This window comes from Oncorhynchus clarkii, chromosome 16 (genome assembly GCF_045791955.1).
Source record: "Oncorhynchus clarkii lewisi isolate Uvic-CL-2024 chromosome 16, UVic_Ocla_1.0, whole genome shotgun sequence".
Classification (NCBI taxonomy): domain Eukaryota; kingdom Metazoa; phylum Chordata; class Actinopteri; order Salmoniformes; family Salmonidae; genus Oncorhynchus; species Oncorhynchus clarkii.
The window spans coordinates 51447694-51591872 of record NC_092162.1 but is presented as its reverse complement, the minus strand read 5'-3'; the positions used below and the strand labels follow the sequence as shown (position 1 = coordinate 51591872).

The 144179-nt window shown below is 41.2% G+C and overlaps 4 protein-coding genes across 9 annotated transcripts in view; 3 read left to right on the top strand and 1 right to left on the bottom strand.

The window, feature by feature from the left end:
• Positions 1–15606: 15606 nt before the first annotated feature.
• Positions 15607–21478, top strand: LOC139367689 (forkhead box protein P3-like). Of its 2 annotated transcripts, none has more exons than XM_071105978.1 (12): positions 15607–15772; positions 16048–16125; positions 16311–16431; positions 18621–18789; positions 19034–19138; positions 19229–19316; positions 19476–19550; positions 19706–19871; positions 20097–20173; positions 20490–20591; positions 20706–20827; positions 20979–21478. In XM_071105978.1, exons 1-12 carry the CDS (start codon positions 15608–15610, stop codon positions 21034–21036), a joined length of 1326 nt encoding a protein of 441 aa, XP_070962079.1. In that variant the 5' UTR covers position 15607; the 3' UTR covers positions 21037–21478. The 2 variants fall into 2 exon arrangements, with proteins under 2 accessions (XP_070962079.1, XP_070962078.1); XM_071105977.1 differs by having other exon boundaries at positions 15608–15772; positions 19703–19871; positions 20979–21140.
• Positions 21479–46126: 24648 nt separating this feature from the next.
• On the top strand, positions 46127–90434 carry LOC139368685 (semaphorin-3F-like). Of its 3 annotated transcripts, XM_071107877.1 has the most exons (18): positions 46127–46559; positions 61886–62019; positions 82526–82686; positions 83463–83525; positions 83656–83775; positions 83848–83941; positions 84052–84171; positions 84359–84504; positions 85256–85370; positions 85771–85840; positions 86023–86167; positions 86644–86866; positions 87322–87410; positions 87550–87591; positions 87702–87859; positions 88027–88094; positions 88330–88460; positions 88582–90434. In XM_071107877.1, the coding sequence occupies exons 2-18, from the start codon at positions 61917–61919 to the stop codon at positions 89002–89004; spliced, it is 2271 nt and encodes a 756-aa protein (XP_070963978.1). In that variant the 5' UTR covers positions 46127–46559; positions 61886–61916; the 3' UTR covers positions 89005–90434. The 3 variants fall into 3 exon arrangements, with proteins under 3 accessions (XP_070963978.1, XP_070963977.1, XP_070963979.1); XM_071107876.1 differs by having other exon boundaries at positions 46328–46559; positions 83656–83941; positions 88582–89142; XM_071107878.1 differs by lacking the exons at positions 46127–46559; positions 61886–62019 and adding an exon at positions 63430–63501 and having other exon boundaries at positions 83656–83941; positions 88582–89142.
• Positions 90435–112049: 21615 nt separating this feature from the next.
• Positions 112050–135415, bottom strand: LOC139368683 (sodium-coupled neutral amino acid transporter 3-like). The gene is made up of 16 exons (XM_071107875.1): positions 135037–135415; positions 127528–127676; positions 126590–126665; positions 126359–126474; positions 125516–125589; positions 125027–125119; positions 124191–124272; positions 123279–123361; positions 122978–123036; positions 121905–122033; positions 121526–121605; positions 119483–119583; positions 119225–119349; positions 117674–117818; positions 117354–117457; positions 112050–117135 (listed from the first exon to the last, which is right to left on the bottom strand). Exons 2-16 carry the CDS (start codon positions 127584–127586, stop codon positions 117031–117033), a joined length of 1431 nt encoding a protein of 476 aa, XP_070963976.1. The 5' UTR covers positions 127587–127676; positions 135037–135415; the 3' UTR covers positions 112050–117030.
• A 7771-nt stretch (positions 135416–143186) lies between these two features.
• LOC139368682 (coiled-coil domain-containing protein 22-like) overlaps positions 143187–144179 on the top strand; it is an 8253-nt gene continuing 7260 nt past the window's right edge. For 2 of the 3 annotated variants that reach the window (XR_011627009.1, XM_071107874.1), the window contains exons 1-2: positions 143228–143617; positions 144113–144179. The exon at positions 144113–144179 is cut by the window's right edge and continues 111 nt beyond it. Coding sequence is in view for 2 of the 3 variants with exons in the window: in XM_071107874.1 (XP_070963975.1) it covers positions 143568–143617; positions 144113–144179 (117 nt within the window). In the remaining variant the exon portion in view is untranslated. Of the gene's footprint in view, positions 143618–144112 lie in introns of all 3 variants that reach the window. The other variant, XM_071107873.1, reaches the window with a different exon arrangement.

Below are 144179 nucleotides of genomic sequence, written 5' to 3'. Positions count from 1 at the left end.
TGTCATGTCTTCGGGTTTTCCATAAAGCTCTCCCAATGTTCAGCAATAAATTCCCATCACACTGACAGAATAGAACAAATGGGTCAATTCCAATTCTGACAATCTTTTCTGTTTTCAAATACTTATTTCTCGGTGTCATCAACTGGATCCTATCACTGGTAAACGCATCTCAATTTTGAAAATAACGGTGTTCATATTAAGGAACATCACGCTTTTATTGTGGGTCTTGCTCTGCTTGTTGGATTCTCCATCAAAAAAAGAGACGCCTTTTTTCGACCATTCTAGTCTCCTGTGATTTTATACTTTCAGTGATAACCCATCCGCTTCCATATTCAACTGTAGGCCAATATGCGGACTCCGTTCAGAGTGCAGTCATCCTTTTTGAAAATATGTACACTGAGTCTGTAGGCGCCCTATATATTTAAAAATGCACCCGTCAGGTTTGGTCTTTGATGGGATTTAAAAAACGATTCATTGTTTGCGGTGATAAATCCCAAATCCCAGGTCTTTCACGGACATGTCAAGTCGTTCGGAATCCATCCTCAGTCATTGTATAAATAATGGAAACTAGAAATGACCTAAATGAAATGGCTGTTAGCAATGGTGAATTGGAAACAGCGTCTCTCGTCTATGCGCGGAGCCTCGGGTTTCCCTCGGCTCCCTTCGGAATTAGCGAGGTAAGATTCGGGATCTTCCGGAATAGGACAGGCGCGTAGTACCGTGTTCGAGAGAAAAAAAGAATCCGTGTGATACACAATCTGTCACATAACTTCACTACATGGAAAGGATATTGGAAATATTATCTCCCCTCTTCATGATATGACAGTTTGAAGTTACTGTGCCCCTTTTTTTTAACAAAGCATATATTTCAATTGCTGTAGGCTAATGTTTTTAATGTTGTTGCATTCCCATCATGGTGGTTGGCCCTATAATAAAGTATTACTTGACCTGATCATGTGATAGCAAAGTATATTTATATGTAAATATAGATTGTTTATACAGTGAGCTCCAAAAGTATTGGGACAGTGACAATTGGATTTGAAATGATATATGCTACCAGGATTACGGATAGTCCTGAATGAATCGTGAATAATGATGAGTGAGAAAGTAACAGAAGCCCAAATATCATACCGCCAAGACATGCTAACCTCTCACCATTACAATAACAGGGGGGATTAGCATTTTTTGGTGGGTATGATATTTGTGCGTCTGTTACTTTCTCACTCATCATTATTCACGATTCATTCAGGACTATCCGTAATCCTGGTAGCATCCACATTAATGTAGAAGTGTTTAGAAACATATTATATTCTTATTTACATTAAAAGTGTCTCGAAAATAACACAATACATTATTTACCATAGCCATTGTATCATTTCAAATCCAAAGTATTGGCGTACAGAGCCAAACCAACAAAAAATGTGTCACTGTCACAATACTTTTGGAGCTCACTATATATCAAGGGTCAGACTGAAGCAACAGCTGCCACTCTAGAGAGCTAAAGAAAAAGTCAGGTGCACTGCTATTTCTCATCTGGCTTTAGTTTAGATGACTATCTGTTTAGATTTTTTTTTTTTACTTGAATCATCCTCATCCTCATCAACATAATAATCATCATAGTAATTATAATCACAATCATCATCATCATCCTCAACCCCATCTTCATCCTTATCTTCGTTATTATCACCATCATCACTATTATCATCTCTACAAATACTTCCATAGTATTAGTGAAGGTCAGACTGCATTGTGGATGCATCAGACCACATGGCTTCACCAGGTGATGTTGATATTGACATAAAAAGCGGTGCTGTAAGTCACTTCCCTTGTAAGGCTCTTGGTGCCCAATCATTTAATCCTGCTCTAAATCCCTGGTAAAAAGGTGTTTTGTCTCGGCATGACACAACACTGTGCCGAGTGCCGTCATGCCTGCCTCGACAGCTGTCTAAACCGCTGGAAGCTAGGGGACCAGATGGCATCGCCTGACAAAGGGAAATATTTAGGAAAGAGAACCGGACATGTTTTTTGGGAGTAATTCTCCCAAAAATCATAGCAACAATCCATTGGAGGTTTTTCTTCATTCTGTGGGGCCAGGGAAGAATGTAAAACAGTATTTTTTAAATTCAATTTGTGTCCTAGTATAAGCTTGTTCAGCCAAGGTCAATGTCAAAGTAAATGGTGAATATGACATAATAATGGACTTCTAGGAACTTCTTGCCATTGTGTGTATGGCAAACAAGGCATATAGTGTGCATCCACCAACCGGGAAGCCTGGTCCCAAGTAAGATCTTGGCTGGGAGGCAAAGTGAACTGTAGCCTGTCCCTACTGGTCATGATTCCTGGACAACTGTTCCTATCTTTGTTGACAGGCCATAAAAAATAGCTGCATATCATATGGAGTAGTCTAGGAACCTGCAGTCTTTGATGTGTAGGCCAAGTATCTGGGGAGTCTATGACCCAATGCTATCTGGAAGAGCTGGGCTTATTAACCCCCATTGTTTATATTGTATGGTACTAATATTAAGATGAGAATATAGTATTAAGCTTAGCAAAACTATGGATTGCAGATTCTGTATGTCTTTAGAATACTTTATTAATACAATTACTTAAAGCTGTAATTTGGGTGAACTTTCCCTTTAAAAGATATAGTTCATCTCTCTCAATAACTCACATGTTTAGGGTTCATCTGTTGGTATGACAACAGTGTTATCTGAATGGTCTGTTAAACTGATGGGTATTTCCCTAGAAAGGGGGCCAGACTTAAGTTTATATTGAATGAGAATATAAAATACTGTTGTGTAATGTTTACCATTGGGTAGTTAGAATTAAATCAAATGACCTCAAGGTTGTTATACTGTATACGGTGGTACTGGAACTAAGACATCTCAATTCCATCTGCATTAATCAACGTCAATGTTAGCTCTATACAGGATGAACCACATATGAGTATTAGCAAGTAAAGTCATTATCTAACTCTATATAATAACCCTGTACTAAATTACTAATACTGTATGTTGGCCATTGTCATAAAATAGTAATAGAAAAAGGCCACCTTGAAATTTGATTAGACTATTTTCAATGACAAGGTATTAATACAGCAAGGCTAATGAGTTCTGAAATATGTTTTAGGACAAAACATTTGGTCAATCTGTATTCAGTCAAAGTCATGTGATATCAATGGATATATTTCTGTAATTTTCAGTGTATTTTGTTGCTTCAGTTAGCAGATTAAACTATTGGTTTTGAACAAATAGATTTGTGATGATGAATGAAAATAGGCCTACTATCATACAGTAGCTGTTACAGAATTTCCAAATTATATCCTAAAAATTTGAAAAACACACCATGGCATTAATAAAAAAACAGTTATGAAAAACAAACCCCACAAAGGTTTTTGTCAAGGCCTGTATTCAGTTGTTATCTAATAAGGGTAACGTTTGATAAGAATGTATTGAAAATGAAATTGAGATGCTCAAGTCGACAGCTTCCTTGCAACTTCCTGTGGTGTATTTTAGATAGATGACCTTTGAAAACCTGAAAAAGAACTTTTCAGAACAAAGTGTTTACACCTGCTTAGAATGCCGTACTTTACCTCGCGTGGACTTCCCCGTTGCGTAATGGACTATTTTTCGTTGGTTATGCTAATGTTTCCTCTGTAAAATGCCTTGCTAACAATTTTCGGTGGTGATGGTGGTATTAATGATAATGATGATCATCATCTTTATTACAGCTTTAAAGATGAAGTAAAGTAGACACAACAACAGCAAGAAATTACATTTCTCATGAGAAATACACATTTTGATGTCATTAGTTGTAACATTGATATTTTCATAAAGTGTTTAATTCTAAAATGATACTGATGGTAAACATTGCACAACTTCTTGCAGTAGCTTATATTCTCATTCAATATAAACCTACGTCTGGCCTTCATTCTAGGGAACTTTTCATGCTATTACTGTTTTGAGCATATACTACTGTTTGTCACAATGAAAATGTAACCTTCAGCAAGTCACGATTATGACACACTTGAGGTCAACAACTGCCTACTTTCACCACCACTCCTCTCACGCGAGGAAAGAGGAAAAGTTGAATCAGAGACATATTCATTTCATTATGAATCACTTTCAAATCAATATGTAGGAGGTAAGGATGCAAATTCACTAAAAAGTACTTTTCGAATGTCTTGTCAGCAAGTATCAATACACTATGTGTGGTCAGGAATGTCAGAATGTGTGGTAAAAGACAGAACAATCTGTGTCCTTTCTCTGTTCCACCGCAGAATGAGGTTAATTTCATTGTTTTCCCTCAGCTGTGTTTTACATTCACACGAGAATACAAGTTTCAGGCGAATGTGTCTTGGTACACATGATAAATCCTACACCTCATAGCCAGTCCAAGAGTTAAATGGGTGAAAGCAGTTAGGAGAGTACTCTGGAAAGTTATTTAGGGATCTGGTTTGGAGACAGTGCTGGGTAATTGTAGGCTAGATGCAGGGTTTAGAGCCTGCAGATAGCACTGCAGAGAGTGTAGGCCCCTCAGGGTCATTGTGTCCTGTAACGTGGTCTGATAGACTAGACATAACATAGTAAATGTAAATCCGGGACACTCAAATTAGTAAAATATTTACATTTGGTATGGTTACATAAGACAGATGGTTACTTAAGACAAAAATGAAAGTGGTTGGTCAGCGTGGATGGGTGGGTGTATAACCTGAATGTCTAGCAAACCAAAGGTTGCAAGTTCTCATCACGAGTAACTTTAGCATTTAAGCTAATTAGCACATTTTCAACTGCTAATTACCTTTTAGCTACTTTGCAACTTAGCATGTTAAGTAACACAAATGTCTAGCAATCCAAAGGTTGTGAGTTCGATTCTCATCACAGACAACTTTAGAATTTTAGCTAACAAGCAACTTTTCAACTACTTACTACTTTTTAGCTACTTTGCAACTACTTAGCATTTTAGCTAACCCTTCCCCTAACCCAAACCTTAACCCTTTTAGTTAACCCTTCCCCTAACCCTAACCCTTTAACCTAACTCCTAAACTAAACCCTAACCTTAACCCTAACCCCTAGCCTAGCTAACGTTAACCAGCTAGATAACATTAGCCACCTAGCTAGAATTTGTAACATATCATAAGTTTTGCAAAATTTGTAACATAGTGTACATTTAGCAAATTCGTAACATACACTGAGTATACCAAACATTAGGAACACCTTCCATGTCGCATGCAGACAACCCAGGTTCATTTAACTTACTTATGCTAATTCAGTGCAATACGGTGGATTACCCAGTTAATCAACAGTATCACAACACAAACTCTTTCTGTACACTGCCATTGTCACGCCCTGGTCTTTTTCACCTGTCCTTGTGATTGTCTCCACCCCCTCCAGGTGTTGCTTATTTTCCCCAGTGTATTTATCCCTGTGTTTCCGGTCTCTCTGTGCCAGTTCGTCTTGTCTGTTTCATGTCAACCAGCGTGTTTTTCCCGTGCTCCTGCTATTCTTTCTTTTACTAGTCCTCCCGGTTTTGACCCTTGCCTGTTTTCTGGACTCCGTACCCGCCTGCCCTGACCTCGAGCCTGCCTGCCACTCTGTACCTCCTGGACACTGAACTGGTTTTGACCTTTTGCCTGTCCACGACATTTCTCTTGCCTACTCCTTTTGGAACTAATAAATATCAAACGCTCAAACCATCTGCCTCCTGTGTCTGCATCTGGGTCTGGCCCTGAGCCCTTATAGCCATTGTGGCTTGAAGGATTTGTTTGGAATGAAATAAGTTGTGTTTCAGACTATTGAGGGTAGGGTAAGTCACTTAAATCATGCAAGCCCTATTTGTGTCAAACCTGTCCCAGTTACAGTTACAGTCACCTCCCAAATGATTGGAACGCTTGATAAAGATGAGCATAAAAGACAGTATAAAATAGAAATTCCAAATACTGAGCTATATTGTATGATATATATATTTTTTATTATATTATTTTAAACGAATACAATTGATCAGAGAACTTGTCAAATGTATTCCCTCCTCAAAAAGATAGGGGTCGAAATGATTGGCACCCCTGTTTTCAGTACCTTTCTATACCTCACCTTGCAAGGATAACGGCACCAAGCATTTTTCTAAAATGTTTTATGAGATTGGAGAACACATTGGGAGGGATTGTAGATCATTCCACCTAAAAAATGTTGATATCAAAATATTGTGACCTTCCGTAGCTTCCTGTTTCACTGGGGTATAGTTCTTTGGCCACGCAGTGTTTGGCCTCAAATGAAGGATGCATATGCTGAAAAGAACCTCATACCTATTGTAAAATATGGTGGTAGATCTTTGATGTTATGGGGCCGTTTTGCTTCCACTGGTCTTGGGGCCCTTGTTACGGTTAATGGCATCATGAACTCTACCTAGTACCAGGATATTTTAGCCAACAACCAGGTTGCCTCTGCCAGGAGGCTGAAACTTGGCCGCACGTGAATCTTCCAACAAGACAATAACCCCAAGCACACATAAAAATCCACAAAGAAATGCTTAATTGACCCACAAAATGAAAATGTTATTTTATTATATTGTTAAACAAAATATTATTTTCTGAGCATTGTACTAGTATGAAATAATATAATTTTAAAATGTTTTTGAGGATTCAATATAGCAAAGTATTTGTATTATTTATTTTATACAGTCTTCTTTGCTCATCTTTATCAAGGGTGCCAATAATGTTGGATGTGAATGTATGTAGTACATTTTTGTTCTGTTGGCAGGCTCAAACTTTTTTGAGAAAGCTTTTCTTACCTTCAGTAACTTCCAGGTATAAATACAGACTGGATTCTGCAAACACACATTTCACACATCTGTTCCCTCTCACACATTGCGTGAGGCATCTTTAGGTGAGTGTTGAATGAAGGGGATCATGATTTTGCATTGTTCACGGTCTCTGTAATCTTAATTTGAGCATGTTATTGCTTTTATCCAACTTTATTTCAAGAATGCAACTCCTCATGGCTACCCACTGTGTTAACACACACTGAATTATACAAGGCCACATGATTATGTTTAGTCTGTATCAATAACTTTCAAATATAGCTATTGTAAAAGTTACCTGAATGTGATGTATTGGAAATGTAACAATAAGATACTTTTGAAAGAGATTAGCATCAATGTTCAAATATATTTAAACAAAAGACAAAACATGCATAGAGGTTTTTGTTTACTTGCCTAAAATAGTAATAATTAATGATGAATTAAAATATGAAGTAATTGTAATATCATCTCATCACAGAAATATACTATTGTAATATCATCTCATCACAGAAATATACTACTGATAAACCTTACATTGTGTATATTTATAAACCTGTTTTAATAAACATTTCAATTTCAAAATGCCTTTGCTCTTACCATAACCTACTTCACCATTACTGTATATATTGCTGGTAGTATAAGTGTTATTTTACGCATAATAGACGTCAAACATCATTAGTGGAATAGTACCCCCCCCCCCCCCCCCTCCTCTGACATATTTGTTACCTTTTTTCATTTTCTAGCATCTCTTCCTCCTGAGAACAGGAAGACAGAAAGTGAGCAGGAGATACAGAGTAAGGTGAGAAAACTGTCTGTTTTAGTCTGTGGCCTTTGCATTTTAGGAATGTACTTCTTTGCTTTCAGCTAGAGTATTTGTTGGCAAACCATTCTGAGCATCAGAAGGGAGATAATTCAATAGGCAAGTGTCTATCAAATTGGGTTGCGTGTTCACCAGAGGTATGCTAGGTACGCAAAACTCCAGACCATGGTGTAATCTGTAATGGTGGATTGTATGTAGCTGTGGTGTATGAGCTATTTTATAGTGTAGTCTAATGATCATGGACCTTACTCCTTTAAAAATGTAAAAAGTATCAATATTGTATACCAGTTGGGTAACATAGATGAGAGATTGTAGGCATATAGCAAAAGAGTGAAAAATGCATGTTTTGTGAAAAGTGGCTGATAGATTTTATTAAGTACACACGATTAAGAAAAGTTTGCAATGGCTGATGTAGTGATGAACCTGTTAAAAGGTGTTAACAGGTGTAAAAGTAGGCATATAAAGCATCACTAATCATTTAGGCTAAAACAATCCAATCATTCCTCTACACATTGAAACATTATGTTCAATATCTTTTTTTAACTTCTCAGTGAATGGATTATTCAATGACACCCCAGTCGACACAGCACACAAATTTGAAATGACTCTGGAATGATATCTATTACATTTTGGGTATATTATTTGAATTCAGTATGTCCAAGAGAAGAATAAATAGAAAATGATTGACAATCTCATCTTCAATAGAATTTTTAAATTGATTTGGGTTAAGACCCAAGACCTGATATTCATAACACAATGAACTGTTGATGGATTGAACTCTTCACTTGCATGGTAGTCATGATGCGAAAAGTCCTTTGTGACTAACATGGGGTCTTGTCCTGGATGTGTCTTTAATTATTAACCCATTAATGTCCATAACGGACATTTCTAATTGAATTTGGTTAACTTGTTCTCTGAGCTTACTGATGGACAAATCTGAAGATTTTTTTAAATCGAACAAAGCGTTTGTCTACTATGTACTTTTTTGATATTGTACAATATTTAGTCCTTGGACACATGTGGTTACAGTTTTTACACATTTCATGAATCAAGTTATGTACATGTTCAAATCATCAGAGCTTAAACATGTTTGGTATATATATTGCCTGGACCAATATACAGTGCCTTCTCTAAGTATTCATAACCCTTGACTTATTCCACTTTTTGTTGTGTTACAGCTTGAATTCAAAATGGATAAAAATATATATTTTTTCTCTCATCCATCTACACACAATACTCCATAATGACAAAGTGAAAACAGGTTTTTAGAAATCATTTATATAAGTATTCACAACCCTACACCCCTACTTTGTAGAAGCACCTTTGGGAGTGATTACAGCTGTAAGTCTTTCTGGGTAAGTCTCTAAGAGCTTTCCACACCTGAATTCTGCAACATTTGGCCATTATTATGAAAAAAATAGTTTGTTTATCATTGCTAGACAACCATTTTCCCAGCCCTTAACAATTACAAGCATACCCTTAACATGATGCAGCCACCACTATGCTTGAAAATATGGAGAGTGGTACTCAGTAATGTGTTGTATTGGATTTGCCCCGAACATAACACTTTCTATTAAGGACAAAAGTGAATTGCTTTGCCACATTTTTTGCAGTATTACTTTAGTGCCTTGTTGCAAACAGGATGCATGTTTTGGAATATATTTATTCTGTACAAGCTTCCTTCTTTTCACTGTGTCATTAGGTTAGTATTGTGGAGTAACTACAAATGCTGTTGATCCATCCTCAGTTTTCTCCTACCACAGCCATTAAACTCTGTAACTGTTTTAAGGTCACTTTTGGCCTCATGGTGAAATCCTTGATCGGTTTCCTTCCTCTCCGGCAACTGAGTTAGCAACGACACCTGTATATTGTAGTGACGTATTGATACACCATCCAAAGTGTAATTACTATCTTCACCCTGCTCAAAGGGATATTCAATGTTTACCAATAGGTGCCCTTGTTTGCGAGGCATTGGAAAACCTTCCTGGTCTTTGTGGTTGAATCTGTGTTTCAAATTCACTGCTCGACTGAGATAATATATAGATCATTGCATGTTTGGGGTACAGAGATGATAATAAAATAATGAAACAAAAACTATTATTTCACACAGAGTGATACCATTCAACTCACCATGTCCCTTGTTAAGCACATTTTTACTCCTGAAGTTATTTAGGCTTTCCATAACAAAGGGGTTGAATACTTATTGACTCAAGACATTTACGCTTTTCATTTCTCATTAATTTGTAAAAATATTTGATTATTCCACTGATATTATAGGGTATCTTGTATACCCCATGCCCCAAAATAATTGATATTTAATCAATTCTAAGTTCAGGCTGTAACACAACAACCTGTGGAAAAAGTCAAGGGGTGTGAATACTTTCTGGAGGCACTGTAAACATATCTAAAGAAATCCACAAACACTCTTTCTCTCTCTCACACACACACACGCACACACACAAACACACACACACACACACACACACACACACACACACACACACACACACACACACACACACACACACACACACACACACACACACACACACACACACACACACACACACACACACACACACACACACACACACACACACACACACCCCTGTAGCGTATATGTTCAGATCTTAATACATTTTGGTGTATATATTGCCTGAACCAATATATATATAAAAACAATATCCAAAGAAATACACACACACTCACACTAACACACACTCCTAGAGTATATTGTACAGTAGAAGAAAATCCAAGGCACATCTATAGAGAATGAGGCATGCTAAATAATTCTCCCTATTTATCTCCCTCTCTCACAAGCACGTGTACACACACATACCACAGACTTGATCCATGAAATGTGTAAAAAAAACAGTAACCATATGCCCATAGACTAAATATAGTATGATACAGAAACGGCTGTATTTCACAATCGACAATAAATTGAATCCTTTATTGAGTGTACACAACATTAGGAACACCTTCCTAAAATTGAGTTGCACCCCTTTTTCCTTCAGAATAGCCTCAATTCACCCGCCAGTGTTGACTCCAAGACTTCCCACAGTTGCGTCAAGTTGGCTGGATGTCCTTTGGGTTGTAAACCATTCTTGATACACACAGGAAACTGTTGAGCGTAAAAAATAACAGCAGTTGCAGTTCTTGACACCCTTAAACCGATGCGCCTGGCACCTACTACCATACCTTGTTCAAAGGCACTTCAATCTTTTGTCTTGCCCATTCACCCTCTGAATGGCACATTTATACAATCCTTTAAAAAAAACTTTATTTAACTCGACAAGTCAGTTAAGAACAAATTCTTCTTTTCAGTGACAGGTTAACTACCTTGTTCAAGTGTAGAACAGCATATTTTTACCTTGTCAGCGCAGGAATTTGATCTCACAACCTTCTGGTTATTGGTCCAACACTCTAACCACTAAGCTACCTGCCGCCCCAATAAGCAATCCATGTTTCAATTGCCCCAAGGCTTAAAAATACTTATTTAATTAACCTGCCTTCCCCTTTATCTACACTGATTGAAGTGGATTTAACAAGTCAGGGATCATAGCTTTCACCTGGATTCACCTGGTCAGTCTGTCATGGAAAGAGCAGTTGTTCCTAATGTTTTGTACACTCAGTTTATATTTGGCATATTTGGGCTTAGAACAGGTCAAATAACAATAGTATTTGTTTCTTTTGTATTTAAAAAAATATATGCTTTAGTATTTTAGATTTTTTCATATTTTCTCTAAATCCCAACTTTGATTGACACTGGAAGTGTGATCGATAATGATCATCTTAAAATCCAATGTGGCCTGTCTAGACACTTTTACTGTTGATGCCAAATTTCATGTATTCACACCAAACAGAATTTGTTCTGTGGCACATTTGGATATTATACCTAATTATAAACTGGGTGGTTCGAGCCCTGAATGCTGATTGGTTGACAGCCGTGGTATATTAGACCGTATAGGTATGACAAAACATGTATTTTACTGCTGTAATTACATTGGTAACCTGTTTATAATAGCAATAAAGCACTACTAGGGTTTGTGATATATGGCCTATATACCACGGCTAATGGCTATATCCAGGCACTCCGTTTTGCGTCGTGCGTAAGAATAGCCCTTAGCCGTGGTATATTGACCACTCCTCATGCATTATTGCTTAAATATAGTACAAGAATGTCATTTTTTCAAGAATGTGTACCGTTATCATCACATGTTGCGGTGTAATCAAAATTACCCTACATTCTGGTTTATCTGACTCTGTCAATAACTGTACTTTTTTTTACCACAAAAAAGCAAATGATGGAATATGATAATGTTTTCGGTACATCAATGTCAAAAGCTATGAATCACCTTGCAGAATTTGTACTGTTATACTTTGGTCTTCAATTGCATTACTTTTGATCTGTGAGATATACATTTTTAGGTTAGAAACCAAGAAAGCATTTAGTCTCTATGATTTATTTGCAGTGAGTCTAAAAAATAAAGTATTGAGGCTTCACAACATGCATTTAATCAGAAACTCATCAAAACATTTCAGGACGATTAGGTTGTGTTTCTAATGGACATATTGATGCTTAACCTAATTTAAAGATCAGATTAGGGTGAACAGATTAATACATGAGGGAATGAGCACAATTCTTTGTATTGTAGTTTATAGAATAATAAATGTAGGTTAAATTCTGGTGAAAGCCAATAACGATGTACTAGCCATAGTTATAAATGGAAGCTCTGAGTCAGTGTGACATGATTGTAGAGTGTGGGTTCGTAGAATGTGAGAACTGCTCATTCCAGCATTTACACCCCTCACTTGTTGTGGCTGGATTTATGCTGCATGCTAATGCCACATGAGTAATCGTGAGTAGTCGTTCATGTTCTATCTCAATTGCTTTTTAAACGTTCCTTTACAGCCCAACATCTGGAAATATAGAAGCTGGACATAAATGTTCAAGAAATATCCTGACTTTGTAATTTAATCTGCAAAAATGTTAGCAAATTGCTAATTTGCTCAGTATGATAAAAAAAAAAGCTGTAGAACTGGTATTACATGAAGATCAAATTCATAGTTTGGTTTCATACTGATTTTGCTATTTAGATTCATTCAGTAAATTTTGGACATGAAAGTGTCATCACTCCAGTATACTCAAATCTATTTTTATATATGTTTTGTTCTCATTCAAATTGAACATTTTAATTAGAAGAAAACATATTATGAGTTAAACGTAATAGAATTTAGAAAAATATACATTTCAATAATGTCTTTGTGGATCGAAGATTAACAATAACATTTCCTCTGCTTATAATTTCTCCCTCCCCTAGTGTAGTGTTATAGGCCAAAAAAAAGCTCCTCTTCAAATCAATGTCACCCACAGGTTCATACCAAAGCGCCAACACCAGACAGATATCCTAGATATGGGAGCATAGTGAGTAGTAAGAAAACTCAAAGAGAAATACTTTAGATATGACACGATGAATAGCTGTACATACAGTACGTAATTGATTGCAAATATGGTATTTTGATCATCAAACCCACTCCTAGACTATAGTAAAAGCTGAATGTCATTGCCCTCAGTTGAGAGAAGTGTTGAAAGAAATGTTAATGTCTTCTACTTGTAATGATATTGTAGCACATCCATTCATCAAATCACACTCTACGAATCTGTGTGATATCAACATGTAGCTCTCAATTCCAAATAAAAAAGATTTGCTTATTCATTTAATGCCTGTTATGTGACTTGTTGATTCAGTCTTCTCTTTACTTTGATCTGAGCTCTCTCTACAGGAGATATGTTTGGTTTTGCTCGTGAAGTGGAGATAAAAGCGAGAAACCACAAAGAGCTTCAGTACTTTCTATTTCTACTGAATTCCTGTTTCCTCTTCCTGGGTTGCTGGGTGAGAGCGTGCATTTGCAATTGTATACGGTGGTCTGGTCTTTTTCCACATCTTGTTATGTTACAGGCTTATTCTAAAATTGCCTAAATCGTTTATTTTCCTCGTCAATCTACACACAATACGCATAATGACAAAACAAAAACAGCCTTTAGAATTTTTGCAAATGTATTAAAAAAAAACTGAAATATCACATTTACATAATTTTCAGACCCTTTACTCAGTACTTTGTTGAAAAACCTTTGGCAGTGATTACAGCCTTGAGTCAAATCAAATCAAATCAAACTTTATTTGCCACATGCGCCGAATACAACAAGTGTAGACCTTACCGTGAAATGCTTTCTTACAAGCCCTTAACCAACAGTGCAGTTCAAGAAGAGTTAAGAAAAATACTATGCACAGATAATGAACAGCGAGTAGCAGCAGGGTACAAAACAAATGGAGGGGGGGGGGGGGGTCAATGTAATAGTCTGGTGGTCATTTGATTAATTGTTCAACAGTCTTATGGCTTGGGGTTAGAAGCTGTTAAGGAGCCTTTTGGTCCTAGACTTGGCACTCCGGTACCGCTTGCCGTGCAGTAGCAGAGAAAACAATCTTTGACTTGGGTGACTGGAGTCTCTGAGTATTTTATGTGCTTTCCTCTAACACCACCTATTATATAGGTTGTGGATTTCAGGAAGCTTGGTGCCAGTGATGTACTGGGCCATACGCACTACCCTCTGTAGCGCCTTACGGTCAGATGCCGAGCAGTTGCCATACCAGGCGGTGACGCAACCGGTCAGGATGCTCTCGATGGTGCAGCTGTATAACTTTTTGAGGATCTGAGGACCCATGCCAATTTTTTTCAGTCTCCTGAGCGGAAAAGATTTTTGTCGTGCCCTCTTAACGACTGTCTTGGTGTGTTTGGACAATGATAGAGCGTTGGTGATTGTGGTCAGCAAGGTACTTGAAACTCTCGACCCGCTCCACTACAGTCTTGTTGCTTTTAATGGGGGCCTGTTCGGCCCGCCTTTTCCTGTAGTCAACGATCAGCTCCTTTGTCTTGCTCACATTGAGGGAGAGGTTGTTATCCTGGCATCACACTGCCAGGTCTCTGACCTCCTCCCTATAGGCTGTCTCATCTTTGTCGGTGATCAGGCACACCACTGTTGCGTCATCAGCAAACGTAATGATGGTGTTGGAGTCGTCATTGGCCACGCAGGCGTGGGTGAACAGGGAGTACAGGAGGGGTCTAAATACACACCCCTGAGGGGCCCCAGTGTTGAGGATCAGCGTGACAGACGTGTTGTTGTCCACCCTTCCCACCTGGGGGCAGCCCATCAGGCAGCCCAACTATGTACAAAAAGGGATGTAATTTCTAAACGGTTCACCCGATATGGATGAAAATACCCTCAAAATAAAACTGACAGTCTGCACTTTAACCGCAAAGTCATTGTATCATTTCAAATCCAAAGTGCTGGAGTACAGAGCCAAAACAACAACTAATTATGTCACTGTTCGAATCACTGTATGTTTTTGAGATACCTGCTGCTATCAGTTCCGTCTCTGTACGCTTCAATGTCTGTGTAGTTGCACCTGTGCACAACCACAACATCTCTCAGCCCAGACTGTGTTTGAACTCCTTTACCTTTCATTATGTCTGATAAGGGAACAAAAGACACCATGCCTCCAAACCTGTTGCTGTCTAACATTTATCAAAGAGCACATTTGTATTCCCCACCCCCCCTTTCTCTCTCTCTCTATTTCTCGCTCGCTTTCTCTCTCTTTCTCTCTCTCTCTTTCTCTCTCTCTCTCTCTCTCTCTCTCTCTCTCTCTCTCTCTCTCTCTCTCTCTCTCTCTCTTATTGTAGCTATGTGTTGTTTAATGTCATATGTTGAAATATATGCAAGACCGAATACAACATATCCTTACAAATATGAACACCTCTATTTAATTGGTGCCCTGTGTGGGGACGATCTACTGTGACTTGTGATTATTTGCAATTGTTTATGTTGTCTACACATTCACAACTTTTATCCACCACCAACCATGCATTCCTGGCGGTAGCATGCACTTAGCACTAACCATCCATTTCCTCTCTTCTGCACCAAGCCCAGGGATGCCACAGACTGAGAGTGAGAGGTTGAAGAGTGGGCGGCTGAACAGTGGTAGACAGCAGCAGCAGCGAGATCGGAGGGGTGAACACGGAGAAGAGCCAGGCACACGTACCAAGCCAAATGATTCTGTCTCACCTCGGCTCTATGCTCGTACCTCTGTTACTCAGGTATTGGTTGAACTGCTGCTGTGGTTTCAATCAACATGTAACACATAATTGGAAGAAGACTAAAATAAATATCAATGGAAAGTATAGAGCTAAAGTGTAAATCAAGTCAGTTCCATACAGTTGGCTTTTTCATGTTTTTTTTGTCTCTTATATTTTGTATAATAATGCTAATTTAAAGACAAGTTCCCAGGAGGCAATATCTATATTTTCATTACATGAGTTTTTCCTAATAGTGAGATAGATGAATGATGTAAATAAATGTCCATTATTTATAGATGGGTTTCCCATTGATGATTGGACCTGGAGGTCCACTTACGGCCTCATCTCAGCTCCAGAACATACTGTTACAGCAGGTAGGATATTATCCTATTCTTATACCTCCTATTATAACATGTTTCAAGGCCCTATTCTGACCAGAGATTCATGTAATGCATACACTGATATTAGCAAAAAAGCTGCTTGTGTTTGCTCAGAGCACTCCCTGCTGGTAAAAGGGGGGTACTGTAAGTGTGATCATGTTGTTATGCGTCTTTCCTAGTGTTCCAGTGAGGAGGAGGGGAGACCTTTCCTGCAGCGGGTGTCTCGGTGCCCCCAGTTGAGCCAGCACAGACCCTCTGTCCTACGCCAGGCTGTCCTGGCTGCCCACGTACGACCACAGGGTAAGCTCTGCTCTGACTGACCCTCTGCAGCAGCACCCTTACAGTACACATACAACTGAACTATCATGTCATATGAGATGATAGAATAAAACAGCTCTTTATGGAGAAACAATGTCCTTGACACTGCTGTGTAATAATGTAGAATGGATGTAGAATGGATGTATAGAATCCAAAACCAACTCCATAGTTCACTTCTCTCCGCTCTTCTCTCCTACTGCAGCATCCTTACAACCAAACCATTATAGCTTTTCATTGTCAAAACATTTTTTTTAATTCCCCCTTCCCAAAATAGGTCATTTTTATTTAACTAGGCAAGTCAGGTAAGAACAAATTCTTATTTACAATGAGGGCCTAGGAACAGTGGGTTAACTGCCTTGTTCAGGGGAAGAACGACAGATTTGTACCTTTTCAGCTCAGTGATTTATTCTAGCAACCTTGCAGTTACTAGCCCAACACTCTAACCACTAGGCTACCTGCTGCTCCAGGTAATGTGGGTGTAGGGTCGCACTTTTGAATGGAAACACTGGTGGCTTAAAAAATTGTGTCATTACATATGTTGTACACAATTCTATACAGTCATTATGCATAATTCATATAGGAGGTTCATGGAAAGTGTTTCTACAGTGGCAAGAAAAAGTAGGGGAACCCTTTGGAATTACATGGTTTTCTGCATAAATTTGACATACATTTGATCTGATTTGATCTGATCTTCATCATCATCACAACAATAGACATACACAGTGTGCTTAAACACACATGATTGTATTTTTCTTGCCTATATTGAATACATAATTGAAACATTCACAGTGTAGGATGAGAAAAGTATGTGAACCCCGAGGCTAATGACTGCTCCAAAAGCTAAAAGCTATTGGTTAGAGCTGCCCTGCTCTATAAAAAACCCTCACAAAATTTGAGTTTGCTATTCACATGAAGCATTGCCTGATGTGAACCATGCCTCGAACAAAATAGATCTCAGAAGACCTAAGATTAAGAATTGTTGCCTTGCATAAAGCTGGAAATGGTTACAAAAGTACATTCAAAAGTCAGTAAGTCAACACAGTCAGTAAGACAATTTCTCTATAAATGGAGAAATTTCAGCACTGTTGCTACTCTCCCTAGGAGTGGCCGTCCTGCAAAGATGAATGCAAGAGCACAGCGCAGAATGCTCAATGAGGTTAAGAAGAATCCTAGAGGGTCAGCTAAAGACTTACAGAAATCTCTGTAAGATGCTAACATCTCTGTTGACGAGTCTACGATACCTAAAACACTAAACAAGGATGGTGTTCATGGGAGGACATCACGGAAGAAGCCGCTTCTGTCCCGAAAAAACATTGCTGCACATCTGAAGATTGCAAAAGAGCACCTGGATGTTCCACAGCGATACTGGCATAATATTCTGTGGACAGATGAAACTAAAGTTGTGTTGTTTGGAAAGAACACACAACACTATGTATGGAGAAAAAAAGGTACAGCACACCAGCATCATGGTTTGGGGCTGTTTTGCTACCTCAGGGCCTGGACAGCTTGCTATCATCAACGGAAAAATTAATTCCCAAGTTTATCAAGACATTTTACAGGAGAATGTAAGGCTGTCTGTCAGCCAATTGAAGCTCAACAGAAGTCAGGACAACATCCCAAAAGACAGAAGTAAATCAACAACATAATGGTTTGAACAGAAGAAAATATACCTTCTGGAGTGGCCCAGTCAGTCCTGACCTCAATCTGATTGAGATGCTGTGGAATGACCTCAAGAGAGTGCTTCACACCAGACATCCCAAGAATATTGTGAAACTGAAAACATTTGGAAAGAGGAATGGTCCAAAATTCTGTTGTGAAGGTCTGATCCGCAACTACAGAAAATGTTTGGTTGAGGTTATTGCTGCCAAAGGAGGGTCAACCTGTTATTAAATCCAAGGGTTCACATACTTTTCCCACCCTGCACTGGGAATGTTTACCCGGTGTGTTCAATAAAGACATGAACAATTATTTGTTTGTGTTATTAGTTTAAGCTGTGGTTTGTCTATTGTTGTGATTTAGATGAAGATCATATACAATTTTATGACCAATTTATGTAGAAACATTCCAGGTCATTCTAAATGGCTCACATACTTTTTCTTCCCACTGTAGGTCTTTTTCAATAATATAAATATTTCTCTACCTTTCTTTTCCAACACTGTGCACTATAACAGCGGCCGGTTCAGCTCAACCCATATCACCGTGCAAGGTGGAGGTGGACACAGGGAGCCGTGGACAGTCCTCACCCCCACACTCTGAGCACTCTCCTGGGCCCACTCGTCACCCCTCTCCCCTGAGGAGAGCCAATCCTAAGCAGAGCTCCATCATCATCAGGCATAATGAGTGAGTTATGTGTTTGTGTCACAGGAGGTTGGTGGCACCATAATTGGGGAGGATGGGCTTGTGGTAATGGCTGCAGAGGAATGAGTGGATCGCATAAACTGCATCAAACACATGGGTTCCAGAAGTAAAGAGAGCCATCGTCTGTGTGTGTGTGCGTGTGTGAACAGACACGGCATAAACAATGCAAGGCTGGTTTGATTGCGTTCAGTCCTGAGTTGATAATATTCCTCCCTTCCTTCTGCAGGCCAGGTCACCCAACCCTACGGAGCTCCAGTGCTCTGTTTCTCAACGGACTCTGCTGCTGGCCAGGCTGCGATGCGGTATTTGAAGAATTTCCACGTTTTTTTAAGTGAGTCATGAGCACCAGTACATTTCATTGGCCATTGTTATGCAGTTGGGGTGCTGTTCTTTATAGTCATGACTTTGATTACATCTCCAGACACCTCCACTCTGACCATGGCCATGGAGACAGAAGCATTGCACAGTGGAGGGTACAACAAGACATGGTGCAATACATGGAGACCCAGGTTTGTTCCTGTAGTTCTACATACAGTATAATAGACAGTTTTACAGAAAAGTTCCAAATAGTGAACACTGACAACAGAGAAAGGTTGTAAAGCTCCAAGTCCAACTAAGTGGAAATGTGGCCCCTAATGAACCTTGATTCATCTTCTCTCTTTCTTTAGCTGACTGTGGAAAAACAGAAACTCTTTGCAATGCAACTCCATCTGCACCTGTCTGAACACAAATCAACTGACATGGTAACTCCTCAAGGCTTCCCTATTTTGGCTAATGCCTTCAAATGCCTATAGTAACCTCCCATGCCATTGCCCATTATCCTTCCCTTTTTAAGAAATGTACCCCAACCTAACCATATTGAATGTCTGTATTGTTGGTTGTCTCTCCCTGTCAGAAGGCAGGTTCAGATTGGCCCTACAGTCACAGCCTGGCACTAGTCCTGCCCCAGAACTCATCCCTGGCCTTGGCAGCAGATGGAGTGCCACGCTGCTCCACTAAAGAGCCAGAGGAGCTGGCACAGCATGAGCAATGGCCCGCTGCCGCTCCCCACCATCTACTCCCAGGTAACACCATTTCACGCTCATCTTCAACACGGAGTAACATTCACATAACATTCACATAGCATGACTGCTGATCCACTTTTCTTAAGCTAGAGAAAGTTCCCACTCCATTTTGCATTCCTCCAAGTGTTTTGCTTGTTTGTTTTGGTGATGATGCCTTTCGCGTTGCCACGAAATCTGATCCAAACTCAAGACCCAGCATGTTTGCTTTCGTTGGGCACCCCACAGATCTTGTCCCGAGTGTTGAGTGTTACAAATACAACAACATCCGGCCTCCGTACACCTACGCCTGCCTGATAAGATGGGTGAGTTGTCTGAATCAGACAGTAGAGTCCCTCTGAACACTCAGGTAAAGGCACACTTGAGTAAAGGAAAAGGTAGACTGTCGAGAGTCGGGCTGAGCGGCTGAGCAACTAATACAGTTTGATCTGTAGTTCATGCATCTTTGTTGAACTGAAAGACAGCAACATTATACCTTTTCGTCTACACAAGTGGGACATTAATATCGAGTCCATTGTATTGGACTACATGAGTAGCAATACTTCTATTTATGTCTAGACTTCATGTGAGCTGTTTCAATTGCACAAGTCTACTGTGAATGTCCACCATGTCTGTCTGCAGTCTATCCTGGAGTCTCCAGACAAGCAGCGCTCTCTGAATGACATCTACAACTGGTTCACCACAATGTTCTTCTACTTCCGACACAACACGGCCACATGGAAGGTTTGGCTTCTCCTTGGATCATTATGTTAACTTACATTTGAGTCTCCAATTTGAGTTCTGAGGAATATTGACTCCCGAGATCCTAACACAAGCTGTATTCCTTTGCCACCACAGAACGCTGTCCGTCATAATCTTAGCTTGCACAAGTGTTTTGTGCGAGTGGAGGGAGGCAAGGGGGCTGTCTGGACAGTGGATGAACTGGAATATCAAAGGAGAAAGGGACAAAAATATCACAGGTAGGCCTCTGCTCTGGATATGCTTTCTTGATTCATTCTTAGTGTTGCAACTTCATTCCAACTCAACAAGGGAGTGTGCTATTGTTAACCCCACCCATTAACAAAGGCATGTTTTTTTATTATATTGTCATAATATGGAAAACTATTTCAGGGATCATCATGTGAAATGGTTGGCACCCTTCTCCTTATTCCGTCCAGAAGAACCTTGAACAGAGCCATCCCTTCAGTGAATGAAAAACTACAGGAAAAGGAAGTCACCAGGACCTATAACTGAATCAGGTATATTATAACAGGGCTGGACCAAAAGCCTCCATATTAGTTCTCCAGGCGGAGGGTTGACCAGTCCTGGTCTACAATATCTACAGCACCCAGCACCACCTTCTTTGTTCAGCAGCAGATGGTGCTATAATACATAGCATAGCTCCGGACTCTTTTGCCTCTCTAGACTGATTATGAAGAAGTGTGCATTGCTGGAATGGCAATATACTCTGCAGCCTTTGAAATAAAAATATACACTTACTAATTATTTGTCAATAAAACCACAGTGAAAAGGTGAACAATCATTTTGTTTTGTAGTGTTGGCTACATATGTGTTACAGCAAGCAAGTACAAATTGGACATTCTGTCAAAAATAAAATTAATATTTGAATGTATCTCTGATTTTGGATCACCTGTTGCAGTCATTACTTTATTATTTTTGTGAGAAAACAAAATCAGTTTACCCACAAACCTTTAAATAACAGCTACCCTCCACAATCCCTTTTACATCATTCTCCATAAATCCAGATTAACTATGTGAAAGACAAAGGGAGAATGTATCTTCCTGCAATGTGAAAGCCCTGTTTAATAATGTTTTCACCTGTGAGTAGCAGCCTGCTGCAGTTCTCTCAGCTCCCTGGTGAGTCTCAGTCAGAAGGTGAAGTATAAATAAAACCCATTCTCCTCGCTCCCACATGCATGATTCCTACAGGACATGTACTCCTCAATGCTCTCACAACCTTTGAGAGCCTCCGCCTTGCTTCAGTGCCTTCAGCCTCTTTTGTTGCTCCTGACACTCCTTCATTGCCATTGAACTTTAGCCACTTAATCTTTACCACAAACTGAATAATATCTCATGTACACAATGGGTTTAACATTCCACAGTGTCACTGACATCAAGCAAAAATATTGCCTATACATTAGCCCTACGGTTTCGAAACGTCTCCATTGTGTTTTTCATATTTCACAGCTATTAGTCAGTTTTTCCACTGACCCAGCAGTTGTCCCTCTGTATGAATCAGTCTTTCCACTAGAAAGGGATATCCAGTTATTTATATCCAGAGCTTTTTTTCTAAAGGACAAAAGTTATTTATTTGGTGTGCATGGGTAAACATGAGACTGTGCGATATGAGGCTAAAACATAACTCCTTACTCTAGGCACACCTCAGGCTGGACCAGATCCATTTCCCAGGCCTGTCATTTAAAGCATTTCCTTTAGGAGAATCCTGTACAGTGTTACATCCTCTAAAACCTCTACTCTTATGGTTCATGCTGGCAGGTGCTTATTATTACCCATTCAACTTCCTCTGTAAACGCTAGCCATCAAAACCCTTGGCAGCATTTACAATGACACAAACAGACTGCCAATACAAGATACAATCGAAAGCTATTTCCTTTTGGGGAAAACACACCATCTCAAAGTATAAGGTGTAGTCTTGAAAGTGAGGACAGTTTGAGCTAATCACAGTGTTTTCCTCATCTGCTTAAATAAGCACTTGGACCAGTGTTTTGTTTCTGTGGAGATGTGAAGTATGGAAAGTCCAATATATCCAGATGTTCAGTATGAAGTCCAATATATCCAGATGTGCAGTATGCTCATTCACGAGTAGACCTATAGTAGTTGTCACATTGACCTGATCGAATAAGATCACCTTGGAAGTGTTTTCATGTGAGATTACTTTCATAGGAGATTACATTGCACATCTTGTCGATGTCTGTTTTATGTGCAATCCCAAAATGTAATTAAATTAAATTCAAGACTACAGTATCAAGTGTTTTTACAATGTACTTCTTAATATAAACATGCATGACAAAAAATATGCTCAATCATTGGGTAATGCAAATAATTATATTTGGTGTAGATCTCTTTTCCTTTTGACTTGGATAATGCATGCTAATAATGCTTTCTAAACGCAAAAGTATACTACAATGTAAAAACCATTTCTGTGTAATTCCATATGAGGTGGGTCATTTTGCACATTCCTTTTCGCTCTCTCTTTCCAGAGATATATGCATATTTCCCCCCATATTTTGTTTCAAGTCTAAAGTGTCTGCCTCTTATCTCTCACTGACAATCTCACATCCACAAACCTGCTAGCTCTCAGAAAAGTGCCTCAGGCAAGGTATTTTTGACAGGACAAGACAGATATGGAGTTCTGTGGAGATGACACTTTTCCACTTTTCAGACCTCGAGTCGTAAATATAAAAGTGTTCACCTGTAAAATAACCATCCAAAATATGGAAAATTGTTAACTAGCAGATACCTGTTCAAGGCAACTGCTAAATTATAAAAGTGTTCACCTGTAAATCAATAACAAACTGATCTCATATCATGATTTACATTTTTACTCCTAACTCAGATACATATACTTCAGATTGTTTGAGGGGGTATGGAAACACAATAAACAAACAAAATAAAAACACAAAATAAAACTAGAAAAGTACATGTAGAAAAATAAAGGAGTTACTTTTGGTGAGTTATATTATGCAAATGTATGCACATTTATATATTTAAAGTTGATAAACATTTCTTAAGAATTTGAAGTTAGGATAGCCTGAACATGTGAAAGTTGGTTTGGTGTCTCTTGAAAGATTCAAGAGTTACTGTACTTTTGGTGTATTATTTCATGCATATGTATGCAACTGTATATAGTTATAATTGATCAAAGTAAAAACTAATATTGAAGTTAGGATAGCCTGAACATGTGAAAGTTAGTTTGGTGTTATCACGCCCTGGTCTTAGTATTTTGTGTTTTCTTTATTATTTTGGTTAGGCCAGGGTGTGACATGGGTTAATTATGTGGTGTGTTTTGTCTTGGGGTTTTTGTAGGTATTGGGATTGTGGTATAGTGGGGTTGTCTAGAATAGTCTATGGCTGCCTGGAGTGGTTCTCAATCAGAGGCAGGTGTTTATCGTTGTCTCTGATTGGGAACCATATTTAGGCAGCCATATTCTTTGAGTGTTTTGTGGGTGATTGTTCCTGTCTCTGTGTTTGTTGTCACAAGATAGGCTCAGTCACTTTGGTTTTTTCTTTTTTCCTTGTTTTGGAAGAGAAGAGAACGAGCATCTCCTTGCGGAGATGGTGCAAAATACATCAACACGGTCGGTCCCTGGGATTGGGCTGGCCAACACGATTCGGTTTGCTTGGAAGGAAAAGGAGTTGGAGCCTTTAGGACGGGAAACTTTTGGAAGGATAATATTGATGGGGATTCTAAAGCTGACGGTGAAGGACGTGTTTTGTTTCCAAGGCAACTCGTTGGAGGGAGCATACGACGTGGCACTACATACAGAGGAGAAACACAATGATATCCTGAGAAGGGCAAGAGCAGTGGGAGGTGAGAGGCCGATGAGCCACTATGAAATAACAAGCCTGGCGAGGAACAACTTTAGGGTTGTAACTGTCAACATATACAACCCATACGTTAAGGACAAAGAGGTGAGGGCCTTTCTGGGGAGATACATGGATAACGTCTCCTCAGCAAGGCACCTCAAAGACTCCCTTGGGTTTTGGAATGGGAGGAGAGGCTTCCAGGCCCTCCTCAGGGTTGACCCAAAGGGACATGGTGGCTACCTCCATCCTCCTGCTATGTTCTCCCTGGGGGCTGACAGGGGGACGTTGTTTTATGCACGTCAGCCTCCATTTTGCAGGCGCTGTATGGCCTATGGCCACATCTTCGCCTCGTGCAGCGCAAGAAAATGCAGATTTTGTGGATCTGGGGAGCACGAGGTGAAGGATTGTGACGAGCCTAAGGCGTGCCACGGGTGTGGCTCGTTAGCACACCTGTGGCGGGGGTGTCCGGCTCGTCAGAGGTCATACGCGTCTGTGGCTGGGGGGGGAGCAGGAGCGGGGGATGGGGGAAGAAGAGGAGGGGAAGGAAGAATGCCTCATGACCAGAGTACAGGTCCAGAGGGGAGGGTCGCAAGGAAGGAGGAGGAGCAAGAAGTGGCGGATGGAAGAGAGAAGGAAACGGAAGGCACGGGAGTAGGAGAACCAGGAAAAGTGGCGGAAGAAGGCAAGCGAGTGGAGGAGCATGAGAGAGAAGAAAGCGAGGGAGGAGTGGTGGAGAAGGAGACGGTGGAAGAGCAAGTGGAGTGGGGGGAAAGTGCCCTGGTGGAAGAGATGATGGTATGGTGGAGGAGCTGGCGGGGGGGAGGGTGGTATCTCTCCACTGCCGCCATCACCAAAGAAGAGAATGAAGAGGAGGGTGCGATTGGCCGACAGTGAGAGGGAGGGGATGGCCAAGAGAGTGATGGGGGTGGGAGAAACACCTGGGTTGCTGCTGGTTTCCCCAGGCCCTCAACTTATGTTGGGTGGGGACACACCTAACAAGACTCAGGACTGGGTGCAGGAGGAGGTGGGGAGTTTTTTGTTTGGGGACTCAGCCTCCCCTATTTTTTTCCAAAACAGCTGCAGCGCTGGGGAGGGGGAGGAGTGTGGGGGTAGACCCAGGGTGCAGGGCACCCCGGAGCCAAACACTATTCCTGCATCCTGGGTTGGTGAGATGGAGGAAGAGGGGGGGACGTCGGGAGTACAGATGGTGTTATCACCGGTAGATATGGAGCAGGGGAGCATCGGGTGAGTCTCCTGTTTTTTTTTTTTCTGTCTGGGTTTAGTATTTGAGTGTATTACATGTTTTTATTTTATTCTTTCATGGGGTCTAATTTTACTTTTGTTAGTTTAAATGTAAGGGGTTTAAGGGATTTTGTTAAGAGGAGGGCGGTTTTTAGTTATTTGGAGGGTGTGGGGTTTGATTTTTGTTTTTTACAGGAGGTTCACCTGAGGGATGGAGAGGATGTTAGTAGGTTTAAGAAGGAGTGGGACAAAGGGGAGTCGGTTTGGGGTATTGGGGGGGTACACTCATCGGGGGTAGGGATTTTGTGTGGGCACAGAGACGTAAAAGTGGAGGGTTCTTTTGTGGTGATGCAGGGGAGGGTTATAGGGGTGGATGTCACGATAAGGGATTGTAAATTTAGATTAGTGGTGGTGTATGGGCCACAGGTGGTGGCAGACAGGAGGGAGATGGTGGACTGTCTGGCGCCCCTGTGTGTCACAAATAGGAAATTAGTGATAGGGGGGGATTTTAATACAGATTTAGGAATAGGGGGGGGATAGCAGTGCAGGCGCCATCACCGGGCTAATGGCTTGCCATGGTCTGGTTGATGGTGGCCTGCACACTACTCCGAAAATGGCCGGTCCTACATGGCGCAACTCCAGGTGGGTTGCGCGGAGGCTCGACTATATTTTTGTACCCAGGTCTTTGGGTAAGTTGTCTGGGCGGCTGTTGCCTGTTTTCTTTTCGGATCACGACGGGGTGCTCCTGCAGGTGGGGTCGCCAGTCTGCCTCTTTGGTAGGGGGTACTGGAAGTTAGATCGGGATGTGCTGGAGGAGCAGGCTTTTGTTGACAGGTTTTTTGTTTTCTTTTGGAGGCTTGAAGGCCTCCGGTCCATGTGCGAGGGGGTGTTAGAATTAATTAAGGTGAGGATTAGGGCTTTTATAATAGGGTATTGCAAGAGGAAAAAAAGGGAGGAGAGGAGGGAGGTGGATCGTATCCAAAGGTTAATTGAACTCGAGTACGAGGCAGGCAACCTCGGCGGGTCGTTTGACTGGGAGAGATCCGCAACCCTAAAGGCGCAGCTCAGGGAGTTGCAGGAGCGGAAGGCTCGAGCTTTCCTGAAGCGTGCGCATAGTGGCTTTCTAGAACACAATGAGACTTGTTCTGCTATGTTCTTTAAGTCGGTTAGGGCCAGACAGAGTAGGAAGGTAATGCATGGCGTTAGGGAAGAAAATGGTAGTATAGTTAGAGAACCAGAGGATATGGTCAGGGTGACAACTGATCATTTCCAAGGTTTATTTAAGGAAAGGGAAATAGATGTAGAGCAGGGAAATGTGTTTTTAGAACACTTGTCCAGGCGGTTGCCGGAGGACATTAGAGAAGTGATGGAGGCCCAGATCTCACTAGAAGAGGTTGAGAGCGCTCTTAGGAGGATGGGAAAAGGGAAGGTGCCTGGGATGGATGGGCTGCCGGCTGAGTTTTATCTCAAGTTTTGGGGTATACTTGAACCAGTGGTCCTCGAAGTCTTGAAGGCCATCCTTGAGACGGGGGTCCCGGGGGGATCAATGGCTGTTGGTGTGCTGTCACTTTTATATAAGAAGGGGGAAGTAACAGACCTTGGCAACTGGCGGCCGTTGACCATGCTGTGTGTAGATTACAAGCTACTTGCAAAGGTTTTAGCAGACCGGTTGCGCACAGCCCTTCCCTACGTCGTCCATGAGGATCAGACGTGCGGGGTAGAGGGCCGCTCTATTAGATGGAACCTACAGTTAATCAGGGACTCCATCGCTTGGGTTGAAGATAGAGGACTGCCTTTAATGGTAGCAGCGCTAGATCAGGCGAAAGCCTTTGATCGCGTGAATAGATCATTTTTATTCAGAGTGTTAGGTCGATTAGGATTTGGGGAGAAGTTCATAGGATGGATTCGTACATTATATGTCGGAGCGGGGTGCCGAGTTAGTGTAAATAGTCACTTGGGTGACGTTTTTGACTTCTCGTCTGGGGTCAGGCAGGGGTGCCCACTCTCGGCTCTCCTCTTCGTTCTGTACATGGAGCCTCTGGGGGCTGCCATTAGGGCAGACACAGGGGTGGAAGGCTTGTTGATCCCTGGAAGTGGTGGGCTGCGTGTTAAGATGACGCAGTACGCCGACGACACTTCCTTGCTGCTGTGCAAGGACTCGTGCCTGACAAGGTCCCTTGCCATCTTTGGGGATTTCACCCGAGCGTCGGGAGCAGTTCTGAACCATGCAAAGTCTTCCGTCAAGTTTTTCGGAAGATGGCGCGGTAGAACGGATGTGCCCGGGGGGGTTATCTCTCTGTGAGGGGGCCCTGAGGATTCTCGGGGTCCATTTTGAGACCTCCGGCTCAGCGATGCTAAACTGGCACATGCGTATTGCAGTGGTACAGAGGAAGCTAGCAATGTGGAAGGCTAGGTATTTGTCTTTTATAGGCAAAGTCCTGGTCCTAAAGGTGGATGTGTTGCCGTCTCTTTTGTATTTGGCGTACATCTACCCATTGCCGGCTAGTCTGAGGAGGCCTCTAGTGAGGCTTGTGTTTCAGTTAATGTGGAGTGGCAGGTGTGAGTGGGTCGCCAGGGCACGCATGCTCTGTCCCATCTGGGAGGGAGGTAGGGGGGTACCACATTTCCCCCTCAAGCTGGACGCAATTTTTGTTTCTTTCTTGTTAACGGAGCTTGCTCAGTCCGGTTACCTCCTGCGGGTGTTCTTCTCGTATCAGGCGAGAAGTGTAATGGTGTGGTCTAACACGGGTCCTCGGGCGGAACAGCTGCCGTGGCACTTTGGTCATGCGGCCAAGTGGCTGCGTACGCACCCTGAGGTTGAAGTTGCCCGAGTAGGTTTAGATCACAGGCACCTGTACGAGGAGGTCAAAAAGGCAGGGAGTCCAGCGCCTGTAGTGGGCATCTCGGAAGTGGTCTGGGAGGGAGTGCAGGCGCGGGGTCTGGACAACAGGCTCAAGGACCTGAATTGGTTGAGCCTCCATAAGTGCTTGCCGGTACGTTCCATCATGTACCGGTATAGTTTGGTGCAATCCCCCACCTGTCCAAGATCCTCTTGTGGCAGGGAGGAGACTGTGCGCCATGTCTTTTGGGACTGTGCCTTTGCCGGAGTAGTATGGGATAGGGCACGGGTGTTGTTAGGTTTGGTAAGGGGGGATTTTGTATTGACGTGGGCCAGGTTAGAGAGAGGTGTAGGGAGAGCGAGAGGGACGGATAGGGACAGGTTTCTGCTCTGGCTTCTCATGAGTCTCTTTAAACGGGGGCTGTGGGAAGCCAGGCAGAACATGGTGAAGACAGGGACAGATTGGGGGGTGGAAGGGACAGTGAGGAGGGTGGAAGGAGATTTGAAGGGGAGGATGAAGAGGGAGGAGAGGAAGTGGGGGCAGCATGCTGCCCGGGAGAGGTGGAAGGGGGGTTTAGGGCTGGGCGTCATTTAGATTTGTAAGGGGATAGATTAGGGACGGGGAGATAGGGAAAGGTAGTTTGTAGGATGACGGGGAGGGAAGATGCTCCCCTCCCCGTGGGGTTTCTTGTTTAGTTAAATTAAAATACCATTATTGAAGTATGAATGAAAATTATGAGTTTCTTGTTTTGTATTGTTCGTGTTTATCTTTTATTAAACATGTATCAAAATAACCACGCTGCATTTTGGTCCGCCTCTTCTTCATCGGAAGAAAACCGTAACAGGTGTCTCTTGCTTGAACGGTTCAAGTGTTACTATAGGTGAGTTATGTTATGGTAATTTTGCTAATACTTAAAAAAATAGTTTATAAAGAGAATTTGAAGTTAGAATGTTTTAAAGTTGGTCTTGTAGCTTCATTAACCAAGGAGCAGGATAATTCTGAATAGCTACCACTTTATTCCTATGGTTCTCATTCAAACCCATATTCATTATTACAATTTAAAATGGTTATAGTTCCAAAAGTATACATAGTATCAAATATTCTTTGGCAAGCAATCTAAGTTTGGGCAGTCTGAACATCTCAATGTTGGTTTGGTATTAATAGTTTAAACAGTGTAGAAGGAGAGAGTTCTAGAATGTTTATTTTTTACATTTAAGTCTATGGGACATTTTTTGTGCATTGGGAGCTCATTTAAATATTGTTATAGTTCAAAAAGTATAAATGCTATGATTTTTTTCTCAAGCAATCACAGTTGGGGCAGTCTGGGCATTTGGAATTGGTTTTGTATTAATTACTTAAATAATTTAAGCTCTAGATCGAACTAAAGAAATCAAATAATAATATGAGTATGTAATAAATCTAGAGTTGTGTTTTGCCTTGCAAGCACACCTAACATTTTATTAAATAAAAACAATAAAATGGCCCAGAAATGCCTTCAGAGAGTATTTACAACCTTCAACTTTTCCACATTTTGTTGTGTTAAAGCCTGAGTTTAAAATTGATTACATGTAGATGTTGTCACTGGCCTACACACAATACCCCATAACATCAAAGTGGAATAATGTTTTTAGAAAGTTTTACAAATGAATTAAAACATTTAAGCTGAAATTTCTTGAGTCAATATTTCTTGAAACCATTTGCTATGGCAAGCTTAAATAAGTTCAGGAGTAAATCTGAAATAAAAGGTCACATAATAAGTTGCATGGACTCACTCTGGGTGCAATAATAATGTTTAAAATGATTTTTGAACGACTGCTTCATCTTTGTACCCAACACAGAGTACATTCGGAAAGTATTCAGACCCCTGTACCTTTTCCATATTTCGTTACATTAGAGCCTTATTCTAAAATTAATTAAATAGTTTTTCCCTCACTCATCAACCTACACACAATACACCATAATGACAAGGCACACAAAAAAACCCAGAAATACCACATTTACATAAGTATTCAGACCCTTTACTCAGTACTTTGTTGAAGCACCTTTAGCAGCAATTACAGCCTCAAGTCTTTTTTGGGTATGACGCTACAAGCGTTGCACACCTGTATTTGGGGAGTTTCTCCAATTATTTTCTGCAGATCCTCTCAAGCTCTGTCAGGTTGGATCGGGAGTGTCTCTGGCTATTTTCAGGTCTCTCCAGAGATGTTCGATTGGGTTCAAGTCCGGGCTCTGGCTGGGCCACTCAAGGACATTCAGAGATTTGTCCCCAAGCCACTCCTGCGTTGTATTTGCTGTGTGCTAAGGGTCTTTGTCCTGTTGGAAGGTGAACCTTTGCCTCAGTCTGATTGGTGGAGTGCTGCAGAGACTGTTGTCCATCGGAAAGGTTCTCCCATCTCCACAGAGGAACTCTGAAGCTCTGTCAGAGTGACCATCGGGTTCTTGGTCACCTCCCTGACCAAGGCACTTCTCTTCCGATTGCTGACTTTGGCCAGGCGGCCAGCTCTAGGAAGAGTCTTGGTGGTTCCAAACTTCTTCCATTTAAGAATGATGGAGGCCACTGTGTTCTTGGGGACCTTCAATGCTGCAGACATTTTTTTGGTACCCTTCCCCTGATCTGTGTCTTGACACAATCCTGTCTCGGCGCTCTACGGACAATTCCTTCAACCTCATGACTTGTTTTTTTTCTCTGACATGCACTGTCAACCGTGGAAACTTATATAGACAGGTGTGTTCCTTTCCAAATCATGTCCAGTCAATTGAATTTACCACAGGTGGACTCCAATCAAGTTGTAGACACATCTCAAGGATGATCAATGGAAACAGGGTGCACCTGAGCTCAATTTTGAGTCTCATAGCAAAGGGTCTGAATACTTAAGTAAATTAGGTATTTCTGTTTTTTTAAATTTTATACATTTGCAAACATTTCTGAAAACCTGTTTTCACTTTGAATTATGTGGTATTGTGTGTAGATTAAGGAGGATACAATTAATTTAATCAATTTTAGAATAATGCTGTAACGTAACACAATTGGGAAAGAGTCAAGGGGTCTGAATATTTTTTGAATGCACTATGCAATTATCAACTGCACAGTAAATTTACAAATACAGATTCAACCACAAAGACCAGGGAGGTTTCCCCAATGCCTCGCAAAGAAGGGTGCCTATTGGTAGATGGGTAAAACTAAACAAAGCAGACATTGGAGTTGCTTACCAAGACAAAATTGAATGTTCCCATGTGGCCTAGTTATAGTTTTTTTTCTTCTTTATTTCACCTGTATTTAACCAGGTAGGCTAGTTGAGAACAAGTTCTCATCTACAACTGTGACCTGGCCAAGATAAAGAAAAGCAGTGCGACACAAACAACAGCACAGAGTTACACATGGAATAAACCAACATACAGTCAATAATACAATAGAGAAAGTCTATATACAGTGTGTGCACATGAGGTAAGATAAGGGGGATGAGGCAATAAATAGGCCATAGTGGCGAAATAATTACAGTATAGCAAATTAAACACTGGGTAGATAGATGTGCAGAAGATGAGTGTGCAAGTAGTGGTACTGGGGTGCAAAGGAGCAAAATAAATAAATAACAGTATGGGGATGAGGTAGTTCGATGGGCTATTTACAGATGGGCTATGTATAGGTGCCGTGATCTGTGAGCTGCTCTGACAGCTGGTGCTTAAAGTTAGTGAGGGAGATATGAGTCTCCAGCTTCAGTGATTTTTGCAGTTCGTTCCAGTCATTGGCAGCAGAGAACTGGAAGGAGAGGCGGCCAAAGAAAGAATTGGCTTTGGGGGTGACTAGAGAGATATACCTGCTGGAGCGTGTGCTACAGGTGGGAGATGCTATGGTGACCAGCGAGCTGAGATAAGGGGGGACTTTACCTAGCAGGGTCTTGTAGATGACATGGAGCCAGTGGGTTTGGCGAAGAGTATGAAGCAAGGGCCAGCCAACGAGAGCGTACAGGTCGCAATGGTGGGTAGTATATGGGGCTTTGGTGACAAAACGGATTGCACTGTGATAGACTGCATCCAATTTGTTGAGTAGGGTATTGGAGGCTATTTTGTAAATGACATCGCTGAAGTCGAGGATTGGTAGGATGGTCAGTTTTACAAGGGTATGTTTGGCAGCATGAGTGAAGGATGCTTTGTTGCGAAATAGGAAGCCAAATCTAGATTTAACTTTGGATTGGAGATGTTTGATATGGGTCTGGAAGGAGAGTTTACAGTCTAACCAGACACCTAAGTATTTGTAGTTGTCCACGTATTCTAAGTCAGAGCAGTCCAGAGTAGTGATGTTGGACAGGCGGGCAGGTGCAGGTAGTGATCGGTTGAAGAGCATACATTTAGTTTTACTTGTATTTAAGAGCAATTGGAGGCCATGAATAGAGAGTTGAATGGCATTGAAGCTTGCCTGCAGGGTTGTTAACAGTGTCCAAAGAAGGGCCAGAAGTATACAGAATGGTGTCATATATCCTTTTCAATAAATTAGCAAACATATCTAAATCCATGTTTTTGCTTTGTCATTATGGGGTATCTAGATGGGTGAGAAAAAACATCTATTTAATCCATTTTGAATTCAGACTGTACATATCCTTTAAACTTTTAGCACTGTTTTTAGTAAATGTTTTCATGGCTATTTCCAATAGTTTACATGTAAATACTCTAAAGTTATGCAGGTGTTCCCTGAAGTCTACTGATTGCAATGCTATATAATATGATATTGTGTTTTGTTTAAATTTGAAGTAAAATTACAGGAAAACTGCTCTAGCTGTACCTGTCACTTTAGGTAAAATCTCATAGGAATGTATTATGTCCAGCAGAGAGACAGGTAACCCATTTTAACTAAATACTTTTATGATGAGACCTTTCAGCCTTTACACAAAGTAAGTAAAAGTCTAACAAAGATGTCTAGCTATATTGCCATTGCAGATTGAACCTTATTCTCAGTAGTGTAGTACTATGCGCCTTAACCTGTTGAATAATATAATTTTATATGCATAAAACGCATCATCCAAATGCAGTATCTGCCATTGGCTACACACACTGACTTGAATAAATGTTTGGACATTTAATACCCCCAAACGCAAAATAAGGCAAACCTAATTTCAAAATAGGCCATCATCACTGCTAATCGTGAATGATAGGCCTAATTCTTCTCATTTTACAGGTGAAACATCCAAGCTGCCAACTATGCCAACCATAACCATTTGATCTCACACAGTTTCATGACAATATGCATTTAGATCTTCTTGAGTGATATGAGTAAATACTCTTTGATCGGATTTCAGAGCAGGTGACATTAACAAGCTATAGCTTAGCCAACCTGTATTGCTTTCATCAAAGCACATTTATCCTATGTCGCGTGCTGTTTAGTTTTGGCCACACTATGAGAAAAAACGTGAACATTCAGCACAATCATCCTTAAGTCTAATAACAAATTATGTGGTGTTTTTGTTCTTACCAAATAATATGTGTTCTTGGTCTCAGAATAATAACCCGAACGTTATGGTATGTTACGCTATACAGTGCATTCGGAAAGTATTCAGACCCCTTCCCTTTTTCCACATTTTGTTACGTTACAGTCTTATTCTAAAATGGATATAAAAAAATCCTCATCAATACCTCATAATGAAAAAGTTAAAACAGGTTTTTGGAATTCTTTGCAAATGCATTCAAAATTACAAACAGAAATACCTTATTTAGATAAGTACTCAGACCCTTTACTATGAGACTCGAAAATGAGCTCAGGTGCATTCCGACAGAAGCCACTCCTCCTGTAAAAGGCATATGACAGCCCTCTTGGAGTTTGCCAAAAGGCACCTAATGGACTCAGACCATGAGAAACAAGATTCTCTGGTCTGATGAAACCAAGATTGAATTCTTTGGCCTGAATGCCAACCATCACGTCTGGAGGAAACCTGGCAAACCCGAAGCATGGTGGTGGCAACATCATGCTCTGGGGATGTTTTTCAGCGGCAGAGACTGGGAGACTAGTTAGGATCGAGGGAAAGTACAGAGAGATCCTTGATGAAAACCTGCTCCAGAGTGCTCAGCACCTTTAGACTGGGGTGAAGGTTCACCTTCCAATAGAATAATAACCCTAAGCACACAGCCAAGACAACGAATGAGTGGCTTGTGGACAAGTCTCTGAATGTCCTTGAGTGGCCCAGCCAGAGCCCGGACATGAACACAATCGAACATGTCTGGAGAGACCTGAAAATAGCTGTGTTGCGACGCTGCCAATCCAACCTGACAGAGCTTGAGAGGATCTGCAGAGAAGAATGGGAGAAACTCCCCAAATACAGGTGTGCCAAGCTTATAGCCTCCTACCCAAGGAGACTTGAGGCTTTAATCGCTACCAAAGTTGCTTCAACAAAGTACTGAGTAAAGGGTCTGAATACTTATGTAAATGTGGTATTTTGTTTTTTTAATTTGTAATACATTTACAACATTTTCTAAAAATCTGTTTTTTCATTGTCATTGTGGCATATTGTGTGTAGATTGATAAGGGGGAAAAACGGTTGAACCAATTTTAGAATAAGGCTGTAACATAACAAAATGTGGAAAAAGTAAAGGGGTCTGAATACTTTCCAAATGCACTGTATATACAAAAGTAAGTGGACAGCTCTTTAAATTAGTGGATTCGGCTAGTTCAGCAACAGTGGTTGCTGACAGGTGCATAAAATCGAGCACACAGCATGCAAACGCCATAGAAAAACATTGGCAGTAGAATGACCTTACTAAAGAGCTCAGTGACTTTCAATGTGGCACCGTCATAGGATGCCTCCTTTCCAACAAGTCAGTTTGTCAAATTTCTGCCCTGCTAGAGCTCTCCTGGTCAACTGTAAGTGCTGTTACTGTGAAGTGGAGACTTCTAGGATTAACAAAGGCTCAGCCTGCGAAGTGATAGGCCTAACAAGCTCACAGAACGGGTCCGCCGAGTGCTGAAGCGTGTAGCGCGTAAAATCGTCTGACCTCAGTTGTAACACTCACTCCCGAGTTCAAAACTGCCCCCAGAATCAACTTCAGCACAATAACTATTCGTTGGGAGCTTCATGAAACGGGTTTCCATGGCCGAACAGCAGCACACAAGCCTAAGATCACCAAAGCTCGCCGCCATTGGGCTCTGGAGCAGTGGAAATGCATTCTCTGGAGTGATGAATCACGCATCACCATCAGGCAGTCCGACGGACGAATCTGGATTTGGCAGATGCCATGAGAACGCTACCTACCCAAATGCATAGTGCCAACTGTAAAGTTTGGTGGAGGAAGAATAATGGTCTGGGGCTGTTTTTCATGGTTCGGGCTAGGCCCCTTAGTTCCAGTGAAGGGAAATCTTAACGCTACAGCATAAAATTACATTCTAGACAATTCTTTGCTTCCAACTTTGTGGCAACAGTTTGGGGAAGGCCCCCCCCTTCAGAACAGCCTCAATTTGTTGGGTCATGGACTCTACAAGGTTTCGAAAGCGTTCCACAGGGTTGCTGGCCCACGTTGACTCCAATGCTTCCCACAGTTGTGTCAAGTTGGCTAGATGTCCTTTGGGTGGTGGACCATTCTTGACACTTGGGAAACTGTTGAGTGGGAAAAACCTAGCAGCGTTGCAGTTGTTGACACAAACCTGTATGCCTGGCACCTACTTCCTTTTAAATATTTTATAGAAAAGTGGTTAAAAAGTGTTCAAAAATCTAACAAAATCACTGATTCTTGAACATTTTTTTCCACACTTTCAGGATTTTACATTTAAACACTTAAAACGGTCAAATTGGTGTTCCCTAAAGTCCACTAACTACAATGGTATAAAATATAATATTCTGTATTTTGTCAATTTCAAGAAATGTTATTTGTACAGCATTTTGGGCCATATTTTCATTATTATTTTTCAAAATATACATGATCCAATTGATAGCATTTCCACATTACCTTGTCATTTTTAAGTCCTCATTAGGCTTAATATGCCACTTACTAATAAAGTTATGGCCAAATTCAAATTACTGAACAGTAATTTAGGAGACATTTCCACCACATTTCTGCATAAAGTTTAAAGGACACAAACATAAGCCATACATGGGTCCATTTGTGTTCTCCACACCACCGTAAGCATGTTAAGCCACCATTTGCCTAATATACCAATTATTTATGGAGATATAGCCATGTGAATCTTGTCGAATTAGAACCAATGTAGCTGGTTGGCGGTAATTTTGGAAAACTTAATGTAATGCCACGTTTACATGGTACAAGGTAGACGGCAAACCGGATGTCATTGTTTTCAATGAGAGCACAATGTTAAATGCCCTTGAGGCTGGCGGTGAATGCCGTCAGTTACCGCGGGTCTTTCCACCAAAGTACAAATATTTAAACTTTTGACGTCTGCCATAGCATTGTTTTCAACCGGATGTTAATTTGCACTATTTGTTTACTGAAATCACCATAACAACGTTTACTGTGGTCACAGACAGAACATTGAGATTTAGTTATGAAAATATTTGCTTTAGTGTTGGCTTGCTTTTGCAGTTACCATCTGTCTTGCTTTCTTGTCCCGTTATGCCGACTGTTATGACAGTTTTTGCGTCCTTCGTTTAAACGCAGCATAAGGGATAAATAATGGGAGTTTCTTTTTCCAAAGTAATGTCCAGAACAGATGTGGTTATCCTGCTTATAGGACAGTTGCCAAGTAAAACCATATGAAAACCCACATTTACCAGTATAAATATTTTTTTTTCATTGATATTATAATTTTTATAAGCAAATTCATACTTTCTCATGTTTTGGTTGAGACGCGACCCAGACGTTCGTTCTATATGTTGCGTTGCTATGCTCGCTGGCAATGGTCTTATCCCTTGCTTGCTGTTATCTCGCCAGCTAGCCAAGGCTAACAGTCTCTACCTCTGCAGACAGAATAACAGCAAAGTAGCTGTTTTCTATTGACATTTATTTGGATACATCCATAACAAGAAGCTGATCATAATGCTGGGATCGGTAGAAAAATTAGCCTTCTCGTCAGGACACTCGTCAAAACTGACTGTTAATTATGCAGAGATGGCAATGCATATCAAACACTAGGCTAGAAGCTAGCTAAATAGCTTGTTGCTAGCAAACCTCCCAATATGACAACCGAATTCAAAAATAGCAGTTGCTGAAAACAGCTGGTCAAACTAGAAACATGTGGGAGGATTTGACAGCTTTTGCAGTGGAGGGGACCAGAGAAATTCATGTTCATCACTTGACACATTAGGTCATCAGATAATCCAAAGAAATATGTGGGTAAATAAATCAACGCTAGCTAGTTTGCTAGCTACGTTTTTTCCTCTTTGGACCAATTTAAATTTGTGTAGTTGCTGGTTTAGCTTTCTGTAACTTTGTAGCAATTACGGAATGCATGTGTAGGTTCGTATTGAGTCATGATTGCATGGAGTCCCAATATATTTTCCAACTGTCCCGTAATCTGTTTTTACAGTTTTTTTTACAATCGCTAGGACCCATTTCTCAATACTTAGGTCACTTTTTCAAAACTCTTCACACAGTGAGCATAACAGCAGTCTATGTGGGCTAAACTATGGATCATTTTTCATTGCTTTGGCACAAAATGCATTCAATGACTACATCTTTCAATTTTCATGAACTCTTTTCTCACTCAGACAACCACCACCAACTCTATGTACCTACAGTTTACACATGTTTACATACTCTTTTCAAAACTGTTAAACTTAAATTCAAAATCCAAAATAACCCAAAATTGAATAAGACATACATTTGCTACATTTCTACAGTAATACTGTATTGAAATATATTCTAAATCTAAAAAATGAAATACTATCAAAACAATTAGACCAACCACAGCTGATTCCCATTGTAGCTGAACACCTACACAGGTCACTCAATTACATTACCGTCTATACAAAAGGGGACATTTTAGGAATAATGATGTAATGTAAACATGGACCCAGCCAGAGATAGAGAAGTGGCTGACAGAGGAGGAAGAGTGGCAGACAGAGGAGGAAGAGTGGCTGACAGACGAGTACGTATGCATGGTGGAAGAAGACTGAGAGGAAGATCAAGAGCTGTAGTCTCAAATGAGATTAGGGCTACTATAATTTATCATGTACTAAATCATGATCTATCAATGGGAGAGGCTGGTCTGAGAGTGCAGCCAAATCTGCAACGCTCAACAGTGGCATCTATTCTGAGAAATTTCCGGCAAAACAACAGGTAAGATGTGCATTCTGCAAGGGCATCTGACTGAACTACGGATTACATGAGTAAATTGAGCAAAGCCTCCTAACCTACTTGTGTGTAATTGTTTTTGTATTTCTGCTTAGTACCCAACCTCCTACAGGCGGGAGAGGTAGGATTTTCACTGCTGGGCAGGAAACTGCAATCGTTGATATGGTCATCAGAAACAATTGAATAAAACTCACAGAGATTCGGGACAAGTGTTGGCAGACAATGTAAGCATATCAAATATTTCTAGAGTCCTGAAACAACATCAAGTCAGGATGAAGCAGTTGTACACTGTCCCCTTTGAGAGGAGCTCTGAACGAGTCAAGCAACTCAGAAACCAATAAGTCCAGGTAAGATGACTATAAATTACAGAACTGGTGTTGAACAAAACCAAACAGGGCAGAGGCACACAATGGCATGTTTTAAGGTATAATGTAAACTACTGTAATAGCCTAACTTTTATGTTGGCGTTGTGGATTTATTTTAGAGAGTCATGGAGATTGAAGCCAGGCAAACACCCCACATATTCATCTTTGTTGATGAGGCTGGTTTCAACTTGGCCAAAACACGGCGGTGAGGAAGGAATGTGATTGGAAAAAGAGCCACAGTGGATATCCCGGGCCAGAGGGGTGCCAACATCACAATGTGTGCAGCAATATCCTCTGATGGATTGTTGTTACACAAACCGCTAATTGGGCCATACAACACCAATAATCTCATTTCATTCCTGGGTGACCTCTATGGAAGGGTTGTGCCAGGTGAGGAAAGGGTTGCAGTGAGGCGAAATCGGCCGACGTTTGTAATTATATGGGACAATGTGGCATTTCACCACTCCCGTGCAGTCACAGAGTGGTTTGCAGCCCATCCCAGGATGATGTCACGTTTCCTCCTTCCTTCCTCTCTATTTCTGTACAGCACTTTGAGATATCAGCTGATGTACGAAGGGCTATATAAATACATTTGATTTGATATTCCTCAACCCCATAGAGGAATTATTTTCCTCATGGAGGTGGAAGGTTTATGACCACCATCCACATGATCAAATGTCCCTCCTGGATGCAATGAATGCTGGATGCCTGGACATATCTGCAGAAGATTGCCAGGGATGGACCAGGCATTCCAAATGATTCTTTCCTAGGTGTATTGCCCAAGATGACATAAGCTGTGACGTGGATGAGAACCTGTGGCCAAATGGATAAGACAGGGTTGACTAGTATTGCTACTGTATCTGTATTGGTAGATGGTGTATATACAAATTATTGTATTTTGGAATCACTCAATGCCATTCAATGACATAAAACATATTGAAGCATATTGCATAATGTAGAAAGGTATCATTCTTGATTTGTAAAGAAAACATTGTGTAATGCTACCTGTTGTTAGTGTTGTTTAGGTCATTGTTTTATGAGTGACAACGTATGCTTGTTGGGTGACAACCTTTGCTAGTGTTATGGAAAAACGAGTTGATTTAAGACATGTATGAAGTGTTTTGGTAGTTTTAGGGCATTTTGAATGTGAAATTAACTGCTGTCCTAAGCTGAAAGTTAGTTAGGAGAACTGTGTGAAGAGTTTTGAAAAAGTGACCTAAGTATTGAGAAATGGGTCCTAGCGACTGTAAAAAAAAAAACGAATGTCCATTCTAGAATGCCGTTCTAGCCAATCAGAAACAAGTCTTCAACAACGCTGTGGTATATTAGGTTATTACATCTGCAATGGCACTATAGCTAGACATGTTTATATACTATTTTATTCACTTTGTGTAAAGACTGAAAGCTCTCATTATAATGGGTCACGTGTCTCTGCTGGACATATGGGATTTTAACTAAACATAATATAGTATTGCAATCAGTAGACTTCAGGGAACACCCATATATATTTTTTGAGCATTTACAAGTAAACTATTGGAACTAGCCATGAAAACATGTACATAAATTAAGTTGGCACATGTTTTTGCCACTTTTCTACTCATATTTTTAAATAAGGATATGTACATTATCATTCAAAGTTTTGGGGTCACTTAGAAATGTCCTTGTTTTTTAAAGAAAAGCACATTTTTTGTCCATTTAAATAAAATCAAACTGATCAGAAATGCAGTGAAGACATTGTTAATGTTGTAAATTACTGTTGTAGCTGGAAACGGCTGATTTTTAATGCAATATCTACATAGGCGTACAGAGTCCCATTATCAGCAACCATCACTCCTGTGTTCCAATGGCACATTGTGTTAGCTAATCCAAGTTTATCATTTTAAAAGGCTAATTTATCATTAGGAAACCCTTTTGCAATTATGTCAGCACAGCTGAAAACTGTTGTTCTGATTAAAGAAGGAATAAAACTGGCCTTCTTTAGACCAGTTTAGTATCTGGAGCATCAGCATTTGTGGGTTCAGTTACAGGCTCAAAAAGGCCAGAAACAAATAACTTTCTTCTGAAACTCGTCAGTCTATTGTTGTTCTGAGAAATGAAGGTTATTCCATGCGTTAAATTGCCAAGAAACTGCAGATCTCGTACAACGCTGTGTACTACTCCCTTCACAGAACAGCGCAAACTGGCTCTAACCAGAATAGAAAGAGGAGTGGGAGGCCCCGGTGCACAACTGAGCAAGAGGACAAGTACAAGTACAAACTAGAGTGTCTAGTTTGAGAAACAGACGCCTCACAAGTCCTCAACTGGCAGCTTCATTAAATAGTACCTGCAAAACACCAGTCTCAACGTCGACAGTGAAGAGGTAACTCCGGGCTGCTGGCTTTCTAGGCAGCAATGGATTCAGATTCAGAGTGTTTAATAGTCACCAGAACAATTATTTCACCCATCTGCTGGACTACCCCAAAAAGATAATGTTCAAATAATTTGATTTTGCAAGATAACATTTAATTGGTGGGTATGTTTGTGTATACACTCCTAAGTGTACCCTTTAGATAAGTTTACTGTTTGGATAATGTGGTTCTGTTATACTTCTGTCACAGCTCAGAAGCATACTGCATGACCTGGTGGCTGCAGTTTTGACAGTTGTAGTCCTTTCCCAACTCTGTGTTTTGCTGTTGGGGATTATGGGTTCAAAGATCATGCTTAATCCCCAACGAGTTAGTCTGAATATCAAAGCCCTCCAAGCCAAGCCCATCCTATGGGGGACACATTGAAACCCAATCTTCAAACTAAATGCTTCAAGATGGTTCTCAGTTTTTTCCTGTTTTTCCAGGAAACTACAAACTATAAAGGGATTCATGTGTGATATGAATTCCTATAATGATTGCAAAATACATATTCAGGATTTAGTTCAGAGGATTGACATTGTCTGTGTTTTCCTCTGTTATGGTGCAGCTCCCACTGTCTTTGAGAGAGAAGATGCTGTATCTGAACAGAGAAAATGAACAGAGAGATGGTTTCCATTTCACTGGATGGGGTTATCCCACCGGAGGGCCTGACAAGCTCCTGATGCTGTCTGACAGCCCAGGACTTTCCACCACTTTGATGCCATGACATTTGAATGGAGCAGCCTGGGGGGAGACGGATGATAACTTGCATGAGTTCACCCATTTCTCTGTCTCCTGCTGGCGGGCTGTATAAAATATAATTGCTCAGAGCATGATTAAAGTCCCACAGCAAAGTGTGAACACATTAAACACACCCGTTGAACACACTTAGCAGTCAAAAGAGAGGTGCAACACTCTTGTGACTTTGAAACATATCTCATAGAAAATAAAAAATAACTGTGCTGTGCTTGACAACAGTGAACAAAGAGGGACAGTTTGTCCTACATTGAAGATTTATCCCTTGGGTGGATTTACATGTCCACCGTTGGTTCTGAGCTAGCACTGGAATTGTCCCATTTTGGCACTAAACATGCTTTTGTAAACAGCAATACTACTGCCTGTGATTTCACACAGCAGAACTACACATAGTCACACATCCACAGTCATTGACTCACAAATACATATGCACACAAATACAGAAAGACAGACAACCCTCTCCCCCACAAACGCATATTCTAGTAGAGAGCAGAATGGTGCGTAGTTGGGTAATTAGCCCCATCTCCTTTGATATGACAGAGTTATGTACACCAGAAGAATGGCTTGATCTAACCTTCCTACCCCCCCCCCCCCCACACACACACACACACACACCACCACCATTCCGCTAGGGTGATAGGTTGTTTACGTTCAAAGAAACCACAGTGGCGTCTTTTGAGTTGGCTAGATGAAGTCCATTGTGGTAAGATGAACAGCTACAGATTACCTTCATCCATGTCTAAATGTAATTGACGTTTTCTCCCAAAAAGGAACTTTGAATTATATCCATGCACAACAAGATTTTCCCAAGACGTTTTTTAAAGCCTATTGAATTGTTGTAGCTGCTTTGAAAAATGTCCCATCCCTGATAGCCTACTGAGATGTCAGTGAACATGAAATAGACCATTACAGTAATCCAGATGAATTTGGGCTTCTCTGTCTCATTACTTTTCAAGAGCTATCTTGGAGAATGATCTGTGCCAAATGAAAAGAGCATACATCATTAATGAGTTAAAGCATTTCCAGAATCTTCTTTTTTCTGCAGTTTCCTGCACTAATGTACTGTAAGGAGTGAAAGATTTATCGTTTCATTGGACAGATATCCCAGACTCTCCATTCCATCTCTGCAGCCAGAGTACTATCATGAGTATGCTTTAGAGCAGCTGCGAACAGTAGGACTCTGTTATGGCGATTCTACTGAAGAAAAATGTATTGTGTAGTATTTTGTTCTCAACAATTAAAGGGATCCTGTTGGGAGCACATTTCTGAAAACAGCTTGGAGTCCCAGCCCAGTGGGGGCATGGCTAATTTATGCAGAACATTATAGTTAGAGCCAATTAGGATTTGTGTCACGTAAAACACAGCTTGTCTCTGTTGTTTTATTTCATAAAATGTTTTTACATAATTAATGCTTCCATGTAGGACACCTGTTTGTCACAAAATACTGTTTTTCTGGCCACATTGGAATATTAGCTAACAGCTATGGATATACATGTAGCTTTTCCTTGAGGTAGTGTTTACACCATATCCTGGGATTAAATGTGAATTTAGAATGCATGTTGGCATACTGAACATGAATCTCCTTTCACAACACTGGTTATTCAAACTCAGAGAATTTAAGGTCTGTGGAGGACAACAACAACAGTGTATGTCATGTCCACAATACATAGAACAGGAGATACTTGAGTGTTTTGTCCAAAGCACATAGAGGTTTGGTTCAAAAACAGATGGGGATAATTTCAGTATGGAGTCAGCAAGTTATGATGGGGATGAGTTTGTGAGAGAACACCCACACACACAGAAGTGGGATGTCAACTCTGTGTTTCCTGTTCTACATCTCGTAAGGGATATTGTTCATTTCCAGCTCAGGAAACTCTGTCACACACACCCTGAATGTCAGTTACACTAGAGTCAACCAACCCAAGGTACTAGATTCACTCTAGCCAATGAATCACTTATATGATGACTTTAGGAATTCATTAATTTGATCAATTAACGATATTTTACAAATCATTTGCATTTGTTTATTTCTATTATCTACAGTATGAGTTCTTTTTAGATTATAATATTTCCAGGAACATCAGGTCTGCTAGTTTTATGCGTAATTATTCATTACGGGATTTTTCTGCAGCTTCTGTTTTTCACCCAAAGGACAACCAGGGCTAAACTGGTTTATAATTCATGATAATATATCATCTTAAAACACTAAATCTTAACATCTTAACAAAACACAATAACGTGATATATCAGCAGCGTGTAGATTACTAAAGGGGGAGAGTATAGCTGTCATTACATTCAATTAAAGTAAAATTCTCCATCGTTCTCTGTCATCCCAAAATGAATAAAAGCAGGTGGTAGCCACAAATAATACATTTCCCTTTGGGCTAGTTGACATAAGGATCACACAAGGTCACAGCCCCATCATCAGTCACTGTAGCTTTTGTTCTATGAAACGTCAGGATGATCTCCCCTAAGATGTGGCTATACTTATGTTCCTACACTTTCAGGGGTACACTGACTCAGAACAAAATGCATTAAGATTTTGTTAGATTACTGTTTGCTGGAAAACTTTAAAACAAGTGTAAATAGTTAAGCCAGTACTAGTACATAGTAAGTGGTGTTCACTACCGATTCGGAACTGTATCCTGTAATGGACAAGTCACTTCCTCAAAAAGGAAAGCTTAGTTCCCAGTGCATAATACTTCCCAGAACTGTAGTGTGTGGAGCGGATATGTAAGGCTGTGGAGTAGTCCCTCAGTGCCTAGGTGGACCAAGAAATGACACCCTTGGTCACAATGATGATGAATCCTCAATCCCTTTTGGAAAACTTTTTTTTTAAAGGGTTCCAAAAGGGTTCCTCAACTGTGGAAAGGGTTCTACAAGGAACCCAAAAGGGTTCTACCTAGTACCAAGAAGGGTTCTACAAAGGGTTCACTTATGGGGACAGCCAAAGAAACCTTTTAAGTTCTAGATAGCACCTTTTTTAAAATCTAAGTGTAGTAGATAAACACAGATGACATCAAGGCACCCCCCATTTGTCATTGCCTTTCAGTTATTCACTAAGGAAGATGTTTCACAAAGATCTTGCTTCGTAGTGTTTAAGGTTAGCTATTTTGTACAATGAGCAATGGAGACAAATGGCTTTGCAGTGTGTGAATGCCCGTCTTATCCCCCCCCTCATGGTTGCTCATATCCCCCACCTCTCCCGTTTTATGGAGACTCCAGCGGAGCAAAGTGTTTCTGGTTGCATGCCACCAAGCTGGACCGCCATGCAGGAATCTCTGGAATTCCCAGACACTGGCTTTTTCCCAGTGCCCTAAAGTGCCAAATGAACAATGACAGCAGCAACATCTTTCTTGAATTGCACAGCATGAACTCAGGGGCCTCTCTCATTCCTCCCTTTCTCCCTCATTGTCAAATCCATCTAAACTCCTTAAGAAGGGACAACAGACTCCATGTTGATGAGAGGCCCTGTGAATTACTTAGGAGTGTTTGCTAAACATACATGCTTTAAAAAAATAGGTAACTGGTAGGCTACCTATTTCAATTGTTTGTTAGGCCTATTAACATTACAATTATCATGTACATCATGTGGTCAATTAAAAAGTCTGCTTATTACTTACTATAAGGCAGTAATTCACATTTAGATTTATCTGGATTAAGTTGTCTTTTCTGATTACCCATCTTGTACAGATTTGATAAAACATTTTTTCAATATAGTTTAGTTTTGAAATGCAAATAAAAACAGGACAGAAAGAGCGTCTCACGTTGGTCTTGCTAGAGGGGAAAAAATGGCCAGTTCTACAGTTTCACTCTGACTGGCACTGAGGTAGTTAATTAACTGTGACACGGTTGGCTTGAGAGGTAGCAAGAATGGAACAAGCGGCTTGAACACTAGAGCCCAGTGAGCGGTGGAGGAAGAACAAACGCATAGAGCCTAACACCTGCCAGACTATTTTACTATTTTAAGTGTTAATATTTCCTGGATTTGTCTATGCCTGGATTTGTCATTCCGGAGTTTTCAGGGGACGATGACTTAAATGAAAAAGTGAGAGATTTCTAAAGCATCACGTAATTTCCATGCATGTAATTTGAGGAAAAGTGCTCTCTGCATGAAGCAAACTTTTTGACAACTTGCGAAACCTTACCAAGCAGTGGGTCTACGTGAATCAGTATTACACGTTTACATTGCCTACGGTGATACACATTTTCTACTATTAGTTTGGAGGCAGATTTCAAACGTTATCATTTTCGGTAGGCTAAACAACGCCACAGAATGTGACATCTACTGTCTCGCGACGACGCCGACTGAGCATACCTGCATTGCAAGTGAGTTTGTTATTCATTTCTGTTTAGAGCACCTTTTGTCACGGGTAAAGTCCCATTCTTGTCTGCAAAACTAGGCTAGTTACTTTTCTTTCAACCCCATTGTAGTCCATATTGGCCTTTGACATCTTCAGTCGCAGTTAGAGCATAAGCTACGCTATACTTATAAAGCTTATGTATAACTCATCAAATATTCATACATCAGAAATAATTTGTAAGTCATACAATAGAAATGTTGTTATAAAGAAGGTGTAAACCTACGTGTACCGCTTTGACAAATGTCGCAAAACCCTTACCATCCTTATAGCATGTATATGCCGCTTATGAATGACATGAAGCATCTATAAAACCAATATAGAAAGGTTATAAAGGCTTTCAAAGATGGGGTTCAACCTTAGGTTTTGCCCCATCAGCCTCCCTCAACATGATCAAATTATGGCAAATGATACCACATGCTCTGACATTTCCTCAGCCCCCACATTTTCAAATATGCCAACTTTCCTGATGATGGGGCATTTATTATGTTCTCTATCATCTCATTTTAGCTTCACTGATCTGACTGATAATTCTGGTAGTAAACTAGGCTATGAATTCACTCCCCACATGGCAGGCATACATCCACCTGAGTGATGTTATTTTCATTTAACAAACTCATGAGCAAACTTTTTGAGGACCAGAGATGAGGTTTCAAAATGCACATTATATGTTCCCCTCTTAGTGGGCCTATGTATAATTCATACTCTGCCTCCCTGGCAGAAGTGCTTATGAATAATGCATTTTAAGTTAAAAGCACAACACTTTTTTGTGACATAGGCTATCTGCCCATACTCAAATAATGTCAGAACATATTATTATCCTCTTAGCTAGACTATTATTAGTATAGGGCCCCGTCTGATAGTGTTGTTTATGTTGTGTTTAATCTAAGAGATAAATAGGGGCTTTGTTCAGTGTTGGCCTACTAGTTCTTCACAAGTTGTGTGGTCCTGTGACCTGTGGTCATGCTGCAAATTGTTCCCTACCTACACACTATCCCCTATGACACTGGTAAGTCTACACCAGTACCTATAGGAACAAATGACAAAAAGCTGAAAAAACACCAGCAGGGACACTGTAATTTCTGACAAGGAAATAAAGAAATACAAACATCTATATGAATTTACAGCAATAACAAAAAATCTGCTACATTTTCTAAACTGCTCCTTCTATTTTAGTGTGTCAAACAGTGTTCTAGCTTTGTGCTAGGTGTGAGGGCCTCGTCAAATACACGAGGAAAAACATGAAAAAGCTCTCAGTGGTTTTCGCCCTCTACAGCCACGGTTGGACATCTGTCATTTTAGTGAAATCATGGAATGGTTTTGCATTTTAAATGTGTAGCGGAAAAGGGGAGTAAATAAAGTAATGATAGCTTTAATGGCTCACCCGTGCAATCCATGGAATATGTATCTGAATGGTTACATTTCAGATTATGGCCCTTAAATATTTACGTTGTAGCTACCGCTACAAACATACCATTAATGACACGGTAACCATATTAACACTGTGCACTTTCATATTGCCATGGTTGTTTCACAAATACATTTTCCTCTCATATTCGACATCTGACAATGCAGCAAATGTTAATGTCTCGTTTTAGTAGTATTAGTCAGACATTAGCTTCAAATGCAGCGATAGACCGCTCCTATCAATTCTGAATGTCTATGAGACCTCATTATGTTGTCTTGACAGGTGCTTTAACACTGCACATGTCATAATGCTGGCAGTTGTTAGTTTTTGCCCCTATTTGTGGAATTAACTTGACATTTTTATCACATTGTCGCTTCAAAATTGAATCATTGTGTAAATGAATCAGTGTGAATATTCCATTCTATTTCTCAACATCCCGTGTACCAGTTGGATTCTGCGTTATTCGTGCATTTTCTTTGCCCCCAGAAAGTTGTAAATATGCTAAGGTTAGGTAACTGCTTGAAAGTCAGGTTTGAAAGTTTGAAAACATGAAAGAAATCATATGTTAGGTGTATTGGAATATAGAATGAATTATGGAATTGAGTTTGAAGTGAAAAGATTATCGGAGTGCAAAGGGGTATTAAATAAATTGAGTGTAGGATTACGAAATGTCTCTCTGCAGCTTTTAAAATACATTATTTTCAGAACCAGAATTGAAAATAATCCATCTCTGTATGGTCATTAATGTCTCTTTTTGTCTCTATCTGAACAGCAAACTTTTACTTTTGTTTAGCATGTCTCTCTGTATAGTATACTCCAATCTCTCATGTTGAGCCTTGCTTGACTCAAAGCCATTCTGTTTCCTAAAACTTTATCTCCTCTTCTGTTTGAAATAGAAACAGGCTATGTGTAGGTTCTCATACTCCAGTGTAGGTTCATTTTATTTAGCAAAACCTCCTATCCAACTTTGACTTATCGTTGAGTCCTGGCACAGTCGCCTGGCAATGGTTGGTTGAGACATTGTGAGCGACAATTTTCATTGCTACTATGTTTATGGCCAGCTCCTAAGTCATGTTTGTCCAACTGCAAAATATCTCTATTTTTATTTGACAGTTTGACCTTTTACCTTTAACTTTTATCTTAGTGTTTAACTTAGCTCTTCAAAAGAGATTGCCATAACATCTCCAAGAATCCCCGAGGATGAGAGTGTAAGGAGAAAGAAAAAGAAAAGCAATCTGTCTGACATTTTGCAATAAATAGTAGAAATATATTTTGACGTGTAATTTACTGTCACACTTGATGTATATTTGTGGCATTATGCTTTTAATTATGCTAGGCTACCTGACATCCTGTCAGGTTAGAATGTTGGGCCAGTAACCGACAGGTTTCTAGATCAAATCCCTGAGCTGACAATGTAAAAATCTGTCGTTCTTCCCCTGAACAAGGCAGTTAACCCACTGTTCCTAGGCTGTCATCGTAAATAAGAATGTGTTCTTAACTGACTTGCCTAGTTAAAGAAAGGTAAAATATATATTTTTTTTTAACATTTCAGGTTAGGGGGAATCTCAGCATTTACAAATTTTATTGCAGGGATAAACAATTGGTAGGTTTACTGGAACATATTTATCCTTACTTTGCAAACCTTGGCAAAATGATTTTTTCAATTTTTGTACTGTATGTAAATAATTTTGTGTTGCGTGTATGAAGGTGCTATACTAAGGAAGTTGTTATTATAGTTAGTAACACTTTACATAAAGTAGAGAGGTATAATGCTGTATTACTTGTTATAACCATGTTTAAGCCTTTATAATGTCTTATTATAAGAAGAACGCGGATGGAATCACCGAATCCATACATTAAAACAGAATTCAACACTAATCAAACATGTATTGAACTTAGTAGGAACAAACTAAATGTATTGAAAATGTGTTAATTTGGCCAAGTTTATCATAAAGCATGAAGCGAATGCATCAGTGATTCGTATTTCCTGCAACTTTCTGTAAGAGGCAACGATAATTCCCTCTCTATGTGCATGTGCGGTGGGTGAGAGTCTACCCCTTTGTGCAGCTGTTAGCGATGATGCTAATGAAAGTCTTCTGGTAGATGGAAAGGCTTTCTCAAAAACCTTCTAAATTAAATGTTAACTACAAAGTAGCCTATGCTTACATGGCAGAATGATATCATGATTATCCAGTGGATATTTGTTTTGAAAACTCTACCTTCACATGTGTGCTACAAAAACACAGCTAAACAACAGCCTCTTGCTAGGTGCACACTGGAATTAAAGGGTAACTACACCCAAAAATCAACATTTAAATGTTTTTCTCCCAGACCTCAAAAGTGGTCTCCTGGTGTAGTTTAAGCATTGTTGTCGACTTAGAAGGTGTAATTTTGAGAGCGAAAACCTGAAGGAAAAAAGGGGAAAACGGGAACCTGGAAAAACTAAACGGTGAAACTGGAACACAGAGAAAACAAAACGGAATCAAACAAAAAATAAAACTGATTTTACAAGGCCCTATACATATATAAGGCTTATAATATGCCTCTCTATGTAGCAGATTTGCAACTAAGTACATTAATGGAAGGTAGACTCAATGATATGACATAGATGCAGAAAGTAAACAGCATAGGCTCAACTTCTCAGCTGTTTTGGTACCCTGGCTACCACACTGTGAACAGCGTGAAGTGAACCCGTGCACATGCACAGATACTGTGCGTGACTGTGAGAGAGAAGTCTTGCATCTCACTCATCTCAATATCTGTGGTGCTGCTCGTGGCAAAGTCACTTCACTGAGTCTACCTTTAAATGTTCCATCTTGACGTTTGATGTAGGGTAACAACTGGAGGTGATCCACAGTGCATCAGAAGCCAACCACAAAGCTGGTGTCATGTAGATAGATATATGTTCAGATAGGGAACTGGCTATGGTTCGTCATCACTTTCCCTGACACTCTCCTTGTCATCAAGGATTTGGGGCGTTCAAGCAGTTGCCAGGCTCCAACTCACCACAAATACAACCGGTCTCTTGAGACGGTTGTCATGACAGCCTCAGTGAGTTTTGCTGGGGTCAAATGAGGGCCAGCCTGGGCCCTAGAGGTTAAGAGGAGGGGGAAGGGGGGAAGAGAGTGATTGTTAGGTATACCAGTGTGTGTGGCAGACTTAAAATATATAGGTCCGCTACTGTTGGTGCCGTATTTTAATTTTATGAGCAGGTTAAATCATTTCTCAAATGTTTTTGTTGTTTTTGTCCTGGGGTTTCTTTTCCCCCCCAATTATTTTGTGACTAAAGACAATACCCTAGATGTACTAGGCTGTATGATACAGGAAGAGAATTGCAGAACCTGGCATGTTCTTTGCCTTACTCCGACATCAAAGACAATGTGGCACTTAATGAAAAAGACAAGTAGCTCTCAGGTGAGTAAGGGGCAGAGTTCTCTTTTATTATCAGTCAGCCCAGTGACAGTCAGAGATAGTATCAGACTGATTATATACTATTTATACCATATAAATATTGTATACCGCTAGCCACACAGCACTTGTGCCTGTCACCAGGACTTCAAAAGCAGAAGCACCTGACTTGACTTTAGAATGTTATCCCCCTCCCTCCCCCCTCCCTACCATCCTTCCTAAATCTGGTGCCACTTTTACAGGGAAAGGCACAATACAGGGGGCGTCAATGACAGCAGGCAAGGGGAGCTAATCCATGCAGCTGTCAGCCCGCGGGGTATTAAGCCTCCATTCTGAAGATTCTTGGCGACCTGCCAGAGGTAGAGACAGTCTTTTTCAGACAGGCATGGAGTATAGGCATGGAGGGCCTGGTACTAGGCCTCTGTATCCACTGTACTCGAACTGAAGTAAATTCTTGGAACCCAATGGACCATTCTTCAAGCCTTTTACCGAGTGAAGATGTAGCCAGCGACTGTGTAAATCTAGAGAGCCATTCATCATGTCTGGTGTCGCTGGGCCTCACTTTGATTGTTCACTGGTCTCAAGCTCTAGACTCAAGCTCTTGTGGACTTGGATACTATGTACTGTTGTTTTAGAGTTCAGTGTTACATTTTCTATGTTCTGATTTTAGTAAAGAATGTTCTATTAAACATAGAATTCTGGATGCGCAGTGCAGCCTTGACTGTAATGTGTGTGAAATCTATATCTAAACACGGCAACCTTTCTGAAGGTCTGTTAAGCCAGGATTTGGGTCTGGCAAAAACAAACATGCATGTAAAAAATAAAACAAATAAAATGATGTTCTGTCATAAGCCAATCCAATGCTGGAAAACAGCTGTAGGGTATAAATAGTAGGGCAAGAAGTTTTAGTAATTGCAAAGGAATCCAGTGTTTATTGTGTAAATCAAAAGAGTAAGCCCATTTGAAACAGGTGTTGGAATGTGACAGGAGGGTGTCCATAGATCGCCCTCTGTTTTTTTGCAAAATAGCTCTCTAATGCTCCCTCGCTCATTTTGTACCATTACAGCACACGACCTCCACTTTGAGGGAATGAGTTCTGGGGGGCTGGATTACCAACAGAGACAGGAAAGGGAGGAACGATGGACTGCATAAATGTGGGGTGACGCAAATGCTCCCCTTTTGTGCTATCACATAAGGGGGAGGGCAGGGGGCATCCATGTGTTGTCCCCTTGCCCTCACTTTCCTTCTAGATTCAGGGAAACAGCAATGTTTGCCAACATTGTTTGAGACTATCTTTGGAGCTCTTTCGATTTTTAGTTGACGCAAACAAAAGCAAATGCAAATGTATCTTCTAAATGTATTTTTTGTTGTTGCTGCCAGTAGTCTTGTAGCCAGACACGGTAATCTTGTGGATATCATTTTGTCGAAGAGTGGGCTTAGGCACAGTGGAACAAGTATATGCTAGCTAACACATATAGCTCTGGTTCCACCTGAATGACAGGTAACATTTCAAGGACTATGACTTAGCTAGCTAGCTAGTATGTTCAGTCATCGTTTTTCTAATGTAGCATTTCTGAAACACTTCAATTGTGTTGGCGCCAGCAGCTACCAAGCTTTTTGTTGTAGTTGAAAATATAGGCAACTCATTCCTTAAATTCACTGAGTTTGCCAAGTGTGACACTTTCCTTGTGAAATAGCCTAGAAATTAAGGCTGTGCTGCCAGTCACACTTTGAAGGAAACTGGATCCTTTCAAATGTTTGTAGTTATTTCTTCTCGAAAAGTAACACATTAGTTTCAAATTGAAGTTCAGTCAGTTCGTCTCTCACCCACTACTTGTCCTGAGTCTTGTGCTTGCTGACAGGCCTATTGTGGAGCTACAGGAGACATGGTCATGGAAGTGCAGTACTTCAAAGAGGAGCAGATAAGACAGCGGGAGCTTAACAGCCTTTGAAGGGAGGTGCTGAATCCAGTATTTAGGCGCGCAGGAGCTTAACGGTCAACTCCAAAGTTCACCACTTGGCCTGGATTACACATTGGACCCTGGACCTGTGTGGAGGGAGACTGGTTACAGCTGCTACTGGAGAGGAGCCACAACACACCCACTGTAGGACCCTCCGGACAGACCATAGGATAGCAGCACTTTCCTCTCCTCAAACACACTATTGGGTTCTAGAACACTGGGCTCTTGATTTAGGCAATGAAGTCATAACACATGGAGCCAAAAGTGACAAAAGAGACATCAGATTAACAGGAGACACTCCCTACAAACATGTATGGGAGTGTCTCCTGTATGCTTTGGATGCATGGTGTCATGGTTCACCAAACAGACTGTTCTTGTGACGCGTCAGAAATAGGAATCATGATTGATTAAAAGTCTCAGGACTACGGCATCCGCAAGTGGAGTGGAGGCATTGACAGTCTGTGAATGAAATATTTCTGCTGTGAGATGGAGGCCCTCAGACTGGCCAAGCATTTGTCCCCTGAGCGAGGATGAAACATGCTGTACCCTCCACAGAATTAAATAGGTGTTGACACGTGCTGATACTGAAACAGACCAAGAGAGAACAGGCAGGGAGGCACAGGTCAGTCACTCCACACAGTAATGTTGTACGGTTCCTGACAGGTGATACAGCATTGTATTAGAAAAAGTTTCACAGGGGTATTTGTTTGACTTTCATTATCGTATGATCTATATGGCATGTGCTGGTGCCATTCCAGAGATAGATAGAGAACGAGACAGACAGAAAGACAGAGAGAGAAACCCACCTGGTGTTGGGGAGATGGCGCTAACAGCAAGGGTTGGGCCTAAGTAAATAATGATTAGGTTTTCGGCAGACGATGTGGAAACATGACCCCCATTGACCCATGCTGGCGGTCTCCGTCCCTCCTGGGGCCGCCCTCCAAGCCTGTCGCAGCTTTCTTTCCAAGAGGCCGTGCTAATGAGCTCTCACGTTGACAGCCCTGTCCCCGATCGGCGCGTGTGGAGAGGTGCTGCATGGGGACGACCACTCGGACCAACATCAGGGACTAATTGTTGGCCAAGCTAGCAGGCCCAGTCATAGAGATAAAACACTCGTTTTGTATGGCTAGTTTTATCTCTATGGTCCCTGTACTGTTGGAGATGCAGTATGCATGGTGATATACACAAGCCTCTCGTGGGCACCTCTTTCCTTTTCCCCTGTGACCATGTGCCCTAGAAAACCATATGCAATCTGTCACTTCAACCAGCTCCTAATCTGCACTTCAAATCTGCAGGAAGGATTCAAACAGCCTTATGACCCACACATTTTATGCCTTTATATTTTTCCGTCCATATCCACAGCTTTCCAGACAGGAAAGTGCCTTTAGGAAAAAATAACCTCCATAAACCTGTCGGTTATACAAAACAAATAAAACCAAGATCAGGAGGATTACTATGAATGTTGGCTCTTGGAAATGTATCACCACCCTTTATGGACACTAAATCCTCAAAGTCCTGGGTAAACTTCTGCCCTCTTTAGTCTTCGTTTGTATACTAGTGCATTCTGCGTCAAATTATAGTTTGTATACTTAGTGCATTCTGGGTAAAATTACAGTTTGTATACTTAGTGGATTCTGGGTCAAATTACAGTTGCCCAGATGTAGAATGATGAGAGTATGCACAATCAGGGAGCAGGCTGCAAATTATAAACTCAAGTACAGTACTCTATTATCTCTGGTTATACCAAAGTGAAGGCCATTGATTAAAAAGCAAATGCTTGAGACAAATAGAAATCATTTTGATATGACTTATTCAATACATTCATGCCTCAAGGAAAGCCATGTATGTTGGCGAATTCCTGTGCTGTTGCAACATCCATTTACTGTGTAACTGTTAGTGATTAATGTTATCATTATACAGTATGCTAAGATCGAGGATTAGCCCTCAAGTATAGCCTGTCTCTGTTTTTTTATGGGACAATAATGGTGTGAAAAGTTGTATCAGCTGTCGCAGGTTTTCAGGCCCCAACATGTTTTCTCTAGGGTGCAGCACACAGCTCTTTCTGCACTACTTTAATGACTCTGATTGCATCGTGAGATGTGGACAGACAGTAGTGTGTGAGATAGATGTTGACATGTTTTCAAGAGCCATGGCCACCCTTCTGTCGGCTTAAACCTATGACAGGTTGGATTACGGGATCCAGGATTTTGTTGCAACGCCAACGGTTCACTCAATCAACTAACGTTGAAGAAACATATTTTATTTTTTACTTTTATGAGACAAATATTTTTGGGACTGAAATGGAGTCTCAGACAAAATAAACATGTACAACGTTGCTTGAAAAGTCTGTACTAGCTTGTTTAATTTCATTCCTCTTTCATTGAGTTCCATATGAGGGATCCTTTGATGCATTCCTTTGTTTGTCTCATTCTGTGGATCTGTGCATTCCTTATCGCAATTGTGGTTTGCATTGATAGGACCACCCCTATCTAGACTTCTAATGTGAACTGTTTGTCATTTGGAACTAACTCCAGAATACGGCTGTGAACCCCACATTATTTCCATGGAATTTTCACCACTAGTCATTGCATTGCCAATGAAGCAACCACATCTGACAACACAGGAGCATCTATGACATCATAAGCAGAGCTAGTGCTCAATTGTCCATTATGATGTTCCCTGTGTCTAGAAATGACTGTTCTTTTGAAAATGTTTCACCCATCTTTGCTCCATGACATACTCCTTCTGCTATCCAGTCACTTGAAAGACTGAATGCCCTTTGCAAGCCACTGCAGGCAATTTTGCTGGTTTCACAGAAACTACATTTATATTGAGGAGAATTTCACTACGCTACAACCCAAAACCGAGGTTTAGCTAGCTTCTCATTGTTTGTCTTCAAGCTTACACTTGGCAGAGGAATTGAGGCAGTGGAAAGGAACTTGATGGCTTTTTGTTGTTTATCTACTGTGGACACAGGTCCAAAATCATGACTCAAACGTGAAAATCCTACCTTTTTCGTGTAATTTGTTTTGCTCTCCCAACATGTTTTGTGTCCATTCCCTCTCTCACCCCACTCTCTTGCTTTCTCTCTCTCTGTCTCTTTTTTTAATTTCCTCCTCCCATCCCCCCTGTTATGTGGCATGGATACGCTTGTCCAGTCTGGCACATCTCATTAGATCTATGCACTAGTCCTCAGGTCGAATAGATCAGTTGTAAATCATGCAGAACCAGAAATAGCTAATTGCAAATTGTACAGTAAGAACCAATGTTTCATGAATATGCTTGAATCAGGTTGGACTTTAGAGAGAGTAAACACACTCAAGTACTTAGTACCCTGCTCTTCTTTTCCTCTGAGGATCTAGTAGCAACCATATTTGTTGTGCATTCTTTATAAAGAGTTGTTTTTTTCCTACCCTGCGACCATGTATCTGACCATCCAGATCTACTCTCATCTTCAGCAGTTCAACCTATTTGAGAGTATGGTCTGTTTGCATTGGCGAGCCCCATTCTTCTGTCTCCACTCTCCAATATGCAGGTGGAACTTCCTCTTAGACCAAGGCTCTCTCTGGGATGATAATAACATGCTCTCAGTCACCTGTGGCTTGTGATTAGAGGCCAACATGCTATATGCAGACTCAGACTCCTCCACAACACCCTGTCATGCGAGCTCATAGGGATGATTTATGTAATGCTTTGATGACATTTCAAAAAGGCCACAATTCTTAGGATATATACTGTATACACTATCGTTCAAAAGTTTGGGGTCACTTAGAAATGCAAATGTTTTTGAAAGAAAAGCAAATGTTTTGTCCATTAAAATAACATCAAATTGATCAGAAATATAGTGTAGACATGGTTAATGTTGTAAATGACTACTGTAGCTGGAAACGGCAGATTTTTAAAGGAATATCTACATAGGCGTACAGAGGCCAACAGTGAAGAGGTGACTCCAAGATGCTGGCCTTCTAGGCAGAGTTGCAAAGAAAAAGCCATATCTCAGACTGGCCAATATAAATAAAATATTAAGATGGGCAAAAGAACACAGACCCTGGACAGAGGAACTCTGCCTAGAAGACCAGCATCCTGGAGTCACCTCTTCACTGTTGATGTTGAGACTGGTGTTTTGCGGGTACTATTTAATGAAGCTGCCAGTTGAGGACTTGTGAGGCGTCTGTTTCTCAAACTAGACACTCTAATGTACCTGCCCTCTTTCTCAGTCGTGCACCGTGGCCTCCCACTCCTCTTTCTATTCTGTTTAGAGACAGATTGTGCTGTTCTGTGAAGGGAGTAGTACACTGCGTTGTACAAGATATTTAGTTTCTTGGCAATTTATTGCATGGAATAGCCTTCATTTCTCAGAACAAGAATTGACTGACAAGTTTCAGAAGAAAGTTCTTTGTTTCTGGACATTTTGAGCCTGTAATTTAACCCACAAATCCTGATGCTCCAGATCCTCAACTGGTCTAAAGAAGGCCTGTTTTATTGCTTCTTTAATCAGAACAACATTTTTCAGCAGTGCTGACATAATTGCAAAAGGGTTTTCTAATGATCAATTAGCCTTTTAAAATGATAAACTTGGATTAGCTAACACAACGTGCCATTGGAACGCAGGGGTGATGGTTGCTGATAATGAGCCTCTACGTCTATGTAGATATTCCTTTAAAAATCTGCCGTTTCCAGCTACAATAGTCAACACTGTATTACACTGTATTTCTGATCAATTTGATGTTATTTTAATGGACAAAAAAATGTGCTTTTCTTTAAAAAACAAGGACATTTCTAAGTGACTCCAAACTTTTGAACGGTAATGTATATTAATTGATTTTTTTTACTTGGGAGCCAGATTGACTACACATTGATGTTATTTGTAGGAATAATAAATATATAAGAAAAATAAAAGGTAGTAAGTAAGTAAATTTGAGTAAAATTAAGACGGTTTTCCATGTTGTGTGTTACTGTAAGACCCAGTTTGTGGATCCAGTTGGATAACATTTTTGCTGCAGTGATAGTCTTGATGTCAATGACAAGTCAGTGACAATGGGTGTTTCTCAATATGCATACAACCATGCAAATTGGAGCACGGAACAGTCGGAGTATGAGTCCAAAATAAAGTATGCGAAACACAGGGCAGTTCTCAGACATGTACTTCATTTGTACACATTTTGAAGCATCGATGCAAGCTTCAACTGAAATATTCCCAGGATTGTTGACATAAAAAATTATTCAACGTTTTTTTTTAAAACAATGGTGGCTGGTTTTGATCTGACGCGAGAGAAAGTGAACTCTGAATGAAAAGTTGCCTGACATATGTAGCCCGACTACAATATTTTAGCTTGATACTTAAATAAATGCTGCAGTCATTTTGACATGTTTATCTGTTCTAGAATACCCAGTGTAGCGTGCCAAGACTGCTGCTAACTGACAAAGAATTGGTAGCTAGCTAATTACCCACAAAGAATTTGTGGCTATCGTTGGCCTACCACCTTTCATATCAACAATAGTTTTAGGTCGTTTTTTACATGTAAAACTATCTGGCTAGCTACACTGAACAACAAATATAGACACAAGAAGTGTTGGTCCCATGTTTCATGAGCTGAAATAAAACATCCCAGAAATGTTCAATACTCACAAAATGCGAATTCTCTCAAATTTTATGAACAAATGTATTTACATCCCTGTTAGTGAGGATTTTCTCCTTTGAGAAAATAACCCATCCACCTGACAGGTGTGGCATAGAAGCTGATAGAAGCTGATTAAATAGCATGATCATTACACAGGTGCACCTTGTGCTGGGGACAATAAAAGGTTACTCTAAAATGTGCAGTTTTGTCACACAACACAATGCCACAGATGTCTCAAGTTATGAGGGCACGTGCAATTAGCATGCCGACTGCAGGAATGTCTACCAGAGCTTTGCCATAGATTTTAATGTTAATTTCTCCACCATAAGTTGCCTCCAACGTCACTTTAGAGAATTTGGCAGTACGTCCAACCGGTCTCACAACCGCAGACCACGTGTAACCATGCCAGCCCAGGACTTCCCCATCCGGCTTCTTCACCTGTGGGCTGAGGAGTATTTCTGTCTGTAATAAAGCTATTTTGTGGGGGAAACTAATTCTGAATGGCTGCACCCCTGCCCAGTCATGTGAAATCCATAGATTAGGGCTTAATGTATTTATTTCAATTGACTGATTTTCTTGCGTTAACTGTAACTCAGTTAAATCTTTGAAATTGTTGAATGTTGCTTTTATATTTTTGTTCAGTATAGATTAATACGATTCACATATAGCTGATAATTATTAAGTTACAAGCTTGCTTTTTTATGTAGATATCTTGTTTTGTCCTTATTGGTCAAAGGTAATGCAGTAGCATGGGAGTGGGCAGTGCTTCTCAAATATACATTTTTATGTGTTCTCCACAATCTCGTCCTCACAAGAGCGTACTCAAGAAAACGTCCTCGGAGAATGAACTTGGAGCATGAGAGTGTGGAGCACAGTAGTATGCAGATTGAGAAACATCCAATGTGTCATGTTCAAAGGCAGCCTAATGTCCTGATACCCTCCGGGGCCATACAGAAGCAACAGACTGTGGAGAATGTTGCTGAGCAAGTCAAGCAGAGGCCCCACTGCTCTCATATTCACCATAACAGCAAGCATATAATGGAGCATATTATTATGACTTAATTAAACAGTATTATGATAATGTAAGACTTGGGGCTCAACTCAGTCAAACTAGAAGTGAGGTGATTACGCACTAGCTCTTTAAAATTATGGTTTTGGTACTGTAAAAAAATACTACTGTACTACTACTGCATTACAACCACTACTACTACTACTACTACTACTACTACTACTACTACTGTGGTAATTGTGTTGGATAAGTATGGATGTAAGCATGTTGACAGAGAAAAGCAATATTATCATTTAGGGCTGTGATGATACCAGTATTGCAATATTTTTTCCATGGCAAAAATGAAAACACGAAGCAGACGAAACTCTTTGGTCCTTTAAAAACCTGCTGTATGTAAAATATTGTGTGCTATAATGTGACTCTGGATGACAACATAATGATGTTGGTTTCCAACGAAGTGTTAAAAGCAGCAAGTAGCCGTGTTTTATAATTGATCGCCCTACTGGGTGACTACGAACGGTGGCTGTTTGCGTAAATTCAACATGTAGAATCGTCGTGACATGTTGTCTGATATTCTGGTCAGAGGCGATAGGACGGCCACACGCTCCTTTTAATCCTTCTTCTTTGTGGTGTGTCTGAGCTTAGGCAAAGGTGTTTATGTTCCAGTTATGATAACCCGTCATTAACCTTGGGTATATGTGTGAAAAATACAGCACAGCACCCACACCCTAACTTAAACAGACCTGATTTACATTAGATTCCGAAGCCTAGTGAGTGAGTGTGATCCTTATTGGGGGTTCTCTTGCTTTTAGACAGTCTCTTACTAAAGGAGTTTAAGATTTAAAGCAAGACATTGTGACTGGGATTTGTATTAGCTGCCAGGATTTGGCTGCAGCGTTTAAGAACTCTCAGTCTCGGGGTGCATACTTTCCTAATCTCCTTTGGAGTGTGTCACTCCCGGGAAGTCCTTGTTGCCCCACTCTCACACAGTCTTTTTTACTCCACCACTGTCCCAGTGACTGGGGAAGGGCACACAGGTCAAAAAGAGATGGTCACTTTGTGCTGCTCCCTGGCTATCTGAGACCCAAGCTATTTTACAATAACCCAGTCATAGGAACGGGAACAAGACATTGCCCCAAACTGAATCATGTGAACTAGGTTGTGTTCTCTGTCTATGGCTTCTCTGTCTTGTTGTCATTGATTGATATCTGATTTATCTGGGTGTCCCTGTTATGAAGAAGCCTCTGAATGTGGATGACTTGATGAGGCTTCCTACAAAGTCATACAATTCAATGATTCTTTAATTGACAATTTCTCAGTATGTTAAATAGGATTGTTTTCTTAGTGTCCGCTTCCGTGACACAGTATTAGGCCTTGTCCTAACTAAAAAAAAACATATCTATTGAAAGTGCTTCTCTATTGAAACATCTCTATTGAAAGACTAGGTTTAATCTGTGTCAGGCAAACTGGCACCTAATATTTACTAGTACCCAAAGTTTCTGCATCCATTTGTAGTTGATTGTGTGCACTCTTTTGTTGTCCTGTTATTGATAGTGTTCTTGAAATGGGAATGTCTAGCGATTGACATGCTAATGATATCTCTCAGTAATGAGGTATTTTTATTCTTAACTCTGGTTCTGACAAAGAAAGCGTCGATGCTCACTGACCTGCAAACAGATTATTACAAGGGTCAGGGTGATTTCAGTGTCAGAAGACTGGAAGCTAATTCAAAACGTATCATCTGCTTTTTAACTTCTCAAATCTACACTTTTCTGTGCAAGGGATGTTGCATTGGATGTGGAACTCTCTCTAAATGGCTGCAAATTATATGATGGTTTTAAGTGACATTCAGTTCATCTGTAATGCTTTTTCCTTTCCCCTTTGTAGGACTCCAAAGGTTAACTCTGCCTTCATTGCTATGGAGACCACCCAAGCCCTCCTCTTCTTTCTCCTGAGTTTATGTGTCTACAGTTGCCATGCCGACGCTCGGACTGCTCCCAGAGTGCATTTGTCTTACAAAGGTGAGCCTTACTTATTTTCAGTGAGTGATCAGTTGACAGATATCGTTTGGGATATTCTTAGTGGGAAGATTAACCGTTGCTTTAGTGAAATTCAGTGTAATTGAAATAGATAGCTCTTTAAACTTCAAAACAACCACATCTTTTCTTTCAAAGTAAAACCGATCTGGAGCTTAGCTTAATAACTTTTTGTGGACTGCCTAAAGTTAATGCTAGTTGATGTATACACATTGGCGCTTTAAGGCTGATATTATAATAATTATCCAACAGCAACATTCCCCATCGCTTAAGATAATTTGTGTCAGTGCATTTAACTATGACATTTTAGTTTAATGTGAAAGACATCAAAGTTGGGGTCTTGAGAGCGACTTTTTCAATAAAATACGTATTTCACTTTATACACCAAAAAACAATTATAAAACGAAAGCAGGCACCCTTTGAACACAATAGTAATTTAGAAACCCAAAAGCTGACTGGCATTTTGACCCAAGAGCAAAAGGACACTTTCCCTCGATACTGACAATAAGACTCTTTCTCATCAAAAAAATGCATTTGGTGTTTTCTTTATCTGAAAATACCTGGCTGTGTCTCTGTGGAGCTCTGTGTCTGAATGTGCTATATGTAACTCAAACGGGCACAGCTTGCCACCCTCTGTACAGGGGAGGGGGTACAGGATCTGTTGGCCCTCTGTGCAGGGGAGGGGGTACAGGATCTGTTGGCCCTCTGTGCAGGGGAGGGGGTGCAGGATCTGTTGGCCCTCTGTGCAGGGGAGGGGGTACAGGATCTGTTGACCCTCTGTGCAGGGGAGGGTGTACAGGATCTGTTGACCCTCTGTGGAGGGGAGGGGGTACAGGATCTGTTGGCCCTCTGCCAGGGCCCAGGGGACACTGGTGGCGCCCATGTCTCAGGAGGTATGAGCTCGCCATGTAACACTAGAGCCACACGGAATGAAGGGGTGGATGGGTGATGAAGGGAGGAAGGAAGAAGATAAATCTGGTGAAGTAGATGGAGAAGAGAAGGAAAGCAAGTTTAAGATGAGAGGGAGTGAAAATAAAGGCATTGGAGAGAGTAATGGATAGAAAGAGTGGTGAGAATGAGAAATGGAGACAGACATGGGTGTGGGTATTAAGGGAGGAAAGGGGAGGGGTGTCACTGTGAGGGAGAGAGCGGTGACAGGGGGTGGTGGTCTATCCTGGGTTATTGTGTGCGTAGGTGACAGTGAAACGGATTTCTCTTCTGAGAAGCAGGATAGGGCACTGGTGTTACCGGGGTATAAATAGCCTGCCATGGTTGCTGTGTTTACCTCAGCAAACGCACAGGGAAGCCCCCTGAAGAACGCAAGGGCCCAGATCCAACAACCTGCTCCAATATGCGAGACAGACATGCCTGTTATGCAGAGCGGGGCCTGTCATCTTGTTCCAGACGGACTCTCTCAAGGCAGAGTGCAGAAGCTACTGCCACCTCAGTTGAGTTATCCTGCAATGAGTACGTTTACATGCACACTAATAATTCAATATTAAACTGATTATGGCGCTAGGCCAAGTATGTAAACACCTTGCTCTGCTTACAGTAATCTTAATCGGCGTAAGGTCCAAATCAAACTATTAGGACATGTAAATAGCTTAATGGACGTTGCAGCTGTGTATGTGATCTACGCATGTGCCAGCACCAGTAGCGCAAGCCTCCCTCTTATGCTCGAGTGAAGTGAGTTTAAAAAAACTGAAAAAATGTATCTTAGAAATAGTTTTCGCATACAAACTTTAAATGTCTGATTCAAAAAAGTTTCGCAAAATGAACATGGTCACTGTGGTAGAACGTTTATTTTGATTGCCGATATTCTGCATTTATCAAGTCCCATAGGTAGCCTGGTTTCAGATGTGTCCATGTAACCAGGATTATTAGGGAAATCGTTCTTCTTGCAAAGCATGTAAAAAAAAAAAAAAAACTTGATTATCCACAATATTCGTATTATTGTGTGCATGTAACTTTGCTCACTGTGTCTGAAATCAGTTTAATAACCTTTTACTCCAGTGGGCTAAATCAGGGTCACACAGTGTTTATTGGTAGTCTTAAACAAATCTACTTTGAAACAAAAGTATATACACCACACATACATTTTGGGCTTAAAAAAAAGACACCTGTACCATGTTAGATATGAGTTGAAAATGTATTTCATCCCAATATTACACTTTATATACATCACAGAAAACTGAAATATAACAAAACAGTTTGAAATAGAAACACCATATTTTTAGCGTTAAAAAAAAAAAAAAGGTTATTAATTCTGAAAAATATGAATAACATTCCACCCATGAGGCCAATAGAGGGCGATTTGGTCATTTCACTGCAGGAAAATATTCTGAAACCCAGTATTACAGGCAGGGGAGAAAAAACACACACTGAAAACAATAGAATAATGGGATGGATGCATCATACGGTATGTCCCATCCAAATGTTAACGTGCAAATATCCATTTGGAAAACTACCTTTTGTCTCGCAATATTGTCCCCTATCTCCTTAAACCTTCACGGCGTTCTTCTTCTACACAACTCGTCTGGTCTACTCTTTGTCCCCCCATTCTGCCTCTGTTGAAACAGCAGCCGTAGAGCATACTTACTGTCTCTTCATCCTAGGGTGGTTGATGATTTTTCCATCAATCTCTGTCACAGACTAGGCTATTTGCACTACCAGGAACTGAAGAACTTCCCAGAGTAGTCAACTACCCCTGGAATGACTATGAAGCTTCTTGTGGGAAATACTTTCATTGGGAAAGAATAACAGTCACTGTGTCAATTAGGGTGAAACACACCGAGATCGGGGAAGAGGATTTAAATAACTTGGTGGGAAGTGAATGTCCAGTGCTTGGTGTCAAAGTTTAAGCTTGACATAACCCTGGACCCAAACATTGAATAAGAGGAATATTTATTTAAATAATTAATATATTTTGTGTAATGATACATTGATCAGCCATTCCAGGTGTAGAAATGCTGATGCTATCCATTTTCACTTCAATGCACTTGTGCTCAACTCAACATTGCATCTTAATATCCAATGATAGAATTTCAGAAAGAATATCTGCAAATTATTTCACATTAGAAAGAGTAACATCCATCATATGATATCACTTCAGAAAGAGCAACATCCATACTTTCCGCTTCCCTTTGTATGAGTTAATGCAGTCACCATTCCTAGATTAAAAAGCCTGCAAAGGGGCCAAATCGTCATATTAGGTAATGCTCTATTTGGAAATAGAATTTTCATTGGAACATTGATGGATAGAATGTCAGCAGATAATCAAGGTCCAGCGGCTGAGAACCAAGCATTGCCTGATTACATTTCTTTCCCTTGAGAACTTTTGTGGAATTCAGCCCAAAAGAGATACTTGACCGGCCCAGCCTTGTAAAAAGTCAGCCCCTTAAAGGACCCTTGTGTCAATAGCAGTCTCTGTCCCAACGAGCTGGCCACCTGCCAGGACTTGGCTTCCAGACACTAATTCAGTCCAAAGCTCTTCTAATGATTGAAAACTAAGGGACCGCTGTCAGGGGGGCCAGTGGTACGCTGTTGAGTCTTGCTCATTTAGTTGAGCCTGTCATTAGCTATAGGGCACACACCAGAAATCAGATAAAGAAAGTTAACATTTCCTCAAGGAACCCCCATATGACTGGAAAGCTGATACTTGTTGGAAGTACAGTGAGGGAAGAAAGTATTTGATCCCCTGCTGATTTTGTATGTTTGCCCACTGACAAAGAAATGATCCGTCTATAATTTTAATGGTAGGTTTATTTGAACAGTGAGAGACAGAATAACAACAAAAAAATCGAGAAAAAAACGCATGTCAAAAAATGTTATAAATTGATTTGCATTTTAATGAGAGAAATAAGTATTTGACCCCCTCTGCAAAACATGACTTAGTACTTGGTGGCAAAACCCTTGTTTGCAATCACAGAGGTCAGATTTTTCTTGTAGTTGGCCACCAGGTTTGCACACATCTCAGGAGGGATTTTGTCCCACTCCTCTTTGCAGATCTTCTCCAAGTCATTAAGGTTTCGAGGCTGACATTTGGCAACTCGAACCTTCAGCTCCCTCCACAGATTTTCTATGGGATTAAGGTCTGGAGACTGGCTAGGCCACTCCAGGACCTTAATGTGCTTCTTCTTGAGCCACTCCTTAGTTGCCTTGGCCGTGTGTTTTGGGTCATTGTCATGCTGGAATACCCATCCACGACCCATTTTCAATGCCCTGGCTGAGGGAAGGAGGTTCTCACCCAAGATTTGACGGTACATGGCCCCGTCCATCATCCCTTTGATGCGGTGAAGTTGTCCTGTCCCCTTAGCAGAAAAACACCCCCAAGCATAATGTTTCCACTTCCATGTTTGACGGTGGGGATGGTGTTCTTGGGGCCACAGGCATCATTCTGACTCCTCCAAACACGGCGAGTTGAGTTGATGCCAAAGAGCTCCATTTTGGTCTCATCTGACCACAACACTTTCACCCAGTTGTCCTCTGAATCATTCAGATGTTCATTGGCAAATTTCAGATGGGAATGTATATGTGTTTCTTGAGCAGGGGGACCTTGCGGGGGCTGCAGGATTTCAGTCCTTCACGGCATAGTGTGTTAACAATTGTTTTCTTGGTGACTATGGTCCCAGCTGCCTTGGGATCATTGACAAGATCCTCCCGTGTAGTTCTGGGCTGATTCCTCACCGTTCTCATGATCATTGCAACTCCATGAGGTGATATCTTGCATGGAGCCCCAGGCCGAGGGAGATTGACAGTTCTTTTGTGTTTCTTCCATTTGCGAATAATCTCACCAACTGTTGTCACCTTCTCACCAAACTGCTTGGCGATGGTCTTGTAGCCCATTTCAGCCTTGTGTAGGTCTACAATCTTGTCTCTGACATCCTTGGAGAGCTCTTTGGTCTTGGTCATGTTGGAGAGTTTGGAATCTGATTCATTGTGGACAGGTGTATTTTATACAGGTAACAAACTGAGATTAGGAGTACTCCCTTTAAGAGTGTGCTCCTAATCTCAGCTCGTTACCTGTATAAAAGACACCTGGGAGCCAGAAATCTTTCTGATTGAGAGGGGGTACTTATTTCCCTCATTAAAATGCTAATTAATTGATAACATTTTTGACATGCATTTTTTTGTATTTTTTTGTTGTTATTCTGTCTCTCACTGTTCAAATAAATCTAACATTAAAATTATAGACGGATCATTTCTTTGTCAGTGGGCAAACGTACAAAATCAGCAGGGGATCAAATACTTTTTTCCCTCACTGTAGTGTGGAAATAGCACTTGTGGGGGTATTGCCTAGTACACAGACTATTGCCTAGTACACAGACTAATACCAGGTTTAGCATGAGACCCCTATGGATGGTCCAAAACCGTTATCTGGGATGTCCAAAACATTATCTGTGAGACCTCTTGTCACTCACTCACTCACTCACTCACTCACTCACTCACTCACTCACTGTTTCACTCACTGGCTCACTCACTCACTGGTTCTTCTTAGCTAGTTTCTAGGAGCATAGTGCCTGGACATTTGTATCTCCACACCGTTGTATTCTGGGCCAGGTCCCAGCCTGATGTAGTGTTGAGTCCCAGGTTGTGTAGGTCGTACTCCAACTGGTCGGACCACCTGGCTCTCTGTCTTCCTCTTGGGCGTGGCCAGTTGGGAGATGGGTCCTTGAGGATGAGGGCAGGCTCCAGAGGCGGGTTTGATCTGGCCAGGTGGCCAAACAGTTGGGAGTCAGGAGGCTCTGATGTCTTTTGCCGTATTGTGTTTGGGCTGTGATAGCGCCATGTAATTCCCAGTATTCTGCGTAGGCACTTGCCGTCAAAGGCATCCCGGCGAATTGAGTTATCTGGGAGGTCAGAAAAAGTGATCTTGATTTAAATTCTACAGTAAGAAGTCAGACCAATCTGCTAATTAGAGATACTATTACTACACTTGGCAAAGTCCACATACTCTTTAAATTGTTTCCATAGAAATGAGAACACAGACAATCTTCTATCACACTTTATTCTAAACAAGAAATTTAACAATAGCACTAGCAATTGAGGCATTCATTGGATACAGAGCCTACCAAACTACTGCAAAGTTTGATTTTTAGATTTATTTATACAAAATTGTCTGTCAATCGACCTAGATTCAGATAATAGGGGACATAATGTGGTTGGGTTACCTAATGGCTGTAAAATAAAAACAATTGTCATTATTTCTGTAAGTACAAATAGATGACTATGATTGGCACCAGAGGCATGGTTTTATTAACTTTTTTTGTGAGCAGTCCTGATTCCTATAGCACCCGTTAGTCAGTGTTTGCGAGTGGAAAATGTGACCACCAGCTTTTCTGGCCCTGGCACATTGGCACACATACAGACAGACAGACACACACGCACGAGCACACACACACACACACACACACACACACACACACACACACACACACACACACACACGGGCAACTGGCAAACAAAACTTGATTCCACTGTGGTAAAGAAGGAACTCCTCCCAAACCTTGCTCTGTCTCCATCCAGTGCTGCTCTAACATACTGTGGATTGGGGCTAAGGCAGGATTGTTATTGTCAGGATGAGCCCAGAGGTGATATGAAGTATTATCGTTTTTTTTGTGCTTTGGATGCCATTTTCACAAGTACAGTGGGGCAAAAAAGTATTTAGTCAGCCACCAATTGTGCAAGTTCTCCCACTTAAAAAGATGAGAGAGGCCTGTAATTTTCATCATAGGTACACTTCAACTATGACAGTCAAAATGAGAAAAAAGAAATCCAGAAAATCACATTGTAGGATTTTTTATGAATTTATTTGTAAATTATGGTGGAAAATAAGTATTTGGTCAATAACAAAAGTTTATCTCAGTACTTTGTTATATACCCTTTGTTGGCAATGACAGAGGTCAAACGTTTTCTGTAAGTCTTCACAAGGTTTTCACACACTGTTGCTGGTATTTTGGCCCATTCCTCCATGCAGATCTCCTCTAGAGCAGTGATGTTTTGGGGCTGTTGCTGGGCAACACGGACTTTCAACTCCCTCCAAAGATTTTCTATGGGGTTGAGATCTGGAGACTGGCTAGGCCACTCCAGGACCTTGAAATGCTTCTTATGAAGCCACTCCTTCGTTGCCCGGGCAGTGTGTTTGGGATCATTGTCATGCTGAAATACCCAGCCACATTTCATCTCAATGCCCTTGCTGATGGAAGGAGGTTTTCAATCAAAATCTCACGATACATGGACCCATTCATTCTTTCCTTTACACGGATCAGTCGTCCTGGTCCCTTTGCAGAAAAACAGCCCCAAAGCATGATGTTTCCACCCCCATGCTTCACAATAGGTATGGTGTTCTTTGGATTCAACTCAGCATTCTTTGTCCTCCAAACACAATGAGTTGAGTTTTTACCAAAAAGTTATATTTTGGTTTCATCTGACCATATGACATTCTCCCAATCTTCTTCTGGATCATCCAAATGCTCTCTAGCAAACTTCAGAAGGGCCTGGACATGTACTGGCTTAAGCAGGGGGACACGTCTGGCACTGCAGGGTTTGAGTCCCTGGCGGCGTAGTGTGTTACTGATTTCTTCAAACCAAGCTGCTTACCTATTGCAGATTCAGTCTTCCCAGCCTGCTGCAGGTCTACAATTTTGTTTCTGGTGTCCTTTGACAGCTCTTTGGTCTTGGCCATAGTAGAGTTTGGAGTGTGACTGTTTGAGGTTGTGGACAGGTGTCTTTTATACTGATAACAAGTTCAAACAGGTGCCATTAATACAGGTAACGAGTGGAGGACAGAGCAGCCTCTTAAAGAAGAAGTTACAGGTATGTGAGAGCCAGAAATCTTGCTTGTTTGTAGGTGACCAAATACTTATTTTCCACCATAATTTGCAAATAAATAAATTAAAAATCTTACAATGTGATTTTCTGGATTTTTTTCCCCTAATTTTGTCTGTCATAGTTGAAGTGTACCTATGACGAAAATTACAGGCCTCTCTCATCTTTTTAAGTGGGAGAACTTGCACAATTGGTGGCTGACTAAATACTTTTTTGCCCCACTGTATGTGGTGAATTTTCAAAACTCTTAGTACAAAACTCTTGTAGACTTGTAATACAGCAAGTCTCATATTCAGAACTTTTTCTTGTGCATTAATTTTGCTTGAAGACATCTTTCACAGCACAACCATTGATCCAAAATATAAGTAAACTTTGAAATACCATGACAACATTGATTTTAATCACCAAAACACATAATGATATCTTCTCAATTTAGTTATTGTAATAACCAGTTAATCCAATGGCTAAAAATGCAAGATACATGTTCCAAAATTGCCCTTTGAATGTAATATGCTACAGTACAGTAAATGTACACAGTTTTTCATTAGGCAATACACTTGCACTATCCATTAATATGGACTGAACATCAAATTTCTATCCCATGTGTGATCAAAGGTGTGATCATTGATGCAATAAATAAATGTATTGTTCAGACATAATTACAACATACAGTAATTATGTCTGACTGTGATCTAATGAAACAAATGAAAGAAACAATGTTAAGCAGGCACTAGTTTGCATCAATCCTGTCTTGAGCATTTGGCCGTAGGTTCTCATTGACATCAAGGAACATGTCCTCATTCTTCATGCACCTGGGGGAAAAGTTTTTGGCATGGGGAATCCAAGCCTGACAAACAGTACCAGTCACAATTTTGGACACACCTACTCATTCAAGGGTTTTTCTTTGTAATTACTATTTTCTACATTGTAGAATAATAGTTAAGACATCAAAACTATGAAATAGCACATATGGAATCATGTAGTAACCAAAAAAGTGTTAAACAAGTCAAAATATATTTTAGATTTTAGATTGTTCAAAGTAGCCATACTTTTCCTTTATGACAGCTTTGCACACTCTTGGCATTCTCTCAAACAGCTTCATGAGGAATTATTTTCCTACAGTCTTGAAGAAGTTCCCACATATGCTGAGCACTTGTTGGCTGCTTTTCCTTCACTCTGTGGTCCAACTCATCCCAAACCATCTCCATTGGTTTGAGGTTGAGTGATTGTGGAGGCCAGGTCATCTGATGCAGCACCATCACTCTCCTTCTTGGTCAAATAGCCCTTACACAGCCTGAAGGTGTGTTTTGCGTCATTGTCCTGTTGAAAAATAAATGATAGTCCCACTAAGCGCAAACCAGATGGGATGGCATATTGCTGCAGAATGCTGTGATGCTGGTTAAGTGTACCTTGAAATGTAAATAAATCGCAGCCCACCCCCACACCATCACACCTCCTCCTCATGCTTTACGGTGGGAACCACACAAGTGCAGATCATCCGTTCGCCTACTCTGTGTCTCACAAAGACACGGTGGTTTGAACCAAATATCTCAAATTTGGACTCATCAGACCAAAAGACAGATTTCCACCGGTCTAATGTCCATTGCTCATGTTTCTTGGCTCAAGCAAGTCTATTTTTCTTATTGGTGTCCCTTAGTAGTGGTTTCTTTTAGAGGTCGACCGATTAATCGGAATGGCCGATTAATTAGGGCCGATTTCAAGTTGTCATAACAATCGGTAATCTGCATTTTTGGACACCGGTCATGGCCGATTACATTGCACTCCACGAGGGGATTGTGTGGCAGGCTGACTACCTGTTATGCGAGTGCAGCAAGGAGCCAAGGTAAGGTGCTGCTAGCATTAAACGTATCTTATAAAAAACAATAAATCTTAACATAATCACTAGTTAACTACACATGGTTGAGGATATTACTAGTTTATCTAGCTTGTCCTGCGTTGCATATAATCGATGCGGTGCCTGTTAATTTATTATTGAATCATAGCCTACTTCGCCAAACGGGTGATTTAATAAGCTCATTCGCGAAAAAAGAGAACTGTCGTTGCACCAATGTGTACCTAACCATAAACATCAACGCCTTTCTTAAAATCAATACACAAATATAGATTTTTAAACCTGCATATTAATTTAATATTGCCTGCTAACATGAATTTCTTTTGACTAGGGAAATTGTGTCACTTCTCTTGCGTTCTGTGCAACAGAGTCAGGGTATATGCAGCTGTTTGGTCCACCTGGCTTGTTGCAAACTGTGTGAAGACTATTTATTCCTAACAAAAACAGCCAACTTCTCCAAACGGGGGATGATTTAACTAAAACGCATTTGCAAAAAAAATCACAATCATTGCACGAATGTACCTAACCATAAACATCCATGCCTTTATTAAAATCAATACACAGAAGTATATTTTATTAAACCTGCATATTTAGTTAAAAGAAATCCAGGCAATATTAAACTGGGGAAATTGTGTCACTTTTCTTGCGTTCATTGCACGCAGAGTCAGGATATATGCAACAGTTTGGGCCGCCTGGCTCGTTGCGAACTAATTTGCCAGAATTTTACGTAATTATGACATAACATTGAAGGTTGTGCAATGTAACAGGAATATTTACACACAGGGATTCCACCCGTTAGATAAAATACAGAACGATTCCGTATTTCACTGAAAGAATAAACGTTTTGTTTTCGAAATGATCGTTTCTGGATTTAACCATATTAATGACCTAAGGCTCGTATTTCTGTGTGTTATTATATTATAATTAAGTATATGATTTGATATTTGATAGAGCAGTCTGACTGAGTGGTGGTAGGCAGCAGCAGGCTCGTAAGCATTCATTCAAACAGCACTTTTGTGCGTTTACCAGCAGCTCTTCGCTGTGCTTCAAGCATTGAGCTGTTTATGACTTCAAGCCTATCAACTCCCGAGCAGGTTAGCGGGGTGCGCTCTAATAGCGTTTCAATCGGTGATGTCACTCGCTCTGAGACCTTTAAGTAGTTGTTCCCCTTGCTCTGCAAGGGCCGCGGCTTTTGTGGAGCGATGGGTAACGATGCTTCGAGGGTGGCTGTTGTCAATGTGTTCCTGGTTCGAGCCCAGGTAGGGGCGAGGAGAGGGACGGAAGCTATACTGTTACACTGGCATTACTAAAGTGCCTATAAGAACATCCAATAGTCAAAGGTACATGAAATACAGATGGTATAGAGAGAAATAGTCCTATAATTCCTATAATAACTACAACCTAAAACTTCTTACCTGGGAATATTGAAGACTCGTGTTAAAAGGAACCACCAGCTTTCATATGTTCTCATGTTCTGAGCAAAAAACTTAAACATGAGCTTTTTTACATGGCACATATTGCATTTTTACTTTATTCTCCAACACTTTGTTTTTGCATTATTTAAACCAAATTGAACATGTTTGATTATTTATTTGAGGCTAAATTGATTTTATTGATGTATTATATTAAGTAACTAAAAGTGTTCATTCAGTATTGTTGTAATTGTCATCATTACAAATAAATAAATACATTTTAATACATGATTAATCGGTATCGGCTTTTTTTGGTCCTCCAATAATCGGTATCGGTGTTGAAAAATCATAATCGGTCGACCTCTAGATTCTTTGCAGCAATTCGACCATGAAAGCCTGATTCATGCAGTCTCCTCTGAACAGTGGATGTTGAGATGTGTCTGTTACTTGAACTCTGTGAATAATTTATTTGGGCTTATTTATTTGGGCTGCAATCTGAGGTGCAGTTAACTCTAATGAACTTATCCTCTGCAGTTGAGGTAACTCTGAGTTTTCCTTTCCTATGCCAGTCCTCAAGAGAGCCAGTTTCATTGTAGCGCTTGATGGTTTTTGCGACTGCACTTGAAGAAACTTGAAATTTGACCCTCTGACCCTCATGTCTTAAAGTAATGATGGACTGTCATTTCTCTGTACTTATTTGAGCTGTTCTTGCCATAATATGGACTGAGTCTTTTACCAAATAGGGCTATCTTTTGTATTCCACCCCTACCTTGTCACAACACAACTGATTGGCTCAAATACATTAAGAAGGAAATAAATTCCACAAATTAACTTTTAACAAGGCACACCTGTTAATCCAGGTGACAACCTCATGAAGCTGGTTGAGAGAATGCCAATAGTGTGTAAAGCTGTCGTCAAGGCAAAGGGTGGCTACTTTGAAGAATCTAAAATATTTTTATTTGTTGAACACTTTTTTGTTTACTACATGTGTTATTTCAGAGTTTTAATGTCTTCACTATTATTCTACAGTGTAGAAAATAGTTGAAATAAAGAAAAACCCTTGAATGAATAGTTGTGTCCAAACTTTTCATTGGTACTGTAGGTCCTGACTGATGTCATTGCATGCCTCATCCACGGCCAGAAGGACAGTGGTACAGATGATGGATCTTAATTTGAGCCAGGTTCACATATCAGGAAAATAATCCTGCAGTTGTGTTGTGCAGGAAAATTCCTGGAAAATTCCTGCAACAACAGGAGGATCAAGTTAAGATACGGTATATGTACACTCATGGGGAAGGCAATCATATATCTTCCACCTGTATTGTAATCATGTATTGTATTGTACTTATGTATTGTAGTGGTCCTGTCCGTGGTTCAGTTCGTAAGAGCATGGCACTACCAACACAAGTTGTGGGTTTGATTCCCACTGGGATCACATCCGAAAGTATGCAGACTCACTGTTGTCACTTTGGATAAAAGCGTCTGCTACAGAAATTGCCCGGCCAATACAGGACTGTATTAATACATTATTGTAATATCATATTTTTATTTATTTAACTAGGCAAGTCAGTTAAGAACAAATTCTTATTTTCAATGACAGCCTAGTGGGTTAACTGCCTTGTTCAGGGGCAGAACGACAGATTTGTACCTTGTCAGCTCGGGGGTTTGAACTTGCAACCTTCCGGTTACTAGTCCAACGCTCTAACCACTAGGCTACCCTGCCGCCCCATGTTTCCACTTTACGGACCTACATTTTCGTTATGTAGTTCTCTAAATCTGTAGTAGACAAACGTGTTTTTAAAATCCCTACTGTAGGTTTACCAAACTGTAAAGTGATTATCAATCAAGAGCAGTTGCATTAAGTAATAGTCAAATGTATTTTAACAAGTGAGAAGAGAATCATATAAAAAGTAATGAGAGCATTGTATTGTTAAAGACAATTACTTTATATGAACATGTACTGCAATGTGAAACATGTATTTCTAGACACTGATTAAGTTTGGTGAGAAAGTGAAAATTGTGTGTTCATCAATTAACAATTTACTTTGAGTTTTGAAACAACTGCCTTTTTGATTATATTTAAAAAAAAACTTTGCACGAAGAGTTGTAAAAAGGTACCACATACTTGTGAAAATTGAAAACAAATATGGTATTAACTGAATGATAATTATATAGGACTGATAACTGACTCACCCAGAACTGTTAACCGTACTGTTTGATGAGTGACTTGCCCACACGACCTCTAACATAATTACCACACTGATACACTGTATACATACGTCTTGTACTGTGATATAAAATAGATCCATTACAACATTGGGAAGTAGGAAGACTGGGGACACATACATTCTGTGGTGTTCATTCAGTGCAAGGCCTGAAATACGACTACTATACCCCAAACACCTAGTGATTCTAATCAAATCTACAGTACACTCTCTTCACCATTCTGATGATGTCATCTGCTATGTTTTACTTCAGTAACACTCCTGGTTTGACTGGGTTTTACACACATTGTTTTGGCAGTGCTTGTTTTCATATGTGTGCGAATAAGAGAGAGAGGAAAAGACTCAGTCGGGCCCCAAAATCGGATGCAGCAGTAGGTTGAGCAACTCGTCATGGTTAACCTCAGATTTATCATATTTGTTACATCCTACAGTAGGCCTACAGATGCAGGATCTTAATTTGATCACCCCCAGGATAACTTTCATGCATGCAGGACATTTCATACTTGTTGTGTATTTGAGGTTTAAAAAGGGATATGAAGTTTGTAATTTCCACTTTGAAATTACAGACTTGACTTTCCCTTATGAAAAACGTATCAACCCCTTGAAAAATGTCCATTAATTATAATCCACATACTGTAACAATTCACATTTCCTGTTGCTGCAGGATTATTTTCCTGCTGTAGCAAACTGGCTCAAATTAAGTCCCTAAAGCACGGCGTGTTTCTGTTTTGAAGTCACAACAACTACTGATATTTTGCTAGTTACAGTACTAGGTAGCTCGCTCACGGGGGATGGCATTCACTCCATTTTTATTTAAATGTATTTATTCTTTATTTTTTTCAGTGTAATCTATTGAGGCCAGGGTCTCATTCTCAAGGGCACCCTGATCACAGTAATACAATGTGAAACAAAACAGCAATCAATACAACAACAAAAATACAGCACAAAATGTAAGGAAAACTGTTACATTCCACAGTTAATGGGTCTTCAATCAACACTTTAAATTACCCAAGTGGCACCAGAACATAGAAAATGTAATGACTTTTGTAAATTTTTCCAACAGTGAGGTACATTAAAACTAAAAGAGGATGTACCTCATTCGGTGGAGACCTGAGGTACCTCAAGAGTTAACCAACCCTTTAAACGGGTTATCGTGGTTTTATACTTCAACAACGAAGTTAGTTAAGTCGGAAGCTTGTGTAGTAGAGTTTTGTAAACAAAAAGGGAGCAGTGAAGTGGTCTACGGGACTTTAATGAGGACCAGCCAACCTTTTGATACAGGATGCAGTGATGAGTATTACAACTCTGTGCTAGTATAAGCGTCAGTGTGGTTGCTCCGCCAGAGAGGACCGGCAGGCTTCAGCACCACTCAACACAATGGCCTCTGCCTGTGAAGCTGCCCACGATACATACTTCACACCTTATTGTTGGTTTGCCATGGGAAGAAGATCATTTGACCGCTAACAGATGGAGGTCGGGATGTGGAAAGGTTAAAGGTCACTACAAGAAGTGTGATCCAGAATGATCCAGTTTGGAAAGATGTGCTACTGTAGTTCATACGGCATCAATGTGGCTGAAACAGATGTTATTGCGGGTGTAGCCAAATGCTTGTGTTCCCATCTCCAACAGTGCAGTAATATCTAACAATAGACAACAATGCACACAAATGCCCTTAGGACCCTGAAACAAAGTGGCCATCAGTGCTATCTTCCAAGAGAGAGACAACGTTGGATTCTCATTTTAATGATGGAGACGAATGATTAGATTGTGAGATTGTCGCTGCTTTACAAATGGAACATTGCTATGGGAAGTGAAATCATTTATAAGTGACTGTTCCCCGCTATCCTATTACCACAAACCAGCGGAAACTATGTCTCAGACTATATAGCACTCAGTGAATTTCATTTAAGTCGTCAACTCTGCATAACCTTTGCATGATTCTACTCTTAGGTGATGCAGTTGTATAGTAGTGTAGGCATACCCAGCATATTGTAAGTAAGTACATCTCAACATGCCTGTTTTAAGACTAGCCTTCCCTTCCCCACAGTGTAGAAACAGCCTCAGAGGGTCCATTAGTCCTGACCTTGATGGCCAGCAGGTGTGTCCTTTTTCAAACAGTCAGCCCTCGGTCCCACCCTTGCCCAAAGATATTGGATTTTCGGGATAAACCCACTTGGAATGGGATGAGAGGAGCCCTGAGAATAGAAGCCCGCTGCCCTCCCTGTCCTCCCTACGCACACCGAGCGGCCGGAATCCCAGGCTCTCCACGGAGCGGTGACGGACGGAATTCTACGGATTGTTTACAGATCAGTCACACAGCTGCGAGAGAGACAGACAGACGGCCACACTTCACCACCTAGTTAGAGGGCCAGATAACGGCACCAAACACATTCACATACCCCTCTCTGCTGCCCTCTCTCTTCTCTGATGTGCACACTCACATTGTGTAACGGTTTTCCTCCTCTTCTTACGAGGAGTATGAAGAATCGGACCAAAGCGCAGACAACGACAGACAGCTGTCCCTGATTGAGAACCATACCCGGCCAAAAACAAAGAAATACAAAAACATAGAAAAAAGAACATAGAACGCCCACCCTCATCATACCCTGGCCTAACCAAAATAGGGAATAAAAAGCCTCTCTATGGCCAGAGTGTGACAGTACCCCCCCCCCCCCCCCCCCCTTTCTTACGGCGGCGGCTCGGGTGCGGGACGTGGACCCTGCTCCACCTCAGTCTTGGCCCACTTAGGTAGCAGCGGGCCCCGGACTGAAGACCCTCGTAGAGGGCGCCACTGGACTGAGGGGCACCTCTGGACTGAGGGGCTGCAATTCTGGCCGCTCCGGTGTGAAGGGCGGCTCCGGAGTGAAGGGCGGCTCTGGCGGCTCCGGAGTGAAGAGCGACTCTGGCGGCTCCGGAGGGAAGGGCGGCTCCGGAGTGAAGGGCGACTCTGGCGGCTCCGGAGTGAAGGGTGGTTCTCGTGGCTCCTGACTGACGGGCAGATCTGGCGGCTCCTGACTGACGGGCGGCTCTGTCGGCTCCTGACTGACGGGCGGCTCTGGCGGCTCCTGACTGACGGGCGGCTCTGACGGCTCCTGACTGACGGGCGGCTCTGGCGGCGCCGGACTGGCGGGAGACTCTGGCGGCGCCGGACAGGCGGGAGAACCTGGAGGGAGGAGACGGAGAGACAGCCTGGTGCGTGGGGCTGCCACAGGACCCACCAGGCTGGGAAGACCTACAGGAGGCCTGGTGCGTGGAGGAGGCACCGGATGGACCAGGCTGTGGGGGAGCACTGGAGCTCTGGTGCGCAGCCTTGGCACCACTCCTCCAGGCTGGATGACCACTTTAGCCTGGACCCTCCAGAGTGCAGGCACAGGTTGAACCGGGCTGTGGGTGAGCACGAGATCTGGTGCATACCACTCGCATCTTCCCCTTAGGCTCAATGCCCACATTCGCCCGGCACGGGCGGAACGCAGGCATAGGGCGCACTGCACTCTCCCAGCACCCCGGAGACACAGCACGCAGAGCCGGCGCAGGATACCCTGGGCCGAAACGGCGTACCGGAGACCAAACACGCTGAGCTGGCACAACACGCCCTGGCTGGATGCCCACTCTCGCATGGCACTTGTGGGGGGCTGGCCTATAGCGCTCCGGGCTATGAGCGCCAACTGGCGACACTGTGCGCTCGGCCGCATAACACGGTACCTGACCAGTACTGCGCTTCTTCCGGTAAGCACGGGGAGTTGCGCTGCCTTACCTCATATCGCCGCCGTTAAGCTCTCGCTGCCTCCAGATCTTCCTTGGGGCGGCGATATTCTCCAGCCTGTGCCCAGGGTCCCTTGCCTTCCAGTATCTCCTCCCATGTCTATTTCTCCAGATATCGCTGCCTCTCATTACCACGCTGCTTGGTCCTTTCTTGGTGGGTAGTTCTGTAAAGGTTTTCCTCCTCTTCTGACGAGGAGTATGAAGGATCGGACCAAGCGCAGCTTGGTAAGTGTTCATGTTATTTTTATTTAAACTGAACACAAAACAAAATAACAAGAGAATGAACGAAAACGAAACAGTCCTGTCAGGTGCAGAAACACAAAACAGAAAACAACTACCCTCAACCCATAGTGGGAAAACAGGCTGCCTAAGTATGGTTCTCAATCAGAGACAACAGCAGACCGCTGTCCCTGATTGGGAATCATACCCAGCCAAAAACAAAGAAATACAAAAACATAGAAAAAAGAACATAGAACGCCCACCCTAGTCACACCCAGGCCTAACCAAAATAGAGAAGAAAAAGCATCTCTATGGCCAGGGTGTGACACACACACACACACACACACACACACACACACACACACACACACACACACACTAAGGGTATGCATATACAGTGGGGCAAAAAAGTATTTAGTCAGCCACCAATTGTGCAAGTTCTCCCACTTAAAAAGATGAGAGAGGCCTGTAATTTTCATCATAGGTACACTTCAACTATGACAGACAAAATTAGAAAAAAAATCCAGATCCAAATTGTGGTGGAAAATAAGTATTTGGTCACCTACAAACAAGCAAGATTTCTGTCTCTCACAGACCTGCAACAACTTCTTTAAGAGGCTCCTCTGTCCTCCACTCGTTACCTGTATTAATGGCACCTGTTTAAACTTGTTATCAGTATAAAAGACACCTGTCCAAAACCTCAAACAGTCACACTCCAAACTCCACTATGGCCAAGACCAAAGAGCTGTCAAAGGACACCAGAAACAAAATTGTAGACCTGCACCAGGCTGGGAAGACTGAATCTGCAATAGGTAAGCAGCTTGGTTTGAAGAAATCAACTGTGGGAGCAATTATTAGGAAATGGAAGACATACAAGACCACTGATAATCTCCCTCGATCTGGGGCTCCACGCAAGATCTCACCCCGTGGGGTCAAAATGATCACAAGAACGGTTAGAAAAAATCCCAGAACCACACGGGGGGACGTAGTGAATGACCTGCAGAGAGCTGGGACCAAAGTAACAAAGCCTACCATCAGTAACACACTACACCGCCAGGGACTCAAATCCTGCAGTGCCAGACTGGTCCCCCTGCTTAAGCCAGTACATGTCCAGACCCGTCTGAAATTTGCTAGAGAGCATTTGGATAATCTAGAAGAAGATTGGGAGAATGTCATATGGTCAGATGAAACCAAAATATAACTTTTTGGTAAAAACTCAACTCGTCGTGTTTGGAGGACAAAGAATGCTGAGTTGCATCCAAAGAACACCATACCTACTGTGAAGCATGGGGGTGGAAACATCATGCTATGGGGCTGTTTTTCTGCAAAGGGACCAGGACGACTGATCCGTGTAAAGGAAAGAATGAATGGGGCCATGAATCGTGAGATTTTGAGTGAAAACCTCCTTCCATCAGCAAGGGCATTGAAGATGAAATGTGGCTGGGTCTTTCAGCATGACAATGATCCCAAACACACCACCCGGGCAACGAAGGAGTGTATTCGTAAGAAGCATTTCAAGGTCCTGGAGTGGCCTAGCCAGTCTCCAGATCTCAACCCCATAGAAAATCTTTGGAGGGAGTTGAAAGTCCGTGTTGGGCCAAAATACCAGCAACAGTGTGTGAAAACCTTGTGAAGACTTACAGAAAACGTTTGACCTCTGTCATTGCCAACAAAGGGTATATAACAAAGTATTGAGATAAACTTTTGTAGGTGACTAAATACTTATTTTCCACCATAATTTGCAAATAAATTCATTAAAAATCCTACAATGTGACTTTCTGGATTTTTTTTCTAATTTTGTCTGTCATAGTTGAAGTGTACCTATGATGAAAATGACATACCTCTCATCTTTTTAGGTGGGAGAACTTGCACAGTTGGTGGCTGACTAAATACTTTTTTGCCCCACTGTATTCTCGCAAGTGTATGGTCATTCATGAAGATATATCTGACATATATGCATCTCTACTACAAAAGATGCATTGTCATATACCTACGTAAATGTAGACCTAACAGGTTTGTGGTTAACTAATATCCATGTCTTTTGAAAGGGTTACGTTATATTTAAATGTGTTTTAGTACAACTAGGATGTATCTTTCTTAACTCGAAGTAAACATTTTTGTTTTCCAAGCACAAATGAATCCTCTTTTTGTGGAACTTAGTGTGAGCTAAATGAAGGTTCTGCTTCCATGTAGGTTTACAGTGAATACCTTTCGGATAAAAAGGTCAAAAAAGATTCTCTCCATTGAGCATCGTCCAAAGCCTGTTCCCAGAACCTTGGCCGGCGTACGACCGTGACCTTACATCACTATGGCTCAAGCTATTTTCATGTATTTAAAGTTTCGGACGGAGCCCAGACAGGTTAGCAGATGGAAGGGCAGTAATACCTGGTGAGATCAAAGTGTGTCTGGTATGAGGCTAACGTGAGTCATTTATAGATACTCCCCCTAAGCCTCCATCGCCAAACTAACACCCACTCTCGTATAGTTGGAGGGTGGCATTGTCTTCACGCCCTCATAACCAGAATTTATGTCTAAAGTCAACGAGCTGCTCTCCCTGCACCCCCCTCCTGCAGGTCACATGAATATGAGGATTGAAATTGTCCGTCCAATAGAGAAGTGCCATTATCCTGTGTTGTGTTAGACGGTTGACCATTACTTTGGATTGTGGCGTGGTATCTATCCCCATTGTGGCGGGCCAGTAAATCTGAGCTAGAACCCAAACTAATAGAGACAATAAGAGACTTGATAGACACACACACACACACACACACACACACACACACACACACACACACACACACACACACACACACACACACACACACACACACACACACACACACACACACAGACAGAGACAGCTGAACCCATCTTTAATTTCCCCACCTGCTTCAGTGCCTTGGCTCACCTCACACTTATAAAGAGGGAGGTGTTTGGCTCCCTCTACAGTTTAATGTGTCATGGTACATTAACATTGTCTGTCCTTGATGCTTCTCAAGCCAAGTCCAAGGTATTTCCTGTCCCCAAATGTATTCAGATCAAAATTAATTATGTCTGTCTGTCCGCCCATCTGTCTGTCTGTCTCTGTCTATCTGTCTGTCTGCATGTCTGTCGGTCTGTCTCTCTGTATCTCTCTCTCTCTCTGTCTGTCTATGTGTCTGTCTGTTTGCCTCTCTGTGTGTGTGCTGGTCCAGAGCTGTTGGAGACGCGGACGGCACGGCCCTTCTCCTTCTCCTTCAACACCAGTGACTACCGCATCCTGCACATGGACCAGGACCAGGGCCGTCTCTACCTGGGCAGCCGGGAGTACCTGGTGGCCCTGGACATGCACAACATCAACAAGGAGCCCCTCATAGTAAGAGCAAACACTATAATGACTCCTATGATAAATATTCCATAGAGATACATATTATACCTGATTAGATTTTCCTGACCAAGATGGCCGTCCTGTATTCCTGTTTCCAGGATCCATTCTAGTGTTTTATTTACACGTATGTGGTAAATTTTCAAAACTCTTAGTACAAAACTCTTGTAGACTTGTAATGCAGCAAGTCTCATATTCAGAACTTTTTATTGTGCATTAATTTTGCTTGAAGACATCTTTCACAGCACAACCATTGATCCAAAATATAAGTAAACTTTGAAATACCATGACAACATTGATTTTAATCACCAAAACACATAATGATATCTTCTCAATGTAGTTATTGTAATAACCAGTTAATCCAATGGCTAAAAATGCAAGATACATGTTCCAAAATTGCCCTTTGAATGTAATATGCTACAGTACAGTAAATGTACACAGTTTTTCATTAGGCAATACACTTGCACTATCCATTAATATGGACTGAACATCAAATTTCTATCCCATGTGTGATCAAAAAAAATGACAGGCCTCTCTCATCTTTTTAAGTGGGAGAATTTGCACAATTGGTGGCTGACTAAATACTTTTTTGCCCCACTATAATTCTGTTGCCATTTGTAGGCCTATGAGTGCAAATAATAGTAATAATTTATGTCTACAGGTATTTATGCCTTTGTGATATCGTATTATAAGGCTTAGAATATGCTATGTCTCCATGTAGAGGCACCAGATCTGAAATGTTGCATTTTGTACTCTTCTTCCTTCAGATTCACTGGCCGGCCACTACCCAGAGGAAAGGAGAGTGTAGAATGACTGGAAAGGGTGGGCAGGTGAGTGCCCTTTACCTCTTGACTTTTAGCTTTGATGTATGAAAAGTGCTAAACAAATTCTGCTGTTGTTGTTGTATTTATGTAAAGTATGTACAGTGTATTGTAACTCTGTTCCCTCTGTACTAATCAGGGGGAGTGTGCAAACTTTGTGCGTCTGATTGAACCCTGGAATCGCACACACCTATACACCTGTGGCACAGGGGCCTATAAGCCTATCTGCACCTTCATCAACAGAGGATGGAGAGCAGAGGTACGGACACACACATGCACACAGACACACACACAAACATTCCTACCTCCATATATTGTCCTCTCTGTGCAGGAGTACCTGTTTAGGCTGGTCCCTGGCTATGGGGACTCAGGGAAAGGGAAATGCTCATATGACCCTCGACAGGAGAACGCTGCGGCCCTTATCAGTGAGACCTCTTCTTATCTGTTCATCATTACAGTTCCCACCACAGTCCTCCCTTATGGTACCTATAGCCATTATCATAATCCATTGTGCTGTTTCCTTCCCTGTATACAGATGGGAATCTGTATGCAGGGGTCCACGTTGACTTCATGGGCACGGATCCGGCCATCTTTAGAACCCTGGGGGACAGACCTGCTGTCAGGACGGAGCAATATGACTCCCGCTGGCTGAATGGTGAGTTGGCCCCTCTGACTCACAGGTGACACACTGAGCAACCCATGACTGCTTTTCCCTGAGAAAAAGTCAGCCACACCAGCTGTCTGTGCCTAGGTACATCGCTTATATTTCTCTCGCTCTCTCTCTCACTCTCTTGCTTACCCTCCTTTATCAAATGGACTAATCTCCCTCACTTCGTCTCCAGAGCCAGTGTTTGTTAAGATCCAGCAGATTCCTGACAGCTCCGAGAGGAATGATGATAAACTCTACTTCTTCTTCCGGGAGAAGAGTCTGGATGGTGCCGGGGGGGCCAGCCCCAGTGTCCTGGCCAGGGTGGGCCGAGTATGCCTGGTGAGAGACCCCCGTATATCCCCCCTGACCGCACAAAGACACACACACGCACACAAACACACATTTTGAAAAAACGTTATGAAACAGAAAATACACTGAGTATACCAAACATTAGGAACACCTTCCTAATATTGAGTTGAGTTGCCCTCAGAACAGCCTCAATTTGTCAGGGCATGGACTCTACAAGGTGTGGAAAGTGTTCCACAGGGATGCTGGCCCATGGTGACTCTAATGCTTCCCACAGTTGTGTCAAGTCGGCTGGATGACCTTTGGGTGGTGGACTCATTCTTGAAACACACGTGAAAAGCATGAAAAACCCAGCAGTGTTACAATTCTTGACACAAACTGGTGCGCCTGGCACCAACTACCGTACCCCGTTATTTTGTCTTGCCCATTCACCCTCTGAATGGCACACATACACAATCCATGTCTCAATTTTCAAGGCTTAAACATCCTTTATCCATTCTCCTCCCCTTCGTCTACACTGTAAGGGATCAATAAGGGATCATACATTTCACCTGGACAGTCTGTCATGGAAAGAGCAGGTGTTCTTAATGTTTTGTACACTCAGTGTAAGTCTTCATATTGAAGTTATGGTAATACCTTCGTTTCAAAGGATCTTCTCCCATTTTGTGCCCACTGAACACACAACCATTGGACCCTAGAATGCCAAATGGTGGTGGTGATGATATTGAGTGATCTTGCAAATGTAAATGTGTAAATGATTCCAAACTTTGTTTCACCTCCCCAGAATGATGATGGGGGTCAGAGGTCACTGGTCAACAAGTGGACGACCTTCCTGAAAGCTCGGCTGGTGTGCTCAGTGATAGGGAGCGATGGTGTGGAGACCTATTTCGACGAGCTGAGTGAGACTGCTTTTCATTGCTACTGTAATGACAGCAGGCTGCAATTCAATCAATTGCAGATAAAGGAAAACCACAATGCTGCTTTACTCTGAATGTTTACAGCCTTTCACCTTGTTTTGACACTTGTTTATAGAAAAGGCACTCTTACACCTACAATAATAGTGAAGACATTCAAACTATGAAATAACACATATGGAATCATGTATTAACCAAAATATATTTTATATTTGAAATATTTGTATTTGTTTAACACTTTTTTTCTTACTACATGATTCCATGTGTGTTTTTTTCATAGTTTTGATGTCTTCACTATTATTCTACAATGTAGAAAACAGTTTAAAAAATGATGTGTGTGTCCAATCGTTTGACTGGTACTGTATGTCAACATGCTTCCTTTCAGAGGATGTCTTCATTCAGCCAACACAAGACCTTCGCAATCCTGTCGTGTACGCCGTCTTTTCCACTGCGGGGTAATATATCACTTGAATCATTCCAAAATGTTGCCCACGACCATACATTCTATGTCCTTTGTTAGTGCTGAACTGAAACCATAGCCTGCCCACCCAGTAGTTCTCCGCGACTTTAAGTTTCAGAACCTTGGGTAGTTTATTTTGACGACTCTCTTCCACCACCTTTCCACATCTTTCCTTAGTTCTGTGTTTAAGGGCTCAGCCGTGTGTGTCTACTCTATGTCCGACATCCGCAATGTCTTCAATGGCCCTTTCTCACACAAGCACGGACACAACTACCAGTGGACCCCCTACACTGGAAAGATCCCCTACCCTCGCCCTGGAACAGTACGTACACTCAGTCCCAAATACTTCCAGGAAATACTGTATATCTTTCCATTGGAATGTAGCAACATGATAATGAGATAACAGATTAATGAATGGTAGATGATTTGACTACTTGACAGTAGCCTAATAAACAAACAAATAAATTATGGATAGTGTTTTTTGAGTACTGTATGTCCTCTATAGCGTCAAAGTTGTTAAATCTAGATCAACAAATAATCTATAGAAAGAATGTGCCAAACTGTCATTGTCTTTGTGTGGTCAAAATCCAATAATTCCCATGATGCAACATACAGCAAGATGTGCTACATGACGGTCGTATTCATTTGTGCACATCGTTGTGTAAAGGAAAACGATAGGATGCAGTTCTGATAGACAAGTCCTGATATTCCTTCCCTGTTTCAGACTGTTTTCTTCCATTTAGTGCCTACTGAACATGATCTAGTTCAACCAGAGCTCTCTGTCTTCTTCATCTACAGTGTCCAGGAGGAACGTTCACCCCTGGCCTCCGCTCCACCAAGGAGTTTTCGGATGAGGCGGTGAACTTTGTGAGGGCGCACCCCCTCATGTACCACTCTGTCTACCCCATACACAAGAGGCCTCTGGTGGTGCGAACAGGGGTGGACTACCGCTTCACCTCCATCGTGGTGGACCTGGTGGATGCTGTGGACGGGAGGTATGAGGTGCTCTTCCTGGGCACTGGTGAGTCACGCTGCAAGCCAGGTTCTTCCTCCTTTTTACTGAGGGGGTAAATCAGGGGCCCTATGTATCAAGCATCTCAGAGTAGGAGTGCTGATTTAGGATCAGTTTGCATCTCATATTATTGCCTTTTAGATAACAATGAATAAGATTACATGGACAGGGGGTGGATCTGATTCTAGATCAGCCTTTATACTCTGAGACGCTTAATACATACAGCCCCAGATTGGGTCAAATCCTAAATTGAGATGTGTGTGTGTGTACAGCTGGAAGTGGATAATTCATGCCTTGATAATAGAAATCATAATTTGATTAATATCAAATCATCTTCACGTACCTCAAGTTAGGAGTTAGCTCTCAGTTAATCATTTTCTTTGAGCTCAGTATCTTCTTCTAGGTTATTTAGGCTATCTGTGGTACTATGTACACTATGAACCGCTCTCCCCTCTTTTTTGTAGATCGTGGGACAGTCCAAAAGGTGATAGTACTTCCTAAAGACACTAGCACAACGGAAGAGCTCACGTTAGAGGAGGTGGAGGTGTTCAGGGTAATGACAATAATTTGACTATTTCATGTGAATCTCTGTCTAGTTTGATTGAATATGTGAAGGGAGATGGGACAATCCAACAGTTTAATTCCGCAATATTATCTTTTCCTGACCCCTTATGTGCTCTTTCTTTTTGCAGAATCCAGCTCCTATTAAGACTATGAAGCTATCATCAAAAAGAGTAGGCTTCATCAATTATAATTTGCTCATCTATGATTACTGCTATTGTTGTTGTTGTTGCTGTTGTTGTTATGCCTCTGATAGCCCATCCTCTCCCATTCTGACACACAGCAACAGCTGTATGTGTCGTCAGAGATGGGGCTTACCCAGGTGTCCCTGCACAGGTGTGGCGTCTATGGGAAGGCCTGTTCAGACTGCTGTCTGGCCAGAGACCCTTACTGTGCCTGGGATGGGGAGACCTGCTCCGCCTTTAGCCCCTCCACCAAGAGGTTAGGCACCTCAGCACCTATTAAGGGGTTACATAACATGCTTGTACTGTATTAGTTTAGTTGTTTAAAATAGGATATCATTCCATCCAAACTGAATACTGTGTTTTAGGCATAAGTCAATGTTGTGATAATGTATAGTCATCCACTATTCCTATTCTTGTTCACAGGCGGAGCAGAAGACAGGATATTAAGCATGGAGACCCCTTGCGGCAGTGCAGAGGGTTCAATGCAAAAGGTATGTGATCACAGCCAAAGTACTGAACATTAGATCTCATATTCCATTTTATATAGAGTGTGTATCTGAAAGCCTGGGCTGGTGAATTTATTTTTTGTAAAAGGAGTATAATGTCACTGCATACAAAGGTCTCACAACAAAATCTCACAAATGAGTTAACCACTGTTAACGGGGTTAAAAGGCCTTTGATTCAGATGTTTACTCCACTGTATTTCTCTGATTCTCTCCCCTTCAGTTGAGAAGCGTCTCAGTGAAACAGTGCAGTTTGGGGTGGAGGGGAGTAGCACTTTCCTGGAGTGCCAACCCAGATCTCCACAAGCGACAGTCAAATGGCTCTACCAGAAACCAGACGGCAGGAGGAAAGTGGTACGACAAGGCCTAAGGGATCGTTAAAATCAGATAGCTTTTGTACGATGGCTGCAGATAATGTCGTCTTCTCCCTTTCTCTCACAATGATGTTCTTTATCTTCCTCTCTCCCCCTCCCAGCTGAGCCGAGACAGAGAGGTGCTGAAGACTGGTCACGGCATCCTGCTTAAGTCTTTGAGCCATGCCGACGGGGGGCTGTACAACTGCCTGGCCACCGAGAACAACTTCAAGCACACGGTGGCCCGTGTGGCCCTCCGCATCCTGGACCGGGAGATTGTGGAGGCCCTTACCTCCCCGGACGGCCCCCCGGAGGACCAGAACCCCCATCACCACCGACACCCCCACCACCACCCTCCGCCTCCACCACCCCCTCCTCACAACCTGCCCCCGCAGTTCTCCTCCCAGCCGGAGATCCGCCTCATCAACCAGTACTGTCAGTCCTACTGGCAGCAGCTCAACCTCAACCTGCCCACCAAACGCACTAGCAGGAGGCACACTGAGAGCCAGCCAGAGCCAGCCCCGGGGGCCCCTAGCCAGTCCTAAATCCCATCTCCCTCCCTCTACTCCACTGGTACCTGGGCCAGGCCCTGTAGGGCCACTGTGGCCCTGCACAATGGTAACGGGCAGACTCACTCATGTTGTTGTGATTTTGTTGTTGTTGTTGTTGTTTATCTCACTCCCATTTAGGGTTAGTCTCCATGAGCCCAATTCTAACTTTAGATCTGTGCACATAGCTCTGTGGTTTCTTGCAAAATTGGTGTTACACACACGGAGTGTTTGGTCATATGAATCTTTAGATTAATCTGCAAATGAACTACCCTATTCCGTCCAAGCTAGTAGCCTGGTTAGTAACTAGTAACTAGTTAGAGCCTTGAATGCTGATTGGCTGACATCCGTGGTATATCAGACCGTATACCACAGGTATGACAAAACATTTATTTTTCCTGCTGTAATTATGTTGGTAACCAGTTTATAATAGCAATAAGGCACCTCGGGGGTTTGTCGTATATGGCCAATATACCAAGGCTAAGGGCTGAATCCAGGCCCTCTGCGATGCTTAGTGCCTAAGAACAGCCCTTAGCCGTGGTATATTGGCCATATACCACACCCCCTCATGCCTTATTGCTTAAGTATGTCACATTGTATTGTATCACTCAGTGTAAGACATTTTAGAAACTGCAGAGGATTTTGTTAGTGTACACAATAGCTGCCTAGCCACCACCATGGTAGTTAGGTGATATAGAGACACTGTATCATATGAATCATTGTAAAATGTGTCACATGTTGTATGGCTGCCTCAACCTCACTTTTTACAATCCATTTGTTCCACTGAATCTAGTTGATGAAACATGGGCAATTTAATAGTATTACGTATATTATGTTTCCATTCTAAATATTGTTACAATAGAATCCTGCCAATGTCAAGTCAGAAAGAATAAGGCTCAGTTTTGGGTCGTTCTTGAATTGCGGTGGCATCTGGCCTTGGCATTTTGGCAAAAATAGTTTTTTAATGTTTAAAAAATGGGTTCTATTCTAAATCAACTAATGTGGAAGTTTAATGACTAATTATTTGTACCATTATGATTACATTGTGCCACCAGTAGGAGTAGTGACAGCAATGAACATCACACCAATGACTGTCACCCCAATGACACATTTAAGGTAATAGAGGATTTTCTTAAATGGAGGCCACAAATGTTCAAATCTAAGATCACAATGTCATTTCCCTATTTTTAAATTGAGTAACACCAATGACACTTTCCATTTACACATACTAAATGATCAATGGAATCCTCAAATTTGTGACACACTAAAAGGGTGTGATTAGCTAATAACTTTCTTTAATATAGACCCCTCCCCAATAACAATTTGCCGCTCGAGGGATTGCTAAATGTCCTTCTATAACACCAATGACATAAAACTTAGGGTCACATAATATTTGTAAAAAAATAAAAACAATAACAACAATAAAAACAATTGCCAGGGATGGGCAACAGCTGCTCACTTTTTTTTTTTAAATATATATTTTTTTTTACCCCTTTTTCTCCCCAATTTCATGGTATCCAATTGTTGTAGTAGCTACTATCTTGTCTCATCGCTACAACTCCCGTACGGGCTCGGGAGAGACGAAGGTTGAAAGTCATGCGTCCTCCGATACACAACCCAACCAAGCCGCACTGCTTCTTAACACAGCGCCATCCAACCCAGAAGCCAGCCGCACCAATGTGTCGGAGGAAACACTGTGCACCTGGCCACCTTGGTTAGCGTACACTGCGCCCAGCCCGCCACAGGAGTCGCTGGTGCGCAATGAGACAAGGACACCCATACCGACCAAGCCCTCCCGGGCGACGCTAGGCCAATTGTGCGTCGCCCCACGGACCTCCCGGTCGCGGCCGGTTACGACAGAGCCTGGGCGCGAACCCAGGGACTCTGATGGCACAGCCGGCGCTGCAGTACAGCGCCCTTAACCACTGCGCCACCCGAGAGGCCTAACGGCGGCTCACTTTTGTAGGCCCGTGGATCACTTTGGTGGTGGGGGTGTAAGGGATAGGATGGGGTAGGGGGTATTATTATGATCTATTGTTGATTGACAGGACCAATATTCACAGAAAGAGGATTTCATGAAAAATCGGTAGACCTTTTTTAGGTAGACCTTATTCAAATATTCATATTTGAATTAATAAATGATTATGGATAGGAAGCCGTAATACTGTAGTACAGCAACGTGCTGAGCAAGGCACTTAACCCTAGTTGCTCTGGATAAGAGCATCTGCTTAAATGTGTCACCAAAACATATGTTTTTGATAGCTGGCTAAACTAACTCACCTATCTAAATCTGTAGTAATTATGATCGAATTACTGACTTTGATTTTGTTAGTCACACTCACTCGGATATCATAGGAAATTAGCTGTAAAACTCCAAATGATTATCTCCTCCCCATGGCAAAATGAGTAGAATTGCATGAAATTTGTGGGCCCCTCATGATGAGTTCAGCCATTTGTCCATCCCTGATCTAAAAATATATGATATACTTTTGTTTACTTTCTAGCATTCAAAGTAATAGATAGATAACCCTAAAACATGTTACTACAACTCTACTTATCACTACTGGGACAATCCAGTTTGCTTTCCCTAAATACTTTAAACAATGCCTAAACATAAAGTCTTGCAGTATAAAGTATTTGCATTATAATTTGTCATTTATAAACAGTTCAATATAAACAAAAGCATGTATGATGTGTAACTATTTGTCTTTTTCAATCGTTTTTCATGGTGGCAAAAGCAATGGACGCAAATGCCACCGCAATTCAAGAATTACCTGTTATGTTTTTCGTCTGCCATTTTTTAAGATTCTGATATAATCTATTTTCAAACATGACATTTCACAGAAAATGTGGAATATCAGACACTCCTGCTTAATTTGACCAAACATTTGTTAGCAGGAAGAAACTGACCAAATTAGTCTCTATTTCTTTTTATTGGTTGGACTCCTGGGGTTATGCAATTGTTGTTTTTTAACCCAATACTATACTTACTAAACACAAAACCATTAGTGTCAGCTAAAAAGCTATCCAAGTCTAATGTTTGAGTAAATTGCTTCGACCTTGTGCTTCTTTCTGCTCAGCACTTCAACAGTGTGTTGGGCAGAGACCACATTTTGGACCAAACACTGTTCCATTCTCCAGCCAAGACTATCAAGGGATTTAAAAAGGAACATGTACATAGAGCAAGTTTGGTTTGGAATGACTCATTCAGAAAAAGAGATTCATTAGCTGTTGATAATTGCAGCGAGAAAAGAAAATGGAGACAGTATAGGGGATTTCCATTGTGTTGCTTCGAAATGGCAGTACATATTCTCTCTTCAGTGGGAGTTACATTACTTTTACAACAGCTTGACATCAGATGAGAAACTGATCCAACAGAAACTGGCCTGGAAGGCTCTTTAAAATGTGACTATGTGACATGGCCACACTGTATTTTTCTTGTCCTCTAGAGATGAGTCATTAGTATACTCACTAGCACTCACCTGGCTCTATCATGTGCTTTTGTTGGATACCACACGTATTCAGTGCATTCATATGGTATGAATACATGTAAAGGACTTTTAGATCTCACAGATCTATGTCAGGTTTGGACTTTTCATGAATCCACTGCTCTTTCTCTCACCCACGCCATGAAACATATTTATTTTGAGACTGTACATATTCCTGTAAGTTCTGCACTTTGGTGGTGGGGGTGTAAGGGATGGGATGGGGTAGGGGGTATTATTATGATCTATTGTTGATTGACAGGACCAATATTCACAGAAAGAGGCTTTCATCAAAAATAGGTAGACCTTTTTGGAAATAAAAAATATTGATAAATATGAATCAAAATATTAATAAATGATTATGGATAGGAAGCCATAATACTGTAGTACAGCAATGTGCTGACAGATTACTCAACTCTGAAGCCAAAGAATCCTCTATTTGAATGAAAACGTGTTCTATTTAAAGGTCCAATGGAGCCATTGTTATATCAATATCAAATCCTTTCTGGGTAACAATTAAGTACCTTACTGTGATTGTTTTCAATTAAAATTGTAAAAAATAAACAAAAATAGCTTCTTAGCAAAGAGCAATATTTCAAGCAATAATTTAGCTTGGACTGTCTGGGAGTTGTGGGGCCTAATTGGAGGAGCCTAATAGGAGGGAAATGTAACCTGAAAACTAGCTGTTATTGGAAGAGAGGTTATATATAACACCTGGTAATGTCGCCAGGCAGACCAAAACTCCATCCCACTAAAACAGGCAGAAATTTCAGGTGGTCTTTTCAAACAGCTCTTACACTAAAAGTGCATTATGATAATTTTCACAATTTCACAGTATTATTCCAACCTCATAGTGTAGAAATATAAATATAAAACACAGAAAATCACATTTTTGACTGCACTGGGCCTTTAACATATTTTTCACTATATTCACGTTCTTTGTGGCTTTACATGGCTTCTTTGTCTTTTCTTAGCTATAGAGTTTGAATCCAGAAATGTCTACCTGTCTCGTTTCTGGAATATTATTTGTAATAAAACAAAAGTCACTCAAACAAAACAATGTAACGCTTGGTACCATATTCCTTCTAGAGTATGTCTGTGACCTGATTCAAGAGTGACATGAGTAAATTAACATTTTAAAAGGGAGTTACGGGTGAATAACAAACCCATTTCATTCAGTAACTATACAATTATTTTGTTCCCAAAACTATTCATTGGTGTCAGCCATCTTGGCCTTTTAGAGAGGCCTTTCCACTCCCTACTGCGTCTAACCAGTCAGCCAATCAGAGTGGCTTATATGCAAGCCACAATGGTTGGCTTCAGCAGGAAATTCCACTGTAGCTTAGTGCAGGTCACAACCCTTCGCAGAAGGAATACTGTGCATTTAGCCGTTCTTTGTCTTGCTGTTTTTTGGGCTTGTGTGTTTGTCATTGAGCTACGTTGACTCAATCTGTGTTTTTTCTTTGTACTTGTAGATGTGTTTGTGTTAGTTTAAATTGATATGGTTGTTTGTAATAAATATTATTTTATTATTATGATATGTGTTAGCTTTGGTATTTCACTAGAGATTAATGATATAGTGTATCCAGATTGGAGAATGTTTGAATTTAGTCTCCTTCCACTCTCTTCAGTTAGTTTCATGACTTAATGTCACAGTGAATTGCCTTTCTTGCAAGTTCTAACCCCAACATTGCAGTAATCAATAACAAGCTCAATCTAAAACACACAAGATATAAAAAATAAGAAACAAAAAGAACACTATAAAGTAAGTAAGCAGGGTCAGTTCCAGTACCATATTTACAATGTGCAGGGATACTGGATCGATAGAGGTAGGTATGTATAGGGGAAAGGTGACTAGGCATCAGGATATATGATAAACAGAGTAGCAGCAGTGTATATGATGATTGTATGTGAGTGTGTGTATAGTCAGTATAAAGGTATGTGCATATGGGGCTGTGGCGGTCGTGACATTTTGTCCGCCGATGATTGTCAAGTAAATAAAAGACCTTTGGAACATCTACATTTAAAAAAGTCTAATAAATCCATGTAATATAGCCTACACCATCACAATAAATCCATTAGTTATTTTACACAGATTTAAAGGATCATGACCGCTCGGGGGCGTCCGCATGGTCCTAAAGCACACCGTTGCATCGTTTTGTATCACATTCCAATGATAAAACTGGGTGGCGACAACAATGCAATTTCAGAATGTTGGGGGAGGACATGTCCCCCACCGTCCCCAGTGAATGTTGTGCCCCTGTATTTCAGAAGAACAGAATAGCGTTGTCCTTCTGTAAGGTCCTGATCTGGCTATGCAAAATGGCTGTGGGCTACACAAGTTAATTTAGCAGACAAGATTTTCTTAGAATTCCGTGGCATTATTTTATATTATTTTAGAGTATGAAGTATAGAATTGATCAAAGCTTGTACTCCTGGGTGATGCAGTGGTCTAAGACACTGCATTTCAGTGCAAGAGGTGTCACTGCAGTACCTGGTTCAAATCCAGGCTGTATCACATCTGGCTGTGATTGCGAGTCCCATAGGGCGGTGCACAATTGGCCCAGTGTCAACCGGGTTTGGCCTTCATTGTAAATAAGAATTTGTTCTTAACTGGCTTGCCTGGTTAAATAAAGGATATTTTTCTCCAAACAATTTGCGTCTATTCCGTGATGAACGGTTAACAAAGAAATAGGTTTTCCTATATGTGCCAGGTTTCTAGGTAAGACCCAGACAATGTTGAAGTAACAATGTGTATTGTAACAACAGGGGCAGGCAAACGACAGGTCAAGGCAGGCAGGGGTCGATAATCCAGAGTAGTGGGGCCAAGGTACAGGACGATGGTCAGGCTGGCGGGCTCGGAGTCAGGACAGGCAAGGATCAAAACCAGGAGGACGAGAAAAAGAGAGACTGGGGAAAAACAGGAGCTGAAAAAACACTGGTTGACTTGAACAAATAAGACGAACTGGCCCAGAAAGACAGAAAACACAGGTATAAATACCCAGGGGATAAGTGGGGAAGATGGGCGACACCTGGAGGAGGGTGGAGACAAGCACAAGGACAGGTGAAATAGATCAAGGCATGACAATATGCTTAATTTAGAGTTATTCATGTTACTTTAGTTGTTCTACAAAAGTTGGGCTATATGTTTTGATGTGTAATACATTGTAAGGCTGCATGATGTGACTAATGATGATTTGAAAAAAGTCGCTTGAAAGGCATGAGCTCTGCTTTTTTTTGCGCAGGCTGTACAAACTTCATCAGTCTCTCATTCACAATTTGATAAGCACTTGATACCGCTTCGAATTTCCTGGCGCATCCCCTTTATGTGGTCGTAATGCACTCTAAAAAATCCATGCCTTTTGCGTGCAGTGGCCATTGTGCCCCCCTTAGTGCTGCGTTGTGCCCTTCTCACTGAGTGCTGCATGTTCTGAAGCACCTCTCACTCACATGTCTCTCCCTCACGTGATCAGGTCTTTCTCACAGGCTACAATTGAAGACAGACAACATTGGGGATACAACTGTGTGCATCCTTATCCAATTCCGAGGTGCATATTGAAGATATTGGAAGAACTGTCCACATTTACTTTTCGTCAGCCAACAAGGTGAGTAGGCCCAATGAACAGAAAAAGCACTAGCCTATGTCAATATACTATCCCCCTTAGCACAAAAATTGGCCTATTCTATTCTGAACGAGAAATAATTATCCCAAATATAGTCGGGGTCAGTTATAGATAGATAGATAGATCTCAAATTAATACCACTAGCATTAAAAAAATGTTTTTACGCAATGTGGCTGACGCAACCGATCAGAACGTTTAGCTTAAATGTTTTATACACTATTAGGCTATTTCTTCACATTATAAGTGCAGCAATGCGCACACGGCAAATGTATAAACGCAAATGTTTCATTCGCAGGAAAACACCATTATCAAAAGTGATCGCAAATGCAATTGTTCATGTAATGCTTTTATTATAAAATGTAAAATGTATTATATCCAGGCTGTATCACATCCGGCCGTGATTGGGAGTCCCATAGGGCGGCGCACAATTGGCCCAGCGTCGTCCAGGTTTGACCAGAGTGGGCCATCATTGTAAATAAGAATTTTTCTTAACTGACTTGCCTAGTTAAATAAAGGTTAAATTAAAAAAAATCTAATGTGTATTTTTATGGTAAATTATCTTCCCAAACGTAAAACTCACGCGCTGCTTATGTATGCCAGTTAGGCTCTACACCCCTTGTAAAGCGGTTTAATGTGCTTAATTTTAAGAAGTTATTTGGCCACTTTAGTTGTGATACAAACCTTAACAAAACATGTCGGCCAATGGGCAAGATCAAAAATTGGAGAGAAAAAGGGGGATAGTATGTAGTACTGTGCGCCTCCCATAGTTTGTTCTGGACTTGAGGACTGTGAAGAGACATCTTGTGGCATGTCTTGTGGGGTATGCATGGGTGTCCGAGCTATGCGCCAGTAGTTCAGACAGCGCTGTGCATTCAACATGTCAATACCTCTCATAAATACCAGTAGTGGTGACGTCAATCTCTCCTCCACTTTGAGGCTGTAGGAGCTGCCTGGTTGATAGTGCTGTTAAGAATGTAGCTACTGTTGTATCAATGTGTTTTGACCATGACAGTTTACAATCCAGGGTTACTCCAAGCAGTTTACTCACCTCAACTTGCTCAATTTCCATATTATTTATTACAAAATGTAGTTGAGGTATAGGGTTTGATTTGTCCTAAATACAATGCTTTTAGTTTTTGAAAATAACATATGTAGGGCTAACTTATTCCTTGCCACCCACTCTGAAACTAACTGCAGATTTGTTGCAGTCATTTCAATCACTGTAGTAAATAATGTGTATAGTGTTGAGTGATCCACATACATAGACACACTGTCTTTACGCAAAAAGATTGAAAAAAGTAAGGGGCCTAGACAACTGCCCTGGGGAATTCCTGATTCTACCTGGATTATGTTGGAGAGACTTCCATTAAATAACACCCTCTGTGTTCTGTTAGTGTTACTGTAATTTAATTATGCCAATGTGCTTTCATCAATTGAAAGCCCTTAATCTATTTTATGAGAATTTCTAAGATTTCTTGTTTGCATAAAATAGATGCAGACCAGTCTTTCAATAATAGGTAATATAATATATTCTTTGAGCGCGCTCCCACTTAATCACGTGCAGCAGTTTATATACAGATCATGACGTCATTTTATTGCTTTAACAGAATCCCCTCCTCTCGACCGGAACAAAGTAAGGTGAAAAGTTCATTCTAACTTACTAACACACTCCCAGATAACTTTTGACCCCTCAACATTATCGATCACCACTGAACTGACAGTTTTAATTAACAGAAAACCTAGGAATGCACTCACTGCCTTATCTAAAAACCCCAGAGCTAAGTTTCTGTAGGTTCAACGTTAGGTTAACGACATTATTTGTTTACACAGTCCCCAACCCATTAGTTTCTTCCTAGTTGGAATGGTGTTCATTAACTTTTATTACTCCTTGTCCGTGCCTCACAATCCCACTTTATGAACTCATATAGTTAATCAGATATAATAAAACAGAGTATAAGTTTACTTAGTTACAGTTCCATTTAAAATGATTTGTTCAGTCATATTAATCATAATTTCCTAACAGTTAGACAGGTAACTCTTTATACACAATATAGCAGGGGGTGTAAAGCCATAACACATATGTTTTTCCAGCAGCAGACCATCATAGATAATGCCAAAAGCCGCACTGAAGTCTAACAAAACAGCTCCCACAAACTTTTTATCATCAGTTTCTCTCAGCCAATCATCAGTCATTTGTGTATGTGCTGAATGTCCTTCCCTATAAGCGTGCTGAAAGTCTATTGTCCATAAGTTTACTGTAAAATACAATTGTATCTGGTCGGCTATTTGAGCCAGTAAAGGGGGTTTTACTTTTCTTAGGTAGTGGAATTACTTTTGCTTCCCTCCAGGCCTGGGGGAACACACTTTCTAGTAGATTGAAAATATGGCAAAAAGCAGTGGCAATATCGTTCCCTATTAATCTCAGTAATTTTCAATCCAATCTGTCAGACCCCGGTGGCTTGTCATTGTTGATAGACAACAATAATTTGTTCACTTCTTCCACACTCACTATATGGAATTCAAAATTACAATGGTTGTATTTCATAATTTGGTTAGACATACTTGAATGTGTAGTGTCAGCGTTTGTTGCTGGCATGTCATGCCTGTTTGCTAATCTTGCAAATGAAAAAAAACATTAAAGTAGTTGGCAATATCAGTCGGTTTTGTGATGAATGAGCCATCTGACTCAAGGAATGATGGAGCTGAGTTTGCCTTTTTTCCCAACATTTCATTTAAGGTGCTCCAAAGCTTTTTACGGTCATTCTTTTTGTCATTTAGCTTTGTTTCCTAGTGTAGTTTCTTCTTCTTTTTATTCAGTTTAGTCATTTCTCAGTTTGCAATACGTTTGCCAATCGGTTGTGCAGCCAGACTTATTTGCCATTCCTTTTGACTCACCCCCCTCAACCATGCCATTTTTTCAATTCCTCATCACTCCACGGGGATTTAACAGTTTTTAGTCATTTTCTTAATGGGTGCATGCTTATTAGTAACTGGAATAAGCAATTTCATAAATGTGTTAAGTGCAGCGTCTGTTGGCTCCTCCTTACACACCACGGACCAACAAATATTTTTTACATCAACATCATAATAATCACTACAAAATGGATTGTATGACCTCTTATACACTATATTAGGCCCAGCCTTTGGAACTTTGTTTTTCCTAGATATGGCTACTATATTGACATTGGCCTCTTTGGGTATAGCAAGCCCATCCCGCTCTCCCTGCCTCCCCCTTGCCTCCCCCTTGCCCCCCTTTCGATCAGCAGACCGAGCTTACCTCAATTACGAGATGGCTAAAGGTTGCAGACCATGTTTTTCTCCATTAGGAGGACAAAGGTTGTAGACCATTGCTGAATCTTTTAACCATACCATGTGGTTAAACTCTTAGACTATCGATACCGACAGAATAAGAACAAGTCTTTGATATTGATTACTAGTCTGCAGCTAGGAATTCGGCATCATTGAACTTGAAGAACGACAACCGCCGAAACATCCATTCTATAAAGACTGTTACTCTGAACAATCCCCTCTAACCACAACCAAGAGAGAGAGGGAGAGAGACGGACAATTCTACAAAAGAAATGAACTTTTCACCAGTGATCAAGATGACACACTGAGCGTAAATATATATATTGATTGCAATTGTTCCCGAATGAGTGAGCGTTCATGTGCAAAGGATTAGCATTTCAATTGTTATAATTATCACTTTGTCGTGACTTCTTTGTTTGTCAAATCAAATTGTACAAACCTTACAGAGAAATGCTTACTTACAAGCCCTTAACCGACAATGCAGTTTTGAGAAAATACTGAAAAAAGTATGAGAGAAGAAAAACAAATAATTAAAAACAGGGCTATATACAGGGACTACCGGTTCAGGGTCAATGTGTCGATGTGCGCGGGCACCGGTGTCGAGGTAATTGAGGTAATTATGTACACGCAGGTAGGGTTATTAAAGTGGCTATGCATAGATAATAACAGAGTAGCAGTGTACGGGAGGGGGGGCAAATAGTCTGGGTAGCCATTTGATTAGCTGTTCTGGAGTCTTATGGCTTGGGGGTAGAAGCTGTTTAGAAGCCTCTTGGACCTAGACTTGGTGCTCCGGTACTGCTTGCCGTGCGGTAGCAAAGAGAACAGTCTATGATTAGGGTGGCTGGAGTCTTTGACAATTTCTAGGGCCTTCCTCTGACACCGCCTGGTATAGAGGTCCTGGATGGCAGGAAGCTTGGCCCCAGTGATGTACTGGGTCGTACGCACTACCCTCTGTAGTGCCTTGTGGTCGGAGACCGAGCAGTTGCCATTCCAGGCAGTGATGCAACCAATCAGGATGCTCTCGATGGTGCAGCTGTTAAACCTTTTGAGGATCTGAGGACCCAAGACAAATCTTTTCAGTTTCCTGAGGGGGAATAGGTTTTGTCGTGTCCTCTTCATGACTGTCTTGATGTGCTTGAACCATGTTAGTTTGTTGGTGATGTGGAAGCCAAGGAACTTTAAGCTCTCAACCTGCTCCACTGTTGTCCTGTCCATGAGAAGGGGGCATGCTCAGTCCTCCTTTTCCTGTAGTCCACAATCATCTCCTTTGTCTTGAATAGCATTCTCACATAGGTGTTCCTTTTGCCCAGGTGGGAAAGGGCAGTGTGGAGTGCAATAGAGATTGCATCATCTGTGGATCTGTTGGTGCAGTATGTAAATTGGAGTGGGTCTAGGGTTTCTGGGATTATGATGTTGATGTGAGCCATGACCAGACTTTAATGGCTACAGACGTGAGTGCTACGGGTCAGTGGTCATTTAGGCAGGTTACCTTAGTGTTCTTGGGCACAGTGACTATAGTGGTCTGCTTGAAACATGTTGGTATTACAGACTCAGACAGGGAGAGGTTGAAAATGTCAGTGAAGACACTTCCCAGTTGGTAAACGCATGCTCGGAGTACACGTCCTGGTAATTCAATCTTAGTCCTGTATTGACGCTTTGCCTGTTTGATGGTTCGTCGGAGGGCATAGCGGGATTTCTCATAAGCTTCCAGGTTAGAGTCCCGCTCCTTGAACGCAGCAGCTCTGCCCTTTAGCTCGGTGCAAATGGAAGAATATGTTCCGAAGTATTCCGGAACATATTCCAGTCTGTGCTTGCAAAACAGTCCTGTAGTTTAGCATCTGCTTCATCTGTCCACTTTTTTATAGACCGAGTCACTGGTGCTTCCTGCTTTCATTTTTGCTTGTAAGCAGGAATCAGGAGGATCGAGTTATGGTCAGATTTACCAAATGGAGGGCGCTTCTCTGTGTGTGGAGTAAAGGTGGTCTATAATATTTTACCCTCTGGTTGCACATTTAACATGCTGATAGAAATTCGATAAAACTGATTTAAGTTTCCCTGCATGAAAGTCATCGGCTACCAGGAGCGCCGCTTCTGGGTGAGCGTTTTCCTGTTTGCTTATAGCAGAATACAGCTCATTAAGTGCGGTTTTAGTGCCAACCTTGTTCTGTGGAGGTATTTATTTATTTAACCTGGTAGGCTAGTTGAGAACAAGTTTTCATTTACAACTGCGATCTGGTCAAGATAAAGCAAAGCAGTGCGACACAAACAACAACACAGAGTTACACATGGAATAAACAAACATACAGTCATACAACATACAACATACAATACATACATACATACAATAGAAAAAGTCTATATACAGTGTGTGCAAATGAGGTAGGATAAGGGAGGTAAGGCAATAAATAGGCCATAGTTGCAAAATAATTATATTATATAAATTAAACACTGTAGTGATAGATGTGCAGAAGATGAATGTGCAAGTAGAGATGCTGGGGTGCAAAGGAGCAAAATAAATAAATAACAGTATGGGGATGAGGTAGTTGGATGGGCTATTTACAGATGGGCTATGTATAGGTGCAGTGATCTGTGAGTCGCTCTGACAGTTGGTGCTTAAAGTTACTGAGGGAGATATGAGTCTCCTGCTTCAGTGATTTTTGCAGTTCATTCCAGTAATTGGCAGCAGAGAACTGGAAGGAAAGGCGGCCGAAGGAGGAATTGGCTTTGGGGGTGACCAGTGAAATATACCTGCTGGAGCGCGTGCTACGGGTGGGTGCTGCTATGGTGACCAGTGAGCTGAGATAAAGACTAGCAAAGACTTACAGATGACCTGGAGCCAGTGGGTTTGGCGACGAATATGAAGCGAGGGCCAGCCAACGAGAGCATACAGGTCGCAGTGGTGGGTAGTATATGGGGCTTTGTGACAAAATGGATGGCACTGTGATAGACTGCATCCAATTTGCTGAGTAGAGTGTTGGAGGCTATTTTGTAAATTACATCACCGAAGTCAAGGATCGGTAGGATAGTCAGTTTTGGCAGCATGAGTGAAGGATGCTTTGTTACGAAATTGGAAGCCAATTCTAGATTTAACTTTGGATTGGAGATGCTTAATGTGAGTCTGGAAGGAGAGTTTACAGTCTAACCAGACACCTAGGTATTTGAAGTTGTCCACATATTCTAAGTCAGAACCGTCCAGAGTAGTGCTGCTGGACAGGCAGGCAGGTGTGGGCAGCGAGCAGTTGAAGAGCATGCATTTAGTTTTACTTGCATTTAAAAGCAGTTGGAGGCCACAGAAGGAGAGTTGTATGGCACTGAAGCTCGCCTGGAGGCTAGTTAACACAGTGTCCAAAGAAGGGCCAGAAGTATACAGAATGGTGTCGTCTGCGTAGAGGTGGATCAGAGAATCACCAGCAGCAAGAGCGACATCATTGATGTATACAGAGAAGAGAGTTGACCCGAGAACTGAACCCTGTGGCACCCCCATAGAGACTGCCAGAGGTCTGGACAACAGGCCCTCCGATTTAACACACTGAACTCTGTCTGAGAAGTAGTTGGTGAACCAGGCTGCACAGTACTGTCTCTTATCGATGGCGGTTATGATATCGTTTAGGACCTTGAGCGTGGCTGAGGTGCACCCATGACCAGCTCGGAAACCAGATTGTATAGTGGAGAAGGTACGGTGGGATTCGAAATGGTCGGTGATCTGTTTGTTAACTTGGCTTTCGAAGACCTTAGAAAGGCAGGGTAGGATAGATATAGATATAGGTCTGTAGCAGTTTGGGTCTAGAGTGCATCCCCCTTTGAAGACGGGGGATGACCGCGGCAGCTTTCCAATCTTTGGGTATCTCAGACGACACGAAAGAGAGGTTGAACAGTCTAGTAATAGGGGTTGCAACAATATCAGCAGATAATTTTAGAAAGAGAGGGTTCAGATTGTCTAGCCCAACTGATTTGTAGGGGTCCAGATTTTGCAGCTCTTTCAGAACATCAGCTATCTGGATTTCGGTGAAGGAGAAATGGGATAGGCTGTGGCAAGTTGCTGTGGGGGGTACATGGTTGTTGACCAGGGTAGGGGTAGCCAGGTGGAAAGCATGGCCAGCCGTAGAGAAATGCTTATTGAAATTCTCAATTATTTATCGGTGGTGTCAGTGTTTCCTAGCCTCAGTGCAGTGGGTGTAAACAGTTACGAAAAATAAAGATGAAAACTCTCTAGGTAGATAGGTAGGTAGATAGGTCTTCAACTTATCATGAAATACGCTACCTCAGGCGAGCAAAACTTTGAGACTTCCTTAGATATCGTGCACCAGCTGTTTACATAAATGCATAGGCCCCTGCCTCTTGCCAGAGGCTGCTGTTCTGTCTTGCCGATAGAGTGTATAACCCACCAGCTGTATGTTTTTAATGTCGTTGTTCAGCCACGACTCGGTGAAACATAAGATATTACAGTTTTTAATGTCCCGTTGGTAGGATATACGTTCTTTCAGTTTGTCCCATTTATTTTCCTGTGATTGAACATTAGCTAGCAGAATGGAAGGCAAGGGCAGATTAGCCACTCGTCGCCTGATCCTCGCAAGACACCCAGATCTTTAGCCTCAAAATCTCAGTTTCCTTCTCCAGCTAATCACGGGATCAGGGCCTGGTCGTGTGTCTGCAGTATATCCCTCGCGGCCGACTCATTAAAGAAGAACTCCTCATCCAATTTGAGGTGAGTAATCCCAGTTCTGATGTCCAGAAGCTCTTTTCGGTCATAAGAGGCGGTAGCAGCAACATTATGTACAAAACAAGTTACAAACAACGCAAAAAAATAAAAAAATAGCATGATTGGTTGAGAGCCGATAAGACAGCAGCCCTAACCTCCGGCGCCATCATTGTCTGTGTATTTTTGTATTTTCAATATTTGAATACTTTCCAAGTGTATTTCAAAATACATTCCAATGTTACTACTTGTATTTCGAATAAAAAGGATCCAAATATTTACTCCAAAATGCATTTGACATTCATTTAAATACTATAAATAGTATTTGAACTCAGGTCTGTCACATAGACACTTTCTAGCATTCAATGAGTGTAATAGATGGTTCAAAAGTGTGCTTGCTCGTACATTTGCTCGTACATATGTTAACATTATGTTTCTGAATGACATCACCAAGAGGAAAAATATATAGTGAAAACAATAGTGGTCCTAAAACGGAGCATTGAGGAACACCGAAATGTATAGTTGATTTGTCAGAGGACAAACCATCTACAGAGACAAACATATCTTTCCGACAGATAAGATCTAAACCAGGCCAGAACTTGTCCGTGTAGACCAATTTGGGTTTCCAATCTCTCCAAAAGAATGTGGTGATCGATGGTATCAAAAGCAGCACTAAGGTCTAGGAGCACGAGGACAGATGCAGAGCCTCGGTCTGATGCCATTAAAAGGTAATTTACCACCTTCACAAGTGCAGTCTCAGTGCTATGATGGGGTCTAAAACCAGACTGAAGTGTTTCGTATACATTGCTTGTCTTCAGGGAGGCAGTAAGCTGCAACGCAACAGCTTTTTCAATTTTGAGAGGAATGGGAGATTCGATATAGGCTGATAGTTTTTTTATATTTTCTGGGTCAAGGTTGGGCTTTTCAAGAGAGGCATTATTACTGCCACTTTTAGTGAGTTTGGTACACATCCGGTGGATAGAGAGCCATTTATTATGTTCAGCATAGGGGGGCCAAGCACAGGAAGCAGCTCTTTCAGTAGTTTAGTTGGAATAGGGTCCAATATGCAGCTTGAAGGTTTAGAGGCCATGATTACTTTCATCAATGTGTCAAGAGATATAGTATAAAACAACTTGAGTGTCTCCCTTGATCCTTGGTCCTGGCAGTGTTGCGCAGACTCAGGACAACTGAGCTTTGGAGGAATACGCAGATTTAAAGAGGAGTCCTTAATTTGCTTTCTAATGATCATGATCTTTTCGTCAAAGAAGTTAATGAATTTATCACTGCTGAAGTGGGGAATGCTGCTTTTAAGTTAACTTTGTGACAGTATCGAAAATACATTTTTGATTGTTCTTATTTTCCTCAATTAAGTTGACAAAATAGGATGATCGAGCAGCAGTGAAGGCTCTTCGATACTGCATGGTACCGTCTTTCCAAGCTAGTCGGAAGACTTCCAGTTTGGTGTAGTTCCATTTCCGTTCCAATTTTCTGAAAGCTTGTTTCAGAGCTCAGGTATTTTCTGTATACCAGGAAGCTAGTTTATTTTTGTTTTTGTTTTTAGGGGTGCAACTGAATCTAGGGTATTGCGCAAGGTTAAATTGAGTTCCTCAGTTTTGTGGTTAACTGTTTTTTGTACTCTGACGTCCTTGGGTAGGTGGAGGGAGTCTGGAAGGGCATCTAGGAATCTTTGGGTTGTCTGAGAATTTATAGCAAGGCTTTTGATGATCCTTGGTCGGGGTCTGAGCAGAATAAAATGGTGGTCCAATAGTCAATGATTAAGAGGACAAACATTAAGATCCACAACATTTATTCCAGGGGACAAAACTAGGTCCAGAGTATTACTGTGTGGCAGTGAGTAGGTCCGGAGATATGTTGGACATTGAGTCGATGATGGCTCTGAAAGTCTTTTGAAGTGGGTCTGTGGACTTTTTATCTGTATATTATCTTAATATTATTATATTATCTGCCATGACTACAAGGTCCGATAGGAATTCAGGGAACTCAGTGAGAAACGCTGTATATGGCCCAGGAGGCCTGTAAACAGTAGCTATAAAAAGTGATTGAGTAGGCTGCATAGATTTCATGACTAGAAGCTCAAAAGACAAATACGCAGTCGTTTTTTTTGTAAAGTGAAATTTGCTATCGTGAATGTTAGCTTTTGCGAGATGCAAGGGGGATATGGTCACTAATGTAACCAGGAGGTGAGGCCTCATTTAACATAGTACATTCATCAGGCTTAAACATGTTTCAGTCAGGCCAATCACATCAAGATTATGATCAGTGATTAGTTCATTGACTATAACTGCCTTGGAAGTGAGGGATCTAACATTAAGTAGCCCTATTTTGAGATGTGAGATTTCACAATCTCTTTCAATAATGACAGGAATGGAGGAGGTCTTTATTTCAGTGAGATTGCTAAGGCGAACACCGCCATGTTTAGTTTTGCCCAACCTAGATTGAGGCACAGACACGTCTCAATGGGGATAGCTGAGCTGACTACACTGACTGTGCTAGTGGCAGACTCCACTAAAATGGCAGGCTGACAAGCAGCCTGCTGACTGGCCTGTACCCTATGCCAGGCCTGCACCCTATCTCATTGTGGAGCTAGGGGAGTTAGAGTCCTGTCTATGTTCGTAGATAAGATGAGAGCACCCCTCCAGCTAAGATGGAGTCCATCACTCCTCAGCAGGCCAGGCTTGGTCCTGTTTGTGGGTGAGTCCCAGAAAGAGGGCCAATTAACTACAAATTCTACATTTTGGGAGGGGCAGAAAACAGTTTTCAACCAGCGATTGAGTTGTGAGACTGCTGTAGAGCTCACCACTCCCCCTAACTGGGAGGGGACCAGAGACAATTACTCGATGTTGACATCTTTCTAGCTGATTTACACACTGAAGCTATGTTGCGCTTGGTGACCTCTGACTGTTTCATCCTAACATTGTTGGTGCCGACGTGGATAACAATATCCCTATACTCTCTACACTTACCAGTTTCCCAAACGGCGACAAGTCATCCATGTGTTGAACTGTAGTAAACATCCTGTTCTTCTAGCTTCACAGGAAGTGGCCTCAGGCCCGGCTTCCAGTAGTTCACCTCTGAGGCAAGTATGAAGTGGCTATGTCTTAGTATAGCTTTTAGGCGAAATTCAACTAAATGAAAAGGGTAACACAAGGAGATATTTTTTCCCCCTTACTTGTAAATCTAATATTCCCATTACCATTAATGTTTTACCCAAATAGTTATTCATGTTTAATTCAGCGATAATTAAGCATTGTTCAGGGCTCTTGGAAATGTGTGTTTTATGATTTTGTTGCATATTGAAATAATAAACCATGCGTCAAACTCATTCTATGGAGATCCGAGTGTCTGCAGGTTTTCACTCCTCCCTTGTACTTGATTGATTAATTAAGGTCAAGTTCACTAATTAGTAAAGAACCCCTCATCTGGTTGTCTAGGTCTTGACTGAAGGGAAATACCAAAAACCTACAGACACTAGACCCTTCATGGAATGGGTTTAACACCCCTGTATTAAACCAAACTATGAAATTGTGCAAAAAATACCAATCTGGATAATTTCTGTTGCAGAAGTCTTTCCTGTCCAAAGCTTAAAATACAACAAGGCCTGATTCCAAAGGTTACATTTCATCCCAGAATGTGACCCTGATTACTTTGGCCCCATCCATAAACAACCCAAGCCCCTATCTGAAAGATATATTAGATATACCTGTCCAATGCTTTCACATCCAGACCATGTCTCCATGTTATATCTGGTCTCCGAGTCAGGCCTGCAGTCTAAAACCCTGTTTATACCTGGAGCTAACATGGGTCCTGTGTCCTGATCTTGTCCACATTCTGATTGTGCCCACATTTTCAGAAATGTGTCTACACATGGTATTAAAACGTGTCTCTTATCTGTCCACTGTGTCTGAATTGTGACCAGATTTGCTGGTCCCCCCTTTATGCTAAATGTTCCACTGCTGTTCTTTCCTAATTATATTTATTTGAACCCCTTTCACTCATGGGAATTGGCCTATATGGATAGGGCTAAATTGAAATGTTTCTTGCAGAATAAATATGGAAAGCATATGCATAACCATGGTAGCAATTAAATTCATGGATATTATGGGGAAATCACTAGACTAAAGGAGAGGACAACAGTTCAACTGACACAAGACTGAATCTAAACATTACAATGTTGATTTTATGTACATATTACATTTACTGTACTTTTCGCCGCATTTGTTTTTTTAATGAAATCTGAAAATACTCTGGATACATTCAATAACATTATAAGAATATCCTTGAAAAATTTAGGGTAGGTACAACATAAGACAAATAAATGATAAGGGTTTCAGTGAGAGGTCTAACTGTTGTTTCCAAGTGGCCACATGCCTCTTCATAGTGTTCACAGGTCCTGAGTAATTTTAATGCACTTTTTAGATTTAAAGAAGAGTCTAGCTGTGCTGTTGAGGAACTAGAGTTAGCACACTTGTAGTTGTTTCGTTTGGAGCACAGCCAAACGCTGCGCCTTTACATTGTCAATGATTTTAGAGGGCGGGACAATGATCATTTTAAATGGTTTCACTGTCCAGATCCATCTATACGTGTAAGACTTCCAGACACAATGCATGTCTGACTACCTCTGGAGGTCTTCAAAAATATCTGATCACAATCAGATCACAATTCATATTTTAATTGTCTACACCTGCTAACAAAATTGGACATAATCAGAATGTAGACAAGATCAGGAGAAAGGAAGCATCCAAGCGGCAGGAATGAACTAGCCTTAGGTTGTCATGGGGACTTACCACACATCTCTGGCCCAGGAGCTCCACTACAGCCTCTACAGGACGGTGAGGTTGTTCTCCTGCATCCTCGACTTTGATGCCCGGCTCATTGCTCCACACAGGCCAGATAGGGGTCTTTATGTTCAGATACAGCTTATGAGGCTCCTCAAACTTCTGAACGCTTGTGAGGTAGAAGTGGAGACATGTATCTAAAGCGAGGACTTCCTTGACGTTAGAGCAAAACAGCAATTCCTCTGAATTGGGAATCTCTCTGAACATTGTTGTGAGGGCAGCAGTGGTGCTGTTGATCAGCCTTTGTTTTGTTAGATCAATGGTTGTGGGGTGTTTAGTGTCTGTCTTTTAAGAATGTAGCGTACTGATGGTGCACTCGCTGTAGTAAGTGTCTGTACACTATTCTTCAGTTAGCAGCCTGGCTTCTTCTGTGTACCGCATACAGTGCTTTCAGAAAGTATTCATACCCTTTGACTTATTTCACATTTTGTTGTGTTACAGCCTGAATTCAAAATGCATTAAATTGATTTAGTTTTTTCACCGATTTACACACAATACCTCATAATAACAAAGTGAAAACAAGCTTTTAGAAATTTTAGCAAATATATTGAAAATTAAATGCAGAAATATTTAATTGACATAAATATTCACACCCCTGAATCAGTACTTTGTAGAAGCATCTTTGATTACAGCAGTGTCTCTTTCTGGGTAAGTATCCTAAGAGCTTTCCACACATGGGTTGTGCAACATTTGCCCATTATTATTTACAAAATTCTTCAACCTCTGTCAAATTGGTTGTTGATCATTGCTAGACAACCATTTTCAGGTCTTGCCATAGATTTTCAAGTAGATTTAAGTCAAAACTGTAACTCGGCCAGTCTTGTTGGTAAGCAACTCCAGTATAGATTTGGCCTTGTATTTTAGGTTATTGTCCTGCTGAACGGTGAATTAATCTCCTAGTGTCTAGTGAAAAGCAGACAACCACGTTTTCCTCTAGGATTTTGCCTGTGCTTAGCTCCATTCCGTTTCTTTTTTATCCTGAAAAACATCCTAGTCCTTCCTAGTCCTTACGATTACAAGCATACCCATAACATGATGCAGCCACCACTATGCTTTAAAATATGGAGAGTGGTACTCGGTATGTGTTGTTTTGGATTTTTCCTGTATTCAGGACAAAAAAGTGAATTGCTTTGCCACATGTTTTGCAGTATTACTTTGGTGCCTTATTGCAAACAAGACGCATGTTTTGTAATATTGTTATTCTGTAAATGCTTCCTTATTTTCACTCTGTCAATTAGGTTAGTATCATGGAGTAACGACAATGTTGTTGATCCATCCTCAGTTTTCTCCTATCACAGCCATTAAACTCTGTAATTGTTTTAAAGTCACCATTGGCCTCATGGTTATTCGCGACCAAACCCACTGGCTCCAGGTCATCTATAAGTCTTTGCTAGGTAAAGCTCCGCCTTATCTCAGCTCACTGGTCACCATAGCAACACCCACCCGTAGCACGTGCTCCAACAGGTATATTTCACTGGTCATCCCCAAAGCCAACACTTCCTTTGGCCGCCTTTCCTTCCAGTTCTCTGCTGCCAATAACTGGAATGAATTGCAAAAATATCTGAAGAACAGCTTACCAATCGCTGCAGCTGTACATAGCCCATCTGTAAATGGCCCATCCAACCAATTACCTACCTCATCCCCATATTTGTTTTTGTTTTTCTGCTCTTTTGCACACCAGTATTTCTACTTGCACATCCTCATCTGCAAATATATCCCTCCAGTGTAAAATGCTAAATTGTAATTACTTCGCCACTATGGCCTATTTATTGCTTTACCTCCTTACTTCATTTGCACACACTGTATATTGATTTTTCTATTGTGTTATTGACTCTACGTTTGTTTATCCCATATGTAACTCTGTGTTGTTGTTTTTGTCGCACTGCTTTGCTTTATCTTGGCCAGATCGCTGTTGTAAATGAGAACTTGTTCTCAACTGGCCTACCTGCTTAAATAAAGGTGAAATAAAATAAAATAAAAATTGTGAAATCCCAGAGAAGTTTCCTTCCTCTCTGGAGTTAGGAAGGACTCCTATATATTTTGTAGTGACTGGGTGTATTGGTGCACCATCCAAATTAAGAACTTCACTATGCTCGAAGGAATATTCAATGTCTGCTTTTTTTAATCCCATTTACCTTCTTTGTGAGGCATTGGAAAACCTCCCTAGTCTTTGTGGTTTAATCTGTGCTTGAAATGTACTGCTTGACTGAGGTACCTTACAGATAACTTTATGAGTGGGGTACAGAGAAAAGGTACTTTTTAAACACTATTAGGTATTTTAAACACTATTAGTGCACACACAGTGAGTCCATGCATCTTATTATGTGACTTGTTAAGCACTTTTTTACTCTTGAACTTATTTAGGCTTGCCATAACAAATAAGAAAGGGGTTGAATACTTACTGACTCAATTCATTTGTAAACATTTAAGAATATATCAATTCCACTTTGACATTATGGGGTATTGTGTGTAGGCCAGTGACACAAAATCACAATTTAATACATTTTAAATTCAGTCTGTAACACAACAAAATGTGGAAAAGGTCAAGGGGTGTGAATTATTTCTGAAGGCATTGTAGTTAATGGAATTGGCCGAATGAAATCTCAGAGGAACTCCAGCCTTCCTGATTTTTGCTACACTTCTTGTGGAAATTCTGAAAAATGGGGCTGGTTTGTGTGAAGTAGTCATATTGGGGCCGATTCAGACTGAAAATTATGCCTTTCCTATGCACTTCTCAGTATTTGGTGTTCAGACTTATTCAGTCGTGTAACTCTCTCTGTAAGTGTCACTACCTTGCCCGCTCTGAATACATTTAATTAATCCGATGAAAACCCTCCCACTTGCTGGACAACAGATTTTCTCATGGAGTTTTCATTCAATAGGGTTTTCATTCAATAGGGTTTTCATTCAATAGGGTTTTCATTCATTAGGGTTTTCATTCATTAGGGTTTTCCGTACATTTGTCTTAAGCCATCCCTTTAAATACAGTGTACCTTTCAGTTATTTTGTGAATGTTGTGAAAAGTAAAAAGACACAGAACATGCAGATCACAGTAAAGACATTTCTCGATAAATACTGACAACCATTCATATTTATTGAAAATAGAATATCATAGACAATAGTGCCATGTCAAACACAAAATGTGCTTACCTTTATGTAACAATTTCTTCAAGACACTCAGCCTTGTCCTTCCTAAACATTAATTCAGCTGCCAAAATGGGCTCTGAGATCCTCTTGCTTCCCAATATTTGACCGCATTCAATAGTTTTACCTAAGTCTCCATTATACAAATCATTGCAATCAGGGACTCGGCACATGCGGCATTGCATGACTGACTATCTGGACAGACTGCCCAGCAAACCAAAATTGGTTCTGTGAACATTCCCAAAACATTAATTAGTTTGCCCTGAAAGTTCTAATGACACTTAAACAATCTAGTTGGGCTCACGATTATATATTTGTATAAAACATTCCCCTGATGATGCCAGAACACATTTTGTTATTAAACTACCTGGAAACCTAATTAGAACCTAAGGAGAATGTTCTGTGGTGGTTGGTACAGATGTTGTGCACAACATTTTAGTGAATGTTAGGAGAACATTCCAAGGATATTTCATAAAAGAAAATGTAATTTTTTGGGGGGGGGATGTTACCATCCTAATGTTATATAAAACCAAAACTAGAAATTAATGGGAATGTTAGCTAATGTCCTGGGAATGTTCCCGGTGTGCTGTATGTACTGTATTTGTCAAATAAGACACAGCTGAATGCCATCATTCAGTTTTTATGGAACTTGCTTCTTCATTTTTGCCTTATTGCTTTGTTGGATGTCAAGTATACATAGAAACTATTCCAGACTACCTGGGTCGTTCCACTAATTTGCAGCCTTTTGAGAAGTGTAACTTTATCAAAAAAAACGTTTGATTTTTGTTATAAAGAGCACGTTCAACTTCATAAGAAACACATTTTCCCATCTCAAGAGGTTTTTAAGTGCCAAATAAAGTAACAGGGTTGACCGTAACAGGGTTGACCGTAACAGGGTAGACAATTTCATCTTAAATCAGCCATAAATCCCCTCGTGACAGGGGGAATAGAAGCTTGTTGTGTGCAACAGGACGTGGCAATTGAATGTCTGTCTATCTATGGGTAACAGGGTTGGCTTGTTATGCTCGATCCGCACAGTTTTCCATCACAAAATGGCCAAAAAGAATAGGACAAGCTCACCTGCTTTTACACTATGACTTGACCATTAGATGTACAATGTTTCTTTTGATTTTTTTTTTTTTTAAAGGAATAGTTTCACCATATTTAAACGAGAGTTCTGACATTAAGATGAAGGACAGACGTAAATGAATCACTAATCATTAAGTAAGTAATAGTCATCAGACATGACTTTGTCAAAGCAACAAAATAACTAGGGCTTTACAATGATGGTGAAAAGTTGGAGAAATGTTGAGGTTAACTGAGTTAAAGTCTTCCTAGAAGTGCATAAAGTCTTAATTCATATAATTTTGTTTTTATTTATTGAATTCTCCATGTGGTCTATATTAAAAAACACCTAATGTAATATAACATGCTTTTAAAATTCAATACTGGTGCATAATTTCAACTTAAAATATCAAAGGGATGCAAAAGGCACTATTTTCGTGGGAACAACCCACCTATTTCAATAGCACCAGCATAATAAATGCTACAAATGAAGAAAATAATTCAATTGTTCAAAGTATTTTGGGTTCACTTCCACTTTGATCTCTTGATGTGTTTAGAAATGTGTGAATTAATTGTTCAGAATATTGTGGTGAAGATGGATACCGAATTGAAACCATACTGTCCAGCATATTTAAAAGCCAAACTTGCAATAACCTGAAGACACTGATTCTGCAGAATGATTCTTATAGAGATACAGAAAAGGATGACTGCTCCTGCACCTTAAAGACTGCTGTTAACAGAGTCATTGAACACTGGTCATTTTAATAATGTTTAAATACTGTTTTACCCACTTTATATGTTTATGTACAATTTATATGTATATACTGTATTTTAGTCATGGCTCATCATATATAGCTACTACTGTACACACTTTTTCTATTCATATATTGTCCTTAAACACAATTTACATACATATACAGTACCAGTCAAAAGTTCGGACACACCTACTCATTCCAGGGTTTTTCTTTATTTTTACTATTTTCTACATTGTAATAGTGAAGACATAAAAACTATGAAATAACACATATGGAATCATGTAGTAACCAAAAAAGTGTTAAACAAATCATAAAAATATTTTGTATATTCTTCAAAGTAGCCACCCTTTGCCTTGATGACAGCTTTGCACACTCATGACATTCTCTCAACCAGCTTCATGAGGTAGTCAACTGGAATTCATTTCAATTAACAGGTGTGCCTTGTTAAAAGTTAATTTGTGGAAATTCTTTCCTTCTTAATGCTTTTGAGCCAATCAGTTGTGTTGTGACAAGGTAGGGGTGGTATACAGAAGATAGCCCTATTTGGTAAAAGACCAAGTCCATATTATAGCAAGAACAGCTCAAATAAGCAAAGATAAATTACAGTCTATCATTACTTAAGACATGAAGGTCAGTCAATGCAGAACATTTCAAGAACATTGAAAGTTTCTTCAAGTACAGTCGCAAAAACCATCAAGCACTCTGATGGAACTGGCTCTCATGAGGACCGCCACAGGAAAGGAAGACCCAGAGTTACGTCTGCTGCAGAGGAGAAGTTCATTAGCGTTACCAGCCTCAGAAATTGCAACCCAAATAAATGCTTCAGAGTTCAAGTAACAGACATCTTAACATCAACTGTTCAGATGAGATGATGAGAATCAGGGCTTCATGGTCAAATTGCTACAAAGAAACCACTACTAAAGGACACCAATAAGAAGAAGAGACTAGGTTGGGCCAAGAAACACAAGCAATGGACATTAGACGGATGGAAATTTGAGATTTTGGGTTCAAACTGCTGTGTCTTTGTGAGACGCAGAGTAGGTGGTTCCCACCGTGAAGCATGGAGGAGGAGGTGTGATGGTGTGGGTGCATTGCTGGTGACACGGTCAGTGATTTATTTAGAATTCAAGGCACACTTAACCAGCATGGCTACCACAACATTCTGCAGCGATACGCCATCCCAACTGGTTTGCGCTTAGTGGGACTATCATCTGTTTTTCAACAGGACGATGACCCAACACACCTCCAGGCTGTGTAAGGGCTATTTGACCAAGAAGGGGAGTGATGGAATGGAGCATCAGATGACCTGGCCTCCACAATCACCCGACCTCAACCCAATTGAGATGGTTTGGGATGAGTTGGACCGCAGAGTGAAGGAAAAGCAGCCAACAAGTGCTCAGCATATGTGGGAACTCCTTCCATGTGAAGCTGGTTGAGATTATGCCAAGAGTGTGCAAAGCTGTCATGAAGGCTACTTTGAAGATTCTAAAATCTAAAATGTTTTTGGATTTGTTTAACACTTTTTTGGTTACTACATGATTCCATGTGTTATTTCATAGTTTTGATGTCTTCACTATTGTTCTACAATGTAGAAAATAGTTTACTTTTTTTTTTTAAACCTTGAATGAGTAGGTGTCCAAACTTTTGACTGGCACTGTATATTTATTTATATTCCGGACTCTGACATTGCTCGTTCTGATATTGTTTGTTTTGATATGTTTAGCATTTTTTAAACAGCTGAAACAGATTTTTCCTGCAATCTACAACCATAATATTTATGCTTAATTCTGTGTGGGGGAAATGTGTATGTTTTTCTGCATATCTAAGCATACCTCTTGGGCTGTTTTTTTAAGAAACTAAATATGCTTCTTTGCACATTGCTAAATCTGGGTAAAAGATGGAAAGGAATTGTACTGAGTCTTATTCAGTACAATGAGTTATTGCTTGCTTTTTAAAAAGTCTACCAACCTTACCAGCAGGCATACCAGTTAGGCTATTTAGACAAGCTAGCTAATCTAACTTGCTAGTTATAACTTTAGGACATGGGGAACCTATATGGGCTAGCTAAAGCCAATAAAATTGCTAAGTGGCTGGTAGTATTACAAAAAAACACAATTTTTAAACAGGACAAATCTGAGGGCACACACCTCTGGTTATTGTACTGCTAGATATGGCTGCATAGTTGGAGCTAGAAGCATAAGCATTTCACTGCACCTGTGATAACATCTGCAAAACTGTGTTTGTGAACAATAAACTTTGATTTGATAACTGAAAAAGGTGAGTAAATACATTACTTGGCATCAAGCAACATGGTCAAATTTAAATAGTTAGACCATGCTGAAAAGTGATTGATTTATCATTAGTGGCTCATTTTGTTTTCAAATGTTCTGCAGCTACTGAGAAAAACTGTACACTACCAGTAAATTACCTCAAGAAATTTAGCTGAAATTATATTCAATAAACAAATCTACGGATAGTGTAATGACATAAAAGTAAATCCATTGTAGACTAACATTTTCTTCTCTTCTTCTTAAAGCTGGTTGATTAAACCACTGTTGATATTTGATCAAGAAACAACAGTGGGGTGAATTGTTTGGCAGTTGGGTAGGGAGGGAAGCCTGACAGTTAAAGAGATCCAGTCTCTTTGTATAGAGAAAATGAACCCCTCCCATCTTCTTCTATCTCTGTCACTTTTGTTTTACACCAGATGCTCTTCATTCGAGGTACTAGCTTAATGGCTTTTGACACACGCAGCAAGTAGTGGTTTAGGGGTTTCCATGGGCAACACCCTCATCAGCACCTCTGACACTGCCTGGGTGACATCTCTGACTAGAACTTCTTCCATAAAGAAAGTGACATCACTTGGTTCCTCAAAGACTAGCCTCCATGGAAGAGTAGCATGTCCTTATGATGTGAATTGGTGGGGAAACGATCTTACCATGACGCAGGTATGGTAAGACTCATGATGATGTGGGTCCAGCCTTTCGACCGTGTTTGATCCTTCTCACAATCCAGACGTGATCAAGAAGTGGCACGGTGACAGGGCATGCTGCCATGTGGCGTTTGGACCCCTATGTCAACGGATGTGCTCTAATGGCCACCTCCAGCTCGTTTCTCTCCGGTCGTCCAGTCGATGATGATGAACGTCAGGCTCATAGACATGAAGATAAAGCCCATGGCTGTAAAACAGGCAGCCTGAAACCAGCCAGAGAAAGAGTTGTTGGAATTCACCTTAGTCATGAACGTAAAATATATATATATATATATCTTGACACAAACCAGGGTTTCGGAAGTTCTTTCCAGAGCCCATTGTGATACCACCCAAACACTCCGAAAACCTGAGGATTGTGTGGAGAGTTTTAACAAACGTGTCTAGACAATGGCAGGAAAATGTATGTCATGTGAAAACCTACCGTGATCTTTGGTCTTGACTTCAGTGGTTCTTGTTCGGTGGGAACAATGCGGAGGTAGAATAATCCTGGGAGGATGAAGATCAGACTAGGTGCAGTGGTGGCCCCTGGACAGCCAAATGAGACAATGAGTTAGTCCACTGGTAAGTACTCTTGTATGAGGCATATGTAATGTAAACGGTCCTTCCTGTAGTGTTAAGGGTGATTAGGAGACATGGCATGTCAGGTTGATTGGTGAGTATGTAGAGAAAAAGCATCTGAGGCTAGATGGCAAGAACTGTTGTAACCTATGAGCATATGAGTGCTTTTTTTCAGCGTCTCACCAATGATGCCAAAGATATCTCGGATATTGGGCACAAGGATTACAAGAACGTTGACCACGAAGAGGAGACACAGGGCGATGGTGATGTGTCGTGCCCAGTGGAAGGGTTTCTCAGGGAACAGGAGCTGGAGAATGGCTCTGCGAATCTGGAGAGAAAGAGGACTCAGGGGAGTATCTACAGTGAAACTTGCAACATGGCTGTCGAGTGTCAGTTATAAGGTATTTTTAAAGTCAAACACATTTTTAAAGTAAAAACACAATTGATGAAATTACATTCCATACACCTTTTTTTTTAAAATTTTACCCTATTTTCTCCCCAATTTCGTGGTATCCAATTGTTGTAGTAGCTACTATCTTGTCTCATTGCTACAACTCCCGTACGGGCTCGGGAGAGACGAAGGCTGAATGTCATGCGTCCTCCGATACACAACCCAACCAGCCGTACTGCTTCTTAACACAGTGCGCATCCAACCCGGAAGCCACTGCGCCCGGCCCGCCACAGGAGTCGCCAATGTGTCGGAGGCTACACCGTGCACCTGGCAACCTTGGCTAGCGCGCACTGCGCCCGGCCCGCCACAGGAGTCGCTGGTGCGCGATGAGACAAGGAGATCCCTACCGACCAATCCCTCCCTAACCCGGACGACGCTAGGCCAATTGTGCGTCGCCCCACGGACCTCCCGGTCGCGGCCGGTTACGACAGAGCCTGGGCGCGAACCCAGGGACTCTGATGGCACAGCTGGCGCTGCAGTACAGCGCCCTTAACCACTGCGCCACCCGGGAGGCCCCCATTCCATACACTTTCCTATACCAACTCTGGGTTAAACCAACAAGCCAGCATCAGTTGTTCTAAGCATGACACAGTAGCTTAACGTTTAGAGATAAATTGATATATACAGTATCTAGGCTGTTGGTTTTGAAATGCAAACAATATTTTTTATATTTTTGGGGGGTCCGGAGACCTCTTTTGTGATAGCCAATTCATCAGGAACCCCTTAAAATCAGAACACAACTCTGACTTTAGAGTGTGATAAAAATAGCATTCCGGGCTAACCAAGCCTCGGGCCCTGGGAAATAACATTTTAAAAGGCACCCCTCTTCGCAATGGAGAGGAAAATTAGTTAAGGTAATTTCCTACAATTCTACACATTTTTCCATGGGGCAGAGAGACAATTTTGCAGTTTTAAAGCTTAAACTAGAGTGCATTTATGTTCAAAATGACGATTTTACAAAATACAAGAAACTTGAGTTGACAACTGGATCATTGATGGAGTACTGTGGATCCCTGTGAGCCTCCCAAGCCCAACTGTGCATCTAAGGGTAGCCTATATTGTAGATTAATAATAGTGTATTGTATTGCACCCTCTAAACTTGTTTCACAGACCCATTAGCCAAATTTGTTTCATCTGTTGTTGCTAGCAATATTTATTTAGAATAAAAAGAGATCTTGGCGCAGAACCCCCTGTAGTACCTCCGCGGACCCCCAGGGTGGTTCCCAGTTCAGGAACCACTGAAATAGAGTACGTAATTAGAGCTAATGAGAGGAGGCTCTTACAGGAAAGAGGACCACAGGGACAGTAAGGGTGACTGCCACCAGCACGGCCACACGCACACACAGGATCAGGGTGTCCAGAGGGTCCACTTTGCTGTAGGTGTGCAGGAGCTCAGATTCCGTGTTCACTACATAAATATATATATATATGCACACACACACACACACACACACAAATTGAGTATCTTTTGAAATTCTGAAATCAATATTTTTTTCTGCAGCGTGAATACGACTAAAGCCGTCTTGAAGCCCTGGTCTTACCGTAGAAGGTGAGGTAACCAAAGATGGCAGTGAGGAGGTACATGACGAACATGCCCATGATGGACACATTAGCAATCCCCTGCATGCGCCTCTTGGTTGCACTTTGGTGGAAAAGAAAGCAGTTTTTTTGTCTATTAATGAGGTAGAGGGATTACACGACTAATGTTACATTTATTAAATTAAAAATGTCCCTTGATTTAATCAAAAGCCAACAGGTACATGTGTACAGTTGAAGTCGGAAGTTTACCTTAGTTTATTTGGCTGAGTTTAAATGTTTCACAATTGTTGAATTTAATCCTAGTAAAAATACCCTGTCTTAGGTCAGTTAGGATCACCACTTTATTTTAAGAATGTGAAATGTCAGAATAATAGTAGTGAGAATAATTTATTTCAGCTTTTATTTCTTTCATCACATTCCCAGTGGGTAAGAAGTTTACATTCACTCAATTAGTATTTGGTAGCTTTGCCTTTAAATTGTTTAACTTGGGTCAAACGTTTCGGGTAGCCTTCCACAAGCTTCCCAATAAGTTGGGAGGCCTACAAACCTGACTCAGTTACACCAGCTCTGTCAGGAGGAATGGGCCAAAATTCACCCAACTTATTGTGGGAAGCTTGTGGAAGGCTACCCGAAACGTTTGACCCAAGTTAAACAATTTAAAGGCAAAGCTACCAAATACTAATTGATACTCCTTGCACGCACACGCTTTTTCAGTTCTGCCCACAAATGTTCTATGGGATTGAGGTCAGGGCTTTGTGATAGCCACTGTAATACCTGGACTTTGTTGTCCTTAAGCCATTTTGCCACAACTTTGGAAGTATGCTTGGGGTTATTGTCGATTTGGAAGACCCATTTGCGACCAAGCTTTAAATTCCTGACTGATGTCTTGAGATGTTGCTTCAATAGATCCACATCATTTTCCTCCCTCATAAGTCCATCTATGTTGTGAAGTGCACCAGTCCCTCCTGCAGCAAAGCACCCCTACAACATGATGCTTCCACCCCCGTGCTTCACGGTTGGGATGGTGTTCTTCGGCTTGCAAGTCTCCCCCTTTTTCCTCCAACCATAATGATGGTCAAACAGTTCTATTTCTGTTTCATCAGACCAGAGGACATTTCTCCAAAAAGTACGATATTTGTCCCCATGTGCAGCTGCAAACCGTAGTCTGGCTTTTTTTTATGGCGGTTTTGGAGCAGTGGCTTCTTCCTTTCAGGTTATGTTGATATAGGATGTGTTTTACTGTAGATATAGATACTTTTGTACCGGTTTCCTCCAGCATCTTCACAAGGTCCTTTGCTGTTGTTCTGGGATTGATCTGCACTTTTCGCATCAAAGTACATTCATCTCTAGGAGACAGAACGTGTCTCCTTCCTGAGCGGTATGAAGGCTGCGTGGTCCCATGGTGTTTATACTTGCATACCATTGTTTGTCCAGATGAAATTTGTACCTTCAGGTGTTTGGAAATTGCTCCCAAGGATGAACCAGACTTGTGAAGGTCTACCATTTTTCTTCTGAGGTCTTGGCTGATTTATTTTGATTTTCCCATGATGTCAAGCAAAGAGGCACTGAGTTTGAACGTAGGCATTGAAATACATCCACAGGTACACCTCCAATTGATTCGAATTATGTCAATTAGCCTATCAGAGGCTTCTAAAGCCATGACATAATTTTCTGGAATTTTCGAAGCTGTTTAAAGGCACAGTCAACTTAGTGTATATAAACTTCTGACCCACTGGAATTGTGATACAGTGAATTATCAGTGAAATAATCTGTAAACAATTGTTGAAAAAATGACTTGTGTCATGCACAAAGTAGATGTCCTAACCGACTTGGCAAAACTATAGTTTGTTAACAAGAAATTTGTGGAGTGGTTGAAAAACAAGTTTTAATGACTCCAACCTAAGTGTATGTAAACTTCCGACTTCAACTGTATGTGTTCTACTGTAAATTAGTATCGGTAAAGAAGGATAAAGGTTGTCATATCAACATGGTGATTGATGTGTGAAGGGAACAAATTGGGGGTTCATATTGTTTTATGAACTTACTTTTTGAGTTCAGTGTAAATGGGAAGCACCTCAGGGTGACAAACAAAGGCGAACGCCAAGATGGGGATGGTATACGCCGTCTGAATACCATATAAAGGATAAGTTAAATTAGCAGCATTGCACAAGGAGTGCTTGAGTAAACTCACAAGACAGTGTGGACATTTGTGCCACGCTGGTTCTGCTCTGCTTCAATACATATGGACAACCAGTTGCACTGGATGTAACATGATATGAGCATGGATGCACAAAGTCATTAGCATATTGAATGACATGTGCTCCAACTGCAAATAGCTCCTAACCTTATGTGGTTGTATTGTAGCAGAGTAAGAACCCAAGAGCAGAGGTGATGTGGAATAAACACTAAAACATATATTTTAACCTCCTGGTTTATGGTGAACATTTTGCCTTTGCACTGTCCCTCCTCTTCCATGGTGGTGTTGATAATTGTTGTGTGATTGCTGCCATTTGGCACCAGGGGGCAGGGGATGTTGAACTTCTTGTATATGACCTTGAGAGAGAGAGAGAAAGAGAGAGAGAAGTGGTGAGATGTCAGCAGAAACATATCAATCCTCTATAGCTGACAACCATGATCACATTTTTTATTCATTTTTTAGAACCTTTATTTAACCAAGCAAGTCAGTTAAGAACAAATTCTTATTTACAATGTGCGCCACCCTATGGGACGCCCAATCACGGCCGTTTGTGATATAGCCTGGAATCAAACCAGGGTCTGTAGTGACGCCTAGTCTCTAGTTAACTTGTGAATTCCTGTCCAAAGCCTCATTCATTCTTCTGCTTTTGCTAATTGATCAAGGTCAACGATAGAATTTGTCACATTAACAATGTACCTTTCTGCAGTAAGGCATTTTAAACAACAACATGCACAGTAGTGTAATCTAGGATTGTGCTCAAGTATTCAAGCAACATTGAACAGTTTCAAACATTTTAACTATAGTTTTAACATATTACAATATTAAAATAATAATTTGGCCAAATGTGGTTCATTTATGATGTTGCCCTCCCCCTTTTTCTTTGTATGTCAACATAATCAGACAATAACCCATTTCAGAAAGTTACCGTATCCATGTTCTTAGCTAATTTCACCATTGTACAACAAGGCCTGGCTGGCAGTGAGTATATGAAACAGGAGCTAACATTAAATGTTTTGTGAGGTAGAGTGGCACAAGATATAAATATCTCCTCATAAATTGTTGAGGGCACATTAGTACCACAGTCTTTAGTCATGACTCATGCCCTAAGCTGGTAACACATTTAACACATTAACAATGGTAAAGAATCACTAAAAACAGAGCATGGACAATGGAAGTCCAATCATCAGGAGGTGAAAAGCATATGCCGCATCAGAATATAATATTGAAATGTATGATTGCTTGTATAATATATATTGTAATATAATACAGTATAGACATCCATCATCAGAAAGTCACTCACCGAGGAAAGGAAAAAGACCATGCAGGTGAGGGAGAAGCCACTGGTGTAACCCAAATACCCTGCAAGATGCAACCAAGGATTGTTACTACAACAAAAACAACAAGCATCCCACATCCCAGCTGACAATGTTTGGTTTCCAGGGTCTGCATAAAATAGATCCTTCACAGAGCAGAGTCTATAGTCATCCAAATGTTTTGTTTTATGAATAAAGAGGCGCCGACTGAAAGATTGACAGCCAGTGAGGTCATTAGCAGCCATGAGGAAAAGTCAAAGGTCATTCATTATAAGGTCAGTCACATACCCAGTTGTCTCATCAGGGCAAGTGGGAGGATGACGCACACACTGACGACGATGATGAGGTAATTCCCATTCAGGAACCAATCTCTAATTTAAAACATAAACAAAAAAACAAAACGTAGCCAGACACAAAAGTTAATTAATTATAGGTTCATTATGGCATGCAATGTAGACTATACTAGGAAACATACTGTTTAGGGGCAATTGATGCAATGTTAGGTAAAAATGGCTTGTGGTTCTGGTGGGATGGCGAATACAGTTTAGGGACCTGGGGGTAAGCACTGGAGACCTGGGGATAGACGTAGGGATCGTAAGGTGCGGCATATTTTGCTGGGTCCATGTATAATGCATTAGCCAATCCTGGGTTTTATTACCAAATATTGGGAGGGTGGACTAGTTTGGGATGGCAGTGAAGAGGAATGAGGATGGTACAATGAACAGATAATAAAGATTGGATGGGGGTGAAAGTCCAGTCCTAACTATAGGAGTTTAGCTCTGATTGGTTCCAGAGAGAGATCCATCAGGAAAGAGTGATCTGGGCTTATGGGAATTTTAACAGCTAGCTTGTTGCATGTTACACCCCCTAGATATTTGTATTTATTGAATGTATTTATTTAACTAGGTAAGTCAGTTAAGAACAAATTCTTATTTACAATGACGGCCTACACCGGCCAAACCTGGACGACACCCTATGGGACTCCCAATCACAGCTGGTTGTGATGTAGCCTGGAATCAAACCAGGGTGTCTGTAGTGCCTTAGACCACTGCGCAACTCAGGAGCAGTGTTTTCGTGGACAAGTAACCTTGTCAAGAAAAACTCCTGGCCTTAAACATACATCAGTAAGTGTGCCGAAGACAATAGTCCTCATGTTAGTTTGCTACACTGAAAGGTGTGGAAAGGTGCTGCTCCACTTACCCAGTGTTTGATGACAAGCCCAGGAAGGCTTGAATGACCAGAGGTAACTCATACTTCACAATGAAGAGGTAACTGGACATTGCTGGAGGGGATTAAACATATTTCAGAGTTGTTAACTTCTATTATCATAAGAAAACACAGACACACCCTGCCCATTTTACCTGTATTTTAGTATTCCTAAAAATGCTTAGCAATATCACACAAACATTGGAGGAAGACTTTCTGTCAAGAACCACTAAAACTTTTATGAGCCATTGTCACGACTTCGACAGAAGTCGAAGCCTCTCCTTGTTCGGCGGTGGTCGACGTCACCGGTCTTCTAGCCATCATTGATCCATTTTTCATTTTCCATTGGTTTTGTGTTGTCTTCCTACACACCTGGTTTCAATCCCATTCATTACCTGTTGTGTATTTAACCCTCTGTTTCCCCTCATGTCTTTGTCAGTGATTGTTTGTTATTCAGTGTTGTGTTGGTTTTTGTATTGGTGTGCAACAGGTCCTTGTACCCACTTTATTTATTGTTACATTTAGTGTTTGGAGTGTGTTTTGTTTATTTGTTATTAAATACTCCATTACACTCAGTTTGATTCTCCTGTGCCTGACTTCCCTGCCACCTATACACACGACTCTGACAGCCATGAAATCCATGAGTGCAGTGAAGCCATGAGTGCATTTATATTTGCCCATGTGGTTCTCTTCAAAACAGATACTATGTGTTAGTGCTAGTGGGTGAATATATTACTGTATTAGAGGGGCAAAAAGTTTTTGCACTTTTATGGACAGAGGGTCTTATTCAATCAAACTCAATGACCCAATTCCTCATCCTAGGTACTTACCACCAATGTTGTGAAAGGTTATAATGACACCCGCTGCTATTTTTCCTGGGTGTCCAAAAGCCCGGAAGCCCAGCTGTTCATACGCACGAATACCTGAACAGACAAACAAGATGTTGGTCTGTTAAAGAGTAGACATGGGACAGGATCTATATGCCATGACATTAGAAGACACTGTTATCTAAAGCAACAGTGAGTGCATACATTTTTGTATATGTGACACCAGCGAACCAACAACTACCAATTTACAGACAGCTTGGATCATATGGTGGATCCCTACTTTAGGTTTGTCTATAAAAAAAAAGCTGGGCATTTCTGTCAGGCATTTGTGGAGGGGTAGAATCACAGGTATTTCAATGGTCCAAATGCAGAGGGAAAGTTTGTTGACAGAAAAGTCAGTTAACTTTTCTCATCTTGTTATGATTAACTTTGTGATTCAGCTTTCAATTTGTCTTTGATTCCTAAGGGTGATCCTAAGTAACACATACTCACCCACAACTCCAGCACTCTTAAGCAGGAGGTGAACCGAGTAGCTGGACAGACAGGCGATACATGTCAATAGGATTCTGCAGAGCACAAGCAACTGACTTAGAGGTTTTGGAAAGGTAAACAACATAATTCATTTCATGTGGATTCAGCCAATGTTAAAATAATGAATCCCATGGTCAGCCCACCACTTCACAGATGCATCAAACAAACAAAGTAAACTCTACAAGAATAGACTGCCCTCCTGTGACAGCAAATTGATTGGCACAAAACACAAATGAGTTATTCATAAACATTTAAACAATTCTTGACTTCTGACTGGACCTGACGTGAATCTGAGCAATCCAACGTGCAAAGCATGCTGGGGAGCCATATCTGTGGTGTGCTCACACCCAAGCTATGATTCATCAGCCAACTCTTTGCTATATTTAACTCCTGAAATCTGATTTAGGAGTCCCATGTGTCTCAAATCTCACCATAAAAATGACATATGGACACACCAACGCACACCACTCTTCGCCACTGTTCTTTTAACCATTCGAGGACCGTAAATGTTAAACATTACGTTAGATTTACTACTTTTTCATATCATTTTTGTCAGGTTTCCACTGTGGTGTTTTGGTAACATTGTTGCTATGTGTTGTGCAGTAACAGTGTGTATCAAACCATTTTGGGAGGATCTGTGACCTTTTGACAACAACAAAAAATACGAGACAAATAATCCCCCCCGCCCCAAGTTTTGTCCTGCCAAGAGCTGTGTAATATTTAACTTGGTGGGCGTGTGTGTACTAATTTGTCTGTTGTCACATCAAGGAATCACATAGGGACATAATGTGTTGCTGTACTTACATAAAGAGAACGATGCCTGTGTTTGACATGGCGTACGACAGTCCCAGAATTCCACTCCCCATTATGGCGTTACTGAGGTTAAAGACGGACATTCCGAAAGAGGTTTTCCCCTCAAACTGCCAAGGCCACAAAGACATGAATGTCCATTGTTATAACTCCTCATGATGACATTTCAGCATAAAAAGGATGACTGCCAGCTCCAAAGCTGTTGCCATAGTTCTTCATACTCACATCTGTAAACTGGGGCTTCTTGGTCCCATCACTCTTATGTGGTAACATCTCCTCTTCCTCTTCCGCCCGCGGGATACTATGAAGTCAATCAAACCAAGGAAATATAAAAACTATAAGGTTAAACAACACTCAATTTCATCAATGTCCAACTTCAGCCAAGCAAAGTATCATTATAATCAATTGGGTGCTTGAAAATGCTGTTCATGAAAGAGTACTGTATCCATTTAAGTGTTTAAAATGCATCTGAGGTAAACTGGTATTTTTTCAGGTGTTCAACACAAATATGATACCTTTTCTGCAAAACCATAATGACAGTGGATTTCATTTAACTTGTTTAATCTGCTCAAAATAGCCAAACAAACATAACAATACATTTCTGTGCTAAAACAAAAAAACAGGGCAAAAAACTAGTTGAATCAACATTGTTTCCAAGTTATTTCAATAAAATAAATCAATGTGATGATGTTGAATCAATGTGATGATGTTGAATCAATGTGATGATGTTGAATAAATGTGATGATGTTGAATCAATGTGATGATGTTGAATCAATGTGATGATGTTGAATCAATGTGATGATGTTGAATCAATGTGATGATGTTGAATCAATGTGGAAAATGTCATCTTCTTTTCTCCCAACTTCTAACCTAAATCAAATATCATGGTGAAATGTTTTTTTTGCTTTCATGTTGAATTTGCATTAGTTGACAACCACCACAAGACCATGTCAAACTAGACTGCAGACAATTCATCTACACAAACAGTGACAAATATAGGGTGGTAATAGTCTTGTCTGTCAGAAAATAAACACAAATATCCTTGGAATTTGTGGAATCTTGGTGGCCTTTTTGAAATCAAAACACTATCATGCACACAGCTGGCGGAATGATATTATCATACATGCCAGGTAGCAATATGTGCAGTCAAGGAGGACACATACCCATTTTCCAAAGGGACGAAGCCATGGTGGTGACCATTCGATAGCTTTTGGAGTTCCATATGTTTTGCTGATACAAAAAGGGCTGAGTGTGACTGATGGTTCTTCACTGACTGGAGGAAAAGGATTCACAAGGAGGCTAAAGTTCCAATCTGAAAAAAAGAGAAAAAGATGTACCTTAGATAAATGAAAAACGTATCTTTTGGATGTCATTCCAGATGATAGACAGAAAAATGTAAACAGTCAGGTTTGACGGTTTGAGGAATTTGCACGTTGCAAAGTGAAGCCTAGACTCTAGGGTAACTGTGGGAGTTGTCAACTTGTCTGTCACTATGGGACCACATGTCATCTTCCCACCAGAGGAATACATAGCACTACTCTCTCCCTGCATGTGTCATTTCATTTGACGGCTCAGGTTGCATTGCCAGTAATGAGACTCCTGACTACTTTTGAACTCCTTCCGATAAAATTCCATTACTCTTTCAGTAGGGTTTGGTTTACGTGGCAGATCTACGTTGAAGTCCTTCTGCATACAACTCATAATTGATGGAACACTTTCCTCCATTACAAAATTAAGTGCAGATTGTTAGGGCCAGTTCTTTTTTTGTTTCAATCAACTCACGTTTGCCAGAAAAGGGATGTAAATCTGATATAATCTAAACCTGGAAGCACTGTGTTGCCATCACAGACGTTATTGTGAACACAAACTTTGTTGTACACTGTTATTTATCAATCTTTTATTTATCCAGGTGAGTGCCATTGAGGTAGGAATCTCTATTTAAGGGATCCCTGGTATTGGTTTAGGATTTCACTCTTGTTCATCTACACTGCAGGGTTGCTAAAGTGTAAGATACCTACCAGCCCTATGCCAACTGGTGTGCCAGCTGGGATTTGACATCATTACAGACGAAACTGGCAAACAAGAAATGTCACAATTTGCTGAACAAATAGAGTCATATGAGGCTGCTTACATAACGCCTTCTGATACATTGACACAAGAATTACAGTGCCTTCAGAAAGTATTCACACACCTTGACTTTATCCACATTTTGTTGTGTTACAGCCTACATTTCAAATGGCTTAAATGTAGATGTTGTGTCACTCATCTATACACCCCATAATGTCAACGTGGAATTATGTTTTTTATTTTTTATTTTTACAAATTAATAAAAAATGAAAATCTGAAATGTCTTGAGTCAATAAGTATTCAACCCCTTTGTTATGGCAACCTAAATAAATTCAGGAGTAAAAATGTGCTTAACAAGTCAAATAATAAGTTGCATGGACTAACTCTGTGTGCAATAAATGTGTTTAACATTATTTTTGAATGACTACCCCATCTCTTTACCCCACACATACAATTATCTGTAAGGTCACTCAGTTGAGCAGTAAATTTCAAGCACAGATTCAACAGCTAAGACCAGCGAGGTTTTCCAATGCCTCGCAAAGAAAAGCAACTATTGGTAGATGCGTAAAAAGAAAGCAGACATTGAATATTCCTTTAAGCATGGTGAAGTTATAAATTACACTTTGGGTGGTGTATCAATACACCCAGTCACTACAAAGATACAAGCTTCCTTCCTAACTCGGCTGTCAGAGAGGAAAGAAACCGCTCAGGGATTTCACCATGAGGCCAATGGTGATTTTAAACCAGTTACAGAGTTAAACCGCTGTAATAAGAAAAAACTGAGGATGGATCAACAACATTGTAGTTACTCAACAATACTAACCTAAATGACAGAGTGAAAAGAAGGAAGCCGGTACAAAATATAAATATCCAAAAAATGCATCCTGTTTGCAATAAGGAACTAAAGTAAAACTGCCAAAAATGTGGCTAAGAAATGTACTTTTTGTCTGAATACAAAGCATCATGTTTGGGGCAAATCCAACACACCACATCACTGAGTACCACTCTTCATATTTTCAAGCATGGTGCATCATGTTATGGGCATGCTTGTCATCAGCAAGGAATAGTGAGTTTTTTTGGACAAAAGAAAAAGAATAGAGCTAAGCACAGGCAAAGTCCTAGAGGAAAACCTGGTTCAGTCTGCTTTCCAGCAAACACTGGGAGACAAATTCACCTTTGAGCAGGACATTAACCTAAAATGCAATGCCAAAAATACAGTGGGGAGAACAAGTATTTGAAACACTGCCGATTTTGCAGGTTTTCCTACTTACAAAGCATGTCTGTCATTTTTATCATAGGTACAATTCAACTGTGCGAGCCGGAATTCTTACTGGTTGATAGGTGATCAAATACTTATGTCATGCAATAAAATGCAAATTAATTACTTAAAAATCATAAAATGTGATTTTCTGGATTTTTGTCTGCCAAATCGGCAGTGTATCAAATATTTGTTCTCCCCACTGTACATGAGTGGCCTAATTACAGTTTTGATTTAAATCAGCCTGAAAATATATGGCAGGACTTGAAAATGACTGTCTAGCAATGATCAACAACCAACTTGATAGAGCTTGAAGAATTCTTTAAAAAATGGGCAAATATTAGACCATCCAAATTTGCAAAGCTCTAAGAGACTTACCCAGAAAGACTCCCAGCTGTAATCGCTGTCAAAGGGGATTCTAACATGTATTGACTCAGGGGGTTGAATACTTATCTAATCAAAATATATTTGTGTTTTATTTTCCATTAATAAAAATGTTAAATTTAATTTTGTGTGGATCGTTGACATTTAAAAAAAAAATTGTATCCATTTTAATCCCTAATTGTAACACAACAAAATGTGGAAAATCTTAAAGGGGTGTGAATACTTTCCGAAGGCACTGTGTACAACAGGATAAGGCATGTGGTCCTTTATCAAGCTTTGTCAGTTGTGTTTGCCCACTGACAAGGCAATGTTGTATGTTGTTATCTTATAGCTAGGCTACTTTTGTTCTCAGTGTGCTGTATTACATACAAAAGTATTTTCATTCAAAAACATGGTCTGACTAGCCAAAGAAAATATCCAAGTATATCTGAACTTTCAACGTGTAGGCCTATGCTTAACTCATGACTAATGTTCTTTGTTACCCCGACACAATTTTTATTTTATCATGGCTTGAAGGTACAACCAACATACAGTATCTTGGATAAAAGCAGCCATATATCATAGTTACTGCTTTTGAAAATAAGCTTTTCTGTTTGACCTTTACCATAGAAAACGTTACTGCTTCTTGCAACTTTAAGAAACTGTGTTGCACAATGACCCTCTAGAGGAAATATGTGTTTTCTAGTACAAGTGATGTGGGATGTTGGAATTCACATTTAAATGCACGCCAGAAGTTTTATTAAACCCTGGGATGGATACGTGGCTCACTGGGTCCAGAGATGCAGTTTGGAGTAAATCCTGGTTTTTACCACCAGTTGCTAGAGACATCAGCCTTGTAACCTACCATGTCAAACGTGAGTTTGATAAGGTTCGACCACTCTGACATCACATGACACATCATGTGCTTTTCAAACGTGACTCAGGTAGCGGGTTCCCTAACACGTATTAGACTTTTTCTGAGAGACACATGAGGATTGGATATGATTGGATGATTTGTCAGAATGTGACTTCTGATGACTCATACTCAGGTCACACTTTATTTGGATAGTCCGGATAGTCCATCTGTAGATGCTCTACAGATGGTCATACTATCAACAAACTACCTGGTGATAAGCAACTGTTGATAAGAAACATGTTAAGGTTACGTTAAGGGTTAGGATTAGGATAAGGGTTAGGGTAAGGGTTAAGGTTAGAGTTACGGCTAGGGCTAAGGTTAAGGTAAGGGTTAAGGTTAGGGTTAGGATAAGAGTTAAGGTTAGGGATAGGGATGTTTAGTAGATAGTTAGTTGAAATGTTACTGATAGTCTGTAGAGCATCTACAAATGGACTATCCAAATAAAGTGTTACCCTTTGATATCAAATCAAATTTATTTAAATAGCCCTTCTTACATCAGCTGATATCTCAAAGTGCTGCACAGAATGGGTATTGGTAAATTGATATGGGTAAATTGATATGGGTAAATTGATATGGGTAAATTGTACTCCAATTATGTCCTATGGGGCAACTCTAGTTTCTATATCAATAATACCCAACAAGTTTCATCATCAGCCAAACATAAAGTGATAAATGTTACCTATATAACATATACAACTATGTAATCCAGCACATATCATACTACACACAAAATAAAATACTTGCCACAGATTTGTGATTGGTTTGGTTATGCAGTTTGTAATAGAAATATCATGTAGCAGCTCAGTTTGAAAGCCAGTGAGATTTGTGGGAGCCTGCGTCTCATGTGTTCTATCGACAGCGATGCCAAACCATAATTCAGGAAACAATGTCTTGCGAGGAAATGTGTGATAAAATAACATCAAAGTCCTGATATAACTATTATTGTGCTATTACATTTAGATAAGGATTAAGAAAAAAACGGAATATATCTGCAGAGCCTAAACCTTGATGGAAAGGACACCAACATTTAGAAAAGCCATGTGTGAAATCACACCAGTTCAATGGAAAAAAGAACTCACATACATTTTGTGTCTGCCGCAGAATGTCACCCTTATTTTCTAAAGGTCAAATGCATCTGTTTTTATCTAAATGTTAAATCATTTCTGGGTAACAATTAAGCACCTTAATGTATTTGTTTTTAATCAAAATTGTAAAAAATTAACAAAAATAGCTTCTTCACAAAGAGCAATTTCTCAAGAAAGAATTTTGCTAGGACTGTCTGGGAGTGGGGAGGGGTAAACGGAAAACTGTCTGTTATTGACAGAGAGGTTTGGAATTCTCTTTCTTATTGGTCTATTAAGAAGGCAGGCCAAAACTACAGAGATTTCAGACTTCAAAACAGCTCTGATTTCAAACAGCTCTTACACTAAAGAGCATTATCATAATTTTCACAATTTCACAGTATTATTCCAACCTCGTAGTGTGGAAATATATATAAAACACAGAAAAATCTAGTTTTTGACTGCACTTGGTCTTTAACGAATCTACTAAACCCCCCAACACATTTTTTTCATTCGGAACTGATAGACATTAGACCAAAAGAGGTCATGTACTTCAGACTAGCTGTCGCCATTGGCGTCGGCTAATGGGGATCCTAATAAATCAAAAAATCCTTACACACACCTCCCCTGAGAGAACTGATTATGCTAATGCAGGTAATGTAGCTCTTAACCAGTTCCCACACCCATTCCACCAACATTCCTTTCTCTGTCTCTCTTCCTTTTTACATTTCTACATTGCTATGTTACATGTGTGATTTTTCTCCTCACTAACTCTTCAGCTAAAATCTTTATTCTAATGCATGAAGAGCCCCTGGCAAGAAGGGTCGGGCAAGCACATTCTTGCATTGCGTCTTGGGAATCAAACTCCAGAATGTCTTTCTACTGTGTTATCATTTCACACCAACACAAAATGTTTCTAAAAAAAATCAACACCCAACCATCACCACTACTACAAACAAACACACACACAAATGTGCTGGTGACCAATGTACACACACGCATGCACACAAACACACATGATCTATTTCTAAACATATTATCTACATTGCAATGATCTTTTGTTGAAATGTAGTCTTTTTCTGATGTTTATGTTGGATGTTTTAGGAAGTTGAGTGCTTTTCCAGCCACAGCGGTAGGCAACCAATACAGCCAGGAAATCCTCTCTCGGTGAAGAAGGAGGATCGCAGGTTAAAAAGGTCTCAAATTAAAGAGGTATTTCTGATAAAATGTCTGTTTTAATATTTAGATGAAAAGCTAAACAAGCTAGGTTTCTTATATGATGGATTATTGACTGACCCATCAGAAAACACATAGCTTAATCTGTAATGGGAAGAAAAAGTTAATAGTGGGAGTTCCATCAACCAATCCTGCATAGTTATGTCCGAGAAAGCCTGTTGAATCGTGCATTCGGCCCACAGAAGAACCACAAATATCTACCACCATGTGACGGTAGTTTGAAATGGTGGATAGACATTGCAACTTCCCTGTATTACTGAAGCTAGTATTCAACTATTTATATTTTTCCAATGCTTAGTTGCTGAGTGAGAGAAATAAATGTGCCTGAAGAATAAAAGGGAAAGTATATGGCACAGCAGAGCACAGCACATAAAATACCCTCTGACCCCATATTTTCTGCGCAATAGAGGGGTGTATACATGACATATTATGCAATAACCTTCCATTTTGGTCTTGCTTTCTATTGGCTGATTAAGAGGTTGCTATGCAGATTATGTAAATACAATTTGAGGAAGAGCTATAAATTATGTTCTCTAATGGTAGGATCAACTGATTCTTGCATTTATTAGACAAAGTGAAAAAATGGGTTTCTTGCTCAAGCAACTGAAGTAGCCAGCTAACCCGCTTGCTTATAGTTGCACTAGGGTCGGTAGCAGAAGCCAAAGCAACCAATTTGTAAGGTTTGTGTTAGCTAATCAGCTCCTTTGTTGTTCAACGTGACGTGCCATTCCATAATAGCTGCCGTTGCTACTGCTAGCTAGCATGAGGACGAAAAAGGCAGTTTACTTCAAAACGTTCAATCTTCTCGTTGTAACAGTTGGAATAATGGGACAAAATCAGAGTACAACACATTTGTCATCACTTGATTGAAGTACGTTTTCCGAGCTATATCTCACCCCGGGCTCCGTGGTGTCTTATTATACACAGGAATGCTGTCAGACCCCAGTGCAGCTGTAAGGAAGTGGGTTGGATCCGCTGGCTAACAACTGAAGTAGAAGGCACTCCATTGTGTGCAGTAGTGTGCAGTAGACACTCAATTATAAAAATAGAGTTTATTACAGATCCATAGTTAAAAACAAACTGATATTTCAGTCCGAGGCTTTTGCATTTACAGACAAAGAATGAGTTCAGAATCCATGAGTGGTGGGTTTGATTCACGTTAAAAACAGTCAGACCAGAAAAATATTAATCAATCATTACACTTAACTATAAAACATGATGTTCTGAGCAATTCCCTAAATATATTATCAGTCACACAAAGGAGACAGTGGCCACTGAATTTGTTTGTCAGTTGGTGCAGTTACTCCTGTGAGCTCACTACTTATCACAAGACTTATGTCTGTCTGACCTTTCTAAATTGACTTATTCAGACCAGTGTTCCAACAATTCATATATATATATATATATATATATAATATATATATCCACATACATGACACTGCTCAGGGAAAATTGAATCATAAAACTGAATTATTCAAATAATGTTGTGGAAATCAAATTAAGTAGTACTACTGACAATGACAAGTTCCACTATGCTACCTCACAATGCTACCTCACTGACAATGACAAATTCCACAATGCTACCTCACAATGCTATCTCAATGACAATGACAAATTCCACAATGCTACCTCACAATGCTACCTCACAACAATCCCTACCGATGTCCACCAGTGGAATTTCAATGGTATTTTACCCTTCTTGTCAAGTTCCTGCTATGACCCCCACGTGGCATAGCAATACATAGAGCAGAATCAAGGAATGTTCTATTACCTTCAGATGCAGAGAACGTAGAGTTTCAAAGACAGAGAGTAAGTGAAGTGTGTCCTGAGAAGAAGAGATGTTTTCTTGGCCAAGGTGTTGTTTTGCCCAATTGTAATTGGCTTGAGTTTATAGCCAAGAAGAAAGAGCAGAGTGTCTGCTAAGAGTAAGGGAGAGGGTTAGGGCGCGAGCACATATAGAGGAAAAGGCACTAAAAGGGAGGGTTGTTCAAAATGATGGTCTCAAGTTTCTTATGATGTCACACATGCTCACTACTTTTGCTGCTGTCAAAACCAGGCGGTCAGTGGCCTTTTCTTGCATCAATTGCTCCATTGGGAATCTATCACATTTGGAGGAGGCACACTCAGATACACTAGACCCATTGAAGTCTGCTGATAGGACAACAAGTCATTCTTACATGCCCCCCTTTTCCAAAAAACTGGCAACATTGGAAATAAATATGGTTAGGTGATCAACCTCTGGTTGCTTAAGAGTCCAGCCCAGTGGTATGAGTTACATCATGCCCCCTTATGAAATACAGTGGAAAGGAAAGGTAAACCCCAAGGCTACATGAAGCTAAACTCAGAACTCCTGAAAGCAGTCAAACGTTTTGAACTCAATAGAGTCGTTAAGACAACGCTGCATCCAAACACCAGATGGCAGAAAATGAAAGTACTCCCATGGTTGTCATTCTGATTCTGATGAATCAGGGATAGTGACTTTTGTAAATGTGTTTGTCACTAGAAATCTCTGCATTAAAAAATGTAGATAAAGTTTTGGACCCATAACATCTGAGATTTGCTGAAGAAAAAAAATACACCGTTTATAACGGTTTAGGGGTGATGAGGGTGCTGCAGCACACTGAACAATCAGAAGAAAAAATATATATAAATCATTTGTGGTCACACCCAATGATGTGTATAAATCTTGGATGACTGACAGAGGGCACCATCTTGGCACCCCTCTATTGTAAAAAAATGATTTTGGAAGCTATAGAAATACATTTATTAATGTCTACATTCGTTTTTTGACACATTTATTATATTACACACACCTTAATCGATACTTTTAAATTATATTATGTGAGTTACACATAAAAAATATATAAAACATTTTCCTTAAAGTATTTATTTTAGAGAGTACTAATGTTACTGTCCCCACTACAACAACAAAAATACTTAAATACATGTAATTTTGTCCTTGAAACATTTAATTTAAATACTGTAGAATTCCATTAATTCCTATGAAGGACTGCTCCGACTGGGGAGTGCCAATATGGCCGACAGGTGGCTTCAAAGCCTCACCACCTCCCTTCAAGACACACGTGACCCACTCTAATTCGCCTGACAGATCAACGGACGACGCAATCGCCATTGCACTGCACACTGCCCTCACCCACCTGGACTTAAGGAATGCATATGTGAGGATGCTGTTTCTTCAACTACAGCTTGACCTTCAATACCATAGTGCCCTCTAAGCTCACCACAAAGCTCACGGCCCTGGGACTGAACTCCTCCCTATGCAACTGGGTCCTGGACTTCGAATAAGAAAAATGTGTTAAGAAAGTATTTACTAAAATAAACTGAAGTTAAAAATAAACAGACCAAATTAAAATCTATGAAAATAAATAAAAAATAACTGATAATTACGGCGCAACAATAAAATAACACAGAGTCAATGTGCAAGGGCACCGGTTAGTCAAGATAATTTGATTAGCTGTTCAGGAGTCTTATGACTTGGGGCTAGAAGCTGTTAAGAAGCCTTTTGGACCTAGACTTGGGGCTCCAGTACCGCTTGCCATGCAGTAGCAGAAAGAACCGTCTATGACTAAGGTGGCTGTAGTCTTTGGCAATTTTCGGGCCTTCCTCTGACACCGCCTGGTATAGAGGTTATGGATGGCAGGAAACTTGGCCCCAGTGATGTACTGGGCCGTATGCACTACCCCCTGTTGTGCCTTGCGGTCGGAAGCATTTGCCATACCAGGCGATGATGCAACCAGTCAGGATGCTCTCGATGGTGCAGCTATAGAACTTTTTGAGGATCTGAGGACCCATGTGTCACACCCTGACCTTGGAGATCCTTTATATGTCTCTATTTTGGTTTGGTCAGGGCGTGAGTTGGGGTGGGCATTTCTATGTGTTGTGTTTCTATGATTTTCTATCTCTATGTTTTGGCCGGGTATGGTTCTCAATCAGGGACAGCTGTCTATCGTTGTCTCTGATTGGGAACCATACTTAGGTGCCTTTTTTCCCACCTGTCTTGGTGGGAAGTTGACTTTCTTTATGGCACTTAGCCTTAAGCTTCACAGTTTTGTTTGTAGTGTGTATTGTTTTGTTCGGCGTCTTTTTCTTAATTAAAGAACATTTTTTTATTTTTTTATTTCACCTTTATTTAACCAGGTAGGCAAGTTGAGAACAAGTTCTCATTTACAATTGCGACCTGGCCAAGATAAAGCAAAGTAGTTCGACACATACAACGACACAGAGTTACACATGGAGTAAAACAAACATACAGTCAATAATACAGTATAAACAAGTCTATATACGATGTGAGCAAATGAGGTGAGATAAGGGAGGTAAAGGCAAAAAAGCTACAGGTGGGTGATGCTATGGTGACCAGCGAGCTGAGATAAGGGGGGATTTTACCTAGCAGGGTCTTGTAGATGACATGGAGCCAGTGGGTTTGGCGACGAGTATGAAGCAAGGGCCAGCCAACGAGAGCGTACAGGTCGCAATGGTGGGTAGTATATGGGGCTTTGGTGACAAAACGGATTGCACTGTGATAGACTGCATCCAATTTGTTGAGTAGGGTATTGGAGGCTATTTTGTAAATGACATCGCCGAAGTCGAGGATTGGTAGGATGGTCAGTTTTACAAGGGTATGTTTGGCAGCATGAGTGAAGGATGCTTTGTTGCGAAATAGGAAGCCAATTCTAGATTTAACTTTGTATTGGAGATGTTTGATGTGGGTCTGGAAGGAGAGTTTACAGTCTAACCAGACACCTAGGCATTTGTAGTTGTCCATGTATTCTAAGTCAGAGCCGTCCAGAGTAGTGATGTTGGACAGGCGGGCAGGTGCAGGCAGCGATCGGTTGAAGAGCATGCATTTAGTGTTACTTGTATTTAAGAGCAATTGGAGGCCACGGAAGGAGAGTTGTATGGCATTGAAGCTTGCCTGGAGGGTTGTTAACACAGTGTCCAAAGAAGGGCCAGAAGTATACAGAATGGTGTCGTCTGTGTAGAGGTGGATCAGATACTCACCAGCAGCAAGAGCGACATCATTGATGTATACAGAGAAGAGAGTCGGTCCAATAATTGAACCCTGTGGCACCCCCATAGAGACTGCCAGAGGTCAGGACAGCAGACCCTCCGATTTGACACACTGAACTCTATCAGATAAGTAGTTGGTGAACCAGGCGAGGCAATCATTTGAGAAACCAAGGCTGTCGAGTCTGCCGATGAGGTTGTGGTGATTGACAGAGTCGAAAGCAGCTGCTTTCCAATCTTTGGGAATCTCAGACGACACGAAAGAGAGGTTGAACAGGCTAGTAATAGGGGTGGCAACAATTTCGGCAGATAATCTTAGAAAGAAAGGGTCCAGATTGTCTAGCCCGGCTGATTTGTAGGGGTCCAGATTTTGCAGCTCTTTCAGAACATCAGCTGACTGGATTTGGAAGAAGGAGAAATGGGGAAGGCTTGGGTGAGTTGCTGTGGGGGGTGCAGTGCTGTTGACCGGGGTAGGAGTAGCCAGGTGGAAAGCATGGCCAGCCGTAGAAAAATGCTTACTGAAATTCTCAATTATAGTGGATTTATCAGTGGTGACAGTGTTTCCTATCTTCAGTGCAGTGGGCAGCTGGGAGGAGGTGTTCTTATTCTCCATGGACTTTACAGTGTCCCAGAACTTTTTTGAGTTAGTGTTGCAGGAAGCAAATTTCTGCTAGAAAAATGTACGCTCACCAAGCTGCACCTTGGTCCGCTCCTTTCAACAGCCGTGACACCATGCCAAATCTTTTCAGTCTCCCGAGGGGGAATAGGCGTTGTCGTGCCCTCTTCACGGCTGTCTTGGTGTGTTTGGGCCATGATACTTTGTTGGTGATTTGGACACCAAGGAACTTGAAGCTCTCAACCTGCTCCACTACACCACCGTGAAAATGGGGGGGTGCTCGGTCCTCCTTTTTCTGTAGTCTGCAATCATCTCCTTTGTCTTGATCACGTTGAGGAAAAGGCTGTTATCCTGGCACCACACCTCCAGGTCTCTGACCTCCTCCCTATAGGCTGTCTCATCTTTGTCGATGATCAGGCCTACCACTGTTGTGTCGTCGGCAAAGTTAATGATGGTGTTGGAGTCGTGCTTGGCCATGCAGTCATGGGTGAACAGGGAGTAGAGGAAGGGACTGAGCACGCACCGCTGAGGGGCCCCTGTGTTGAGGATCAGCGTGACATATGTGTTATTACCTACCCTTATCATGGGGCGGCCCATCAGGAAGTCCAGGATCCAGTTGCAGAGGGAGGTGTTTAGTTGCAGGGTCCTTAGCTTTGTGATGAGCTTTGAGGGCGCTATGGTGTTGAACACTGGGCTGTAGTCAATGAATAGCATTTTCACGTAGGTGTTCCTTTTGTCCACGTAGGAAAGGGCCGTGTTGAGTGCAATAGAGATTGCATCATCTGTGGATCTGGTCGGGCGGTATGCAAATTGGAGTGGGTCTAGGGTGTCAGGTAATGTAGAGATGATATGATCCTTAACTAGCCTCTTAAAGCACTTCATGATGACAGAAGTGAGTGTTACGGGACTATAGTAATTTAGTTACCTTTGCTTTCTTGGGTACAGGAACAATGGTGGACATCTTGAAGCAAGTGGAGACAGCAGACTGGGATAGGGAGAGATTGAATGTGTCCGTAAGCACTCCAGCCATATGGTCTGCGCATGCTCTGAGGACGTGGCTAGGGATGCCGTCTGGGCTGGCAGCCTTGCGAGGGTTAACACGTTTAAATATCTTACTCACGTCGGCCACAGAGCTGTTCTTGGGAGCGGGCCGCTTCGGTGGAACTGTGTTATTCTCAAAGCGTGCGAAGGTGTTTAGCTTGTCTGGGAGCAAGACGTCGGTGTCCGGGCGACGAGGCTGGTTTTCCCTTTGTAATCCGTGATTGTCTGTTGACCCTGCCACATATGTATCGTTTCTGAGCCGTTGAATTGTGACCTTACTTTGTCGCTGTACTGCCGTTTTGCCTGTCTGATTGCCTTATGGAGGGAATAACTAAATAAAATCAAATTGGTCACATACACATGGTTAGCAGATGTTATTGCGAGTGTAGCAAAATGCTTGTGTTTCTAGTTCTGACAGTGCAGCAATATCTAACAAGTAATATCTAAAAACTCCACAACAGATACCTAATACACACAAATCTAAATAAAGGAATGGAATAAGAATATATAAATATATGGATGAGCAATAACAGAGCGGCATAGGCCAAGATGCAATAGATAGCATAGAATACAATATATACATATGAGATGAGTAATGCAAGATATGTAAACATTATTAAAGTGGCATTATTAAAGTGACTAGTGTTCCATTTATTAAAGTGGCCAATGATTCTACAAATCTGTATGTAGGCAGCAGCCTCTCTGTGCTAGTGATGGCTGTTTAACAGTCTGATGGCCTTGAGATAGAAGCTGTTTTTCAGTCTCTCTGTCCCAGCTTTAATGCACCTGTACTGACCTTGCCTTCTGGATGATAGCGGGGTGAACAGGCAGTAGCTCAGGTGGTTGTTGTCCTTCATGATCTTTTTGGCCTTCCTGTGTCATTGTGTGCTGAAGGTGTCCTGGAGGGCAGGTAGTTTGCCCTCGGTGATATGTTGTGCAGACCGCACAACCCTCTGGAGAGCCCTGTGGTTGCGGGAGGTGCAGTTGCCATACCAGGCGGTGATACAGCCCGAAAGGATGCTCTCAATTGTGAGTCTGTAAAGGTTTGTGAGAGTTTTAGTTGACAAGCCAAATTTCTTCAGCCTCCTGAGGTTGAAGAGGCACTGCTGCGTCTTCTCCACACTGTATGTGTGGGTGGACCATTTCAGTTTGTCAGTGGTATGTACGCAAGAACTTAAAACTTTCCACCCTCTCCACTGCTGTCCTGTCGATGTGGATAGGGGGGTGCTACCTTTGCTGTTTCACAATCATCTCCTTTGTTTTGTTCATGTTGTGTGAGAGGTTATTTTCCTGACACCACACTCCAAGAGCCCTCACCTCCTCCCTGTAGGCTGTTGTGTTGTCTGCAAACTTAATGATTGAGTTGGAGGCGTACATGGCCACTCAGTCATGTGTAAACAGGGAGTACAGGAGGGGGCTGAGCACGCACCTTTGTGGGGCCCCAGTGTTGAGGATCAGCGAAGTGGAGATATTGTTTCCTACCTTCACCACCTGGGGGAGGTCCATCAGGAAGTCCAGGAACCAATTGCACAGAGCGGGGTTGAGACCCAGGGCCTCAAGCTTAATGATGAGCTTTGAGGGTACTATGGTGTTGAATGCTGAGCTGTAGTCAATGAACAGCAATTTCACATCCTCTTGTCCAGATGGGATAGGACAGTGTGCAGTATGATGGAGATTGCATCGTCTGTGGACCTGCTGGGGCAGTATGCAAACTGAAGTGGGTCTAGGGCGGCAGGTAAGGTGGAGGTGATATGATCCTTGACTTGTCTCTCAAAGCACTTCATGATGATAGAAGTGAGTGCTACGGGGCGATAGTCATTTAGTTCAGTTACCTTTGCATTCTTGGGTACAGGAACAATAGTGGTCATCTTGAAGCATGTGGGGACAACAGAGTGAGCCGTTGAACTGCGACTCCACTTTGTCTCTATACTCACATTTTGCTTGTTTGAATGCCTTGCGGAGGGAATAACTACACTGTTTGTATTCGGCTATATTCCCAGTCTTCTTTACATGGTTAAATGCAGTGGTTCGCACTTTCAATTTTGCGGGAATTCCGCCATCTATCCATGGTTTCTGGTTAGGGTAGGTTTTAATAGTCACAGTGGGTACAGCATCTCCTATATACCTCCTTATAAACTCACTCACCGAATCAGCATATACGTTGATATTATTCTCTAAGGCTACCCGGAACATATCCCAGTCTGCGTGATCAAAACAATCTTGAAACGTGGATTCCGATTGGTCAGACCAGCGTTGAATAGTCCTTAGCACGGGTACTTCCTGTTTGAGCTTCTTCCTATAGGAAGGGATCCAGGCTGTATCACAACCAGCCGTGATTGGGAGTCCCATAGGGCGGCGCACAATTGGCCCAGGGTTGTCAGAGTTTGGCCTGTGTAGGCCGTCATTGTAAATAAGAATTTGTTATTTAAAAAAGTAACCTTCATTCAACTAACTTACCTAGTTAAATCAAAAATAAATAAAGGGGATGAGCAAAATGGAGTCATGATCTGATTTGCCAAAGGGAGGGCCTTGTAGGCATGCCGGGAGTTGGAGTGCAGTGGTCGAGTGTTTTAGCAGCGCGAGTACTACAGCAGTCAATGTGTTGATAGAACTTTGCTAGGGTTTTCCTCAAATTTGCTTTGTTAAAATCCCCAGCTACAATAAATGCGGCCTCAGGATATGTGGTTTCCAGTTTGCACAAAGTCCAGTGTAGATCCTTGAGGGCCGTTGTGGTATGGCTTGAGGGAGAATATACATTCACACTTGTATCGGGCTGCATCACAGCCTGTTACAGCAAGGCACTGAAGAGGGTGGTACTACCATTGGGTACACACTGCCTATCCCCAACCCCACCCCAATGGACATTAATCATTGTTGACCTCCACACAGAACATGGCCACGTGGTCTGCTTATCTCGCGTGGACAGATTTGGGGTGGAGTAATGTCGCATTCCAATGCTAGGCGGAGCTAGGAAACTCGGAAATGTCCGAATTGCTTGTAGTTGTAGTTATACCGTGCCGCGTTTACCAGTTGGCAAGTCAGACATTTCCGAGTTTCCTAGTTCTGACTAGTACATGAACGTGGCACAAATCCTTTCGCTTCGCCTCTTCCTCGACGCAGTACCCAGTCATGCGACTCCAGAAGCGTGGGGTTGCTGGGAATCATAGTTTGACTTTCCCAACTCTCCAGTTTTTTTACAACACTGCTGAAGAATGTTGAAACTCAGCATCCCATAGAACACTGCTATCATATCCTCCTCCCACGTGACTTAATGTGTTTATAGATGCAGCATTTTAGTTTTCACTAATTTGTCAGCTAGCTATCTCTCATACGATAAAAAGCTATTTGTAAGACATTTAAGGTAGCACAAAAAAAGTGTTAAGTGGAAATGTTGCTGGAATAGCTACTGTCGTGCCTCTAGTTCATGCGTTGAGAAGTGACAACGTAAGCTAGTTCCCCAGCTAAAAACAGGCGAGCTAGCTTGTTGTTTTTGAATGGACCCGCCTGTGAGACCGCTAACGTTATCTAGCTAGCCAAAAGAAGCATATTGAAGCCTAATGATTGGAATTTCGGGGGATTTTTGCTAAAGGAATTGCAAGGCACTTCATCTTCTTACAGTGATGGAGGAAGTTGATAAGATTTTAATTCATTCCCTTAGACAGACCGGCACGTAAGTAGTTAGCCAACATTATTAACATTTTGTTTCTAGTTAGCGAACGTTTGCCATCTGGCTTGCTACTGTTTCTTGTTTGTGTCTATTGAGTTTTGGATAGCTCGCTACCCCTAGATACGTAGCTCTCTTCTTTGATTTAGTGACTGACACCCAGGCATATCTTCATTCAATTACTCATCAGCCATTATCTCAGCTGATGTTTTCCTTGGGAAGTGAAGTGCAGAGAGCTAGCTAAGTTAGCTAAATTACATTCATTTACACTTGTACGAGTGTGGTCTAACAGTTGGTTCTTTTGATTTGAACTCTGCAAATCTTTGCGCTACTGTAATGACCAGAATTCTTCCATGTCGGTCAAGTTAGCTACGCTAACTGTACACATTTTCAATGTCGTTTAAAAGAGTAACTTGCTGATTACATGACTAGCGAGGTGTGAGACACACATGAGAAGTTAACCCCGTGCACTTGCATCTCATGCTCTGTGTGTTTGCAAAGGGACGTGGGGGAGGATGTTCAGAGTGTGAAGCGCTTCTCCAGTGAGCTCATAGTGGAGGCGGTAGTG

Coding starts and splice junctions, on each gene's coding strand:
- LOC139367689 (XM_071105977.1), top strand. CDS start 15,608: ATGCCACAGACTGAGAGTGAGAGGTTGAAGAGTGGGCGGCTGAACAGT. Junction 16,126..16,310: donor AGAACATACTGTTACAGCAG/GTAGGATATTAT, acceptor CGTCTTTCCTAG/TGTTCCAGTGAGGAGGAGGG. Junction 20,592..20,705: donor ACAACACGGCCACATGGAAG/GTTTGGCTTCTC, acceptor TTGCCACCACAG/AACGCTGTCCGTCATAATCT.
- LOC139368685 (XM_071107876.1), top strand. CDS start 61,917: ATGGAGACCACCCAAGCCCTCCTCTTCTTTCTCCTGAGTTTATGTGTC. Junction 84,172..84,358: donor TGACTCCCGCTGGCTGAATG/GTGAGTTGGCCC, acceptor CTTCGTCTCCAG/AGCCAGTGTTTGTTAAGATC. Junction 86,867..87,321: donor GGTGCTCTTCCTGGGCACTG/GTGAGTCACGCT, acceptor TCTTTTTTGTAG/ATCGTGGGACAGTCCAAAAG.
- LOC139368683 (XM_071107875.1), bottom strand. CDS start 127,586: ATGGAACTCCAAAAGCTATCGAATGGTCACCACCATGGCTTCGTCCCT. Junction 126,666..127,527: donor TTCGTCCCTTTGGAAAATGG/GTATGTGTCCTC, acceptor TTGACTTCATAG/TATCCCGCGGGCGGAAGAGG. Junction 117,136..117,353: donor AGTCAAGACCAAAGATCACG/GTAGGTTTTCAC, acceptor GGCTGGTTTCAG/GCTGCCTGTTTTACAGCCAT.